At 33.9% G+C, this 144179-nt stretch overlaps 8 protein-coding genes and 4 long non-coding RNA genes across 16 annotated transcripts; 5 read left to right on the plus strand and 7 right to left on the minus strand.

Annotated features, from left to right (window-relative positions):
* Positions 1-11543: 11543 nt before the first annotated feature.
* Positions 11544-12694, minus strand: LOC146918065 (uncharacterized). The gene is made up of 2 exons (XR_015014247.1): positions 12554-12694; positions 11544-11967 (listed from the first exon to the last, which is right to left on the minus strand). It is a non-coding gene; the product is annotated as an uncharacterized LOC146918065 (long non-coding RNA).
* A 3707-nt stretch (positions 12695-16401) lies between these two features.
* LOC146918066 (uncharacterized) lies at positions 16402-17920 on the plus strand. The gene is made up of 3 exons (XM_085719735.1): positions 16402-16548; positions 16653-16731; positions 17360-17920. The coding sequence occupies exons 1-3, from the start codon at positions 16543-16545 to the stop codon at positions 17803-17805; spliced, it is 531 nt and encodes a 176-aa protein (XP_085575861.1). The 5' UTR covers positions 16402-16542; the 3' UTR covers positions 17806-17920.
* A 4994-nt stretch (positions 17921-22914) lies between these two features.
* LOC146918067 (uncharacterized) lies at positions 22915-25429 on the minus strand. Its single transcript, XM_085719734.1, has 3 exons — positions 24758-25429; positions 24543-24621; positions 22915-23543 (listed from the first exon to the last, which is right to left on the minus strand). The coding sequence occupies exons 1-3, from the start codon at positions 24761-24763 to the stop codon at positions 22963-22965; spliced, it is 666 nt and encodes a 221-aa protein (XP_085575860.1). The 5' UTR covers positions 24764-25429; the 3' UTR covers positions 22915-22962.
* Positions 25430-30952: 5523 nt separating this feature from the next.
* On the minus strand, positions 30953-75074 carry LOC146918068 (methyltransferase small domain protein). The gene is made up of 3 exons (XM_085721991.1): positions 74648-75074; positions 73669-73870; positions 30953-31241 (listed from the first exon to the last, which is right to left on the minus strand). Exons 1-3 carry the CDS (start codon positions 74787-74789, stop codon positions 30953-30955), a joined length of 633 nt encoding a protein of 210 aa, XP_085578117.1. The 5' UTR covers positions 74790-75074.
* On the plus strand, positions 31799-36166 carry LOC146918069 (uncharacterized). The gene is made up of 4 exons (XM_085719736.1): positions 31799-32139; positions 32232-32306; positions 34903-35253; positions 35352-36166. The coding sequence occupies exons 3-4, from the start codon at positions 34903-34905 to the stop codon at positions 35892-35894; spliced, it is 894 nt and encodes a 297-aa protein (XP_085575862.1). The 5' UTR covers positions 31799-32139; positions 32232-32306; the 3' UTR covers positions 35895-36166.
* On the plus strand, positions 32970-34630 carry LOC146918070 (uncharacterized). Its single transcript, XM_085719738.1, has 3 exons — positions 32970-33504; positions 33603-33828; positions 33911-34630. Exons 1-3 carry the CDS (start codon positions 32977-32979, stop codon positions 34363-34365), a joined length of 1209 nt encoding a protein of 402 aa, XP_085575864.1. The 5' UTR covers positions 32970-32976; the 3' UTR covers positions 34366-34630.
* On the minus strand, positions 60714-64984 carry LOC146918071 (uncharacterized). The gene is made up of 3 exons (XM_085719737.1): positions 64887-64984; positions 64717-64795; positions 60714-61664 (listed from the first exon to the last, which is right to left on the minus strand). Exons 1-3 carry the CDS (start codon positions 64890-64892, stop codon positions 61027-61029), a joined length of 723 nt encoding a protein of 240 aa, XP_085575863.1. The 5' UTR covers positions 64893-64984; the 3' UTR covers positions 60714-61026.
* A 1473-nt stretch (positions 75075-76547) lies between the features above and the next one.
* On the minus strand, positions 76548-77519 carry LOC146918072 (uncharacterized). The gene is made up of 2 exons (XR_015015970.1): positions 77199-77519; positions 76548-76840 (listed from the first exon to the last, which is right to left on the minus strand). It is a non-coding gene; the product is annotated as an uncharacterized LOC146918072 (long non-coding RNA).
* Positions 77520-85625: 8106 nt separating this feature from the next.
* Positions 85626-88594, minus strand: LOC146918073 (uncharacterized). Of its 2 annotated transcripts, none has more exons than XM_085719740.1 (3): positions 88524-88594; positions 88354-88432; positions 85626-86720 (listed from the first exon to the last, which is right to left on the minus strand). In XM_085719740.1, the coding sequence occupies exons 1-3, from the start codon at positions 88527-88529 to the stop codon at positions 86095-86097; spliced, it is 711 nt and encodes a 236-aa protein (XP_085575866.1). In that variant the 5' UTR covers positions 88530-88594; the 3' UTR covers positions 85626-86094. The 2 variants fall into 2 exon arrangements, with proteins under 2 accessions (XP_085575866.1, XP_085575865.1); XM_085719739.1 differs by having other exon boundaries at positions 85626-86732.
* A 4609-nt stretch (positions 88595-93203) lies between these two features.
* On the plus strand, positions 93204-98252 carry LOC146918074 (calcium-transporting ATPase 5, plasma membrane-type-like). 3 transcript variants are annotated; one of them, XM_085719743.1, is made up of 8 exons: positions 93204-93508; positions 94402-94458; positions 94628-94761; positions 94854-94909; positions 95022-95064; positions 95153-95236; positions 96376-96449; positions 98009-98252. In XM_085719743.1, the coding sequence occupies exons 5-8, from the start codon at positions 95035-95037 to the stop codon at positions 98070-98072; spliced, it is 252 nt and encodes an 83-aa protein (XP_085575869.1). In that variant the 5' UTR covers positions 93204-93508; positions 94402-94458; positions 94628-94761; positions 94854-94909; positions 95022-95034; the 3' UTR covers positions 98073-98252. The 3 variants fall into 3 exon arrangements, with proteins under 3 accessions (XP_085575869.1, XP_085575868.1, XP_085575867.1); XM_085719742.1 differs by having other exon boundaries at positions 94653-94761; positions 94844-94909; XM_085719741.1 differs by having other exon boundaries at positions 94653-94761.
* A 2834-nt stretch (positions 98253-101086) lies between these two features.
* Positions 101087-103800, plus strand: LOC146918075 (uncharacterized). Its single transcript, XR_015015969.1, has 2 exons — positions 101087-101286; positions 102992-103800. It is a non-coding gene; the product is annotated as an uncharacterized LOC146918075 (long non-coding RNA).
* Positions 103801-126845: 23045 nt separating this feature from the next.
* Positions 126846-129590, minus strand: LOC146918076 (uncharacterized). 2 transcript variants are annotated; one of them, XR_015015966.1, is made up of 4 exons: positions 129536-129590; positions 129291-129435; positions 127893-128007; positions 126846-127588 (listed from the first exon to the last, which is right to left on the minus strand). It is a non-coding gene; the product is annotated as an uncharacterized LOC146918076 (long non-coding RNA). The 2 variants fall into 2 exon arrangements; XR_015015967.1 differs by having other exon boundaries at positions 126846-127692.
* Positions 129591-144179: the final 14589 nt, after the last annotated feature.

A 144179-nucleotide genomic window follows, 5' to 3' on the forward strand; every position in this document is an offset into this window, starting at 1 on the left:
CCTCTTCATGCTTCCCATGGAGACGTTCAGTGTTCCTCCTGTGATGACGTTGGCAGAGGGGAACTGTTCCCAGGAGCATGAGTATGGGGTGATTTCCACGTTGTCAAGGAAATCACCGAGATGTTCCACGGACATGGCGATGGTTTTGCCATGCTCAGAACCGTCACCGATGAACTCGATAGTCTTTCTTTCCGCCTCTGGAAACTTTACGAACTGCTTGAGCCGACCTCTCTGGATGAGGAGCTCAATGGCATCCTTCAGATGGATGCAGTCATCGGTGGCGTGACCGTGCCATTTGTGGAATCGACAATATTTTGTTTTGTCGACCCCCTTCCCCTCCTGAGATGGGGCCTTCGGTGGCTTGATGCTAGCTTCAGTCAGATCGGCCACAGCGATCTCGGCGAGGATTTTCTCCCTTGACATGGCCAAAGGAGTGTACTCGGTGAAGTGACCGTTGGGTCTTTTGCTTTCCCGAGCAGTTTTGCCTTCCTTCTTTTTCTCCTGGAAGGGCTTTTTGGAGGATTCAACAGCAGGCTCCTCCTTCCTGGACTTGTTGAGACTGTCCACATACAACTCCTCTTCGTATGTGATGTAGATATTGGCGATCGCTAGGAACTCGTTGAGAGTCCTTGAACGATCCAGACGGACAACTTTCTTTACGTCTGTGCCTTCATGCAGACCTTTGGGAATGAGGTACCGCTTCATCGTTTCGTCGGCACCTCGTACCTGAACAGCTTCTTTGTTGAACCTCTCGATGTAATCTCGGAGGGGTTCGCTTCTTCCTTGGACGATGGCTTCAAGGGATGCCACCGTTTTTGGTTGCGTCCTTGACGCAGTGAAGTGGGTTGTGAACTCGTGACAGAGTTCGCTCCATGAGTCGATGGAGTTTCTCCTTAAGTTCTTAAACCATGTAACAGCTCCTCGCCTCAGGGTAGTGACGAAAAGCTTGCATTTGACGGCGCCTTGCACCGATCGGTAAGTGAGAACTGCCTCGATGTTCTCGATGTGCTCGTCCGGGTCGGTTGTCTCGTCGTATGAGTCCATCTGTGGAGGCTTTTCCAGTCCGCGGGGAATAGGAGCTTCCCGGATACGTCGTGTGAACGGACCGTAAGCGTTACGGTCAGTTCGGGTATCACGAGTGTCCTCGGAACTGGAGGATGACCAAGAGCGCCTGTTACGCCTGGGTTGAGATCTCCCAGGGGGAGTCCGGCGTGGAGGGGATCTCCTAGGTGGAGTTCGCCTTGGAGGAGATCGTCTGGATAGAGACCGTCGGGGTGATCTCCTTCTTGTTGATCTCCTGGTGTAACTTGGAGATCTGATACTCACCGAGTGTCACGGGGATCTGGAGCGTGACCGACGAGGGCTCCCTCCTCTTCTGCTACGTATTGGGGAAGAAGTCCGTTTGGTTCGGACTAGTGGACGCGTTTTCTCCAGATCCATCAGGCGTCGGTTCTGATCCTCGATTAATGACGTATGTCGTTGAACCGTGCGGATCAGGTTACCGATGAGTACACCAGTTGGTGTTGCGTCTTCAGGTGTCTCTGTAGGTCGTAGGGGACCCTGCAGATGTCTTTGCTGGAGAGGAACTATCTGAGCTGGTTCCTCCCTGGGTGTATCCACAGGTGAAGGTGGGGATGTCATACCATCCCGTTGAGGGATGCGTATCTCACTTCGTATCTGGGAATGGGCACTGTTGGCAGCCATGGTAGTTTTTTTTTGGAAAGCTTTGGTTTTTAGGAGTATAAAAACGGGGAGAGCTTATATTTTCCCACAGACGGCGCCACTGATTGTACCTGATCAGAAGGTGACTGCCGGTGCTTTGAATGCGGTGGTTGTGACGGTGGTGGAATGCGCCAGAATGCTTCCTAGAGCGGATGGGGGGTGTGTACCTGCAGGCACTCCGACGCTCAAGTCAGTAGAGATCAGAGAATGAAAGTTTAGAGGGAAGAAAAGATTCTACCTTGGGGACTGCATTAAGTCCCCTATTTATAGAGGTGGAGGGCTGCAGAGCCGTTGTAATGGCACACCTGGTTCTAGCGATTACGAAATCGTGGGAAGTGTAACCGCCATAGAGTTTATTGCAGGAACATGCAGAGAGACGTTGTGGCTCGTTTGAACCGGTCTCGCTCGCTCCGTGCACCCCCCCCTCGCGGAGAGGGGGTTTGTTGCAAGTAACGTGCCAAACGCGAAATTTGGGCTTTAGATTGTATTGGGCCTAAGTAATGGGCCAAAGATCCTTTTGGCTAGTCCAGAACAATATCTATTGTTAGCTTCGTCGCTGCATACATACATATGCACAAATCATCCCTTAAAGAAATGTTCACAAATTATCTGTAGATGTTAAAAGTTGCTAAAATACAAAAGCACTATTTGATAACATTTTATTACTTTATTTATAAAACTTGTACATTTATATAATAAGATAGGAGTCCTTGTGAGCTTAGCTCAGTTGGTTGGACAATGCATAAAAATATGCAAGGTCTGGGGTTCAAACCCCGGCCACTACCAAAAAGCCATACTCGGTGGTGTGTTAAATGGTGGTGGAGGAGGTGGACTTGCCATGTATGTTTCCCAATTTCCTCGTCTTCATATCTACAAACTGAATGTGGAGGAGGTGGACTTGCCATGTTTCCCAATTTCCTCGTCTTCATATCTACAAACTGAATTATATATTATTATCAATAATTCAAAATATATTTAAATATTAATCAATTATTTTGTATAAAAAAGCTTGGTATATCTGGTCTAAAGATGGAGTACTAATCTCGAAGATCAACTTTATTGTCCACTAAGAGATCCAATTGAAGAGCAAAACTCAGGTAGAAGCACTCTTGGGTCCGAAATTTAGACCACTAGGCCAACCCCTGACATTAAGATTAAAGAAATTTTACTATGATTACTTTGTGAAAAGTTTTTTTGTTTCATTTTTTTATAACATGTTCATTTTAACATGGTAATAAAAATATGAGTAGAGACTCTTGTTATACACTCTTGTAATTGAGAGAAGATGAAATCCTCAATAGGGATGATGGATTTTCCAAAATAATGAAAATTAACTTTATTTGACATTTTCATTGTATATTTATGGAAATACACACAAATATTGTTCCCCAAAATTAAATTAAAAAAAATATTTTCACAAAATAAACAGACTTTTAATTACTTTATGATCATTATTTATAAGCAAGCATACTTTTGTACATTTTTAGACTTTGTTAATTTCATTGTGACTAACCTGCACTAACTGGATCAAATTGCATGAACAAAGTAAATGCAATGATTATCAACAAAATGAGAAAACGCAAAGAGATTGAATTTGATATGTTGAAGATATAAGCCATCGCACAATACTGTAAGTGCGTACAAAAAAAAAAATATAGCCCATATAGTTGAGGAGAAAAAAATGATCAAAAGCAATTTCAATTAGTATAATATTTTTTTTCTGAAGGAGTTAGTATAATATTTTATATGTTGACGATATTATCATGCAATGCAAGATGAATGGGGAACACTCATTTTTTCATGAACTCTTTCTTTTATTAGATGAAATTAATGCAGATTCATATTTGAAAACTAGATGTTGATAAACATGACATTCATGAATAAAGTGGTGAAAATGCTCAAAGAATCTTTGTATTGATAATAGTGAACAATCTTACAAATGAGAAAGTTGAAGTAAAAGAGTACATCAAATATTGAAGATAATAATAAAGATGACAATGTAAGTGTGTAAAAAAAAAAAACTAATATAGCTCATATAGCTAAGGAGAAGAAATGATCAAAAGCTATTTCAATTACTATAACATGTTATATCCTGATGATATTACCGTGCAATGCAAATTGACCCAAGACGAATGGGAAACACTCTATTTAAAACTTTTTTTTATTAGGTGAAATTAATGTAGATTCATATTTGAAATTTGAAAACTAGTTGTTGAGAACATGACATCCATGAATAAAGTGGTGAAAAAGCTCAAAAGTCTTCCTAAACAATTTTACAAATGAGAAAGTTAAAAATAGTATATCAAAGTCTATTTGTAGGCATCTACTAACCAGTAACTAATACTTCTAATTAATAACTAACTATATATTCAATATCCTTCCGCAAGTTGGAATGTGTCCACAACACTACCAACTTGGGATGACAAATACAAAAATACATCAAAAAATGATAGAAGATACAACGAGAGAGGAAGAAATCAAAATGCATGACCATTATACAGAAACCACAACACATACTTAGCTGCTTAACATAAGTTATCATCAACAAAGTCATAGGGCTAACGGCTTTACCACCATAGGCAAAGCGCAAGCGCAAAGAGATCGAAGAATGCTTAACCACCATTAGGAAGAAGCATGTAACAATGCTTAACCATCTATGACATAAGCATCATGCTTAACCATCGTAAACAAAAGCTATCAATCAAGACAATAAGGTTAATGATCAATGGAATAAAATCACTAAAACATGAAGTGAAATGTGTCTTCAACCCATTGACACCAAACAACAACAACAAACCACCAAATTAAGTGAAAGAAGTATTAGCGGCATTCCACTTGATTGGGAGCAACCAAAGGTATTAAATCCATTTTGGAGAACACTTCATTCCATATGTAGAAGCGTATCAAGTAATAGGAACTCTTACTATAAGAGATGAGTGAGGTTTAATCTTTACTCTTGGATCAATACGAACGGTTGAGATTAGATAGTCCATAGAAATTCACTTGCTCATTACTCACCCTCTATCCTTCAATTCTGAAGTTTTACATAAATTTATTTTATCTTTCCATACTACTACTTAATGCACAAGCTCGTTTCTAGCATTTTATAGGTCTTAGGCCAAATTTGAGAAAGGGCCCATATGGTACTCCGCCTCTGTTAGTTTGTTATGATAAATTAATAGCATGCTATTATTTTTTATTTTTTATGAGAAAATTTAATACAATTATAAAGAGTACTCAAAATTTATACAAAGAAACAAAATCACACACTTCACAGATGAGAGGGAATTAGTACACCAATCTGAGATAACGAAAATGTTTGTTTCTATCCTCTTTATTAATAAACCAAGACAACCGTTTTTATTTGGAGTGACAATTTGTGTACCTGTGTGGTATGTACATAATGATACATAAATTTAAACAAAAATGTATAATGAAAAGTTGTATATTTGGTTCATACATCAATTTTCTTCAATTCATTCTTACTTATATTTCATTACGAGTGGAGGTAGCCAAGCTTAAGCCAAACATGAAATATTCCAAAGCATTCAAAAGTTTATATCGATGAGCCATACAAATTTCAACAAAGTCGAATTACTTCTCTTTGCGTTCCCACCTTATGCTTGCACAAGTATGAAGCATTCAAGTGCCACCTATAGTACATGATTTTTTATTTTCAATTTCCAACTTTGAATTTCAAAGTAGCTAATTAAGATCATGATGTTCCCACACTACAAGAAAAGTGCCCTGTCCCTACGGCCATTTTTCAGAGCGGACAATTTTTACCAACGGACATATAGAAAACCATCACTAAAACTCTATTTTATTTATTGTAATATTATTAATTAATTATTATTATTATTGTTATATTTCTCACAAACAGATCAGAGTCACACACTCTATTTTCTCTCGATCAAATTCAAACTTCACACATTCATTTCATCGATTTCAAACTTACTCATCACTTTCATCAATCTCAATCTTCATCGACCTCATATCTGACAAACTTCATTGATCTGAAGCTTCAAATCGAACCCTATCAAACTCAACCCTCACGAACTGCATTGATCTTCAAATTTCTCATTGCATTAATCGTTCATCTCTGAATCATCCACGCTCAAAATGGTCCACGCTCAAAATGGTTCACACTCTGAATCGTTCAAGCTCAGAATCGATCGATCATGCTCTAAATTGATCGAACTCGTTCAGAATCGTTCAAACTCGCTCTGAATCGTTTAGAATCATTTCCTACAAATAGAGATTTTTACCTCATTTCTTGATGGTACGAAATAGGGGATCATTAGGAAAATTAAAGAATGGTTAATGTCTTAGGGGAGATAAACTAAAGTATCTCCAAAAGAGGGGACCTTCAAAAAAAAATTAAGGGTCGTGGTCTTAGAGATTTTGGGTGAGAAGTTATGGCTAAGAAACACTTTCTAAACACAATGGTTAAAGATATTTCATTAAAGGAAGAATTCAAGGTTTCCCTCTTATCTTCTTGAGAGATCTTCTCACAGGTTAAGAGAAGAAACTCAAAAGGGTAGAAATTATGGTATATTGCTGAAGTTAATTTCTTGTACCTTCTTTGTATCTCTTGAAAATTCTCATTTATGGTGGGTTGAAGAGCTGCTATATCCCCGAATGCTGGTCAATAGCAAAGAGTCTTAGCGTGTTTGTTCTTTTACTATATTTATCTTTGTTCTTTGCTTTGGTTGTGGATTTTCTATGCACACAAGTTGCTATATATTTTTCTTGGTTGAATATTGCTGCTTGGTTTGTACATTTGTTTGTTGCCATTATTATTTTGTCCACATATTGTATCTTTAGTTTTTCACAAAGGTTCAAATTCACAACAAGAAGTATAAGATTTGGAACCAAGTATCTTCAAGGAATTAGTTGAAATCAAGGAAAATCATGCCTGAAAACTCAAGGAACTACAAATGGTAATTGAATGCAACAAAAGTTAGATTTTGCAACTTTTAAGCCGCCTAAAAATCCTGAGGTAGTTGGATGCAAGATCTTTAAGAGGGCTGAATACATACAAATGGTTGAAGAGGTAAGGGTAAATCTTGTGGAATTACAAAGTGTATTTGGAAACAATGATTAGTAACAAGGTGATTTATGGTTAAATTGATATCGTCCGTGTTTTAAAGTCAAGGTGGAGAATTATGGTGATATATTGACATTAAAAAAAGGGTACCAAAATAGATATTTTAGCTCATTTCTTGATAGTACCAAAAGAGGCAATCCTTAGAAAAAACTTAAAGGCAAAAGATTGGTGTCTCTTGGGAGAGAGACTAGAGTATCACCAAAAGAAGAAAGCAGTAGAAAAATTTAAGGGATAAATGTTGAGAGTTTTTAGGTGAGAAAAAAGGGTTTTGAAACACATTCTAAGTAAGTTGGGTAGAGAGATTTCCCTAGAGGAAAGATTCAAGTTTTCTCTCCTTTGTTTTTGAGAGATCTTCATGTGCGTTGACAAAAAGAACACAAATGAGTAGAAATCAACTCTTATTGTTAAAACAAATTTCTATTTCTTGTAAATATTCATTGATATTGGATTGGATAGTTGCTCTTCAATTATTATTAAAAAGAAAACAAATGAGTAGAAATCGACGCTTATTATTATTATTATTATTATTATTATTATTATTATTATTATTATTATTATTATTATTATTATTACTATTATTATTACTATTATTATTATTATTATTATTATTATTATTATTATTATTATTATTATTATTATTATTATTATTATTATTAAAAGATTATAAGTTTACAACAAATTTAACATAGTTTTATTCATTTTATACACGTGTGGAAGCGTATCAAGTAAGAGGGATTTTTTTTTTGTCAAGTACCCAAGCGGCTAGAGAAATTCACCTTAAAGGTGAATAAGTGGGGTATTCGGGGTTCGAACCCGACCCCTGTATATAATATGCATTATCCCTTACCAAGTGAGCTAAGTTCACGGGGACAGTAAGAGGAATTTCTGCTATGATAGATGAGTGAGGTTTAATCTTAACCCTTGGATCAATTCGAACAGTTGAGATTAGATATTCCATAGAAATTCACATGCTCACTACTCACCCTTTATCCTTCAATTATGAAGTTTTACTTAAATTTATTTTATCTCTTTCCATACTACTATGTAATGCATAATTTCTAAAAAAAATTCAAATCAATTTTATTTATCGTCAATCATTTTTTCCATTCTCTAAAATTGATTTACGAACATTTCAGAAATTCTATTTTGGTCTAGTAACCAACTCCACAATAAGATTTTATATTGGAAAACAATGTTACTTACATCAATCAAATTCCCTCTAAAATAATTTGATTGTATTAATTATTTATATGAATTCAATAAATAAAATACAAACAGAAGAGGAAATAAACTCAAATTTGTCTTTTATTAACCGTGATGGTCTGGGGAACAACATCACATGACGTTAACCATGTCGTTAAACGTGTTTAGAATGTGTTTCACAACCCTGTTTTCTAAGGATGGCCTTGGTGTTGGTTTTGTATAGGAGCAGGAGGTGGACTTCGCCAGTTTCCCAATTTCCTCATCTTCATATCTACAAATTCAATTATACATTATATACATATGTAATCAACAAATCAAAGTATATATTTCTAGGTTAAACAAATTTAATTACTTTCTAAACATTACTATCATGCATGCATGCATGCTTTTGTACGTTTTCAACGAGGACAAAGACCAACCTGCGCTAACAAATGGAGCCAACTGGACAAACAAGGCAAAGGCGATTATCAAAAGAATGAGAAAACGCAAAGAAAATGAGGTTAGGTTGAAGATATAAGCCATCCCAAAAATATTGAAATAATTATGATATGCTAGTAGTCTAGCTAAGACAATTTATAGTCGTGGTGATTAATTAGTGTCCTCCTACGAACTTTCAATGAAACTTCATACAGAAAATGACACCAATTACTAACATTAATTAGAATAATATATCTATCTGTACAATAACATAAAGAGAATTTAAAGTTAACTACCAATAACTATTTGAATTTCGTCCCAAATTATATATCGTTTTATTCGTTTCATACGTATTAAGAAATGTAATTAATTTTGTATGAGAAAGATATATTATGAGTTGTTTTACAAAATTATCCTTAATAAATATGAAATAAATAATTGAAAGAGGAGAGAATAATAAATAGCTAGGGGTATGATAGGAAAAATAACATTCAAGTTTCATTGATATTTTTTTTTTTAGGAATATTGTAAAACGACTTATAATTTGTGAATTTTTTTAAAGGGTATGAATTTTTTATAGGTATTTTTATTTAAGGACGCTTGAAGTGTTTTAGTAGGATCTTTTTTTTTTTTTTTGCCGTTGCTTTTTTAAATTTAATTTCACACCATAATCAATGAGATCTTCAAAACTAACTCCAATTTTACTTCTCATAGAAAAATGAAATAGAGGGTATTTTTTTTTTTAAGGACGCTTGAAGTGTTTTAGTAGGATCTTATTTTTTTTTTTTGCCGTTGCTTTTTTAAATTTAATTTCACACCATAATCAATGAGATCTTCAAAACTAACTCCAATTTTATTTCTCATAGAAAACTCTTTCTTTTTAGTGGTCAGGGTTTGAACCCCGAACCTTACATTTTATTTCTCATAGAAAACTCTTTTTTTTTTGGTGGTCGGGGTTTGAACCTCGAACCTTACATATATTATGCATTGTCCATACCAACTAAGCTATACTCACGACGATAGTCATAGAAAACTCTATCAAAAAGTTGAGAAACTATTGAAAAAAATAATAATTCAACTGCATTCGTCATAAATTATAAGTTAAATTAGTCACATGGGTAACTGAAATACTAGTTATAACTTTACAAAATTATTCTTTATAATGGTACGGGGAAAAATTAAAAAAGAGTTTGATAAAAGAGAATAATAAATGATGTAATAAAAAAAGAAACATTAATGTTTTTTTTTTTGGTAATAAAAACATTAATGTTTTATTTGTATTGTAAAATGATTTATCATTTGTGATATTTTTTCCAAAATAATTTATAAATTGAGACAGAGGTAGTATAACTTAGAATAACATCTTCACATATTCAACCTCATTGTCCACACCATGATTTGAAACCAATTCAACCTCATTGTCAAAACCATGATTTGAAAACAAATTCATGAATCATTCCTCAACGCCGAAAATGATTGACCTTTTTTTAAGAATATTTGTCCCAAAATAGCTGATCTTTTCATTTTTTTAATACAAACGTATATTTTTTTCTTCTTCTTCCAATTGTATACTCTATTTATAGAATTACTTACGTCACTCTCAGCTCAACATCTTTTATTTTACATTTGAGATAATGATAAATAGACCAATATTTGATTATGGTGCTTTAGTAAAAATATTATTCTCTTTCATTTATACTAATACGATGAACTAGATCAATTAATTTGAGATAGAAGGAGTACTATTTAGGAAGCACAGGGAGTTTCTATAATATTACACTTTGAAGAAATATTTAGACAACGGTAGAGCGAAATTAACATATGATATTACACTTTGGATAGAGCGAAACTCTTGGCTTGAAAGTGGTTCCTGGCTAAGTGCACTGGTAGTTCCTGCTCTTTTCATGAGTGGGAGGTGCAGCCCGTCCTTTGCTGGCATCAGTAGGGTTTTGTTGGTGGGTTGCCTCGGTTCCCGGGGGGGTGGGGTGGGGGCTTCTGCCTCCTCCCTTCTGGCCGGTTTCTGGGGTTGCTTTCTTGCTTTTGTGTTCCTGTTCTGCGAGCTGGTTTGTTTGGTGTTTGCCTGTATTTATTTTTGTTTTTGTTTCCAGCGTTGTTGTTGGTGTTGGGGTTGCCCTTAGGAGTTTGTCCCGGGGGCTTGCTCTTTTGGTGGTTTTAGGGGTGTCGTTTCGCGGCCCTTGTGGTGTATTTGTACAGTTATGTTCCTTTTATCTATTTATATATATATTTGCCATTAAAAAAAAAAAGTCTAGCTAAGACAATTTATAGTCGTGGTGATTAATAAATGTTCAAGAATACCCTCCATCTTAAACTAATAAAAACATGCTGACTATATGATGGGAATTCTTCATCTTGGTTGACTAGCATATATTCCCTTTTGTGTTAATTGGAATTTTCATAACACTACGCAAGCACTGAAATCTCCCTCGATCCTAAGTTTCTTGCCCATGTGGTTTACGTTCAAGTTGATGCAAAATTACGCTGCATTGACTTTGATCCAATGCCATTCCATTCAAAGTTACATCAAAAAATCTTGCTAGCATTAAATTTCAGCGTACTCATAATACTAAAATTAATATATGGTTGAGGAGGTGAAATTAAAATATGTGAATCAATAATATATAGATATGATTATGACCTGGTTGATAATATTACAAATTCAATTAAAGATAAATTTGATTCCTTGAAGCATAGTTAAACTCAACATAGTTAGTGCAGGGGTGGCCCTGAGCATGGGCCGAGGGGGCGGCAGCCCAGGACACCATATTTTCATTTGCACCAAAATTTTATTTTTTACCTATTATATATATATATATATATATATATATATATATATATATATATATATATATATATATATATATATATATATACACACACATTTTAGAAGTCGGATTTTTAGCTCTTATATATTATAATACTCAAAAGTCATATTATTTTACCTGAGTTTATGTGTATCCTTTCTTTTCAATTCTTAATCTCTAATCTCTACATCTCAATTTTGTTAACACAAGTCATTGACATTCAACAGCAGCCAAAAACATAAGTGTCGGTGTTGTATAGATAAAATATAATCTTTTAAGAGTGGGTATTAAACGATTCATTTATCTATTTAATAGTCATACATTTTTTTTATTGATATAATAGTAAAAAATCATACGATTTCTTGGAGGAGGAAGACGAGGAGGAGGAAGAAGAAGAAGTCTGTTATAGTGTCCTATTGTGTAAAACACCCTGTCTTTATAAGTTAATAAATTCTCAAGTGTCGTGTGTAGACTTTAGACCATGGATCCTAGTTTAGAGCCACTTGGTTCACATTGCAAATATCCATTTAGTACTAAGGGGGAACTAATATAACAGGAAACAATTTGGGCCACGGTCTCCATAGCCTTAAGGGGGAGGACGACCGCCAGGAGGGTCACGTGTCTTCGGGGGTGGGTTAAATATTGGCGGAGGAGGTGGACTTGCCGTGTTTTCCAATTTCCTCGTCTTCATATCTACAAATTGAATTATACATTAATTATTAATAATTCAAAATATATTTTAATATTCATCAATTTTTTCCATAAAAAAGCTAGGTATATGGACTAATCTCGGAGTCAACCTCATTTTAACTAGACATATTCAATTAAAGAGCAAAACTCTGTAGGTTAGGGCATACTTTTAGGTCCGAAGTCTAGGTCACTAAGCCAACCTCCGAAGTTAAGATTAAAGAAATTGTACGTTGTTTACTCCATGAAAAGTTTTTCTATTTCATTTTTTTTATAACATGTGTTCATTTTAACTTGTTAATAAAAATATGGAATATTTTTTTTTAATAAAAAATATGGGAGACTCTTGAATGCACTCTTGTAATTGAGAGAAGATGAAATCCTCAATAGAGATGATGAATGTTCCAAAATAATGAAAATAATTTTTTTTGACATTTACATTGTATATTTATGGAAATACACACAATTGTTCCCCAAAATAAAAAATATTTTCACAAAATAAACAGACTTTTTTAATTACTTTATGATCATTATTTATAAGCAAGCATAATTTTGTACATTTTTAGACTTTGATAATTTCATCGTGACTAACCTGCACTAACCGGGTCCAACTGCATGAACAAAGTAATGAACAAAGTAAAGGCAGTGATTATCAAGTATCAACAAAATGAGAAAACGCAAAGAGATTGAATTTGATACGTTGAAAATATAAGCCATCGCACAATATTGAAATTAACCTATGATGATAGCTATTAGCCAAGACAATTTATAGTGTCATGGTGCTTATTATTATTTTCCTTCGAACTTTCAATGAACTTTCATACAGAAAAAGACACCAATATATTACAAAGATTAGTTAATATATTAATAACTCGTGACTGAAGATTAACAAGAAAATTTCAATCCAGCAACTAGGGTTTTATTTAAATTTATCCTATCGAAGAATTCTCGTGACTGAAGAAGTAATTTAATGCAAAGAAATATGAAATGAGAAAATGAAACCGCGTAGTACTACGTATCTCAAAAGACTAAAAATTAAAATATTGAAGATAATAAATAAGATGGTACTGTAAGTGTGAAAAAAATCAAAAATATTGCCCATATAATATAGCTATTTCAATTAGTATAATATATGTTATATGCCGAGGATATTACCATGCAATGTAAATTGACGTAAGACGATTGAGAAATAATCGGAGAGACATCCAGTTAAAACTCTATAAATTAATAATGTCAGGACCGGAGAAATTTATTAATTTACCATTAAATTGATTGGGAAATAGATTTTGAATAAAGATGAAGAAGTTTGAGGTTCTCGAGATAAAAATGGTAATTGATTATAATAAAAATGAATTTTTTTTATAAAGATAAATTAATTACTCCTAATTCATCAATGGGTATATAGAAAAAATCGAAATACTCTCTTTTTAAAACTCATTTTTTTATTAGGTGAATTAATGTAGACCCATATTTTGAAAACCAGTAGTTGACAAATTGGACATCCACGGATAAAATAGTGAAAAAGCTTAACGAGTCTTTGTATTTTTTTTTTTTGACAAAAACGAGTCTTTGTATTGATAATAGTAAATAATTTTGCAAATGAGAAAGTCGAAGCAAAATAGTACATAAAAACCTATTTATAGGCATCCATATTAACTAAAACTTTTTTTTTTTAACAAAATTAACTAAAACTTTTAATAACTAACTAACAATATCTTGAAATAGCCCTCGCAAGTTGGAATGTGTTCACAACACTTCCAACTTGGGATAGCCAATACAAAATTACATAAAAAAACAAAAGAAATTTCTTTCATTGCCAACTTCAACTTCTCTTCACCAACTTCTTTCGTTTCTATTCATCTTATCATTAGTTTTATTCTTTTTCTCTTTGCGATCTACGAATTTCATTTCTCTGAGTCTTCACAGTTTAAAATAGTTGTTTGAGATTTTTCATTTTCAACGTACTATCAATACCTTTTTTCCATGTATATAATCAAACATTCATTCAACAATTTATTTGTTATACAATTTCATATTTTATTAAAATTATTTAATTATTTTTCTACGAGACAATAGTACTTAATTTTTATTGATGAAAAAACAAAAGTAATTCACTTACTCAAAACAAACTAAATAAGTTCGTGGGGTACCAACCAACCCCCAATGGTAATTTACCGCTAAATTGATTGGGAAATAGATTTTGAATAAAGATAAAGAAACAATTTTCATTGCCAACTTCAACTTCTCTTCGCCGACTTCTTTCATTTCTACTATGATCTTATCATTAGTTTTATTCTTTTTCTCTTTGCCAGATCTATGAATTTCATTTCTCTTTGAGTCTTCACAGTTTAAAACAGTTGCTTTGAGATTTTTCATTTTCAACGTACTATTATCACTACTAAAAAAGCAGAAATTAGTGAGGAAAATTTAGAGAGGGAAAACGTGAAATCTCTCTCTAATTCCGTCACTAAATTTTGTGACCAAGGAATTTGTGAGAGATTTTATTTTTTCCGTCACTAATTTTCCTCCCAAATTTAGTTTTTTCTAGTAGTATATCAATACCTTTTTTCCATATATATAATCAAACATTCATTTTTTTTTTGAAAGGATCAAACATTCATTTAACAATTTATTTGTTATACAATTTCATATTTTATTAAAATTATTTAATTTAATTATTTTTGTACGAGGCAATAGTACTTAATATTTTTTTTTTGAGGAATAGTACTTAATTTTAGTGATGAAAAAACAAAAGTAATTCATTTACTCAAAACAAACTAAATAAGTTCGTGGGGTACCAACCAGCAACCCCCAATGTTTTACAACTATCCCTGTACGGATGGCTGGAACAACTTGTTTGATATTTAGATTTTAAGATTTAGTATATTATTGAGAATTGAGAAGCTTTTGAATGAAACAAACATGGAGGAATAGGACCCAACTACAAGTAATTATGTAACACAATTAAAATAAATGTTTCTTCAAAAAAAAATTAAAATAAATGTTATTGCAATTTCCTTTAAAAAAAAAACATATGTACTCCACACTTTAGATACTTTATCTCTTTACTAACCGATTCATATTCTTTTAGATGAGTCAAATCTCAAATAATCACCTCCACAAATGTCGGAATTTCTAAAGGGGGCTTCTATATTATGTTGTCTAAAAAAACGCTTTTAAAACTGTCATTTTTAAGAAAAACATAAAAAAAAAAAACTTAAAATATGTTTTTTTTTTAAAACCGTCAATTTTAAATATTTTATAATTTTTAATATTTAAAAAAATTAAAAACTAAGAAAAAAATCTTTGGAAATTGACTTATTTGTTAATGCATAATTTATATTAATAATTAGTAGAGAAAAGACGGGCATGTGAGTGCCCGTCTTTCCGCTTTTTTTATTGCGTTAACGTTTAGTGCCCGTCTTTCCGCTCTTTTTATTGCGTTAACGTTTGAAAATTATTAACAGTGTTTTTTTTGATAAAATTTTGATTTTGATTAAAACTAAAAGGAAAATGCTAGATATCAAGAATGATTTTATCAAGAAAAATTCAAGAATGACATGGCAGAATAATCATCATTAGATTTCAGTCCCACCACCCCATGATTTCCGGTCAAGTTGAGATTTTATTGGCTAACATTAATTTCAGGACAATTTCTTGATAAAATCGAAGGGTGATTATTCTGCCATGTCATTCTTGAATCTTTCTTGATAAAATCTTTCTTGATATATAGCATTGCTCAAACTAAAAATATAAATGTTTGCTGCTTTCAATTTATAACAAACTAAACTAGCCATATATATATGAATTGGTTTTAGTGTTTTTTTAAAGGGAAAAGATATTTATGGCGAAAAATCATCCCGAAAGCACGTGGTATAATGTTTGAAGCCAACTTAGCACCCTACCTTTTCCGCCCATAAACAAATTCAATTGGTTATTGCAATTCTCTTGATTCATTCGGGATGTATTTTTCGCTTGATATAACGGTTCTCTTTTTTAAATACCGATTTTAAAGTCTTTTTTGAGATAGTACGATAGAATTTGGCATTTCCAGACCTTATCACCAATTGAAAGTCTTCTCCAATCTCTTCATGTTACTTTCATAAAAAATAAAAAAAAAAATAAAAAACTAGTCAACAAAATTGGCAACACAAAAGAATTATAAAAATGTTGTACCTTAGTGAATGATTACTACTTGCATTTTGGTACTTCTTGCCTACTCCAAGTGTTTTAATTTATTTGAAGAACAAAACAAAACATTCAAAACTCTAGTAATTAATAACACCTTGATTCGTTATATACACCAACAAAAAGTTAAAATACAAGTCGATTATGGAGAAAGTTGAATCCAACAACCTCAATTATGCAAATATTGTTTGGCATTATTATTAGTTTTATCTTTTTATTTCTATTTACAACTTATTGAACCTTTTACAAAACAGTGACTTAGTAGCTAATGTATGAGTCAAAGTCCACAAATAAAACGTACAAATACTACGTACTTATTCAACCACTTTATTTGTTTCCAATCACAAAAACAAAAAGCAAAAAGTTATTGTTTGTTTCAATTATTAAGCAAGAATGAAGGTATGTTCTGACCACATTATTTTGAGGTTTTCTTTTATTATTATTTTTTTCTTTTTCTTTGTGATCATTTTCTTAACAAGCTATATGTAAAATGATAAATACAGCAAAAAATCGTTATAAAGTTGTCAATGGACAATGAGAAATGCAGAACCAAAGCCCTAAAAGCTGCTGCTGAGGTCAAAGGTATGCAAATCTCTAGATTTGTTTTTGCATTGTATATAGATTCAAGAAGTAGGATGAATAACACAGAATGTGATTTAAGGGGACTTGATTACCATAATTTTTTTTTCTTCTCTCGTGTATGCTATTTTTTCAATGTTTCACCCTTAAATCTCATGTTTTTTGTTTATTAAATGGTAAACTCTCATTGTTGTGCCAAAAAAATTATATTTGTAAACTCTCACTCTTTCTCTCTTGTCACCTCCACACCCTCTAAACAAATAAGCGTGTTTAAGTATATATACTCTGAATCTAGTTCGATTATATATGGGTGCGCACGTGCGGGCACACTCGCATGGTAACTCAAATGAGTTGTCTTAGGCACGACATTAGGTCTCTTGTCAACAAATGTTTACAAGAGTAGGTGTGTTAGTACAAATTCTCGACAAAACAAATTCAAAGGAGATAACCAAATTATCGCTATTATTATTTTTATTTTGTGAAATATTGGAGCTTGAATAATTAAGAAAATGAAGCTGTCTTCAATTTTTGTCTTTAATTCTGAATGATGAAATTAACGAGAGTCGTAGTTTCATTTTTTTTATTTGGTGTGAATCATATGACCGAAATCCAAAACAATGCATATATATAGGTGTGACTTCGGTGTCATTGGAAGGAGATGATAAGGATCGTGTATGTGTGACCGGAGATAATGTGGACATAGTTTGCTTAGCAAACCAGCTGAAGAAGAAGTTCAACAATGTCACCATTCAAACGACGGAGGAGGTGAAAAAGAAAACGGAGGCAGAGAAGAAAAAGGAAGAAGAAAAGAAAAAAGAAGAAGAAAAGAAAAAGATGATAGAGGCATACCATGCTGTTTTACACGGTTCTTGCAAGTGCAACAATTTCAATTGTCATGGTAAGTGTAATTCATCATGCACAAAGTGTGAAAGTTCAAAATGTGATGGCACAAATTGTGTTACTATTTGCAGCTTTAAGTGTGGAAATTCAAAATGTGATGGAAGTAAGTGCAATGGTTGCACATGCTCTAAGTTTTATGCTCCATATCAACCTTATTGTAAACCGTATTGGACCTAATTGTACGGTTGTTTATGATGCAAACCCTAATACTTGCTCCATCATGTATATGATATCCAAGAGTATGGATAAGGACTATATATGTCTAAAATAAAATTTGCAATTATTGTCTCAATGGAGTACTTTTTTACAATAATCTTGCAAGAAAACAAAATTAAATTAGTGACGAAAATTTAGAGAGGAAAAGATGTGAAATGCATCTCTCTATTTTTGTCATTAAATTTAATGTAAAAAGAATTCGTGAAGAATTTAGTTTTTTTTCCCCTTCTATTCCCATTCGTATTCATTTATCATGTAAATATCATTTGTTTTTTTTAAGGAATATACTTTGTTGTTTTCTTCATATTTAAGCGAGAATAAACTGTAGGAGGATATCTTTATCACCTCTCTTATCATTAATGTCATTAAATATGTTGTGAATACGAATAATAAAATCACACCAATAAATTTAGATGTGTGGAGTAAAAGAAGTAGTAATCAATGACCAAGTAGTTTCAAACAGTAACAACAACAAATAGACCTGGAGTTAAGTGTGAAGCAACAACATAAGTATAACCAAAACAACAAAGATAAGAAGAAAAAAAAAACAATACAACAAAGTTTGTTTACCCAACATGGTAAAAAAAATGACTTACTCTGAAGGAGAGAGTAGCTTTCCGATCTACTGTGATAAGAGTGATACAACGAGGTTACAAAAAATTAGCTAACAACTCACAAATAACAAACCCTAATTTCTTCCCATTTTTCAAGTCATTCAAACCCACAATAAATCCCAAGAGAAGACACTAAAAGAATGTTTTTTGATCATTCCTCGAATAAAATATCACCATCCAAGGTATTTACAAATGTTTCTCAACCCAAGAGAACCTCTCGTCTAATACACTCAACCCTAAAGTTACTTGCTTTGATTTACCAAATTTCTCTCTCTTGAAACTCTCTCAAAAAAGTAAATAGTGAAGCTATATGTAAAGTCCACATCATGATAAATCGTTCCATGATTAGCACCCATTATGCCACGATTTACAAATTCATACAATGTACAATACTGGACTTTATCTTTAAATCGTGCCTCATGACATTCTTACGGGCTACAATTTTTCCAGTAGCTCACTCCAAATTTCAATACCAGGATCATACCACGATGCCCCAAGAATGTGCAACGATTAGGCAGATTCTTCATTACTAGTTTCGAGCCAATTTTCAATCATTGTTCCTAAGTTTCATTAAACTTATATCTTTAGTTGCTATCTTATCAATAATGTTATTAGTTATTTTTGGTTAAATTGCACGTTTAGACCCTAACTAATTCATAAACCGACAACTTTGACTTTCAAACTTTCAAAATAGCCCTTTTGCCCCTTTAATTTTATCCCATTTTGCAAAGGTGACACCCCATTGATTTTGACCAGGTCACGTCGATGTTGGGCCAAAATCTCCAATTTATGTAAGGTGAGGGTTAAAATTGTCGATATGTCCCAGTCAATTGAGTTAACATCACGATCAAATGGATAATAAAATTTTAATTTACTTTTATTATATTTCCCTTCTTTAAACATTTTTAATTTTTGCTTTCACTTTCTTTTCCTAAATCGGATCGTCTTCATATTTTTCTCATATCACGATTTTCATTTTTATGGAAACCGGTCATTTTTTATGTATATAATTTATACGGAGGATAATGAAGTTTGAACTAATTAAGACCTCATCCATACTGCCAAAATGGTCACACCGATTAAACTGCAAGTGGCTTCAATGTCTGCTTAATTTCATTAATCAATTTGATTTAGTACCGTCTGCATCATATAAAATGACTAGTCAGTCTTATATATGATATAAAAGAATAATTGGTCTTGTACCCAAAAAAAAAAAAAAGAATAATTGGTCAGCCAGAGAGTACTAAAATACTGAGATTTACTTCTTTATTTTATATTGAAAAATTTAGGTGTTTTTGATCCCAAACACTTGTTAGATAAGACAAAATTTTAATATTTAAAATCGCTATCACATATAGTTAGTTATATATTTTCCACCACTTAAATCATTACATTGGCATTTTCTGATATAGTGTACACGCAGAAATGACGGAATAATTTGTACAAAGTTTGCGTACAAGATGTATGATTTGTAGACAAACCAAGTGGTCCAAAAATTGTGGATAGTCGCCTCCTATCCAAAAAATAGGAGTGAATCTCTTTTGAAGCATGGGAAGCCAACCATAAAAAATAGTAGTAACATTTTTATTGTAGTTACAAACTGATTTAAGACTTTTGGTAACATTTGTAAATTTGTTACATAAAATATGGATTAAGAACCTCAAAACTAAGAAAGCAATGCGTTCTTTTTTGGGAAATAAGTAGAATTTAGAAAGATAGACGTGAAGATGTAATCTTGGATTCTTTAATGTAGAGCTTGTAATTAAGGAGTACTCCAACAATCATTTAGTGATTATTTTGGTTTTTATAAACTCAATGATCGTAATCCATTAGAGAGACTGATTGAATAATAATAATAATAATCAGTTTTGATTGTTTCACATTGAGAATTCAGCTTTGGTTGTGATGTTTGAGCCAAGGAGGTTAAAGAATCCAAAAAAGAGAGTTAGATCGAATTATGCATCAAGAGTTGATGAAATCGGTGTTGTGGTAGCAAGCGGCAAAAGTGATGGTATGGTAAGACGTTCAAGTGGATTACACGATCGGAGATGAAAGTGTTTGTTAAGTCCTATGTGGAAACATTGACCGAGATAATTATCACAAGAAGGTGTTGTCATTTTGCGTGAAATTGATGACATATTCGGGTTATTAAAGTGTGTCCAAATTTCTTGTTTCATTATACAAAAAAAATCATTTTTGGTTAGTAACAACCGGTAAAAATTATTAAGTTTGAAATACAAAATTTTCTTTGTGAGAATCTTAGGTCATGAAAAGGGATTGGACACATGTAGTGAAGCAGTTTATGAATATGTTGAATGCTTTCATATTGTGATATGGGGAACGACCAATTGAGCAAATGGTTAAGGACATACCATATTCTAATCACGGCCTGCTAACATAGTGAAGGAAGTGATGTTAGTCATCTGTATTGTCATGACATGGGAGTTGTTCACGATGTTATCAAGTCTGAGAAGTTGAGGGTTCCAAAATTTGAAGAGGCAGTTCATGGGTTATGTTTTGGCTAGTAACAATATGGAAAAATTACTCTTCTCGCTTATGAAATTGCTCATTCACTACACAACGAAAGTTAACTGTTGCTCGGCATTTTCAACGACGGTTAACTGCCGCTGGGCACTTTTAAGATCGGTCGAACCGACTTAAAAAGTGATTAAACCGATCTTAAAATTCCCCAATGGCAGTTAACTGCCGCTGAAAATGCGGAGCGGTAGTTAAGTTTCACTGGTGTAGTGAATGAGCAATTTCATAAGTGACTAGAGTAATTTTCCAATATGGATGATGTAGTGAATAAAAGGATTAGCATGCCTCGTGATTTCAGTTTTTGTTTCTAATGTTGGAAGGCTATATCAGTACATCTCTTAATGCTGGGTATGGATGTTTGATATTGAGATGTCCTAATTCCACTTGTGTGTTGCTATTGGTCAAGTTTATTTGTTTTGGAGCATGCAAAGTTGAGTTGAGATTCTCCGGGTTAATAGTGTTTTACCCTCTGTAATATAAGTCATTTCCGATTTTACCCCCTGTAATTTTTTTTTTTATTTCGTCCTTGTAATTTGAAGATTTTTGGTTTTAGACCTTCATGAATTTTGACAGTACAAAATCGACGATATGGTAGGGGGTAAACCGAAATTTGCTCAAATTAACAGGGTGGTAAACCGAAATTTTTTCACATTACAAGGGGGGTAAACCTAAATTTGCTCAAATTACAGGGGGTGAAATTTTCTATGAAGGTCCAAAACCAAAAAATCTTCAAATTTCAAGGATGAAATTCAAAAAAACTATTTTACAGGGGGGAACCGAAAATGACCTATATTACAGGGGGTAAAATACTATTAACCCTGTTCAAATTATTCGTTGTTCCAAAAAATAGATGTTTGTGAAAATCTGAAACAAGAAGGTGTGTTAGTGTATAATTCAGATTTAGGTATATTTGTTTGTAACTAATAGACAAAGTTAGCTGCAACTAGTACTTCCTATTCAAGTAATTAACTAATTTGTTAAGTTTGTTTGTAACTATATGTTAGAAGTTTAATATTTTAGTTTGTGAAGTTTTTTAGTTAGAAAAAAAACCGTTATTATAGTAGTTATAAGAGATTACTTGTATATCAATTAACTTGCATAACAGAGTAAAGTAATGTAGGCTACAAATAGTTGAGCTCTCATGTGTATATATATACTTGAGACTTTTGCAAAATACTATACAAGTTCTTTACTCTCTAAAACTATCTCTAATCACTTCTCTCTTCTATTCTTTATTCTCTCTCAAAATCACAAAATCAATCCCTTTGTTCCAACACACTTGAGAATTTCACATGACTTGTCAGAATTTAGAGTGGCATTGAGAGTATAATTCTCTTAAACATTATTATTCAATTGATATAAATCATCGCAAACAACGGGGTTGGATTGCCTCCTAAATACGTTACTTCTAAAATCAAACTTTGTTTCTTTTTCTTAATGAAACATACTTGAAATCTAATTTTATTATGTATATAGATATACAATTTAATCCCGTTCAAATAGAAATCGAACATCAGAACAGCTTCATAAAATTTACATTGAAAATGAATACGAACAAACAAAATTACACCCCGTTCGTAATAGCTGAGACTAATATGCAAATATTAGCAACCAAATTAGAGATCAAAGAAAATGAAATTCATCAACAATTCTCTGATCACTAAATTTAATGACAGAATTAGATAGACGAATTTCACATTTTCTCCTCTCCAAATTTTCATCACTAATTTATTTATTTTCCTTAAAAGATTATTGTATACAAGTATCTTATAATGACACCATGCTTGCAAATTTTATTGAAGGCATTATGGTTATGCTCCATATCAACCTTATTGTAACCCTTATCCACCACCTAATTATGCGGTTTGTTATGACCCAAATCTTGAACCTTGCTCCATCGTTATTGTATACAAGTATCTTATAATGACACCATGCTTGCAAATTTTATTGAAGGCATAGTTCTTACTCACATGATGGAGCAAGGTTCAGGATTTGAGTCATAACAAACCGCATAATTAGGTTGTGGATAAGGGTTACAATAAGGTTGATATGGAGCATAACCATAACACCTAGGGCATGTGCACCATTGAGGACATTGTTGGATTTTTGGTGAAGGAGGCTTCTTAGGAGTGCAACCATCACACTTCTTGTTGTCACAACAACTCTTTTGAATAGGTTTACACTCACAACAACTCTTTGGATTTTCACACTTGAAGCAAATTTTGACACATTGTATGCCATCACATTTTGCACTTCCACATGTGCATTTTTCACACTTACCATTACAATGAGTGTTGCAAGACTTGCAAGAACCAAACAAAACAGTACGACATGCTTCCATCATCTTTTTCACTTCTTCTTCTTTTTTCTTTTCTTCTTCTTTCTTTTTTTCTTCCTCGGTTTTCTTCTTCACCTCTTCCACACTTAGAATGGTGACACAATTGAACTTCTTCTTTAGCATGTTGGCTAAGCAAACTGTGTCTACATTATCACCAGTGACACATATCTTTTCTTTATCATCTCCTTCCAATGATACTGAAGTCACACCTATATATGCATATGTTTTGGTTTTTGATCATATGAGTCACAAGAAATGAAGAAGCACTAGCTAAAACAAGTATATATTTTGATTGAGAAATGATGTTAGGACATCATAAAATTGATGTCAAATATAGCGTGTAAGTGTTTTTGTGCGTAAGTTTAAAATGTTTGTAAAGTGAGAGAAAGATAGAGACAAACACATATGTGTCAGTACTCAGTATATTGATGTTCAAATAACATATCTGATTATGCTTTATTGTAAAGAAAAAAGTTGAATTCTCAATAAAAATTATGCACAAAAATAATGAAAATAATTTTTCACTTAATTCTCAAAGCAAGTATTTCAATTTTTAACTTATATGTACACATTTGTCCACACAAGACTTAAAGTGGTGTCACTATGACAACTCATTTCCATTACACGTGCGAGTGCGCACACAAACACAATCAATCATGCTTGCGTGGGCGCTCACACACACATATAGTTAAAGAAAAACATAATAATATTAATACTAGAAAGAGAACATGTATTTGAGTACACCAATTTTTTACATATATATTCTTATTTAAGACTAAAATAATTGTGAAGTCAACTCATGTGACACAAAAGTTCATATAACCTCTCACCTTTTATCTACAACCAAAAAAAGAGTGTGAGTTTACAATTTAATACATGAAAATCATGAGATTTATTGAGGGTGAAAATTTGTGAACATAACAAACCTGAGAACAAAATAATTAACGAAAACCGGTCCCCTTAAATCAAATTTTTGTTTTATTCATCCGACTTCTAACTACAAAGCAAACTATGTGGTTTTAAATTCCAGTCAACGTTACACTGCAAACTTTTATATTACGGCAAAATGTAGTTAATGTGATCAAAATTGCAATTAGGATATTATTGCGAAGACCTCAAAATTAGCAATATCGTGGTCCCAATTGCGGTTGAAGCTCGTAATTTAAATCCATAATTCAAATAAATATAGGGATTGACATGATCATTACCTTTGACCTCAGCAGCAGTTTTGAGGGCTTTGTTTCTGCATTTCTCACAATCCATTTGCAACTTTATAACTATCTTTTGCTGTATTTGCCATTTAATAAATAGTTTGTTAATGAAATTATTACTAAAGATAAAAAAAAAACTTATAAAAACAAATACTAAATAAAAGGAATTAAATGAAAAGAAAACTCAAAATGATGATTAAGTAATCATATACCTTCATCCTAGCTTAATTGAAACAAACAGAAACTTTTTGCTTCTTTTATTTTTCTGATTGGACACAAACAAAGTTGTTCTTCGTATTTGTCTTCTGCTTTGGAATTGAGCAGGTTGTACATAGGTTATGATATATACATTGGTATTTGTCGATATATTGCTCTTGTTGACTTGACTCATAAATTAGCTACATTGTCATTGTTTTGTGAAAGGTTCAACTAATTGTAGATTCCTTCCAAAAAAAAAAAAAACTAGTTGCAGATAAAATGAAAAAGAATAAAAACAAAGAAAAAAAAGACTAAACAATTTTTGAATAATTGAGGTTGTTGGAGTCAACTCTCTCTATAGCCAGCTACCAACTTGAACTTAGCTTGTTTTTAACTATTTGGTCGTGCATAACGAATCCACTTCTTATTATTTATTGTGTACTTTGATTTGATTCAAATAATTAAACAATTTTATTGTGTATTATAAACTATTAACTACTATACTTTCGTCCCTATAGTCTTAGCTTTGCCAATATTTATCATGTAACGCAACTAATATATGTACTTTCATATTAGTTACTATTTTCTTCCCTATACGTGAGGCAAGTTGAATTGTTTCCCCCCTTTTTAAGACCGTCTTACAATTGTTAACCACATCAATTATTCTTCAAAATTATATCTATATACTTTGGATCATGTTAACTTGTGCCCTAAGGAGTTTAAAATGGAAATTAAAAATAAACTTTATATTAAAAGTATAACTTTTGGAACTTTTAAGACACTAAATGCACAAATTTCAAGAAAAACCTTCTACATTTGTCTTCCTAACTTATGCCCCAAAAGCACAAGTTAACATTTCCCATATACTTTATATCTTGGTAATAAAGAGGTCTAAAACTCCCGAAAAAAAAAAAAGAACAAAAAAGAAAATATAAGAAAATTAACCGAGTAATACAAACTCCCATAGCATCAACAAGAACAACTTGACGAAGAGGAGCTGGACAACTCAAAAAAATATCAAGACTCAACATCATCACACTCCAACTTGACTAATGAGTCAACACAATTGTTCAACATCGTTAAATCCATATTAACATTTCCTTTCTCTTCTGCAATTAGTTGTCACCTCATATTGCTTCTTAGACTTGATAGATGTAGGATTAGTCACCACCGTCTTCAAGTCCACACAAAACTCAAAGGCCATTTCTAATATTTTCTTTTTCATTTGAATTAACTATCACCTCATATTTGCTTCAAGATAAGAATGACCCTAATCACCGTTGAATCCATGTCTAATATTTCTTTTTTTTTTTTTTGAATAAAACTTCACCTCGTATTACTTCCTAACGTAGGATTTGATAAACGACTCACCACCGTCTTCAAGTCCACACAAAACTCAAAAGACCATATCTAACATTTCCTTTTTCTTTTGAATCAACTGTCACCTCATATTGCTTATATAGATAGAAATGACACTACTTAACCGCTGAATTCATATCTAACATTTTCTTTTTCTTTTGAATTAACCATCACCTCATATTCCTTCTAGATAAGAATGACACTACTTAACCATTAAATTCATATCTAACTTTTCCTTTTTTTCTTTTGAATTAACTGTCACCTCATATTGCTTCTAAATGTAAGATTAGATAAACTACTCACCATCTTCTTCAAGACTACACAAAACTCAAAGGCCAATTCCAATTGCCTTAGCAAAGGTGAAAATTCAATTGCCATCACTTTACATATCTTTATGGAGTAACAATAAATAATAATGGGAAAACAAAATAATTCTCACTCATGGTTGGGGTAACATATATAAGGATTGATGAAGTAATCTTGTAAAAGGGAAAAAATTTTAAAAAAAAAATCATGATATTTTATTTGCATGTTGCCAAAGAACACACTGTAAATTGAATTCTTACTTCTTCAAAGGTTACAAGGTAATAGTTTAATAGTATCCTTTTTTTTTTGTGGTCGGGGTTTAAACCCCGGACCTTGCATATATTATGCATTGTCCCTACCAACTAAGTTAAGCTCACGATGACAGTTTTATAGTATATTTTTTTTAAAAAAATATACTATGATATGTATTCCTCTAGTATATACTTTTGTATTTTATTTTCATTGATTGTTAGATGCATGGTTATGATATAACATACAAAAAAAAAAAATTTGATATGGTGGCTTAAATCATATATGTGTTGCAAGCCGACTCATTTTTGTTTACAAATAAACTGGTTAAAATTGACTAATTAGAAATAAAATGGATTTAATATTTATCTAATATTGAAATTAAAGTTTTGTTTTAGTGTCAAGTGAAAATCACATTATAAAAAATATTCTTGTCGGTGAAAAAAATCAACCCTTTAATTTATTTTAATTAAAAAAATCCATAAGTGGCATGGAAGCACATGCTGGAGGCAGATTGGGCATGACTCCGCGCTAGAGCAATTCAACGAATAATCAGTCGTGCTAAGTTTTGCTGTAATTCAGAAAACATAGATCCTTAAGGCACTGCAAATCTTGAGTTAAAAATAAAAAAGGCACCTAAAAATCTAATTATCCTATATACAATTGAGAGGAATTTTTGTATAGAGACACTCATCATCTGAGACTTTGCTTGACACAACCAACAACAACTAAACATTATCCCATTAGCTATGATTGGCTACAAAGGACAGTCAAAGCGTAAGGCGGCTTAAACCCTTGCTTTAGGTCTCCGAAAAGTCATTTTTTTTTTCCTAAAGGTATATAGCCGCCAAATAAAACAATCACTACTAAAAATTGGTGATCGAGCTATGTCAGACCAAGAAATAATCAAAGTTAGACAAGATCTATAATAAAAAATTGGTGATCCAAGAAAGATTTGACGTGTTGAACTTCGACGAGATCATCATCCTTGAGGAAAATATCATCCACGTACATGAACTATAAGAGTTGTTATTTTGGTACCAGAAGTCTTTGTAAATAGAAAGCAGTCGACAAAGGAATGTTGGTAACCAATGGAAACAAGAGCTGCTCAAAGTTTGGCATACCACTATCGGCTTGCTTGTTTAAGGCAAGGTGGGAAATTCATGTATACCTGAAAGAAAATTACACGTGAAACATTAAGGATGCATGTGTGGATGTTTCCGCTAAACAATGCATTTTGTTGAGGGGTTTCAACACAAGATCGATGATGAATAATGCCTTTAGCTTGATAAAGCCTGACATCAAGAATTGAGACCCATTATCACTTCTTAAACACTTGAGTTTAAGGTGGAACTGAGTTTTTAGTGAATGAAATAAAATTAGCATAACATAATTCATCTTATTTATAGTTAAGAGGTCAATTATTTTTTTTCGTAAGCCTCAAAATTGAATGAATAACATAATTTTCTCAATCATTTGGAGCTTGAAAGTTCTACTAGAAAGATTGCGATGCTTGATTAGGTTTACTAGACGAGTCATTATTTCAAATTCTGAAATATACATGAGGCACCTTATGATTTCAACAAGTTGTCAACTATGTGATGCGACAGAAACAACATTATGGCAGAATTATTTGGGATTCTATACAGTTTGCAGCTGACAGCCGAACGACGTTTGTCCAATGTTGTGATCGAAACCGATTGCGTGGAGGTTTTGACTATTATGTAGACATGTTGTGTTCTTAATCATCCTTGGTCGACTTGCAAAGATACAAATACTCTAGTGAAGAAGATTGGTTGTAAGGAGGAAACTTATTCCTCAAGAAACAAATCAAGTCGCAGACACTTTTGCAAAGTAGGGTTTAACCAGCAGATGAAGATGCATATTTTTATTAATGTTCGTACTTTTTGTTATTTAACGTTTGTAGTTGATAAATTGGATACTCTTTTTTTCCAAAGGTTGTTACTTTGATTCATGGGGTTATGCTCCTTTTGTTCAATATTTCAATTTATCTTGCTTATAAAAGAAAACTTTGAAACTATGGTTGATGTTAAATAAGTTTGAAAGACAATTTAGAAAATTGATAAGTTCAACTACTCTTAATTATAAGTGTCAATTTATAGGACCCTTAAAATTTGGTCCCAACTAGGGGTGGGCAAAAAGAACCATGAACCGAACCGAACCGCATGAACCGAACCGAACCAAAAATAACCGAACCATTATAATGGTTCACGAACTGAACCGTTAATTTATTAACAGTTCTTGAACCATAACCGAACCATCTTGAACCGAACCGAACCGTTTGAACCGAACCAAACCACTTGAACTTTTTTTTTTTTAAGGAAACCACTTGAACTCTTTGTTGGATCTTTCCAAAAAAACAACTTATTTAAAAACAGCTTATTTTATGAAAACAACTTATTTTAAAAAAACAGCTTATTCATTCTTAAACTTGCAATTATGAGTCTATCATGAAGGTACACAGTTTTTTTGTAAGCAAAGTAATTCAATTTTGACACCTTAATTAGAAAGCATCCAAGGGTGTTCTCAAGACTTGTTATGCCTTGGTATACTTGTGTTCGGGAATATGATCCCAGCTTCAAGATTTAACTTGGAAGTACCAGCCCATTAACTCTCTTCATATTATTTAAATTGAAAATTTATGAGACCTTAGCTTTCTAAATATGTCAGACCAGTGCCCTTAATTCAGGAAGAGTCCTCAAAAGTTTCTATGAGAAGGCCTGCCATCTAGTGTATAGCAGCTCTTCTTCCTTTTGTTTGTGGATCTTTCTATTTCTCAATTTTTGTTTGTGACAAACAGTACTTAATAGAAATGAATTCTGAACTAAACGGAGAAGTTAACTGTTCAGGCAAGCGAAGCTGTTTGCTTTCTCTAGAAAGACTCTGTATGGGAATGCACGTTGCTTTCACTTGTAAGTTGTAAATATAGTTTGTTTTTTTTGTTACAATGTAAATATAGTTTTATTACTTTATGAAAATCAATGACACAAAGAATAAACATTTTACCTCAAAAAAAAAAATAAAGAATAAACATTAAGTTGAATGTGGAGGCACAGGACAGAAGAATGTTTGAATAAGCTGTTTTTTAAAAATAAGGTGTTTTGCATAAAATAAGCTATTTTAATTAAGCTATTTTTTAAAATAAGTTGTTTTGCATAAAATAAGTTGTTTTGCATAAAATAAGCAGTTTTGATTAAGTTGTTTTTAAAAAAGAGATCGTAACAAGCTATTTTTAATAAAATAAGCTTTTTTGAATAAGCTGTTTTTCATAAAAGAAGCTGTTTAGAATAAGCTGTTTTCAAAAATAAGTTGTTTTTCATAAAATAAGCTGTTTTTTAAAATAAGGTGCGTTGCATAAAATAAGCGTTTTGAATAAGTTGTTTTTAAAATAAGTTGTTTTTCATAAAATAAGCTGTTTATCAAATAAGCTGTTTTGAATAAGCTGTATTTTTTTAAATAAGGTATTTTCATAAAATAAGTTGTTTTTTAAAATAAGGTGTTTTGCATAAAATAAGCGGTTTTGAATAAGTTATTTTTAAAAAGAGATCGTAATAAATTTTTTTTCATAAAATAAGTTTTTTTGAATAAGCTGTTTTTTAAAATAAATTGTTTTGCATAAGATAAGCTGTTTTTGAAGAAATAAACTATTCTAACTTTTAATTTTAATTTTTTATTTTTTATAATAAAAGTGGTTTTATTCATTGGATAAAAAATATTTGTTTTGGTTCGGTTCGGTATGGTTAATAGGTAAGCAAATGGTTAACCAAACCATAACTAATTTGGTTCAGTTCGATAGCTCCAAACCTGAAACGGTTCGGTTCGGTTTTCCCGAACCATTTCAAAATTTCGGTTCGGTTCGGTTCGGTTTCGGTTTTTTGGATTAACCGAACCATGCCCACCCCTAGTCCCAACCTACAAAAATTTCTCAACGTTTTTCTATCGAAGGAGCTTTTTCAATGTTAACAACCTCTAATTTGTCCCACGAGCGTAGCTCAATTTATAGGAACATTATATTTGTATATGATGGTCACGGTTCAAACTCTCAAAACACTAACAACCGAAAACTCTAATGCAAATTAAAAATTGAATAACAACAAAAGCAGTAAAATTCATTTTTTTGCAAATTTCAAACTATTGAAAACGTTACAATCTTTTCAAAATAAAATTTAAAAGTACTAGTTATGTAGGTAAAGTTCGGTTGATAGCACATTGATATGCAAAGGCCAAATTCATGATCACTACTCTTCTGCACTTAAAGTCTGTGAGTCTAACCATTAAGCTATTCTACAAAGAGAAATACGGAATTTAAAAGTACTACACATTCCGACAGGGAAACTTTGGTCACATCCAAATCCCGTACCTCTTTTATTTTCGTAACCTGGATACAAAAATTGATGAAAATCCACTTCTTCAATGAATGATAAACACTCATTTTCTGCAAGATTCTTGATATTCCAGTTACTATAAGGATATGCTGTTTTGTGGGTAATATGAATTTCACCAAGAACACTAAGCATACACGTAGCACTTCCTAGAAACCCACTCACTAATTCCTTGTGTTGCCTGTAAAAGAACAAAAGTTTATTAGGTCCACTGGTGCCAAATATTTTAGAGACATTTTTTTTTATTAAATACAAAAACGTTAACAATATATAAAGAAATTTTTGAAATAAACATTATATAAGGAATTGAATTGCAAGATAACTCATTTTCCTTATTAAAGACCACATACATCATTAATTGAATGTATCTAAAAAGTGGATTTTTGCTTATATTAGTGACCGGAGGGTGTACGGTAGAAGATAAGGAGAAATCTTCTACCAGAGGAAGCGCATGCAAGTGAACTTTACGGTGAATTAACTTTGTAGTGGCAAGAATTATTTTTGTGTTTGAATAAGTGGTGGCAAGGAATTAGGTTAGGCAACAAAGATGTCTTTAGTTTGTACTTCCGCCGTCTCATATTAAATGTCTCATTTGAGTTTTATACAATTATTTATCTAAGATATCATCAATTAATATTAACACTATTGATTTTTTCCTTAAAAAAATCAATAGTGTTAATTAATTGTAAAATATGTATTACTACTTTAGTAAGACCTTTGGGGTGTTTGTTTGGGAGATAAAAAATATATTCCTGGGAATAAGGGAATTAAATACGATATTCCTATGTTTGGTAGAAGGGAACAAAAATAATATACCCAGGAATAAATGATTCCCAGGAATCTTATTAACCCATTGACTCTCTAATTTTATTCCCGGGGGTGAGGGTCTGGAATTTTCTATTCCTGGGAATGAAATCTCCACATTCATGGTGAAAACCCACCCATACCCCTATTTTACCCGCGCTTCTTCCCTCCTAATTTTTCCCACGCATTCTCCAAATTAGTAGAAACCCACATATATATAAACCCCTCTTTGCTCTCTCTTTTCACTCATCTGGATCTAGATCCATCCATAACAGGTTTGTGTTATGTTTTGTTTTTTTTTTTTTGTGTTTTTTTTTAAATTTCTCTATATTTATTCTTCTATCTTTTTTTTTAATTTTTTTTTAAGGTTTTGGTCCTAGAAGGACCATCGTTTCATCTATATCTTCCCAATTTGGCTTTGGAATTTGCTCTACTTTGGAAGGTACCATTTTTCCAGATTTAATGATTTTTTTTTGTTTTTTTTTTTTGTGTTCTTATGTGTTCCATTATCATTTATGAATCAAACACACCGGGCACACTTTACCGGAAATTCGACACCGATAATAATTTTATAAATTGAATGTAGTTGTGTCCAAGTTATTGTGATGGTATATATTGTATTTTTGGTTTAGGATCAGTCCCGACTGCCGCAGCATTTCTGTGATGTATTATGCTACTTGTTGTTGGGTTGTTGTCGATTTTCTGGGTTACTTGCTATTAGGTGTTAGAGGTAAATGCTACTGTGAGTTTTTTCTTTCTGTGATGGAATTTTAATGTCTTTGAGGTAGAAGTAGACACCATATTGTTGCCTCATAGAATTGAAAAGTCGTGTGGCTTGCTGTTTTTGTTTTCTTAGATTGCAATTATATTGTTTCTTGTGTGGGATGCTTATGTACGTAGGCTTAATCTTGTGATATTGTAGAGGGTGTATTAGGTGTTATGTTTACTGTACAGGTTCTAGCAGAGGTTTTGATTTCATCCAAACTTTGGTGTATTATGTTTTACTCATTTAGCTAGAGCGTATTATTGAATTAACTTATAATTGTTTTTAAAAAAAATGTCTGATACAGTGTAAAGATATTTTTAGCAAATACATAATTTAAGTTTTGATCATGGCTCATTTGATGGAAGCATGTGAAAGAAAGAAAAGGATTATAACAATATTGATCATGCATTTGGAGATGTTGAATTTATTTACTTTGATGACAATGATGCTATGCTATTTTGCTCTAAGTAAGCGTTTGAAAAAGCGAAAAAGGACATGGGATTGTTATGAAAGGAGTTTAGTAAGAGAAGTGCATTTTCAAAGAATTATTTACACAAGTGATGTGGCTTGTATTGAGAATACTAGGATGGATAGGCCCGCGTTCCATAAATTGTGCGAAATGTTGAAAGGTATTGGTGGACTAGTTCATACTCAACATATGTGTGTTGAGGAGTTAGTGGCCATGTTTTTACACATATTGGCTCACCACGTTAAGAATAGAATGATTAGAAGACAATTTGTTAGGTCTGGCGAAACGATTAGTAGGCATTTCATGAATGTGTTACTAGCTCTAGTGAAGTGTCACAAGGAGCTGTTAAAACAACCCCAACCAATTCTAGAGAACAATACCGATGAAAGATGGAAATACTTCAAGGTATAAAACGAAAGCCCATTATTTATATTTTTCTAATTAGTATGAGTTTTAATATTTAATTTAAAAGTAGTAACATTCGTAATTATACCATTATATAGAATTTCTTAGGAGCTCTTGATGGCACTTACATCAAGGTCAATGTGCCCGAAGCTGATAAAACTAGATTCAGAACAAGGAAGGGTGAGATAGCTACAAATGTTTTGGGTGTATGCTCACCAGATATGCAATTTATATATGTGTTGCCTGGGTGGGAAGGTTCAGCTGCTGATTCTAGAGTCCTCAGAAATGCTATTTCTCGACCAAATGGGTTAAGGGTTCCTCAAGGTATACGCAACATAAATTCATGTTAATATAGAACATGTCTTACATATTTATAGGAAAATAATTTTAATTTTATTTGTGATAGGGTATTATTATTTATGTGATGCTGGCTATATGAATGGAGAAGGTTTTCTTACTCCTTATAGAGGTCAAAGGTATCACCTTAGTGAGTGGAGGAATGGCTTACAACCGGCTACACCTAAAGAGTTTTTTAATATGAAACATTCATTAGCTAGAAATGTAATAGAAAGATGTTTTGGACTGTTGAAAGGACGTTGGGCTATATTGAGAGAGAAGTCTTTCTATCCTCTGAAAACTCAAATAAGAATAATAACCGCTTGTTGTCTTCTACATAATCATATTCGGAAAGAAATGGCACGAGATCCTTTGGAAAGGGATTTAGGAGATGTTGAGTCCTCTAATGAGTTCATGTCTGGTGACATGATAACGGTGTTGGAGCCAAGTAATGCATGGAGTCAGTGGAGAGATAATTTAGCATTGGAAAACTTTAATAGATGGAGAGGGGGAAACCATAGATAAATTTCATGTTTGTTATTTGTCATTTTTATTTTCGTATGTTGTTTTTCATCTTATTTGTATTGTTGAATATGGACTAAAAGTTAGATCAAATAAATTTACATGTTCATTGTGTCTGAAATTATTTCATTCTTTGCATTTGTAAGCATCGAATAATTTATATTGCTTGCATTCTTCATATATAATGGAAGGTTTGTATGTTGGTTCTGTTGTGACTTAGTTTATATAGAGTGGAAATTTTGGTTTCACACTTATCACTTTGTGTACTAATGTCATGAGTATCGCTAATGGAGAAGGATCTGTTTTGTTGGTTTGGTTGCTAGAATGTTGTCTTATTTCATGTGTTAGACAATTTGGAGAGAGTATTATTTGTTTGTTCTGTGATGGTGCAATTTGCTTGTACTATAGCTACTTTTTTTCCTTCAATTTTGTACATTCATTTATGATATTGTCGATGGCACATGTTGTTAGTTTTACCCCTTTACACATTAAAAGCTACATATTTTAATTTTAACGTGCATAATTATTGAGTTTTGATAGATGAATGAATCATCTGAAAATCAAAATGCAAAAGGCACAAAGCGTCAATGGACTACAGAAGAAGATGCGGTATTAGTCCAAGGTTTATTGCAGTTAGTGGACGACGGGTGGAAGGCTGATGCGGGCACATTTAAACCAGGGTATACTAAAGTACTAAAGAGATATCTCCTCAAAAAAATTCCACATTGCACATTAAAAGCTAATCCTCACATTGAATCAAGAGTGAAACGTCTGAAATCACACTATTCAGCAATCAAAGATATGTTAGGTCCAAGTGCAAGTGGTTTTGGATGGAATGATGCTACGAAGACGATTGTAGTAGAGAAGGAAGTTTACAAACAATGGTGCAAGGTGACATACCATTTTATATTAAAACATTGAATAATATATCTTAATTTATGTTTTTCAACATTTAATTTATACTTCATAAATGTTTTACTTAAATGTAGTCCCATCCTAATGCAACTGGCTTGTATGGAAAACCATTTCCTCACTATGAGAGCTTGCATACTGTATTTGGAAAAGATAAAGCATGTGGTGATACATCTGAAGATCCAGCAGATCATGCTTATAACATAGTGAAAGAATTTTTTCCACCAAGGAATGAATTTGAATTTGATTTGAATCAAGGTGAAGAGAACTTTGAATCACCTGAAACAGCTACCTATAATACTACTCAAGTACCAAGTCAAGTAAATCAATCACAACGTGACGTTACATCAAATAGGAGTGGAAAGCGTGCAGGTAAAAGGGCTAAGTATACTGATGATGTTTCTGATAGTTTATTATCTTCATTGAACAAGTTAGGTGAGTTTTATGCTGGAAGCGTGGAGAATATGAAACAACTCACGTCTTGTTTTATGCACGAGAAGCACACAGCTGAAAGGAGGAATCAAGTTGTCTCTCTTTTAAAAGAAATAGAAGGATTGTCGGTTGTTGATGTGGTAAGGGCTAGTATGGTTATCACTAAAGACAATAACCTTTGTGACTAATTTTTCACTATGGATACTCCTGAACTTAGGAAGGAATTTGTGCACATTGTTTTAAAAAACAATGGTTCTGAGTAGAACTCAGATTGTTCAATGTTTTTTGAATTTAATAAAAAAAACTCATGCAGATATTTTCTTTATTTGCCTTACTATTTAGTTTCAATCGTTATTATGATCTTTATTGATTTTGTAATGATACCTCAATTATACTTTGAATATATTTATTGGAGGATGTTTGAGGAGCTTTAGTGCAACACATATGTTGTTTCTTTGTGCATGAGAGTGGTTTATACATATTTTTATTCTGTATTTTTGATCCTACATTGAATTGTTATCTTCTTGCATTTTTGCAATTGTCCTAATGTGTCATTATTCTCCAACGAGATTTAGATTTTAACCTGATTTTGTTTTTTCATCTCTTACTAGTGCTAGATATATGCAATACTAGTAAAAGTGTGGTGAGTTGTAATGGTTTGATTTGAGGTTTGTTCGTGTTAAGAGTTAATTTGCGGTTTTGAAGAAATTGATACTTTCTGTCAAGTAGTCCCTTGAGAGAAAATAAAGTGCCTTGAGCAGTGAAATAATGAAACAAGGCACTCTTTTATTTTATTTTTTAAGGAGAGTGCTTATAGCATATCATTAGTAAGAAGACTTTCGATACAATCGGATATTTCAAAATAGACATTGGGACTAGCTGCAAAATGCATGTGCTGATGCGGTTCAGAATTTGTAGGCAGAATTATAGCTTGCCGGCCTGCTAAACCAGTGGAACTTGGCCGCACATGTGATGGATTCAATGGCTGAATGTTCCACGCGCGGCTGCCAGTCATTTGCTGCTGCAGAGCTGAACTGTTGGACAGATTCTCAGCCTGCCAGGCTGCTGTACTAGCGGAGCTGGGCCGTGCAAATGCGAGTTTCGGTGACTGATATTCGAGCGCGCATCCACCATTCTGTTGTTGTTGCATGTCAAAGGTGTTGGGAAGCATGGCAGCCTGCCATCCTTCAATTAAATGGCGTGCAACAACTTGAAACGTGGCACTCTTGTTATGTATTAAAAAACAAGTATATACCTTGACAAATACCTTGAATAACTCACGGAATTTACTTCGCTTGATTAAAAAAACATGACAAATATTATTTTTCGTCTCTTGAATGTAAAAGGGTATTTTAATAATTTTGACATTTATTCCTGGGATTATACATTTTAAACCAAACATATTTTTAATATTCCCAGGAATTTAGAAGGAAAGTTCCCATGAATTCAAATTGGTAACCAAACACTTTTTTAAAATATTCCAAGGAATATATTCCTGGGAAAGTTATTCCAGGGAATAATATTTGTATCCGTGAAACAAACGCCCCCCTTGTATTTAGTTAGTAGAATAGTTATAGATGTTTTAAATGCGATAAATAAAGGGTCATATTAACTTGTGCCCTAAGGGCACATATTAAGCAACCTTAAAATAGAAATATTCCATTAATATTTGTGCATTCAACTAATTAAAAGTCAACAAATTAAATGTAATACACGAATTCCAATAAAAAGTTTCTACATTTGACTCATTAATTTGTGCCTTGAGGGCACAAGTTAACATTTCCCATAAATAAAATATGTTAATCGAAAAGAACATTAAATGTTGATAAGATATGTTAATCAAAAACAACATTAAATATTGTATTGGTATTATAAAAAAAAATAAAAATATTTTAAAACAAAGAAAATTAAGAAGGATAATACCTAATTTAAAACAGAGGGATGACTATTTTAAATTATTTCTCAAAATTATTGTGTTTGAATAAGTAGTACTCCCTCCGTTTCTAATTATAAGCAAATTTGAATTTTTAAGTTCATTCAATTAATGATGTATGTGGTTCATAAACCACATACATCATTAATTGAATGAACCTAAAAATTCAAATTTGCTTATAATTAGAAACGGGAGGAGTATTAAGAAAAAATTGCGTTAACATAAGTGAATGTATTTCCATTTTATCCCGAGCGACAATTAATTATATTGTTCCCACGAAAATGCTAATTAATAGATGTTCACTCACCTGCTACAATTAATTGTCGTTAAAGTCTAGTATATGGGTAAATATCCTCTCCATTTTAGGATAGAAGGATAAACTTTCCCTATATACTCCAATAACTTATAAATCATCAAATTTGTTCAAACTCGAGAAATATACTCCAATAACTTATACTCTGTCAAATTTCTTCAAACTTAAGGAAGTAATCAAGTAACTGTTCAAAAATCTCTAAGCATACTACACATTGTTAGATTATATGTTTGAGTTTTTTTAATTGCTCAGATGTTGGAGTTTCAATATGTGAAATTGATGTTTTTTTTGGGGTTGTTTTTTATTAGATACTTGCATGTTTTGACTATGAATGTAGTTTAAACTAAGTTTAAGTGCAATAGGGTAGTTAAAAGATTGAAATAAGACAATAAACAAAGTATGTGATCGTAGCTGATCAGAAGGAGACTGCCGGTGCTTTGAATGCGGTGATTGTGACGGTGGTGGAATACGTCAGAATGCTTCTTGAGCGGATGGGGGTGTGTACCTGCAGGCACTCCGACGCTCAAGTCAGTAGAGATCAGAGAGTGAGGGTTTAGAGGAATAAAAGAATTCTACCTTGGGGACTACAATGAGTCCCCTATTTATAGAGGTGGAGAGCTGCAGAGCCGTTGGAGAGGCACACCTGGCTCCGGCGGTTACGAAATCGTGGGAAGTGTAACAGCCGGAGAGTTTATTGCGGGAAACGTGCAGAACGTGCAAGAGAGAAGTTGGGGTTCGTTTGAACCAGTCACGTTTGCTTCGTGCACCCCCCCTCGCGGAGAGGGGGTAAGTTGTGAGCAATAATGCCAAACGTGGAGTTTGGGCTTTGGAAGGTATTGGGCCTAAGTAAATGGGCCGACAATCCTTTTGGCCGGTCCAGAACAGTAGCCCCCCAAGTCGTTGCTCTTGAGAAAGAGTGATGACTTAAGTGCGGGCGTCCTGCTCGTTTGAAGCCGACCTTGGGTGAAGCTTTATTTTGTATGTACCCCTTGCTCGAGGACGAGATGGATCTCGTTCGCCGGACCCATGTATGCCCTGACTTGGAGAATCGTTTGCGGGGTAGATGAGAGCGTCGGGAGTGTGGGTTGCATAGGCCCGCCTATCCGGAAGTGTTAGCTCTCCCCCTAACGGAGTAAGTTCGCCTGACAGCGTGGAGAAGTCCGAAATGTATACGTCCGGTCTTATGAGATCGGATGAAAAAATTCCCTCGCCAGGAAGTTTGGTCGGATGTCATTCCGTAATTAATGCCAACGTCTCAAGGGAGAGGTTGAGGAGACATGACCTTTGGTTTCTGAGTGACACATGTTAAAGCTACAAGTAGTACTTGAGTGCCTGTAGTTTCCAGCGTTTCTCGGATTGTATTCCCGAGGAGTCATCATCACCGTTGATTGAATCCTGACATTTGGAGAACCGTAGTGAAGGATCAGAACCCTTGGATGAAAAGGTTTGATCGAATCTGGACCGTAGAAGCGGTGCTTTAGAGGAAGAGCCGAGAGTGAAGGGGCGCACTGGATAAACTTCGTGGCTTTTGGGTGGTTTGTGAAACGAGTATAAATAGTTCCACTGTTGTTTTGGAAAGTCACTGTGTTTCAAACTTCTCAAAGACTTGGAGATTTTCCCCAATTTCCAAAAGCAAAGTTTTCCCGAGTTACCGCCTTTCAATCGCAACTTCAGTCTCTTCTTCTTCACAGGTAGAATTCTGTTGACTCGTCTCTTTTACTTCTGCATTTTAGCTTATGTTCTTTTTAGAAATTGTAAGAATGCATGCTTCTAGGGCAGACGTAGGTTTGACTCGGTGGTTTCCGCCGTTGGTTGTGGCTGTTTCCACCGTGCATCAAAAGACTCTGTTGATGTGCTGTCTGTTTTCTGTCTAGTGTTCTAGAAATAGATTGGCGACAGGCTTATGCTTCTTTTGTAAGCTTGGAGTCTGATAGACTTTTAGCAAGTGTACCAAAACGCTATCGAAGTAGTAAAATATCGATCCCACGAGGACTGTGTTAATCTCAATTTAGCAATTAGGTAAAATATTTAGGATGCGTAAAAGTTATTTTTGGTTTGCCACTAGGCAGTAGATTTGATTGCATAAAATTAAATAACATAAAATAAAGATTTGGTTAGAAAATAATAGAGAGATGAGATCAGGTCTTTCGAATCATCTATGTTCCCCTAATTGGTATACTGCACTTATTCTTATGAATGAATTTCTAGTTCTACGATAGTTAACAAAATAGTCCTAATCAATCCCTTGAGTTAGGACCCTCTTCTCAAACTACAGCCCCTAATTCCTTAGGTGATCTAATAATATTTGAAGGTTTAAGCACGTTAACCTAACATCACTAACAAACGATTATCCATTCCTAGACTAACCATGTTTATTAGAACAATTCAATTAAGTCTAAGTCGAAAGCTATGGTCAGTAGTCATTCGTTCTCACTAAATCATGTTTATATTTGATCAGGATATAAAAAGCATTAAGAACAATTGAATTGAATAAAAACTAGATTGTCATTCACAATAAATAGAGTTTCACAGCAACATGGTTCAATTAGGGTTACAAAGAATCATCTCAGACCTAATCTCTAAGAGATTTAGCTACTCATAATTGAGTTTACAAATAGCATAATCAATGAAAGAATTAAAACATACATAAACTGGTAAAGAATGGAGGAAATCGCCCCGTTCTTCAGTCTCCAGGTCTGCAAATCGCACTTTCTCTCTCCAGAATTCGTAACCCTTGTTTTTGGAATAGACTTCAGCATAAATAGGCACAGAAAATCGCCCAAATCGTGTCACGTTTTAAGTGAATCGTGACACGTTTTTACCTTCTAGAGCAAGAAACTGAATTAGGGCTTCACCAAATCGTGTCACGTTTTACCAATCGTGACACGTTTTCATAATGTCGAACCAAACCTTTCTGAAGCTCTTAAATCGTGTCACGTTTCTGATAAATCGTGACACGTTTTCTTTCTTTGTATTTTCTTCAATTTTTTTGCTCTTTTGCTGCATAAGTCTCCTTGTGAACTCCATTTTTGTGCTAAAATACATATAAAATTACGTAATGACAAGATGTCATCACAACCCCAAACTTAAACCATTCCTTGTCCTCAAGGAATTTACTTGCAAAGCTGACAATTGACAGTGAAATAACAATTACCTATTCAAGCAGTAGTACCCAAAAGTTCAACACCTTACTAGCTAATGATGAGCTAGTTTGACTTGTATGCATCCACCAATTCACAACTCCACGCTAATATTTGAAATAGGGTTCTACCAGTCGACATGCAGATCTACATATTACCATACGCTTGAAAAGTTTCTAAACATCAATCAAAGTCAATATCATTACACACTTTTGAGGTCTTTAGGGTTATAACGGGGCTTAGGTGAAAGGTGGGACATATTTGGATAAGTAGGCTACACAAAATTAGAGTTAGGCATTCTTACGGAAGTTAAAGAATAAATTCAATCCTACGATCATTCACCTTGTGGAATAACAATCAATGCAAAGGTACTAGAGAATATTTATAACTTTTAGGGACAATCGAGTTTGAAGTTACTCGCATGTTTCAAAGTTTGGTCCCTTTTTCATCATTCATTTCATCTTTTTTTTTTCATACATCAATTTTTGAATGTATTTTTGCATTTTGCATGACAATTCTTTTTCTTTTTGTTCTCTTATTCTCTAGTACCCCCACCCCAAACTTAATTGGTTGCAAATTCCAATAGCAACCCCAAACTTAATTTTAAGCAACATTCTACAATGCCTAACTCATAAAAACAATAAGGGACAAGTCCTAAAAGTCTCTAAGTTTGTAATGTAGTTTGTCACCGAACAAAAAGTTCTAATCCTACCGGCTCAAAGGGGCTAAGAAAAGGATAAAGTTTAACAATTATAGTCAGGGTAGGCTTCAAAAGGCTCACAGGACCAAGCACTTTTGCCTCAGTGTGTAATTAACAAAGACCAATCAATAATAGAGAAACAATGCAAGTTCTAGAAATGTAGTTGCATGGAAAACTAAGCTAAATATAAGTAAATTGAAAAACAAAATATGGCAATGAACCTTATGGCTGAGATTTCTGGGAGTATGTGACTACCTAGCAACGCCGTACACTTCGCCTTTGAAAACCAAGTCACTCCTCCTTTTGAACTTTTGGAATACCACTTGAACAACTATTTGTTATCAAACTGTAAAAAGTCAACTAAACAAACAAATTCATCAATAATAAACAAGTGCAGGAATAATTACATAAACGGGGGGAATAAAACCGAGTTAAACTTAATTAAAAGCAATTAAAATTGTTCGAACATAAAATTAAAGTTACATAACCAAAGTGCTGAAACAAAAACAGAAAAATAAAAATAGGTGGGCCATCAGTAGCCCACTCAATCCTGCATCTGGTCCTCCGGAATCCAAGTGTTGGGGTCCTCCTCTGCATAGGTATCCTCCCCAAAGTGCTGCCTAGACTGAGCTCCACCAGCAGCAAAGTCAGCTCGGATCTCCTGCTCTCTATCCTGAGCTCGACCTCTGGTGACATCAAAGTAGCGGTCCATAGCCTCCTCGGACCTATCAAAGCGCTCGAAAGACCCAGTCATCTTCCTCCTGTTGAGGCAGACCGCCTCAGTGAACTCCTGACCAAACCTCGGACGGTTACAATACTCCTGATCTGACACCTCATTCATCCAGTTGGCATGGCCGAACATGTAGTCCAGCATCATAGGATGAATAGGTGCATAGGCACCCTGCTGGCTGCTCCCCTCTCCAGCAAAAGTCTGACTCTGAGGTGGTGGCTGTGGCTGTTGCGGTGGTGGCGGCTGTGGCTGTCCTGCTGCTGCTGCCTCGGCACCCATGATAGTCTGCATGCGGTCATGATAATCCTTGACAAAGCCATCCATGTAAGTGTCGGTGATGGGCTTCATCATTGCTGCACTCAAATCATTAGCAAACAAATCGCACTCCTCCTCCTCACAAAGCCAATTGATAAGGCTCAAATGAGGGAGTGCCTTCTTGGTACCTGAAGCTAGGGGTGGAAATAGGCTAGGCCGGGCCGGGCTTTGTAAGGCCCAAGCCTGGCCTACTTCAAAAATTATTGGCCTGAGCCTGGCCTATTACCCGTCATAGGCTCAATTTCGAGGCCTGGCCTGGCCTATTTAAAGGCCTGATGAAGCCCGAAAGCCTATTTAAAAGCCTATTTTACACTAATGTCTAGCAACACATGTAAGCCTACTACTAAATAGGCCAAAATTTACGAAGGCCTAAAGCACATGAATATATGTGCTACTAAATAATGAAATCTTACAAAGGTCTAATCACACCAATATATCTACTACTAAATAACCAATCATATGAAAGCTTGAGTTTATGAGAAAAAAACTTCAACGATATCAATAATGGAAGATATATTATACATAAAAAGCTTAATAGGCCGGCCCGACGGGCTTAATAGGCTTTTTTGTAAGCCTTAGCCTGACCTATTTAATTAAATAGGCTTTATAAAAAGCTTGAGCCTGGCCTTGTTAATAAACGAGCTAGGCCGAGCTAGGCTTTAAATAGGCTAGGCCATAGGCCCCTGTCGGACGGCCTGACCTGTTCCCACCCCTACCTGAAGCAAACATATAGATATTGTCGGCAATTAACTCACCAACATTGATGGGTGCACCATCAAGAATAGCAGACAGCGTCGACAAGCGGGGCAGCGGAATCTCTGAAGTACAAGAGGTGCCCTCAATAGTTTGCACCACAAAAGATGCCCACGCCTTTGCATGGGGCTTGAAGTCAGCCCTCAACAGCATATGTGACCCTCCATGCCACTTAGCACCTTCAACACAAATCTGCATTAGCAACTCCTCCCACCTTTCATCATCCCAATTCTTGAACTCCTCCATCCTCCTCTTCACATCACAAATCTCCGGTGGCACAATCTCCAGCAACTGATTAATCCTTTCCGGGCTATAGTCTATCTCCTTCCCCCTCACATAGGACACATACTTCCTCCCCATATACCTAGCATTCGAATAGAATTCTATCCCAATAGTTTTGTTGGCCTGCTCGAAAATCATACTAACAAGGGACTCCCACCCTCTCTCAGTGATCACTTGATGGAATTCAGGGTTGGAGATGAGTTTGGTGAAATCAAAACCTCTCTCCGGGATCACCCTATAGCCTCGGATGTCCTTGAAACGGTCACGGGCAGCAGTATTATAAAACCGGTGGTTAACAGATGGTGGTGGGGTGGTGTTAGGGCTAGGTTTAATGGTCTGTTTGCGTTTGGGGGCTATCTTGGCCTCTTTGGATGGCTGGGATGTGGCTTGGGACTTGCCTTTGTTGCGAATCTCAACCATGGTTGGGGTTAGGGTTTGAAGAAAAATGAGTGTTTTGGGTTAGGTTAGGGTTTGGAGATGATGGATTTGGGATGTTTGTGGATGATGATGATGATAGATGATGATTGTTTGGTGATTAGAGGATGAAAAGATGAAGTTTTGTGGTAGAAAAGGGTTAGAAAATCGTAGGTTAGGGTTCTGGGAAAATTTTGGCAGAGTTTTGTTACTTTTGGAAGTGGATGGAATGAAAATCGTGTTGGGTTTATTTATAGGCTGGGGAAATCGTGTCACGTTTGGCCAAAAACGTGTCACGATTTGGTTTTGTAACAGTTTAATTTTTGAAACTGCAAAAATCGTGTCACGTTTGGGCGAAACGTGTCACGATTGCTCATTTTTGAAAAATTTCTTGCCCAGAAATCGTGTCACGATTTCCAATTGTCGAAATGCACCACTTTTGAGACTTAGAAAAAATTTTAGGTGCCAGAAATCGTGTCACGATTTCAGTATCGTGACACGTTTTTGAAAATGCCGAATGGACACCCTTTTTAACTTAGAAAAATTTCTTGAAGAGCTTCACAGGGCAGGCAAATCGTGTCACGTTTTGCCCAAAACGTGTCACGATTTGCACAGTACTGGTCATAAATTTTTTTTCTTCCTCTGTCTGTTTCAGCTAAAATCTTTTTGTATTTTTGAATATTTGAAAGCAATAAAATAAAAAAAAAGAAATAAGAAATACTACCTGAAATCTAAATAGTGGGTTGCCTCCCACCAAGCGCTTCTTTTTACGTCATTGAGCTTGACGCTTCAACCACTGTTAGGGTGGCAAATATGTCAGAAAGAACACATCATCCTTCTTCTTCCTCTTGTTTGGTAGGAATTCCATGAATTTGTAACAAAGAAGTAGATGCTCCCATGCACTCACAGTTAAACCTTTGGAATTTAAGCTCTCCCACCTTAGAGAAGGACAAGCAACCATCTGCACACGAGTGATTTCCTTAACCCCTGTTTGTTCAGACTTCGGGAAAATGTCAGCACTCCTCACTTTTGGATTTTCTTCCACCACAACCTTGTGACACTCAATCTCCATCTGAACCAGCTTCCTCTGAGACTCATGTGCTTTCTCAACAAGATCACCACACTGAACATCAAACTTTTCAAATAAAACTTGATTTGACACCAAGAAATCATCTAAAATATTCTGAAGTTGAGTATTGTAATCGATGTTGATCACCTCTTTCTTCCCTTCACCATCACTACCTGGTTGATTCGCCTCATAATGACCACAACTCGAGATTTTGTTGTCCAAAATTTTGATCTTAAAAGATAGCATATATTTTTCATACTGCAACTTAGCAATCTCTTCTGTGTCATAGAGGAGTACCCTGTCTATCATAGCTGCAAAACTTGGATAAACTTTTCAGTAGCACAGTACAATGAGAAGAAAACAAAGAGCATAATATTTTTTTTTATTTTTTTTATTTATAAATATATATACAAAAATATAAATGACAGAAATCCTAAATAAAAACAAAATTGTCAAATTGAAATGACTTAACAGTCCCCGGCAACGGCGCCAAAAACTTGATAGACTTTTAGCAAGTGTACCAAAACGCTATCGAAGTAGTAAAATATCGATCCCACGAGGACTGTGTTAATCTCAATTTAGCAATTAGGTAAAATATTTAGGATGCGTAAAAGTTATTTTTGGTTTGCCACTAGGCAGTAGATTTGATTGCATAAAATTAAATAACATAAAATAAAGATTTGGTTAGAAAATAATAGAGAGATGAGATCAGGTCTTTCGAATCATCTATGTTCCCCTAATTGGTATACTGCACTTATTCTTATGAATGAATTTCTAGTTCCACGATAGTTAACAAAATAGTCCTAATCAATCCCTTGAGTTAGGACCCTCTTCTCAAACTACAGCCCCTAATTCCTTAGGTGGTCTAATAATATTTGAAGGTTTAAGCACGTTAACCTAACATCACTAACAAACGATTATCCATTCCTAGACTAACCATGTTTATTAGAACAATTCAATTAAGTCTAAGTCGAAAGCTATGGTCAGTAGTCATTCGTTCTCACTAAATCATGTTTATATTTGATCAGGATATAAAAAGCATTAAGAACAATTGAATTGAATAAAAACTAGATTGTCATTCACAATAAATAGAGTTTCACAGCAACATGGTTCAATTAGGGTTACAAAGAATCATCTCAGACCTAATCTCTAAGAGATTTAGCTACTCATAATTGAGTTTACAAATAGCATAATCAATGAAAGAATTAAAACATACATAAACTGGTAAAGAATGGAGGAAATCGCCCCGTTCTTCAGTCTCTAGGTCTGCAAATCGCACTTTCTCTCTCTAGAATTCGTAACCCTTGTTTTTGGAATAGACTTCAGCATAAATAGGCACAGAAAATCGCCCAAATCGTGTCACGTTTTAAGTGAATCGTGACACGTTTTTACCTTCTGGAGCAAGAAACTGAATTAGGGCTTCACCAAATCGTGTCACGTTTTACCAATCGTGACACGTTTTCATAATGTCGAACCAAACCTTTCTGAAGCTCTTAAATCGTGTCACGTTTCTGATAAATCGTGACACGTTTTCTTTCTTTGTATTTTCTTCAGTTTTTCTGCTCTTTTGCTGCATAAGTCTCCTTGTGAACTCCATTTTTGTGCTAAAATACATATAAAATTACGTAATGACAAGATGTCATCAGAGTCTGTTCGCCGGGAATTGATTTCCTCGACGGGGAAGTCAAGCTTGTAGATCCCCTTTTCTGACGGTAGCGACTTGATCCCTTCCTTGTCGTGACCGACCTGATGGGTGAAGGAAGGGTGGATCTGGATGTTAGATTCACTTTTTCCCTTGCTTTTTTCAGGTCTATTATCGCGAATGAGGGAGTTGATGCGTCTGTTGTTTCACGGCCTGGAGAGGAGCCTTTAGAAACGGAATCTGTGTTTGCTCCCGATGGTGTGGGTGAAGTCCCCTTCGGTACTGTCGGAGAAGTGAGGGATTGGGAGCTAGTTCTTCCGAGCACATCTAGCAGGGTGTGTTCGGAGTATGATAACCATGTCTTTCCCATGTATGAAGTGGTTTTCAAAGACATGGGTTTCCGGCTCCCCTTCTCTCATTTCTAGAGGGAGGTATTTCACTGGACCAACCTGTCACCCACTCAGATTCATCCAAACTCCTACGCTTTTATGAGGGCCTTTGAGTTGTTATGCGATTACCTTCGCATCCCTGCCTCCAAAAATGTCTTTTTCTCCTTCTTCACCGTGCAGCGGGGCACAGATTGGGTTTCTTTCCACCAAACCCAAAAGATGTTTGAGATTTTTGCCGGAAAGGTCCGGAATTTCAAGGAGCGCTTCTTCCTGGTCCGACCGACAAGCATGGCCGCATTGGATAACCTCTTGGAAGTTGCTAGGGATGGCGAGCAAGAGCGCCGTCCTTTCTTCCACTTATGCTGGTCTCAGGACCATTTTGCATATGAACCGAGGCACTTTGGTCGAACCATTGCCAACTTGACTGACGAAGAGAAAAGTCTCCGTCAACAACTTTGGGCTTACATTGAGTCCCTTCCTCCGAGGGTTAAGACTGACAGACGGGGGAATCCTTTGGTGAGTGCGGACGGGACCCCAGTAACAGAGCCCGACCTCATCAACACTTATAAGTTGTTGACCTCTGATGATTCTGATACCTGCCTTGGTAGTTTATTGTTTTCTTTTTGTTCTTGTCTCCTTTATTGCCCTCTTATTTGCTTCTCCTAACTGACGCAGTTTCCTTTATCTTTGTGTTTGCAGAGAAAATGAAGAAGGACTTGGGAGCCCTTGTGAACGCTGCGAGCAAGAAGATCTCGGCCAAGAAAAAGCGCAAAAATGTCCAGTCCTTGGAGCATCTGATTTCTGGATCTGGTCCTAGCTCAACCCCTGGTCCTGTGGTGGATTTGGACGGGGAGGAGCCATCTGAGGAGCTGGTGCAGGATTCTGCTAAGAGGCAGAGGGTGAGAGTGCCCTCCGAGGACCCAATCACTCCGATCAAGGCCGTTCCTGTCCGTTCCGAGAAGGGAGACTTTCTTCAGCTTCCCAGGGTATGGTCCGAGCCGGAGCTGTGTGGCCCCCAATCAACCCTTTTCTTGGATGATTCAGAGCTAAGGATTATCTAGGATCTGGGTCCGACTGGCTGGAGTAAGGCAATAACTGATGGGGTTATTGCCACCATATAGGCTCTGGAGGTTGCTGCTGCCCTGAACAACGCTTCTCTGGACAGTGAGGTTCGGGTCGATGCTCTGGTGCGGGAGAGGGATTCTTTGACCGCCAAGGTTGCTGCCCTTAAGGAGGATCAAAGGAGCAAGAGGTCAGTTTTGGAGGAGCGTGACCGTTAGCTTGCTTCTTTGAAGGAGCAGTTGTCTGAGGCCCAAACTGCTCTTGAGCAAGCAACCGACTCCTCGCGGAAGCTGGCGGAGGAGAAGGTGTCTTTGGAAGAGGCTCTAAGGAAGGTGGACCTCCCTGGAGAGGATGAGGCGGAAGACCTCGCTGTGCTGCGGCGCGCCGGCCTTGTGGACAGGATTGGTGAACTGGAAGGAAGCTTGGTGGAGGCCCTCTAGCTTGGCTTTGATCGGGCGGTGGCCCAGTTGAAGGTGACGAACCCTGGCATTGAGCTGAATGTCGACGGAATTCATCCTCTTAGCGAGGTGAAAGATGGGGTGATCGTTCCGCCTCATGATCCTGTGGAAGAAGACGGGCATGTTGATGAAGCCCAGGCCTGATGAGGCCTTGTAATTAATCTCTTGTTCAACAACCAACTTGTAATGACATTGTGCGCCCTTAGTGGTTTTATCACCTTTATAATATGATTGCTTCATTCTCAATTATACTTGTTTCTGAAATGTATGATTTACTTTCAAGTATAATGTTTTGAATTTGAATGCTCGTTGCGTGAGGCTTTTTGATACTGTTTGAAGTATTTGTTGAGAGCGAATTATCTATCTTGTGTTTTGAGAGTGCAATAATTCGTATGCTCTTAAACTGCAAACTGTTCAACTTGTGGACTTGTTCGCTGTTGATTTGCGAGATCCTTAAGTCAAAATATGTTTTGCTGTGGTGGGGCAGACTACCCCCCGCAGTCATTAATTCGACGAAGTGACTTAATGACTAGAGAGTTGAGTCTGCCCGCCTAGCTTTTTGCTTCTTTGACTTGATGAAATCAAAGTTTGCCTTTTTCCTTCCTAGGTAGTAAGTTACTTTGTTTGAAAAGTTTTACCTTTGCGTAGTTTCGCAAGGAAGGGCTTGGCAGGGAGTTTCCAACTGTTTTACGCGGAGTATTAGTCAGAAATGTTGCACATCCAAGAGATTGCTTATCTGAATGTGTGTCCAAAGTTATGGACATGTAACAGCGGATAAACGAGAGAATTTTTCTAAGTTCAACTCATTGAGGCGTGAAACACCCATCGCGAGCTGGGGTTCTACTTAACATGTCGAGCTGTGATGTCGCAGCGGTAAGCGTACATACTGAGGAGTAAGAGAATGTGTAAATTCTTCCCATCCTTTTTCTTTTTGGAATCGGAGTGGCGCGATTTTCCTCTTCCGTTTATTTGCTCGACGGGGAGCTATGAGTTTGTTTTGTAGAACTAAGTATGTACATTAGAGTGAGTTGGCGCTGTTTGCCATCTAAGTTGTCATACCCCAATTTTTGACCCAAGACACCACTGACACGTGTCTTTTAACCCCGACTAATCTCAGCCTTTTTCGGCGAAAATTTCGGCAGAGAGGTATTTTAAAATACCTCATATTTGGTTCCGAGTCGGGCCCTCTTTCCTCAATTTTCATTTTTTATTTAATTTTAGTGTCCATCTTTTATTTGAATTTCTTTTAGTTAATTAATTTTCAAATTCAATTTAAATTTCTTTTATTTTTTTATCTCGTTTTTGTTTGTTTTTTTAGTCCATTTATTTTATTTATTTATTAATATTATTATTTTTTTTTTGTCAAAAGAAATCAAGTCCAAAAAATATCCAAGGCAACTCATAATAGGTTGTGATGTCCCCTTTGAACCAAGCCAAAGCAGGTTCTGTTTGATGCTTCAGAGACACAATGTCTCAACCCCTCTCTATAAAAACAGACCTGCAATACACAAGGAAGGGGAGGAAAAAATTCGATCCAAACAATTTTTCACAACACGAGAAAAATTTCCAGCAAACAAAACACACCCAAAAGAGCCGAATCCATTCACAACATAAACCTGCAAAAAATAAAATCACAAAACAGCAATACAATTCCAAGATTCCAGTCACACAATACATTCAAAACCGATTTCAAATCCTCACAAAATCCCAAATGTATAAACTTGCATCGAAATTCACGATCCAACCACAAACCATCATCATCAATCTCAAACATATCACAGAATCTACTCCACTAAACATAACCAAATCAAAACCGTACATATCATCCACAAATCCGAACAACAGCACAACACCATACTCCAAATCGCAACTCACACATAACCATAAACAAAACCCAGCAAAAAACCGTAACAAAAGTCTCTCAAACCAAACACAAACTGAATCAAAAGGTATAGATTTGTAAACTCTTGTAAATCTAGGTTGGTATAAATATTTTTTAGGATTTTTAAAGTCAAAATCGATTAGAGGGAAGTGAGTAGAAGATAATAGACTAAAGCAAAAAACAAAAAAAGGCGGACACTTAAGTCCGACGCGGCGGCGCCGCCGCGCTAGCCGGCGAACCACCGCGCCGGAACCACCCCTTTACCTTCACCGGCGAGGGAAGAAAATAGAGAGAGAAGAGAGCAATTTCGGTGGAGTTGTGAGAGAAGAAAGAGAAAATAATGGGATAGATGAAAGAAAAAGGGTTTCATACCCTTATATACTCCTTCAAACCGGTTCGGTTCTCCTGGACCCGACCCAGGCTTGAACCGAACCGGCCCCCAACCTGTTCCTTCAGCCCAATCTTCCTCTTTTACTTTCCTGCACCCCCTTTACTGCTTGCACACCCCCTGCATTTCATTTTTATCTCTTTCATGCATTTTTTTTATTTCCTTTGCAACTTTATTTTGTTTTGAATCACATTTTATTATTTACCATTATCATATGCATATTTAAATTTTGTCATTAAATGCACACCTCAATCCAGAGTACTCTGGTCCTAATTTAACTGTTAATATTTTATTATCCTCCAGAACAATCTGGTCCTTGTTTAATAAAATTAATCCAGAGTGCTCTGGTCCTAAATCAATTGTTAATATTATATTTCTGCTTATATAGTCGTTCTCCAGAGTATTCTGGTACGTGTTAAAATAACCTCATATTTCAGTTTAACATTATTTTTCTCATTCTGCTTATATAATTTTCATATCATTATTCAAAATAACAAAAACATTCAAATATATCAAAATCACAAAAATATTTTCATAAACAAACCTTGATCTTAAATCAAGTGATCGTTCATTTTATTTTCTTTCTTAATCAAATCATCAATCAATTCTAATTCTATTTTGAGTCATCTTTCATTTAAATTAAAAAAACACTAACAAATTCCAACTTGCCATTTGGCCTTTATTTTAAAACTTTTTTTCAAAAAACTATTAAAAAACACAAAACATATCAAACGTCAATTTTTACCCCGAACTACGAGGTTTTGATCCCTCACGGGTACGTAGGCAAAGGACATGCATCCTTCCAAATCAATAAAAATGTAGATAAATTAGGTCTTTCTTTTCTTTTATCATTGCAAATTCCACTTTTTAAACAAGCAAGTTTATAGCACAAAAGTTAAATATAATCAAGAGGTTCTCATAGAGTACTACGAATATTTAGGGTGCTTAACACCTTCCCTAAATATAACCAACCCCCGAACCCTTAATCCCTAAAAAATGTGGTATTTGAACCTTTTTCCACTTTCTTTTGAAAAGAATTAAATGTTCAGTCGTGAAATCAAAAATGGGTCGAACGCCAATCAAAATGGCCTTTGACCGTCCGAAAAATGACGCGACATAAGTGTAATACTTTTTGAGTTTTTCTGCATTCCAAGTTCTTGGAATTGCGTTTTGATGGAGGTCTTCGAGTCCGTAAGCTCCCGTCCCGGACTTCATCCGGATCCTGAAGGGGCCGTCCCAGTTGGCGGCGAGTTTCCCTTCTTCAGAATCCTTCTGGTTTCGTCGGAGGACGAGTTCGCCCACTTGGAATTCCCTTCTTATGACCTTTTTGCTGTGTCGAGCATCTATTTTTTGCTTTAACGCTACTTCCCGCAAGGTCGCCTCGATCCTGACTTCGTCGACAAATTCGAGCTCTTCACGTAGGTTCTTCGTGTTGGCTGGGAAATCAGTGCTAGCGTCAGTGCGCCATGTGGGCTCAGTTAGCTCAATGGGTAAGACGACTTCTGTCCTATACGTGAGTCGAAAAGGTGACTCGTCAGTTGTGGAATGGGGAGTAGTTCTGTAGGCCCAGAGGACCGCGTGTAATTCTTCCGCCCACTGGGTTTTGGAGTGTTCTAGCCTTCTCCGTATTCCTCGTAGAATGACTCTATTGGCAGCCTCGGCGAGGCCGTTGGCTTGAGGATGTTCGACGGAGGTGAAGCTTTGCTTGATGCCGATATTCCTTAGGTAGTCCTGGAACCTTTGGTCCGTGAACTGTGTACCATTTTCAGATATCACTAATGCTGGTACTCCAAATCTTGCTAAGATGTTTCTTTTGAAGAAACAGAGTACGTTTTTAGCCGTGATCTTGGCTAATGGTTCTGCTTCGATCCATTTGGTTGAGTAGTCGACCGCGACAACCAGAAATTTGAGTTGCCCGGAGGCTTTGGGGAATGGTCCCAAAAGGTCGATGCCCCACCACGCGAAAGGCCAAGGTGAGACCAAGGATGTTAGCTCAGCAGGAGGTGTTATATGCATGTCCCCGTGTCGCTGGCATTTATTGCAGAGGTTCACGTAGTCTTGGGTGTCTTTCAACATGGTAGGCCAGTAGTATCCTGCTAGTAGGACCTTTTTTTGCGAGAGCTTTTGCACCAAGGTGTTATCTGCAGATGCCGTCGTGGATGTCGGCGATGACTTCTTGGGTCTCATTAGGTCCTAGGCACTTGATTAGTGGAATGTTGAAACCTCTTTTGTACAAGGTTCCTTCCACTAAAGTGAATGAGCAGGCCCTTCGTTTCAACCTTGTTCTTTCTTACGGATTGGTAGGGAGATCGCCATTCTCTATGTATCGAGATATGGGTCCTCTCCAGTCTTCCATCCCGATGATCGAGTTGATTTCTTGATGCAGAGTTTCGATGTTCTGGATGCTTGGTTCGCCGAGGACCTCTTGTATTACTGTTTTGTTTCCGTTCACAGTTCGCGTACTTGCGAGTTTTGAAAGAATGTCTGCCCGAGTATTCTGTTCGCGGGGAACATGAGTTACTTCTACGGTGTCGAATTCTTTCATTTTCTCTAGTACTAACTGGACGTACTTTTGGAGGTGGTCTTCTTTTACTTGGAACTCTCCTGTGACTTGGGAAGCCATTAGTTGCGAGTCGGTAAAGATTTTCACCTTTTTGGCCCCCATGTCTTTGGCGGTTTGCAAGCCAGCCAGGAAGGCTTCATACTCTGCAGTGTTATTGGTAATAGGAAAAGATAAAGCGAGGGAAATTTTGACAACGATACCTTTGTTGTCTTCAATGATTATTCCAGCTCCGCTTCCCTTGGAGTTGGACGACCCATCTACGAAGACGGTCCATTCTTTAAGGCTTTCCTCGGCTGGGAGAGTCATCTCGGCGAGAAAGTCGGCGAACACCTGAGCCTTTAGTGCCTTTCTGGATTCGTAATGAATGTCGAACTCGGATAGCTCGAGTGACCACTTCATCATCCGACCGGCTACGTCTGGGCGACCCAGGATCTGCCTGATCGGTTGGTCCGTCCGAACTACCGCTGTGTGTGCTAGGAAGTACTGCCTTAGTCTTCTGGCTGCGGTAAGGAGTGCGAGGGCTACCTTTTCAATCCTCTGGTACCTTGTTTCAGGCCCCAATAATGCTTTGCTGGTGAAATATACCGGTTTCTGCCCCTCCACCGTTTCTCTGATGAGGACGACGTTCATCGTGTCAGAGGAAACAGAAAGGTACATGTATAGTGTTTCACCTTGATCTAGTCGCGATAGCACTGGTGGCGCAGAGAGCGTTTCTTTAAGATGTTTCAAGGCGGTCTCGCACTCGTCCATCCATTCGAACTTCGTTTCTTTCCTCAAGAGCTTGAAGAAAGGAAGCGCGTGTTGAGCGGATTTGGCCACGAACCTAGAGAGCGTTCAGCATTCCATTGAGCGTTTGTATGCACTTCTTGGAGTGGGGCGTTGGTAGCTCAGTAAATGCTCGACATTTATCTGGGTTCGCTTCGATTCCTCTTTCTGTTAGATAGAAATTAAGGAACTTACCCGCTTGGACTCTAAAAGTGCATTTTTCTGGATTGAGTCTCATGTTGTATTTCTAAGTTTGCTCGAACACTCTTTTGAGATGGGCGGCATGATCCACCACTTGTTGGGATTTTACGATTATGTCGTCCATGTAAACCTCTAGAATGTCGCCCAGAAGTGTCTTGTCATAGACTCTATTCATTATACGTTGATAAGTAGCCCCCGCGTTTCGTAGACCGAAGGGCATTACGTTGTAGTAATAGTTTCCTGATTCGGTCATGAAGGTTGTTTTCATTTTATCTTCTTCAGCCATGGGTATCTGATTGTACCCAGAGTAGGCGTCCATGAAAGATAAAAGTTTGTAGCCAGAGGAATTATCAACGAATTTGTCGATGTTAGGAAGAGTATATGCGTCTTTAGGGCAGGCCCTATTAAGATCAGTATAGTCAACATACATACGCCATTTTCCATTAGATTTTTTGACAACTACAACATTGGAGAGCCAGGTAGTGTATTTGGCCTCAGAAATAAATTTTGCCTCTAGGAGGTCTTTTACAGCTTTCTCTGCAACCTCTGACTTTTCAGGAGACTGCTTCCTACGACGCTGGGCTACCGCGCTAACTCCGAGGTCTACTGTCAGCTGGTGACCGGCGACGCTAGGGTCAATTCCGGGCATGTCGGCTGCGCTCCATACGAATAGGTCTGCGTTTTCTCTGAGGCAGGCGATCAGTTGGTTCTTGACAAGTTCAGGGAGATCCTTGCCAATCTTGAAGTTCTTCGAGGGGTTGTTTCCGAAAGGGGTCAGCTCGAATTCACCATCGGGAACAGGTCGAAGAAGTTTCGCGTTGAGCGGATCCTTCTTCTCCCGTTTTTGCTCCTTCGGGTCTTCCTTGGTGAACCTGGGATCAAGTTCGACCAAGTTGGCGTCCAGAGTACTCGCAACAGCTTTCCCTTTGTCCCCAGCAGGTTTGCTGGGTTGGGAATTCGAGTTCTGGGTTTTGTTAGCTTGGAGGAAACATCTTCGTGCAGCTTCGATGTCTCCACTGAGTGAGGCGATGATGCCATCCTTCGCATGGTATTTCAACTTTAGATGAGTGGTTGAACATGCGGCCCCTAGTTGGGCGAGCTCAGTTCTCCCTATAATGCAATTGTAGAGAGACTGGTAGTCGATCACTAGGAATGGGATCTTTATTGTCTTTTTGACCTCTTCTTCGTCGAAGGTGACCAGTAGCTCTACGTACCCCCATGGTTGAGTGGATGAGCCGTTGAAGCCATAAAGTTCATACCCAACGTAGGGAGAAAGGTTTTTCTCTGTCAGTTGGAGAGTTCTAAACAGGCTGGTGTACATGATGTCGCATGAGGCCCCTGTGTCTATCAGGACTCGTCTGACATCTGCGTTGGCCATCGATGCTTGCACGAGCAAAGGGATTGCAGAATTCGAAGCTCCACCATGCAGTTCGAAGTCGTAAAATGCCAAAGGTGGCCTTCCTCCTCGAGTAGAGGGGGCCATGGCATTGACGTCCATGAGCTCCTGAAATTTCCTCTTCATGCTGCCCATGGAAATGCTCAGCGTTCCTCCGGTGATGATGTTGGCGGTAGGGAACTGCTCCCAGGTGCATGAATAGGGGGTGATTTCCACGTTGTCAGGGTAATCACCGAGATGTTCCACGGACATGGCGATGGTTCTTCAGGGTTCAGAACCGTCACTGACGAGATCGACAGCTTTCCTATCTGATTCTGGATTTTTCACGTATTGTTTGAGCCGACCCCTTTGGATGAGGAGTTCGATGGCGTCCTTCAGATGGATGCAGTCGTCGGTGGTGTGTCCGTGGCACTTGTGGAACCGACAATACTTTGTCTTGTCGATCCCTTTCCTCTCCTGAGATGGAGCCTTTGGTGGCTTGATGCCAACTTCTGCTAGATCGGCTATGGCGATCTCGACGAGGATTTTCTCCCTTGACATGGCCAATGGAGTGTACTCGGCGAAGTGGCTGTTGGGCCTCTTGCCTTCACGAGCAGCTTTGCCTTCCTTCTTTAACTCCTGGAAGGGCTTTTTGGAGGATTCAGCAGCAGGCTCCTCCTTCCTGACTTTGTTGAGGCTGTCGGCGTACAAAGCCTCTTCGTAGGCAATGTTGATCTTGGCGATCGCTAGGAACTCGTTGAGAGTCCTTGGGCGATCCAGGAGGACAGCTTTTTCACGTCTGTTTCGTCGCGTAGGCCTTTGGCAATGAGGTACAACTTCATTGTCTCATTTGCGCCCCGGACCTGGACGGCTTCTTTGTTGAACCTCTCGATGTAGTCTCGGAGAGGTTCGCTTCTTCCTTGGACGATGGCTTCGAGGGAAGCCACCATTTTTGGTTGCATCCTTGACGCGGTGAAATGGGTGGTGAACTCGTTGCAGAGGTCACTCCAAGAGTCGATGGAGTTTCTCCTCAAGTTCTTGAACCACATGACGGCTCCTCGCCTCAGAGTAGTGCGAAGAGCTTGCATTTGACGGCGCCTCGCACCGACCGGTAAGTGAGAACTGCTTCGATGTTCTCGATGTGTTCATCCGGATCGGTTGTTCTGTCGTATGAATCTATCTGCGGAGGCTTTTCAAGCCCGCGAGGGATATGAGCTTCCCAGATACGTCACGTGAACAAACCGTAACGTTACGGTCGTAGCGAGCATCCTGAGTGTCCTCAGAATCGGAGGGAGACCAATAGCTTCTGCCTCGCCTAGGGGGGATCTTCTCAGGGGAGACCTCCTCGGGGGAGATAGTCTTGCTGATGATCGTCTGGGAGGAGACCGTCTTGGTGACCTCCTTGTTTATCTCCGATGTAGCTTGGAGATCTGATGCTTACGGAGCGCCTAGTTCCAGTTCTGTCAAATGTCGGTTCTGTGCCTCGATTAACGACGTCTGTCGTTGAACCATGCGGATCAGGTTACCAACAAGGGCGCTGGTAGGTATTGCATCGTCTGGTGTCTCTGTAGGTTGGCTGGGACCCTGCAGAGGCATTTGCTGGAGAGGAACTATCTGAGTCGGTTCCTCCCTGGGTGTATCCACATGTGAAGGTGAGGATGTCATGCCATCCCGTTGAGGGATGCGCACTTCACTTCGTAGCTGGGATTTGGCACCGTTGGCAGCCATTGTAGTTTTTTGTGAAAAGCTTTGGTTTTTAGGGATAAAAACGGGGAAGCTTATAGATTTCCCACAGACGGCGCCACTGATCGTACCTGATCAAAAGGAGACTGTCGGTGCTTTGAATGCGGTGGTTGTGACGGTGGTGGAATACGTCAGAATGCTTCTTGGAGCGGATGGGGGGTGTGTACCTGCAGGCACTCCGACGCTCAAGTCAGTAGAGATCAGAGAATGAAGGTTTAGAGGAAGAAAAGAATTCTACCTTGGGGACTGCAATGAGTCACCTATTTATAGAGGTGGAGAGTTGCAGAGCAGTTGGAGAGGCACACCTGGCTCCGGCGGTTACGAAATCGTGGGAAGTGTAACCGCCGGAGAGTTTATTGCGGGAAACGTGTAGAACGTGCAAGAGAGACGTTGGGGTTCGTTTGAACCAGTCTCGTTTGCTTCGTGCACCCCCCTCGCGGAGAGGGGGTAAGTTGTGAACAATAATGCCAAACGTGGAGTTTGGGCTTTGGAAGGTATTGGGCCTAAGTAAATGGGCCGCCAATCCTTTTGGCCGGTCCAAAACAGTATGTATATTTTGTGCTCCAATTGATTGATGAAATGTCTCAATGAGGTTTTCATGGTTTTTCTTTGTTGTTTGTTGTGTAGAAATGGTTGACAATATAGATAGGCTCATGCTTGGCAGGATGACCCAAAACAGTAGCATGTACAGAGTGAATGTTGCAGCAAACCCTCCTTCTAAAAGGGGTGATGTAGGAACATCGTTGGGGAGGGAAGCTCGCATATAGACAATTCACAAGTGGTTGACCTACGTAATAGGAGTTTGAACCGTCGTATAAGGTTTAGGACGATGACAAGCAGCATCAAGCTCCAACACTACCACTGTAATATCCCAAACAGCTTTAAGTACTGCCAACTGGCCCAATAAACCAACACATGTCATTTTTTCTTGTTTTGTCCTCACTCGCATGCTTTCTAGAAAACTTCCAAAAAGGTTACCCATCCAAAAATTGCTCCATATAAAGAACACTCAACTATGGAGTTCGTATGAAATGGACTACCAAAACGAATAGTCATATTGTTTATATAGGTAGTACAAAACAATTCTTATAAGTATTCCTTCAACCATGCAGTCTCATACTTGCAGGATCTTAGGATCCCTCTCATTCTGAGGTGAATTCAATTCTTCTAGAAGCTATCAGAAGTCGCACATTGCCATACCTTGTGCACTGATACCACACAACGCCCTTATCAGCCTCGAGCGTTACATGTTTACCAACTTCCACTTGGTTCGTCTCTGAACCACATCGTTCTAGGAGAGGACTGCTTTTGCTACCATTTGTAACATCTTAGACGAGTTTAAATACTTTCGATTGATCCCACAAATCAACATGAGCCTTTTCATTGTGTTTTCTCCTTACTCACACGCTTTTTGGAAAACTTCTCAAAATGTCGCACATCCCAAAACTGCTCAAAGTCAAGCAAACTTAACTATGGATTATTATGAAATGGACTACCAAAAATAAAATGCATCTTGTTGATATAAGTAATATTCCCTCCGTTTCAAAATGAGTGTCGCTTTAGCCAAAAAAAATTGTTTCAAAATGAGTGTCGCTTTCAGTTTCCAATGCAATAATAACTTTTTCTTTTCAATTGTACCATCCAATTAATACTCTGCACACTACTTCCAAAGTATTACTTTTAAAACTAACCAATAGTTAATAAGGATAATTTGGTAAAATAACCATTCTCTTTCTCTTAATCATTGCATTTCTTAATATGTGTGTAAACATCTAAAACGACACTCATTTTGAAACGGAGGGAGTACCAAGTAATTCTTATAAGTCTTCCTTCAACCATATTGTCTCATACTTGCACAATCTTAGGATCTCTCTCATTCCGATGTGAATTCTGTTCTTCTAGATGTTGTTAGAAACTGCTCTTTGTCATACATTGTGCACCAACGACCAATCCCCGTCCTCGTTTGTGCACCAACGACCAATCCCTGTCCTCGTCAGTGTCAGGCGTTACAACTACTACAACACACATCACCACACCACCCATACCCACGACCACCTGTGGGTTTTGTCTGTGGCCCTTCTTATATGTCTTTACTGTCGAATTTCTCGCATCACATAGCCTGCTTAATTTGAATGGGAGATGTAAGTATAACTAAAAAACAGATAGATAAACAGACAAGTTAGTGTTCGTCCTTCTTTTGGTAGTTATAATGAGGTTGGCAATCAACTGTGTGCCCTTTGATGCTAGTACTCTGCTCATAAGTCACACAAGATATATAATGTGAACTCAGAAATTTTGTTGGTCATAATTTAGAGCATGTGTTTTTTTTTTTTTTAAACAACAAATGTTAGAAAATTGTTGTTAGAGGTTCTTTTGTTAAGGATTGTAAAAAAAATATTTCATATTCAATAATTTAAATATTTTTTTCTTTAAAAAAGGAAAGTTGTTTTGTTTTCGCTTACCATAATGAAAATAACTGTTTTTAAAAAAATCGGTTACTACTTACTAGAAGTATTTCTAGTTTATTTTTCTTCATATTTCCAATTTTTAAAAATCTATTTCAAATGGATGAAATTTTTTAAAAGTTATTTTCTTACATAAATATTGTAACTAACGAGCTCTAATATGTAATACTAATGATGAAACTTACTTGAATGCAATGATTAAACTTACTTCAAAGCAATTATTTTTTTTATTATATCAACGATATAAGAGAGAAGATGAGAGATATGAAATTCAATCTCGCGTGAACAGGGGGAAAAACAAAGCAAGTTTTGAAGAATTACATTACATGATAATTAATACTAACAAACCAAATAAAACACCCATATTCTTAATTGTTAACTTGGGGCTTAAAATTAAGATCAATTGAATTAGTAACCAAAATAAGTGATAGAAAAAAAATTCATCTCTAATTCATTAGTCATTAAATTTAATGACATAATCACATAGATGTATTTCACATTTTCTCCTATCAAAATTTGTCACTAATTTATTTGTTTTTTCTTGCAAGATTATTGAATACTTAAGGCATAGTCCTTACTCGTGGAAATGGTGTAAGGATCACTTACACCCGCTACATTGTGCAGCGACGGTGCAAATTGTTGGATCTAGAAAGGTAAAATTTATCTTTATAGATCTAGAAGTTACATTATCGATGCACTATATAGCGGGTGCAAGGGTCCTCATCTGTAGGTATGATGTCACATGATGGAGCAAGTCTCGGGGTTTTGTTCATAAACAACCTTAAAATAAGGTGGATAAGCGTTAGAACAAGGTGGATAAGGTCGATATGGAACATAGCATTTAGGGCATGTGCACCATTGAGGACATTGTTGAATGGGTGGTGTAGGAGTCTTCTGAGGAGGTGTAGGAGGCTTCTCAGTAGGTGTAGGAGGCTTATTAGGAGGTGCAGGAAGTGTACAACCATCACACTTCTTGTTGTCGCAATTGCAGCAATTAGCCTTACACTTACCATCACACTTTGAATCTTCACATTTAAAGCAAATTGTGACACAATGTTTACCATCACACTTTAGACTTTCACATTTTGGGCACTTATCACATTTTCCATTACAAGTCAAGTCGTGACACTTGATGCAAGTCCCCTGCAAAACACTACGACATGCTTCTATCATCTTTTTCTTTTCTTCCTCTTTTTTCTTTTCTTCATCCTTTTTCATTTCTGCATCTGATTTCTTTTTCACCTCTTCCACACTAAGTATGGTGACACTATTGAACTTCTTCTTTAGCTGGTTTGCTAAACAAATTGTATCCACATCATCACCGATCACACATATACTATCCTTGTCATTTCCTTCCAATGATACGGAAGTTACACCTATAGAAATGGGTCAATAACTTGGTTAGAAACGTAAATAGTTGCCAAAATAATGGTCTCTAAAGTATAAATATTAAGAATCGGTCCCTAATTTAATTAGCGACAAAATTAGTGATCAAAATAGAGGTCGCCAAAGTAAAGTATAGTTAAAAAAATGTCACTATTTTTGTCGCTGTTTATATAGCCCTAATGAAAAAAAATAATCTTGGGTTCATCCCGGACTGTGTACCATCACAATTAATCATGTACGCATTGCCCACAAGAGATCTACACTTGTGCCACTAAGACAACTGATTTGAGTTACCTACTAATATGCGAGTGCGTAAATAGTGAGAAATACTCTATCTGTTTTAAATTACATGTCCTTATTTACCATTTTTCTTTGTCTTAAAATACTTATCTTTTATAATATAAATACTTATTATTCTTTTCCAATAACATATCATTATTTATTGCATTTCAGACATCTAATTAGTCTCCTAATTACAACTAATAAAGATGTTTTTGGTAAATAAAACATATTTTTCCATTAAAATCAAACTATAAAATAACACATACTCCCCTCTCGTCACTATTATAAGAAACAAAATAACTTTTTAAGTTTATTGAATAACTGACGTATTTGGTTTGATTATAGACCAGATACATCAGCTATTCAATGAATCTAAAAAATATTTTTTACTTATAATTGTGACCGGATAGGGTACTTTAAGACAGAGTGAGTATTAATATATACTCCATTTTCTTAAGTAAATGAAATCTTTGAAATTATAATTTTTGTCTTTAATTTACTATGTTGTTTAAAAATTAATTTTACGGAAAATCTAATTCTTGTCAGGAATTAAAGGAATTGAAAAGATAAAATTTTAAATTTTCAAGATTTTGGATGCACAATTCTCGTATTATTTTTATTTTTGGTTTAGTAACGTGTTTTACAAGGACATAAGTTAGCATTTTACAAGGACATAACTTATTTTCAACTTTTTGCAACCCTCATGTTCACATTATGTTTTTATTCTTTTCATTTTCTCCTTCTATTGTTTTTGATCAATAAAAAGAAAGAAAAAAGAAGTTGTCTCAAATTGTTGTTCAAATATTACTACTCTTGTTAATATACAGTCCAACATGTTGCTGAGAGTTAGACTGAATTATAGAAAGAAGAGAGTATGTAAGACATATATGAACCTCAAATACATGATAAATTAGGCCCTAGCATGCTTATAAAAATTAATTAAAGGAGAAGAACATAAATCTTGCGTGTTAATACCATGTGAACTCCAACGCTGATTTCTACCACTCGGTCATATCAACAAATTTGGATTTTCTACCACGTTATTAGTACATATCGCGTTTTTACATACAATATAGAAATTTACTTTTTTGACATACAAAACTTCATAAAGACACGAGTAAATGACGTTTTTGCCCCCAGCGGTAGTTAACTACCGCTAGATTTATCCGGCGGTAGTTAACTACCGCTGTATATCAACACAACATAAAAAAAAAAAAAAAAAAAAAGCTCCAACGGTAGTTAACTACCATGGAGCATGAAAATTAAAATTAATGCTTCAATTGCAAAAGAATCAACCACCAAGGCCATAAAAGGTGTCCTTAAAGTTAAGGATTCCATAGCCTGATGTATAGATGGTAATGAGTGAGTCAGTGTGAGCTGAAGTTGAATTTCTAAGGGAATCCCTTGTGGTAAGTCTTTGGAGTTTACTGGTGAAATAAAAGTACAGTCGATATTTGATGGAAGAGTTTGAATGATGGTTTTTGAATCAGTTGGGAGAGACTCAAGTGAGGGAATGAAACATGTGACATGAAAGTATGAATGAAGGTGAACAAGTAGCTTTGAGAATTGAAGAATTGGGAATAAGTGGCTATATCCAACACCTGGTACAACTGCAATATGAATTGTTTTCTCCATGGAAATTTGTTGTTGAGTTTACAGCTTATGATCATCATGGTCGGACCTTGGGGAGTGCAAGAAGCGCTACCGCACCGAGCCTCTAAAAACTATGAGCCTCAAAAAAATTATAATACCCACCCCCATTGAAAGAATCACAACAATTATTTCTTTTTCGCATAAACCATTCGTTTTTCCCTTTCCTACGACGTAGGAGTGACATTCCAAACGACACCGTTAGGTAAATTTCACCTCTCTTTCAGTTAATTTTATTTTGTTTTGTTTCGTGTTTAAAAGTTCTTCTGATTCTGATTTTTTAATAAAGCTTAGCTACACAAAAAGAATTGCGTTTCGATTTTACTAGAGCCTATTTTAAAAATAGAACCGAGTCTCCTATTTCATAAGAACGACCCTGATGATCATGTAAAGCTTTTTTGTTTATTGTGACTTCTAAAGTAAAATACTTGAACTTACCTACCTGTACATGTGCAAAAACAATATCATTATGCATATGATATGATTGGGAAGTTTGAAAACGGTGAATAAGGGCCACATATTATGGTAATAATACAAAAATAATTCTAATTGTACACAAGTTCCTATGGTAATAATACAAAAATAATTCTAACTGTACACAAGTTCCTATCTATTCAAAACTATGACCAAGAGCCACACATGTTGCAAAAATAATTTTAATTTTCTTGCTCCATGGTAGTTAACCGTTGGAGTTTTTTTTTTTTTTTTTTTTTATGTTGTGTTGATATACAGCGGTAGTTAACTACAGCTGGATAAATCTAGCGGTAGTTAACTACCGCTGGGGGTAAAAACGTCATTTACTTGTGTCTTTATGAAGTTTTGTATGCCAGAAAAGCAGTTTTCTACAATATATATTATTTTGGGCCTCAAAATTTTGTAGGCTCAACTCTATAGAACTGTTTGCAACCCTAAAAAACAGCTCTGGTTTCACAAATGCATAGTTGCTCTCATGTTTGTTATCTTTTCAAATTGTTGTATTAAGGGTGAAAAATTCTTCTACAAAAAGTGTGAAAATTTGGAAATATAACAAACAAGAGAAGAATGTGCAAACGTTTTTTTATTCATCCTATTTGTAGCAAACAACAAAAAAGGGTTTGGTAGTATTATTACCTTGGACCTCAGCAGCTGTTTTGAGGGCTTTGTTTCTGCATTTATCGCATTCCATTTGCAACTTTATAACCATTTTTTGCTGTATTTGCCATTTCACATATATCTTATTAAGAGAATGATAACAAAGAAAAAGAAAAAGTTAAAAGAATAATTAAGTGATCAAAACACACCTTCATGCTTGCTTAATTTTGAATCAAACAGAAGTGGTTCTATTAAGCTTTGGAACTGAGCATGTAGTGCCTATAGTATTTGTTATGATATATATATATATATATATATATATATATATATATATATATATATAGACACACACACACACACATTGGTGTCGATAATTAGTTGCTTAGTCGCTCAGGGGCGGAGGCAAGAATTTAAAGCTAGGGGGACCGAGTATATGGAACATAATTTGATTAAATAATAATTGTTTAAAAGCAAAAGGTATATAAGAAACCCTAAACTAATATTTTCTTTTTTGATAAATAGACGAATTGACAAAATTATTATAAACTCACGCACGGAAATATAGGAGGGGGTTCGAACCCCGATAATTGCGTCCGATCAAACGATTTTGGAAAATTTTGTCAGTTAAGCTCTAGAACTTATGGGCAATTTATAACTATATTTAGTATGAGAGGAATTAATCTGTAAGTATACTCAACGTACAAGTGTTGACTTAAAATGTGTTTTGGGGAGGACCATATCAATATATTTTACGAAATTTGAGATAATTTAAAATATTATAAAGTATAAGACTATTGATACTAGTTGTCAATTAATCTAGTAACATGATAAAAAAAATACATTTTTTAATAGAAAAAATAGACATATTAATTAGATTAATTGGGGGGGACCATCACCTAATACATACCATACTAAACATTTTAACCTAATTAATTGTAGCATATAAAAAATAATTATTGCAAATGTAGGGGGGACCATGGCCCCTAAAGCCCCCCCCCCCCCCCCCCCCAACTACCTCCGCCACTGTCGCTGTTTTGCAAGGGTTCTATTATAGTCGTAGATAGAAAGAAAAGGATAAAAGAAAATACTAAACAATGAGGTTGTTGGGGTAGACTTGTCTTTAATTCTTTTTTTTGTTAACTTTCGGATTCTTAAAGAAATAAGTCTTAGTAATTTGAGTTCGATCAGAACGTAAATAAAGTGATTGTATATTCATAAATTGAATTTAAATTCTTCTGAACGGTTTATCTTTTGGTGGAACTAACACTTAAGTTTAATTACTTAGTTCTTAACTAGTTGTTCCTGCATGCATACAACCAAATCCACATTTTTTTTCTTCAAGTAGCCTAGTGGCTAGAATTCACCTTATAAGGTAAATAAGTGGGGTGTTCGGGGTTCGAACCCCAGCCCCTACATATATTAATGCATTGTTCTACTAACTGAGCTATGCTCACGGAACCAACGGCTTAATTACACTTTTGGTCCCTTAACTTATTTTTTGGTTTCGTTTTGGTCCCTTAACTATTAAAAGTTTCGTTTTGGTCCCTTAACTTACTTTTTGGTTTCGTTTTGGTCCCTTAACTATTAAAAGTTTCGTTTTGGTCCCTTAACTCTTCCTCCGTCAACCACTTTGGTCCTTTATGTTAGGATGAATGTATGAGAGTTAAGGGACCAAAACGAAACAAAAAAATAAGTTAAGGGACCAAAACGAAACTTTTAATAGTTAAGGGACCAAAAGAAAACCCAAAAATAAGTTAAGGGACAGAAACGAAACTTTTAATAGTTAAGAGACCAACACGAAACCAAAAAATAAATTAAGGGACCAAAAAAGTAGTTAAGCCAGGAATGTAGTGGTGTTGTCCTAGTTTAAATTGTGCTCAAAATGAATATGGTGGGTGTTGATGAGTTTGAAATATGATGATCAAAACACCCATATTCACGTGCCACCTAATAATCTACTATTAATTAAGCAACCACTGCAAAATCAAATACACTTTTCATTCCAAGATAAAAACTCAAAACATCTCGAGACCTCATTAATATAAAACGTTAGAGTATCTTTGCATGAACAACACCCCGCATTGGCGAAGAACAACCAACAATCACCGTAAGGAACAAAAACGGAGGTACTCTAGTGAAGGCGTAGGCCACAACTTACTTGAAAAGGAGAAAAACATAGATGTATCATACAAAGAAATGTTTAATTTAGCGACGATTATTTGTTCATTTTAAGGGGTTTTGAACCTCATCAAATGAAACAGATGAATTTTTGGTAAATGTAGGTACTTTTTGCGAAGGTTACTTTACAGTGTTTTATAACCTCCACTAAATATACGTTATATTACGGGTGTTCAAAACCGAACCAACCCAATAGAAAAATCGCAAACCAAACCAATCCATACCGAAACCACAAAAAACTGCACTTGGTTCGGAAGAATTCGGATGACTTTTGCACTGAATCGCGCGGTTCGGTTCGGTTTGGGTTTGCATCTCAGCAACCGAACCAAACCAAACGGCAAGAATAATGAATATTACTTAAATATGTACTAGCCCAAATACATAGCTCAAGAATAATCTCTTTTGATTCGATTTTTCCATCGTTGCACTATCAGGTTTGATTATAGTTCCTTTCCATCTCTTTCAATTCATTTCCATTGATGAATTTGTTTTCTTTACTTCGTAATAATTTGTTTCATACTTATGTTTCTTCTTAATTTTACCTATTTTGATATATATTTTACCTAATATTTTATCATATAAACATCAAAATAAAATGTCCTATGTTTATTTTGTAACAAGTTTGCAATATTAGAGTTAATGTAATATTTTTTTATCTCGCAATAAACCGCACAAACCGAACCAATCCAAGCCGCATTGGTTTGGTTTGGTTTGGATGACTTTTTAAAAATTAACCGAACCAAACCAAATCGCATGCTTTTTTATCTCGCGGTTTGGATGACTTTTTTGCTCAAAACCGAACCAAACCACACCGGGAACACCCCTACGTTATATAACAAAATTCGAAATGTAAATACTATTAGTAGTAATTAACTAGGTTTTTTTTACCTCAATTACAATAACTATATTATTAAAATTTATGTATTTTTCTTATTTATAACAAAAAGGTTAATTTTAGTTTTCAACTTCGGCAATTCGTTATTCATGTCCGTCAAAAATCAAATTTGAAGAATTTATTTTAGTCAGCCACCCAAAAAGAAATTTTGGCTTGGCCATTGATCAAAAACCATAGAATCACTATGGCACCAACTCAACTGGTTTGAACTAAAAGTTAAAAAGTTAGAGATTCAAGGTTCAAGTTACAACAAAAATTAAAAACTTAACATCACAATTAACATACTAATATTTATCACTAAGATAAAAATTTAACATCACAATTAACATACTACCGGTTGTCACTAAAAAAACTCAACTTCAATTGTCTATTCTTAAAAATTATATCTATATACTTTATATCTTGGTAATAAAGAGGTCTAAAACTCGGGAAGAAGAAAAAGAAATAAAGAAAACTATAAGAAAATTAAGCGAGCACTAGAAACTCCCATATCATCAACAAGAACCAGTTGATGAAGTGGACAACTCTGAACAAAATATCAAGAATCAGCATCATCACACTCCAACTTGGCTATCGAGTCAACACAATTGTTAACCACTGAATTTATATCTAACATTTCCATTTTATTTTGAATTAACCGTCACCTCATATTGTTTCTAGTTGTTGGATAAGATAAACTACTCACCACCGTCTTCAAGTCCACACAAAACTCAAAAGCCATATCTAATATTTCCTTTTTATTTTGAATTAATCGTCACCTCATATTGCTTCTAGATAGGAATGACACTACTTAATCATTGAATCCATATCTAACACATTCTTTTTCTTTTGAATTAACAATCACCTCATATTGCTTCTAGATAAGAATAATGACACTACTTAACCGTTGAATTCATATCGAACATTCCTTTTTCTTTTCAATTATCTGTCACATCATATATAAGGATTGATGTAGTAATTTTGTGAAGGGAAATACAAATTGAATTCTTACTTCCTCATAGTATCTTATACATTGATAGGTATCCTTTAGTATTTTAATTTTTAAAAGATATTGCTTTAGTATATTTATTTTCATTTATTTTTTAGTAGCATGGTTATGATATAACATACAAAAAAACATGATATGGTGGCTCAAATCATATATGTGTTTTTTTTTAAGGATTAAATCATATATATGTTGCAAGCGGACTCATTTTTGTTTACAAATAAACTGGTTTAAATTGATTAATTAAGAATAAAATGGATTTAATATTTATCTAATATTCAAATTATAATTTTGATTCAGTGTCAACTGTCAAGTGAAAATCATATTACAAAAAATATTTGTCGGTCAAAAAATAGAAGTGGCATGGAAGCATATGCAGGGAGGCAAATTGGCCATATGACTCCGCGCAAGAGATTCAACGAATAATAAGTCGTGCTATGTTTTGCTGTAATTCAAAATCATAAAAGATAGATTCTTAAGGCACTACAAATCTTGAGTCAAAAAATAAAAAAGGCACCTTACAAATCTAATTATACAATATACAGTTGAGAGGTATTTTCGTATAGACACTCATCATCCGGAACGTCGCTTGACGCAACCAACAACAACTAAACATTATCTCATTACATGGAATTGGCTACAAAGGCCAGCGTAAAGCGGCTTAAACCCTTGTTTTAGGCCTCCAAAAAGTAAATTTTTTTTCCTTTCTAAAGGTACAATGTTAGGCCTCAAATTTTCATCAAGCTCTTGAAGCTCAGTTGGTTTCAATCGTGGTTTTTTGCTTTTCATGGTTTGAATCTTGGTGTGATATTCATTTTTTAAATTTTTGTTCTTATTCAAAAGTTTTTGTAGAGCATACGGCTCTTTTCTTTTTAATTTGGGCAAAACAATACTTTATTAATTATCATAAAACTAGAAGTCAACATGTATTAAAGAATCAAAAGGCACAAGAGAAGTTTAGAAGACTATGATAGAAGATCATATAATATATCCATTAAGTATTAAACATGTATTAAAACAACAGAAGCACAAGAGAAGGTTAGAAGACTATGGTAGAAGATATGAAGAAAGGTCAATCAACATGTTTGTTCAGAAGAACAGGACACCTCGCAGAAGCTGAAGATTGACCTCATCAGACTCTGTGGAGATCATTAGACTCATAAGACCTCGCCGGACTAAGAAGACTGCATCAGACTTGGAAGACCCCCCAGACTAAGAAGATCTTGAGAAACCCAAACTTCACGTTTTTGTCTTCTTATGACCACTTGTAGAAACGGACAAAGAACTTCAAGGAATACTTCCAGTTTCAGCAAAGGATTTCCAAATGACCATTCAACGAAATTATCCATATCAGGAAAATGAACAAATAGATCCAGTTTCAGCAAAGGATTTTCAAATGACCATTCAACGAAATTATCCATATCAGGCAAAGGCCCAACATCCTTGATTTGAAGTTTCCAACGACTCTTATAATGTGTTGGCACTATTCTCTAACGTCTCTCAAATCTCTGCCTATATAAGGTGATGAAGACCTGAAGAAGATTAACAAGACTCTACTATTTTAGTGTGTCATTACTCTGTCAAATCAAATAGTGCTAAAACACTTAGGAATTTCTTACTAAACTTTGTATCTTAGAAATCCTAAAAGTTTAAAGAGTTTGTTCAACTTTGTCCTGTTTACACCACCAATTATATATTCGGTGTAAGAATAAATTTGTTTAGTTGTAAACAAATAGAAATCTTTTGCTTGTGAAGCTTGAGCATAAGAAGTTTTATTCAGTTGTGATTGAGCATTGAAAGTCTCTTGCGTGCGTGTTTGGGCAATAGAAGTCTCTTGGATTGTCCTTGAGCAAGGAAATTCTCTTGGTAGTGACCTTGAGCATTAGAAGTCTCTTGCAAGTATGCTTGAGGAATTGTAAATTTCTTGGAAGAATCCTTGAACAATTGTAATCAATAGTGATTATAGTGAAATCTCTTGGAAGTACAAAGGGACTGGACTACTCTTGTGAAATCCCTTGGAAGTCTACTCTCTCTCTCTCTCTCTCTCTCTCTCTCTCTCTCTATATATATATATATATATATATATATAATCTTTGTGTTCTGTTATTCCACTGCACTCAGACTCTTTGTCAGAATTTGACCAGTATTAAACACTCAGCAAAAGAAATCAGAAAAAGTCAACACAATTTACCCCCTCTCCTTGTGTTTTTCTCACCTTCACAAATTACGTCATAATATTCTATCATAAGTCATATTTTGATTAAACTTACTAATATCTATATTTTTCTTAATAATTTCTCTTAAAAAATTTACAGGTCATCCTCGTGATAAGCCCACTCTGAATTTCTCTTCAAAAATTTCTCTTAATTTCTCTTAAATAATTTCTTAATAAGCCCACTCTGAATTTTCTCATAGACCACATGACAATGAATCTTGAGTGTTTAGTTCTCTCATGAAAGGTGGGGTTGTGAGCAAGATAAATTGAAGATTTGTTGTCACAATAGCGAAAGGCAAATTATGAAAAAGTAATACACATGTCACGAAACAAGTATTGCAACCACTACAATTCACAAGTGAGGCTATCAAGAGCACAATATTCAGCTCATAATTTGACTTGAGGAAACTGTAGATTGCATCTTGGACTTCCAAGAGATGAGAAAATAGCCAATAAATACGCATTAACCAAAAACAAAGTGACGGAGAGCAAGGTAAGATGCCAAATCCAAGTCAGCAAACCCAAATAGCGTCATAGGAGAATTGGCTGAGAAGAAAAGTCAAATACTTCAAGACATAAGTAGCTTCCTGGAAAATGTTGAACGGAAAACATGTTCACACTTGTTGTTGCTACCGACAATAGCAAACATCAACTTCAAAAGTTTATAAACCATAGCAAATGTCTTGTATCTATTTACTTCCACAAGTTTTTCACAAGAGTAATGATATTTTGACATCCATTTGATGACAACTTTATTGACAACCTTGTTTTTCTCACTTCTTATTGGTCAAAAACAATGGAGAGAGAAAAAGGAAGAGAGAGGATAACAACATCATGTGAGTATGAGAGAGAAAGTTGTCCAAAAGTTGTCAAAAAGTGGTTGTCAAAATATCATTTCTCTTTTCACAAAGGTCTAACTGTGTATATTTGATTTATATTACTAAATATAAAGTGAATATAAAGTGAAATTGTGACATATTAAGCATTACACCAAAATTGGCTTAGGCGTGCCCATTTCACCCCTTTGGTTCAAGTTTGATTCCCTGCAACCTACTTTTGATATTTATACTTTAAAAAAAATTATTAAGAAATATCTATCGCTAGGACATGTAAAGCAACATGAAATACAAACGACATATATCGAATATAATTAATTGTTTGGGTCTAGTATAAGAATTTTTTTTAGGATAACATTATGTTGTGAATATATAGCCCCACTCAACCATATGATGGGTTCGTCTCTGTGCAAAACCAAACACACACTTAAGACTTGTATAGTGTTAAGATAAGATTAATATTAAGATAAGATTAAGATTATGATTTTTTTTTTTTAAGAAGAGGGTTGGGTCCAAGAAAAGAAGAACTCTCGGCTATTAAACCAACATTCTAAGACATATAAACACTGAGCAAGTTTTCCATGGTCACAAGTTTAGACAAACTCACATAAAAGCAAAATATAAAATTAACTTTATTATTAATTTTGAAAAAATTAAAAGAATAAGATGTGAAATCTATAATTTGTGAGTGTGTCTAAAAAATTTGTATTTGGTCTTGTGACCATGCAAGAATATTCATACAAACACTTGAAATATCATAAAAAGAGCTTCTTAAGCTCTCTAAAAAGAGTCTCGATAAGATGTAAATCAAAATTTCTTAAACTACGATGTGGATATGAATTAATTCCTAAAATTAATTTAGTGTAATGTATGTGTATGTTGGAATCACGACTTAACTACATCTAGCCACATACCAAATTTGTCGCAACTTACACAATCAAATGATTAACAAGATCATATGCATGCGGCAGCTACTATTCAATTCAATACAAAAAGCGTTACAATCTCTTCAAAGAACGAAATTATAGTACTCCCTCTGGTCCTTAATATAAGAAGAAAAATCAAAAAACATCAAAACCAATACACTCATTAATTAGTGTAACTTTTTGAATATTTTTACAAATATACCCTCATAAAAAATTGTGTAGCATTAAATACACTCACTAATATTAAAAGGACAAACATTAAATAAGGGGTAGAAAAGTCTTTTAAGCAATAACTACACCTTAAAAGTTGTGATATTTTCTTATAAATAGGACCAACAATTTTTTTGAAAATTTTCTTATATATAGGACCGGAGGGAGTATAAAGAACCAAATTTAAAAGTACCACATTTTCCAATTGGTAAAAATGTTGATAAAAAGTCACCTCTTCAATAAATAGTAATTTCTCATTTTCTGCCAGATTCTTGATATTCCAGTTACTAAAAGGATGCGCTGTTTTGTGAGTAATATGAATTTCACCTCCAACATTAAGCATGTATGTACTTTGCACTACCTAGAAATCCACTCACTAATTTTTTGTGTTCCCTGTATTAAATGAAAGGATAAAATTTAATCAATTAGGATAAGGACCTTTTGATTAAATACAAAAACAACATAAGAAATTGAAAGCTAGAAAATCATTTCGCAAAGTAATTTCTATTTGGGAAGTAATTTCTAGGGTTTCTCTAACATGCGTAAGAGTAACTAAAAATAATAAGTTTTAATTGAAAACAAAAATTATCTATTAAAAATTTATTTTTATTTTTTTTGAAAGAAATCTATTAAAAATTTATATATTTAACATAAAATATACAAGTTCCAATGCAAACTTGCTATGTTAAACTTATTAACATTTGCAAATTTGCACATGATAGAAAAACTCTTTCTATTTAACTTACCCGATCACCCAAGCATTACATTCATTTTGAAAGAAACCAGAATGAGGGAAATTAAAGATTATTCGATCAAAAAAATTGTGGTGTTTGAGTTGATGGTGTTGATTCATGTTGTGAACATCCACTTCATGTATGATGGTGCAGCCAAGACCCTCGAGTTCAATCAAGTTTCTTATTGCACCTCTGTACTTCATGGCTAGCGACCCTTCAACGTTTGAAATAAGAACAAAATAATTTCATCAGTACAATTAATTAGCACAATTGTGCAGGAAATTAAATCCATATTTTTTTAACAAAAATAATACAGCTATTGTAAAAACAAAAACAAGAATAATTATATGCAATGTAATAAGTTTTTTTTTTTTTTTTTGTGTCCGGGGTTCAAATCTCAGACTGCATTATCCCTACTAAGTGAGCTATGCTCACGAGAACGGCTTTTATACACAAATGTTATATAAATCAATTTTAAAAAATAATATGGAGAAAAAGATTACTTCCAATAGGAAAAACTTTCGGACACAAAAAAATAAAGTGCTTTCTTTTTTGGGAGGGTCTAACTACATGTTTCAAGCGCAAATAAATATAGACTAGTAAAATAATTAACTAAACTTCCGTATGAAAATAATTTACATTAGGTACATGTTCTTTAAATTTATGAGCTGAAATAAATTAAAAATTAAGTGATAAAACAGTAGATTCTCACATGCTCCTTTAATTTTTGTTGCAAAATTATGCATATAAGATGTCTATTAGATATTTTTTTTATAAACATGAATGTATCTATCACCTCTAAAAAAAATTAATGTATCTATCACTATTTTATAAACATGAATGTAACTTTCACTTTTTGATATGTTCATTTTTTTATAAAAATGAATATTGTATCTATCACCTCTAAAAAGAAAATGAATGTATCTATCACTTTGACTCACATCATGCTTATAAATAAAAAATACGTCAAATGTTGTTGCATCTATCATACCTCTATCATCTAAAGAGGTAGCAACCATGTTCACAGCTGAGCCAAATGCCTTTGCCAAGCATAGTGCGAAGGAGAAATCACCCTCTCCCACTAGCAAAATATTATGAAAGCTACTATAATGCTTTACAATTTTCTCTTCCATTTTCACAACTCAAGTTGCTTACTAATTGAATGATTTACTACTCCCTCCATTCCTTTTCTTTTGATGTTTTATGTGATTGCACAAATATTAAGGAATCATTAAATTATAGGAATAATTGTATGGTTTATACTAAAATACCCTTACTTACTCCTTGATTTTTTTTTTCTCAAAATTCTAATCTCCTTAATTATTGAAACTCACCACACAAATTGCATTTATTATTTAAACTTCCAATTTTCAAAGTGTGTTTTTCAACAAGGGTAAAATTGGATAAAAAGTACTCCCTCCGGTCCTTAATATAAGAAAATTTTCAAAAAAAGTTTTGGTCCTATTTATAAGCAAATGTCACAACTTTTAAGGATAGTTATTGCTTAAAAGACTTTTTTTACCCCTCATTTAATGTTTGTCTTTTTAATATTAGTTGATGTATTTAATGTTTCACAATATTCTATAAGGGTATATTTGTAAAAATGTTTAAAAAGTTACAACAATTAATGCTGACATTGGTTTTGATGTTTTTTGGTTTTTTTTCTTATATTAAGGACCGGAGGGAGTATTAAAAATTCTAAAACATCAAAAGTTTTGGAATAAAGTTTAAGCTCTAAAACATCAAAAGAAAAGGAATGGAGGGAGTACTAATTAGTGTAGGAAAATGCTAACTTGTGCCCTCAAGGCACAAGTTAAGAAATCAAAGATAGAAATATTTTGTTGGAAATTGTGCATTCAATATTACAAAAAGGAAAATGCTAGATATCAAGAATGATTTTATCAAGAAAGATTCAAGAATGACATGGCAGAATAATCACCTTAGATTTTAGGAAAAAAAATACATAACACCCATCACCTCCATGATTTCCGGCCAGACTGAGATTTTATTGGCTAACATTAATTTCGGAACAATTTCTTGATAAAAATCTAAGGGTGATTATTCTGCCATGTCATTCTTGAATATTTCTTGATAAAATCTTTCTTGATGTATAGCATTGCTCTTATAAAAATTTAAAATCTTTTCTTTTCAAGACATAATTTATGATTGAATTCCATTTTTAGATTCTTAACTTGGCACCAATAAATACATTTTGGTATGGAATTTCCCATAAAATGTTTGGAATCTGAGTTAACAATAATCACCTCTTTTTTTTGTTTAATTTGTGACGTTTTATGCTATTATGCCCAATCATTGAATACTTGTTTGGGAACCGATCGATAAGCTTTCCCTTTAACTTATTTTTACAATTCGTTGAATTCACTACTATCATCTTCTAGGAAATCCCAATTTTAATGGAGTAAAGTTGTTCCCTTTAACTCAGCTATTAAACGAACATTCTGAGACATATAAACACTGAGCAAGTCTTCCATGGTCACAAGTTTAGACAAACTCACATAAAAGCAAAATATAAAATTAACTTTATTATTACTTTTGAAAAAATTAAAAGAATAAGATGTGGAATCTATAATTTGTAAGTGTGTCTAAAAAATTTGTATTTGGTCTTGTGACCCTGCAAGAATATTCATACAAACACAAGAAATATCATAAAAAGAGCTTCTTAAGCTCTCTAAAAAGAGTCTTGATAAGATGTAAATCAAAATTTCTTAAACTACGATGTGGATATGAATTAATTCCTAAAATTAATTTAGTGTTATGTATGTGTATGTTGGAGTACCAAATTTGTCGCAACTTACACAATCAAATGATTAACAAGATCATATGCATGCGGCAGCTACTATTCAATTCAATAGAAAAAGCGTTACAATCTCTTCAAAGAACGAAATTATAGTATAAAGAACCAAATTTAAAAGTACTACATTTTCCAATTGGGAAACTCTTGTCACATTTGAAGCCAGCACCTTTCTTATTTCCGTAACCTGGGTAAAAATGTTGATAAAAAGTCACCTCTTCAGTACATAGTAATTTCTCATTTTCTGCCAGATTCTTGATATTCCAGTTACTAAAAGGATGCGCTGTTTTGTGAGTAACATGAATTTCACCACCAACATTAAGCATGTACTTTGCACTACCTAGAAATCCACTCACTAATTTTTTGTGTTCCCTGTATTAAATGAAAGGATAAAATTTAATCAATTAGGATAAGGACCTTTTGATTAAATACAAAAACAACATAAGAAATTGAAAGCTAGAAAATCATTTCGCAAAGTAATTTCTATTTGGGTTTAAACTAATTTCTAGGGTTTCTCTAACATGCGTAAGAGTAACTAAAAATAACAAGTTTTAATTGAAAACAACAATTATCTATTAAAAATTTATTTTTATTTATTTTTGAAAGAAATCTATTAAAAATTTATATATTTAACATAAAATATACAAGTTCCAATACAAAGTTGCTATGTTAAACTTATTAACATTTGCAAATTTGCACATGATAGAAAAACTCTTTCTATTTAACTTACCCGATCACCCAAGCATCACATTCATTTTGAAAGAAACCAGAATGAGGGAAATTAAAGATTATTCGATCAAAAAAATTGTGGTGTTTGAGTTGATGGTGTTGATTCATGTTGTGAACATCCACTTCATGTATGATGGTGCAGCCAAGACCCTCGAGTTCAATCAAGTTTCTTATTGCACCTCTGTACTTCATGGCTAGCGACCCTTCAACGTTTGAAATAAGAACAAAATAATTTCATCAGTACAATTAATTAGCACAATTGAGCATGAAATTAAATCCATATTTTTTAACAAAAATAATACAGATATTGTAAAAACAAAAACAAGAATAATTATATGCAATGTAATAAGTTTTTTTTTTTTTGTTGTGTCCGGAGTTCAAATCTCAGACTGCATTATCCCTACTAAGTGAGCCATGCTCACGAGAACGGCTTTTAAAAGATATACACAAATGTTATATAAATCAATTTTAAAAAATAATATGGAGAAAAAGATTACTTCCAATAGGAAAAACTTTCGGACACAAAAAAATAAAGTGCTTTTTTTTTGGGAGGGTCTAACTACATGTTTCAAGCGCAAATAAATATAGACTAGTAAAATAATTAACTAAACTTCCGTATGAAAATAATTTACATTAGGTACATGTTCTTTAAATTTATGAGCTGAAATAAATTAAAAATTAAGTGATAAAACAGTAGATTCTCACATGCTCCTTTAATTTTTGTTGCAAAATTATGCATATAAGATGTCTATTAGATATTTTTTTATAAACATGAATGTATCTTTTTTTTTTGACGCAATAAACATGAATGTATCTATCACTTCTAAAAAAAAATTAATGTATCTATCACTATTTTATAAACATGAATGTAACTTTCACTTTTTGATATGTTCATTTTTTTTTATAAAAATGAATATTGTATCTATCACCTCTAAAAAGAAAATGAATGTCTCTATCACTTTGTACTCACATCATGCTTATAAATAAAAAATACGTCAAATGGTGTTGCATCTATCATACCTCTATCATCTAAAGAGGTAGCAACCATGTTCACAGCTGAGCCAAATGCCTTTGCCAAGCATAGTGCGAAGGAGAAATCACCCTCTCCCACTAGCAAAATATTGTGAAAGCTACTATAATGCTTTACAATTTTCTCTTCCATTTTCACAACTCAAGTTGCTTACTAATTGAATGACTTACTACTAATTAGTGTAAGTAAATATAGATACATTTTGGTATGGAATTTCCCATAAAATGTTTGGAATCTGAGTTAACAATAATCACCTCGTTTTTTGTTTAATTTGAGACGTTTTATGCTATTATGCCCAATCATTGAATACTTGTTTGGGAACCGATAAGCTTTCCCTTTAACTTATTTTTACAATTCGTTGAATTCACTACTACTCCCTCCGTCCCATATTACTTGATCTAGTTGACTCTGTCACGTATGTCAATGCACAATTTTAAACTTAAATTTCTTTAATAATTTAGTAGAAAAAATTACGAAAATTTGATATTTTGAAAATATTAATCGAGACGAATCTAACATATTATATGCTATATTTTGTTTTTATATATTAGTAGAAAAATAGAGTCAATGCATGTTACATGAATAGTGCAAATATTCTAAATAGGTCAAGTAATATGGGACGGAGGGAGTATCATCTTCTAGGAAATCCCAATTTTAATGGAGTAGAGTTGTTCAATGCCCAATAACAGGAAGCGCATGCAAATGAACTTAACAAAAATTTACGATGTTAGTAGTGCCAAGAATTGATTTTTTTTTTTTTTTGAATAAGTGGTGCCAACTGCCGAGGAATATCTTAGAAATAGTGGCTCGACCTAATACAAGTCTACAAAATCGATTTGTAAAGTAAGAATTGCATCCACTTATAAGCACATGAGTCATATCTATCCGATGTGAAACTTGGGTTTTTCCCAATACATCCTCTCGCGCCCAGCACTCTTGGGCTTAGTGCATGTATATAGATGGTGTGTGGCCTGACCAATAGGCTCTGATAACATTTTAAAATTTTTGGTTGAGCCTTACACGACCCCACAATACCGGCTTGTGAAGTGAGAATTGCCCCTACTTATAAACATATGTTCAGATCATCGTTTGTCTGATGTGAGACTCTTTAATATGGTAACGCAACAAAGATTATTTTTCTTATTTTCAAATTAGCTTAAAAAAAAATTCTTATCATTTGGGTTTCTCTCCAAAGTTTTTTATTTGTTTCTCGTTCAGATTATATAATCTGAAATGAGGAAAAAGAAATTCTCCTCTCGAGTAGTTGATGATAGATCATCTTACGTTTTTCTTAGCATATTTTTAGTCATTTTAATTTAGTTTTAATAAGGTTTAAAACAACTGTCTATGATTATCGGGATATTTTGTCATGTTTTTATTTCGGGTCATATAATTCTAGTGTTCCTAAAAAATAGCAATTCTAGGGTGTTTAGATGTAATTCAAAAAGAAATCATGCGAATTGGCAAAACAAAGCATCTTGAAGATTTGGAAAGACAATGAATGAAGATTCAAGAGGCATCTAAAGACATTACAAGAGGGAGAAATCACTACAAGAAACATTACATTTTGCCAGGGATTTTGACAAGGGTTTGAAACCCCTGGCAAATTTGCCAGGGAAAATGCCAAGGAGAACTGCTGGGAAAAGACGTGGGACCCTATGAAGAAAACCAGGGCCAAATCCCTCACTTTATGCAGCCTATCCCTGGTTTTTTTTTTGGCGCCACATTGAATTCAAATTGGGAGACAAGAATCTCTGCAAAATGCAGATGATTTGACTAGTGCATGCAATATGCCAGGGAAAATGCGACGGCCTGGCCCTGGGATGGGATGGAATCTCTGCTTTTTGCAGATGAGTTGACCGGTGCTTGCAGAAAACTGAAAAAGCTATGCAAACTGCAAAATGCGAGGGGCACTCCGTCGTATTACCCTTGGCTTTTTTTTTTGCCCTATATAAGCATGCACCGGTGCTCATTTGCAGTTAACACTTAGAAAAAATTTCATCTCATTATCTCATATAAACTACTCTTCTCCAGCAACACTAAACCTCTTAAATTTGGTAAAACTCTTTTAACTTATATTTTCATGTTTCTATATTTTGTTACTACTCCACTAATATTTTTAATTTCATTTGTATCAGTGTCAAAGTTATACCACCTCCTGTGTAGATCCTTGCTATAAGCAGCTTGTTCTCTGGATCTATTATTTGTCAAGTCCCAACAAGTTAGTAGTTTCTTACTTCAAAATAATGTTGTTATACATGCTGGTTGCTGTAGATGATTTTTTTGGATTTGTTATTGTTATTAAATATATGATATTGTTTATTTTTTATGTATATGATGTTATAATTTTTTGCTTGGTAGATCTGTTTTTTTTTCCTGCAAATATATTTTGGATTTTAGGTAATAAATTAGTTTATGTTAGTGAAAAATACTGCAATTAGAGAAAAATATCATATTATTATCTCTGTAATTTTTATTTATGATTTTGAATTTTAAATGCATGTATTGGTATAATATGTATATGTTATTTTTTTAAGGAAATATGTATATGTTATTGTTTTTTGGAAATATATTGTTAGATTAAATTATTTGTAGAAATTATATATGTTTTGATGTTTAATAATAAACTGTAATTTTTTTAAAGAAAAATAGCAACTTTTTCTTAAGAAAAATAGAACCTGTTTATTTTTCTAAGAACATTTCGGTACTGTTAAGACAAAAAATTAATTTCGGTACTGTTTTAAAACCAGTTTATAAATTAAATACTAATCAAAGCCAAGGAAAATAACAATACTTAATTATTAATTAAAAACTAATCATTGTGCGTAAAATTTCATTTTATTTTTTGTGCGTAAAATTTTATTTTATCGTTTTTCATGCCTATTAATTAGACTTAATATTATTAAGTGTGATATTGTTTTATTTATAAGCATTTAATTGTGTTATAAAATTAATTTTAAATTTTGTTTCAAATGTATTTTATAAATTAAAATGATTTTTGAAACATTTAATTGTATTTCAAAAATAAATTTGAAAAAAAATCGATTTTTTAATTAATTTAAATACAATTTATTAATTAAAATTATTTTTATAATATTTAATTAATTGATAAAATATTCGTTTTTATAAATAAAACATTTTTTTTTAAAAAATAATATACACTTTGCCAGGGGTTAAACCCCTCACAAATCCCTGGTTTTTTGCTGATCTGATTTGACCTACCATCAGTCAGTCAGTGCGTCAGTCAATGCGTCAGTTAGTTGCAGAAAAAAGTGAGGGAATTTGCCAGGGGTTATGACAGGGAAAAAGCCAGGCCATATACCAGGGGTTGAGCCCCTCGTTTTTTTCCCAGGGGTGTAACCCCTGGCAAAGGGTTAGCGACGAGCGCTTTTACGAGTGCTTGTGCCCCTGGGAAATTCCCTCACAAACGTCCAGTTTGCCAGGGATTCTGTCCTTTTGCCAGGGATTTTGCCCCTGGCAAAATGTAATGTTTCTTGTAGTGAATTTTGTTCCAAGTCCCAAGATATCTTATATGAAAAAAAACACCTAAAGGACAAAGAACCAAGCGATTACACGTGAGAAAATGCATTGATGTGCCCTCTAGTCATGAGCCATGTGCCTCGGGCGTGGAAATAACATGATGGAGCAAGTATCGGGGTATGGTTCATAAACAACCTTTCAATATGGTGGATAAGGGTTAGAATAAAGTTGACATGGAGCATAACATTTAGGGCATGTGCACCATTGAGGACATTGTTGGATGGGTGGTGAAGGAGTCTTCTCAGGAGGTGTAGGAGGCTTCTTAGGAGGTGTACAACCATTACACTTCTTATTGTCACAATTGGAGCAATTACATTTACACTTGTCATCACACTTTGAATCTTCACATTTAAAGCAAAGAATTTTGCTCTTTACAATCGCTCCCAACTGAAAAGATGAAATACTTCTACGGATGTTAACTTACACTAGAGTAAATTTTAAAAAATTCCAACATGAGTTAACTCACGTTCATAGCAGTCATCAGTTGCCTGCATTTAATGCAATGCAGCCAAGTCATAAATGACCCGTAACCTTGACATACTCATAATTGAACTGAATTACGCTAGTTTAACAACATTATCAGATAATACGACATAGTCGATCCAAATTACACAAATTCTTCGTTAATCACACAGTCACATAATAATGCATAAACGATCCAAATTACACAAATTCGTCGTTAACGACCCGTAATCCCTTAATCACACTTAATGACACGTAAACGATCCAAATTACACCAATTTATTCGTAATCAACATCTTCATCCATGACTTCAAAATCTTGCTTTGACTTTTCGGAGTCGAAGTGTCAGAGGTAATAGAATTGTGCTCATTTCTTGGTTTCTTTGGCGACTTCGGCTCTTTAGACATGAGCTCGTTGAAGGCGGCTTGTCTATCCATAAACTTAAAATGTCATTTCTCCACCTCACCAATCTTGTGATTCATCCACTCCTTACAAAGAGGTGGTAACGGACAATCTTCTTTGAACATAACACGAAGAAAGTGGTCGGGATTTAAGCAAAGACACATTATGATGTGAATTCGGTTCTTCTAGAAGCTGTCACGAGCCACTCATTGTGATGCGTTGTGCACTGGCGACCACTCATCATCCTCGTAAGCCTCATGTGTTACATGTTGACTAGCTTCCACTTGGTTCGTCTCCGAACCACATCGTATTAGGAGAGGCCTGCTCTGCTACCATTTGTGACATCTAAGATGACTTTGAATACTTTTGATTGATCCCACAAACCAACATGAGTCTTTTTATCATGTTTTGTCATTACTCACATGCTTTTCATAAAGCTTCCATGAAGGTCACCTATCCCAAAATTGTTCCAAGTCAAACACGCTTAACTATGGATTATTATGGAATGGGCTACCAAAAAGAATATGTATCTTGTTGACATAGGTAGTACCAAACAATTCTTATAAGTCTTCCTTCCACCATACAGTCTCATACTTGCACGATCTTAGGATCTCTCTCATTTTGATGTGAATTTAGTTCTACTATAAGTTGTCAGGACCCGTATTGTCATGGCTTATGCACCGGCGACCACTCCCACATCCTCGTTAGTCATGGGTGTTACAACCACCACACCACCCATACCCACAACCACATGTGGGTTTTGCCCATGGCCCTTTTGATATATCTATACTACCAAATTTCTCGCATCACGTTGTCGCCTTAATTTGGAAGGGAGATATAAGTATAACAAAAAAAAAGCATAGATAAACATATTAGTGTTTGTCTTTCCTCTAGTAATTTGAGGCCCAAACCATTTTATTGCTCTTTGATAGAAATGATAAAACTTACTCCATTCGGTGACTATTATAAGCAAAAAACTTTTTTTAAGTTCATTGAATGAGTGATGTATGTGGTCATTAATATAGACCATATATATCTGAAATTCTGGGACGTAGGAGTAGGGGTGGAAATAGGCTAGGTCGGGGCAGGCTTTATAAGGCCTGAGCATGTCCTATTATAAAAAGTGTAGGCCCAAGCATGACATTTGGCCTGTAATAGGCCAATTTTTAAGGCTTGGGTTAGGTCTTTTTAAAGGCCTATCAATCCTGAAAGCTTATTTGAAAGCCTACTTTATATTAAAGTCTAAACTAACATGTTTTAAGTAAGTCATTTTTATTAAGTTCTAGAGACGATCTTCGTCAAATAAACGACGAGAATGTTGTAAACATGAAACTTTTACAAAAAAAAAAAAAAATAGGTCAAATGATTATGGTCATAGTTAAAAGAGTTGATATGATAAAAGGAATCAAGAGGATAAAATGGATGGTAGGATTTCTACACAATACAACTATCTTAAAAAATTTACTAATATTATTATTTTTTTGCTAATATAAAATATTTTCTTTAAATATATTAAATATTAATGTATTCCTATAAATTTCATCTTTATTGAATATATATAGGTCAACCTGCTTGGCTTGATAGGCTTATTTATATGCCCAAGCATGACCTATTTAAGTAAATAGGCTTTTTAAAAAGCCTAAGCCTGAATCTTTTACTAAAAAGGCTAGGCCAAGTTGGGCATTAAATAAGCTAGGCAATAGGCCCCTTGGCCTATTCCCACCCCTACGTAGTGGACAAATGTTGTATACGAAGGCATTTTAAAAAGCCTAAGCTTGAATCTTTTACTAAAAAGGCTAGGCCAAGTTGGGCATTAAATAAGCTAGGCAATAGGCCCCTTGGCCTCTTCCCACCCCTACGTAGTGGACAAATGTTGTATACGAAGTCAGGACATCAAAAATGTCAAATGCAATGTCAGGACAACGTAACAACAAATACTTTAACACAATTAACCAATGAACAGTAATAAAGTAAAGGGCAGGGAAGGAAGAACACAAGATATTTGTTAACCTAATTCGGTGCAACGTTACCTACATCTGGGGGCTCCAAGTCAGGAAGGAAATTCACTATAATAGTATTAGTTTGAAGCCTGGATAAACAACCTCCGGTTTACTAGCTCCACGACTAATCACTACCCGTGCAATTTTTATCTAAGGAACTCCTAGATATGAGACTCTTCTCACGTCCCCTCAATCACTCTACCCGTGATAAGGACAATACAATGAAATGGAGACACACTCCGAGAAACAGAATTCACTATAGCTTAAAAGCTAACAAGTGATTCATAACTTACAACTCAACTACAAGTCCAACTCAAGCATCAAGGTGATACGAGATTGGCTCACAAATAACAAGGACTCAAAACCCTAATAAGACTCTTTTGTTAAATGACAGCTTTGATCCAATACAACTCAACTAAAACAAACCATCTTTGTGCTTTGATAATCAGTGGCAGCACCCAGAGAGGTATATAAAATAAAGCATAAGGCTTAACAATAAAACTAAGGTTTGAACCTTCCTTATATAGTCATTCAGCAGCATGGGCTTTTTCTTCACATCTAAACAATCAACAGACGAAATCATATATTCAGTCTTCACAATTTTCTAGAAGCATATGTATTGTTTCCTTAAATGTTACAACATCACACTTAAGAAAAACGGCAAAGTTAAACCGCCTATCATTGCTTCTAGAAAACTCACGCTTCTTGGTCAATACTCCACGTGAATAAAATCTTCAGAGAATCTTCAGTAATCTCACGCTAAAACCAAATCTTCCAAGAAAGCGAAACAATGTACGCTACGATGTCGTACCAACATGTCAAGACATCTTGTCCAACATCTTTCTAAAACAATTGTTTTAACAAAATGCAGCCAATTACAGTCTACAAACCTAACAATATCATTCTTCCAATGAACCTGAAAAATAGTTTTTTCTTATAATAATGACCGAAGAGAGTAATACTTAAAAGAAATTTTTTCTTTGAATCAACGATATGAGAGAGAAGATAAAAGTATTACTATAAAATTTAATTTCGCACAAAAAGGAGGAAAAACAAAGCAACTTTCGAAGAATTAAAATTACATGATGATGATAATGAATACGAACAAACTAAACAAAACCCCATTCTTAATTGTTAACTTGGGGAATTAGTGATAGAAAAAAATTCATCTCTAATTCATTAGTCATTAAATTTAATGACATAATCACATAGATGTATTTCACATTTTCTTCTATCAAAATTTGTCACTAATTTATTTGTTTTTTCTTGTAAGATTATTGAATACTTAAGGCATAGTCCTTACTCATGGAAATGGTGTAAGGATCACTTACACCCACTACATTGTGCAGCGATGGTGCAAATTGTTGGATCTAGAAAGGTAAAATTTATCTTTATAGATCTAGAAGTAACATTATCGATGCACTATATAGAGGGTGCAGGGGTCCTCATCTGTAGGTATGATGTCACATGATGGAGCAAGTCTCGGGGTTTTGTTCATAAACAACCTTACAATAAGGTGGATAAGGGTTAGAACAAGGTGGATAAGGTCGATATGGAGCGTAGCATTTAGGGCATGTGCACCATTGAGGACATTGTTGGATGGGTGGTGAAGGATTCTTCTGAGGAGGTGTAGGAGGCTTCTCAGTAGGTGTAGGAGGCTTCTTAGGAGGTGCAGGAAGTGTACAACCATCACACTTCTTGTTGTCACAATTGCAGCAATTACCCTTACACTTACCATCACACTTTGAATCTTCACATTTAAAGCAAATTGTGACACAATGTTTGCCATCACATTTTAGACTTTCACATTTTGGGCATTTATCACATTTTCCATTACAACTCAAGTCATGACACTTGATGCAAGTACCCTGCAAAACACTACGACATGCTTCTATCATCTTTTTCTTTTCTTCCTCTTTTTTCTTTTCTTCTTCCTTTTTCTTTTCTGCATCTGGTTTCTTTTTCACCTCTTCCACACTAAGTATGGTAACACTATTGAACTTCTTCTTTAGCTGGTTTGCTAAACAAATTGTGTCCACATCATCACCGATCACACATATACTATCCTTGTCATTTCCTTCCAATGATACTGAAGTTACACCTATAAAAATGGGTCAATAAATAGTTGCCGAAATAATGATCTCTAAAGTATAAATATTAAGAATCGGTCACTAATTTAATTAGCGACAGAAATAGTGATCAAAATAGAGGTCGCCAAAGTAAAAAAAAGGTAAAGAATAGTTAAAAAAATGTCACTATTTCGGTCGCTGTTTATATAGCCCTAATGAAAAAAAATCTTGGTTTCATCCCAGACTGTGTACCATCACAATGAATCATGTACACATTGCCCACAAGAGATCTACACTTGTGCCACTAAGACAACTGATTTGAGCTACCTACTAATATACGAGTGCATAAATAGTGAGAAATACTCTATCTATTTTAAATTAGATGTTCTTATTTACCATTTTTCTTTGTCTTAACAGTTATCTTTTTATAATATAAATACTTATTATTCTTTTCCAATATCATATCATTATTTATTGCATTTAAGTCATCTAATTAGTCTCCTAACTACAACTAATAAAGATGTTTTTGGTAAATAAAACATATTTTTCCATTAAAATCAAACTATAAAATAATACATACTCCCCTCTCGTCGCTATTATAAGAAACAAAATAACTTTTTAAGTTTATTGAATAACTGACGTATTTGGTTTGATTATAGACCAGATACATCAGTTATTCAATGAATCTAAAAAATATTTGTTACTTATAATTGTGACCGGATAGGGTACTTTAAGATAGAGTGAGTATTAATATATACTCCATTTTCTTAAGTAAATGAAATATTTCGAAATTATAATTTTTGTCTTTAATTTACTATGTTTTTAAAAAATTAATTTTACGGAAAATCTAATTCTTGTAAGGAATGAAAGGAATTGAAAAGATAAAATTTAAAATTTTCAAGATTTTGGATGCACAATTCTTATATTATTTTGATTGGTTTATTAACTTGTTTTACAAGGATATAAGTTAGCATTTTACAAGGACGTAACTTATTTTCAACTTTTTGCGACCCTCATACTCACATTATGTTTTTTTTTTTTTTGACAAAACACATTATGTTTTTATTCTCTCTTTTCATTTTCTTCTTCTATTGTTTTTGACCAATAAAAAGAAAGAAAAAAGAAGTTGTCTTAAATTGTTGTTCAAATATCACTACTCTTGTTAATATACAGTCCAACATGTTGATGGCAGTTAGACTGAATTAGATAAAGAAGAGAGAGTATGTAAGACATATATGAACCTCATATACATGATATATTAGGCCCTAGCATGCTTTAAAAAAAAAAAAATTAAAGGAGAAGAACATAAATCTCACGTGTTAATACCATGGGAACGCTGATTTCTACCTCTCAGCCATATCAACAAATTTGAATTTTCTACCACGTTATTAGTATATATTGCGTTTTTATATACAATATATATTAGTTTGAGCCTCAAAATTTTGTAGGCCCAACTCTGTAGAACTGTTTGCACCCTTAAAAAACGGCTCTGGTTTCACAAATGCATAGTTGCTCTCATGTTTGTTATCTTTTCAAATTGTTGTATTAAGGGTGAAAAATTCCTCTAAAAAAAGGGTGAACATTTGGAAATATATCAAACAAGAGAAGAATATGCAAACAACAAAAAAAAGGGTTTGGTATGATTATTATTACCTTGGACCTCAGCAGCAGTTTTGAGGGCTTTGTTTCTGCATTTATCGCAGTCCATTTGCATCTTTATAACCATTTTTTGCTGTATTTACCATTTCACATATAGCTTATTAAGAGAATGATAACAAAGAAAAAGAAAAAGTTAAAATAATGATTAAGTGATCAAAACACACCTTCATGCTTGCTTAATTTTGAAACAAAGAGAAGTGGCTCTTCGTATTTGTCCTCTAATTTGGAACTGAGCATGTAGTACATAGTATTTGTTATGATATATATGTACATTGGTGTTGATAATTAGTTGCTTAGTCGCTGTTTTGTAAAGGTTCTATTATAGTCGTAGATAGAAAGAAAAGGATGAAAAAAATACTAAACAATGAGGTTGTTGGGGTAGACTTGTCTTTTAATTTGTTTTTTTTGTTAACTTTTGGATTCTTAAAAGAAACGAGTCTTAGAAATTTGAGTTCGATCAGAACGTAAATAAAGTGATTGCATATCAATAAATTGAATTTAGATTCTTTTGAACGATTTAGTTTTAGGTGGAACTAACACTTAAGTTTAAGAGAAATGATATATGTACAACCACTTTATTACAACTTTTTGACAACTTTCTCCCTCATACTTACATTATATTTTTATTCTCTTTCTTCCTTTTTCTTTCTCTATTGTTTTGGACCAATGAGAAAAGAGAAAATGAAAGTTGTCATCAAAGTTGTCCTAAATGGTTGTACATATATCACTACTTTAAGTTTAATTAGTCCTAAATGGTTGTACATATATCACTACTCTAAGTTTAATTACTTAGTTTTTTTACTAGTTGTTCAAGCACGCATACAACCAATCCACATCTTATTGGTGTTTATTAATCAATATATGCAGTGGTGTTGTCCTAGTTTAAATTGTGCTCAAAATGAATATGGTGGGTCCATAAGTTTGAAATATGGTGATCTAATTATCTATTAATTAAAGTTCGTTTGAATTGACTTATTTGAATTTATCGACGATCGTAAACGCTTGTAAGCCTAATTCTAAGAGCATATCAAAACTATTTATGACATCTCTATCAAACCGAATTTAATGTTGCAATCAAACAAAAAGAAATATCCATAATAGAAGCATGCAGCATCACTATGACATCGATATAATCAAAGCCAACAAACAAGAAACTCTTTTTTAAGGGAACGGCAAACAAAATGCTTCGCAAACTAAATGACAATAAGCAGTTAAATAATTTATTCACATAGCTATTTCACTAGTTATAGTTATCGGTGTATAATAAAGTAGCATGGTTTTTTATATTTTATATTTTGGTGAAAGTTCTTTATTTTATTTCTTAAATGGTTAGGAAATTGGTTTGTTAAAAGGTTGCTGTCATGTCCCCGTGAACATATATATCTCACTTGATAGAGATAATACATTGTAATATATAAGGGTCAAGGTTCAAACTCCAAACACCCACTTATTCACCTAAAAAGGTGAATTTAGTCATTCGACTACTTGGAAGAAAAAAAAGGTCTTGTCATATTTAATACTTCCAAATCAAAGGCAACAATACTAGTTTATTTAATATGGATATAGTATAACAAGGGCTTCCCTCTAGGAGGGTTGACGACGCATAGTGATTTTAGATCCCTTTTGTGGTGTTTTAGATCCTCCTTATTGTTTCCTCCCTTCTTGTACATTGTCTTCTTTTCCTTTAGTTCATCAATGTGTGGCAACAACCTTAATCTTTCCTCCGTCTGATATGGTTTGATTTTACTCCTGTGGAGGTTCACTGCTCAGTTATCACTCACAATATTGGCACAACGCTTCATCTACCGTCCCTTCCCATTCTACAAGTTGGTCGTTGAATCAATGTTTCCTTTCGGCAACGATGGTTTTCACAACCCTCCATACATTTCATTTTGATGCTAACTGACCTTATGAGAAAGCAGCGACAATTTGCCTACACCGGGATGACGAAAGCAAGCCACCAAGCACTTGTTTAGTTTTGAAATTGTCGTTTCCGTATGAAGGGTCACATATTGCTGCCTAGTCGTACCTTCTTGCTGTTTGGAGGACTATTCTCCGTCCTCATTCAGAAAGTTCTCTCATTTTAGTATCATCTTAATTGGTTATGTAGCCACCACCTAAACCTCCCCCACTTGAAATACTCAAGGTTGCGTTGGAAGATGAAAATCACTCATGTATAATGTTTTCTTGTTTACTCGTAACGGTTGTTTTTCAACCATCAAATAGTCTTTCTCCGACCCCCGCGAAAACCACCAGCTTTAGACATAGAATAGATTAAGGGCGCTCTTGAGCTATTCGTGAAAATGTTCATAGCATCAATCCTTTGGAAACCCAGAGTTAGTGTAGAGTTTAGTGATTTTATAGTTTTTTTTTTGCTATGATACTTAAGTTTTATCTATTTCTAGATTGCTTCAAGTATGTATCACAAAGTATTTGTTGAAATATCTAAGGACTTGCTTTAACGAGGTTACAAATCTCCAATATCAAAGTTATGTTGTCCATGTTCTTAGGGATGGTAGTAGGGGTGTGAATAGGCAATAGGAATGCAAGACCTAAGTCTTATCAGATAAGAAAATGACATTAAGGTTTGATATGTTATCTATCATAGACTTGTTTGGAATCTGCTCTTTACCCAAACGGTTCTGCTCATTCCCAAAGTAAAAGTCTAAAATGCCCCTACGCAACTTAACTTGCGCTAGTGTATTTTGTACGCATGTTAAGTCACGCTACGTGACTCAACATGCGTTAGTGTAATATGAACGTGACTTAAGTCACGTACCACTTAGCACTAGCGCAAGTTAACTCACGCTAGTTGGCCGGTGAAGAACAAACGTTTTTTTACCATTGGTCAGCTTTTCAACATTCAATCTACACGTTTTTTTACCACTTTCACACGTTTTTTTTTACCACATTTATGTTAGATACAACCTAGGTTCACATATCTACCTATAAATACCCTCACATACTTCTCATATTCCTCACATTATCTCCTCCCACTCTCTCCCTCTAATTCTCTTCTTTCTTTGTTTTTTTTTTTTCAATATTCTCTTTGGGGTAAAAAGGGATCAAAATTCGTCGGGAAAAATAGTGAGTAGCCGACTTGGGGAAGTGATCGACAGTTGGGATAATTTTAAATCTGCTTTTTTAACCGCAGAAACTTTTTACCGTGGGTAAAAAGAACTTCTTGTGGTAAAAAAAAAACCAGATTTAAATTTAGCCCAAAAGGGTTGATGATGTATTTTCCCCAAGAAGGCTGCTCACTATTTTACCCCACGAAGATTGATTACTTTTTACCCAAAAAGGAGAAAATAAGTAGATTTAGTGAATAAGTTCAACATTATTGTATGACAATTGTTGTAATGTATGAATTATTAATAAAATAAGATATTGTTATATTTACTTTTATTTATATTTAGTCCATTTGCTTTTATTTATATTTAGTCCATTTGCTTTTATTTATATTTGTATTTATTTAAAGAATAATATCGAATCAATAATTTAGAATAATGTTAACAAAATAATTTCGGAATAATGTTAAAGTTAATAAATTAATTTAGATTAATGTGCACAAACTAATTTACAATAATGTTAAGAAAATATTTCAGAATAATGTTAATAAAATAATTTAGTATAAAGTTAAGAAAATAATTTATAATAATGTAAACAAAATATTTAAGAATAAAGTTAATAAATTAATTTAGAATATAGGTCTTAAATGTAACCAAAAAAAAAATGAAGGCCTAATTGAAAATTGTTTATTGCGGTTTTATACGCACTAACTAGCGTGAGTTAACTCAGGCTAGTGTTAACCTGTGCGTGAGTTAACACACGCTAGTGTTACGCTAGTGTAAATCCTGGACTCAAGAACACGTTTTTTTGACTTTGTTCAATGGAATTTAATTGACTTTACACGTTTTTTGTTAAGTTTTTACACGTTTTTTGACCCTATTTATGGTAGATATAACCTATGTTACAATCTCCCCCTATAAATACACTCCTAAACTTCCCCATTTCCTCACACCATCTCTCATTCTCACTCTCTCCCTCTATGAATCTTCTTCCTTTCCTTCTTTTTTTCCTTCTTTATTTTGGTGTAAAAAGATAAAGAATGATAAGTAGTGGGTATGCTGGGGAAAATATAAGTAGTGAGCAGCTTTCTTGGGCAAAAAACCACATTGGGTAAAACTAAATGTGCAGATTTAGTTTTACCCCAGGAAGGTTGGTTTTCTTGTGGTTTATTTTAATTTTACATCAGGAAGATAGTTTTCTGGTGGTTTTTATTTTTTCGCAGTTTTAGTTTTACCCCATTGTAAATGTAATAAGAATTATATTAATAAAATGATATTTTATATTTATTATTTTTGTTTCTTTATTTTTGTTCATTGTTTTATTTTATTTTATTTTTTTATATTTATTTTACGATTGCGTATTGAATTAATAAATTGTATTGAATTAATAAATTCAAATAAAGGAAATTAGAATAAAAATTGCGATAGCGTGAATTCGAATAAATATTGCGTATCGAATAAGTAAATTATAATAAGTACACAACATTAATTCAAATAAAAATGGCGTATTGAATAAATAAATTCGATAAGTACACAACATTAATTCTTAGACAATTTTATTTAGATATAATTTCATTCACTACAAGAAAATCTGCATTTTGTGACACTTCATTTGCGACCCTTACCTTAAAACTGCCTCAAAGTATACATTTGCGACAGTTTCTGCGACCCTTAATCCCAACCGCCGCAGGTTTGTGAAATATTGCGACCCTTACCAAACAGCCGCAGGTAACAAATAAAATTAAAAGAAAAAGAAAAGAAAATTGACACATTTTCATTCCCACACTTTTTTTTGGTGAAAATTTCATTCCCCCACTTTTCACTTGCCGCCTACATCCCAAAAAAACCCAATCAATTCTTTTAATCTTTCATCCCCACAAAAAACCCCATCAGTTTTATCTCTAAAACCTAATCCCCATAGGTCTGTTCCCCTTTGTTGCCAGATTCATAAGAAGCGAAACGCACCGTTTTGGAAAAGGGTTTTTGATTCCGTTCCAATATCATCATCAGACACGGTGATAGATAACAGCAGCAAACACCAGATTTCTCTCGCTCCGCTCTCTCCTTCGATCGGTTAACTCGTATGTCTCATTTTCCTTTCAATCCCTAAAATCGATTTTTTATTTGCTCTTTAATTTCCCCTTTTTTATTACCCAATTTGATTTGTTTTTCGTGTAATTTTTATCGATTTTTATTGTTCTAATTTCTGATTATGTGTTTTCGTCAACCCCATGATTTTTAAGCTTATAAAGTTTATATCTTGATTTGTTTTCGCTAATTAATCAATTGGGTTTTTTTAGGGTTTATAAATTTGTAAAACTAGTTTTTTTTTCTTAATTGTTATTGGGTTGTCGATTAAGAGCATTTTTCTTTCTAAGAATCTCAATGTTTGGCTATAAGGGATTTTTTTTAATTATTTTTTTATTATTTACGGCATTTAGTTGATTTTGATTATTGTTTTAGGCTCTGTTTGGATAAAAAGCTTAATTTGCAGCTTATAGTATAAACTCGTTCAATGATAAGTGCTTATGTTACGTATATGCTATTTCTATGACAAAAGATAAATAAAGTTAAATTATTTTTTCGTGTAAGTTATGTTTTTTCGCATTTCATAAGCTATATTGGAGAGTTTTTGAAAATAAGCTGAAAACAATTTATGAACATGGTCATAAGCGGTATTCATAAGTTCTCATAAACAGTCTGACAAGTGCTTATGCGAATAGAGAAGTTCAAATAAGCCAATCCAAACAGGCCCTTAGTTTATTACTATTTGTGCCAATGTTCTTCATTCTTTCTATGCTTTTGCTTTTGGTTCTCTATTCAGGACTACTGTTTAGTCTTTTGTATCAAGTCACGGCATATTATCAATAATCTTCAAAGTTGTTATTATTTTCCGCTCTCCTTTTATCCAAAATTCCACAGCTTCGCCAAATATTATATCAGTACTCTGATTTTCTAGTTTTGTTTTGCTTAGGTTTCAGTAACCATGGCAGATGAAGCACAGATTGATGTGAAGGAGGAGGTTCCTGATGTAAGTTTACAAAGTTGATAGTAGTTTTATGTGTTCGTTTCCGTGTACATGTTTCATGTGATTGGTTATAAGGCTGTTTAAACAATGTTTGTACATTATATTCTGTGAATTGCCATTTTTGAGTATGGCTTTTTAGTGATTTGTATTCCTCGATGACAACTTTGATCAGCTGTGTAATGATTTTGGAATGTTAGATACTTTTCTGGCCATACAACGGGTTCAGATGGGAAAGTGCAATTTGTTTATAAGGTGACTAAGATCGACAAAGTTGTAGAAGGGTTCATCGCAATTTTTACCATTGTTGTAAGTGTGATTTATAACTAATGTTAAATACATTATTTTTTTCTTCTTTAATTTTTTGTAATAGTTTTTCTCAACTAAATAGAGTCGTGCAGGTAACAATTGTGGTTGTCGCAGTGCCAGAAGGTTTACCTTTAGCAGTTACCTTAACGTGAGTACATGTTGCTAGTTTATTTCGTTAATGCAAGATGTAGCCAAAAACTAACCTGGCTGACGTTTATTCTAATCTCTGTAATTTACAATCTCATCAACTTTAATGACAGCCTGGCATACTCGATGCAGAAGATGATGGCAGACAAAGCTTTGGTAAGTATCTTATTTTCTCCAATACTCTTGTAATTTTTGTAACAATCTGCGATATTTAGCGTTAAAACATTTCCTAACAATGATACAGGTGCGAAGGCTATCAGCTTGCGAAACCATGGGCTCTGATACGACAATTTGCAGTGATAAAACTGGAACTTTGACCTTAAACCAGGTGGGTTCTGTGATTGGAGGATTGGATAGTCCAAGAGGACTCATACCATAATTTAGATTTTTTCTTGTGAACAAATGCTTTGAGTTATTTAATTGATGCAGCTCACATTGGTATTGGATTTTGTTGAAATAGAGTGAAAATGAGACAGACATATGGTTAAACCCTGTGTCTGAACTACACTGCGAAGTCTTTTTTTTTTATAGGCTCAAAGCAAAAATTACAAATATAAATATAGGCGATTCTATCCCTATTCACTTGATATGATATGCCTATACAATAAGTACATATATCAGAATATATTTTCAACAGATTCATTATAGATTGATAAACTCTTCTCTCTAGAATTTTCAGCTTACATGTGGTCCATTTATCTCTTTGTCCTTATGTGATTGAGTTACTCTTATGACAGAATATAAATATGCTTATTATAACTCTGCTTATTGATTGATACACCTACCTACTTTTCAATCTTTACATTAACTTGATGAAAACATGATTTTTATTTCTTGATTTATTTAAATTTTGTTTTCAATCCATGTTTTAGCTTTTCTTATTTCAGTAGCAGCCAATGATATTGTTGTCACCAGTCTTTGATTTCAAATTAATAGGAAAAAACTATAGGAGAAGTTGATCAATGTTGCCAAAGAGCATCAATGAGGGATTTCATGTTGATCAATGCTAAAGAGGATTAAAAATGATTGGCTGTAGAGTAATTACCCGAATCTAAATTGTTTTATGTTACTTGTATCGGTCTAATAATCATCTGTATGTACATGGACAGGCATACACATGTGAGTGTGCAAAGTGTACTCGCCGGATTTCTACATGCTGCCTTTTTTGGGTTTGATTGGTGTCATTTTGGGGTTTTTTACCTGTCAAAGCGGAAGGAGTTTTGGTGCTTTGTGTTGTGATTGACGTAGGCTGATGGGCACATCAAATACTTGAATATGTAGTTATATTATATGCAGTCATTGGCCTTTGTTACCAGCTAAAATCTGAATTTTTTATGCCTAGATTATGTAGTTAGCATGTGTGGCACCTTTGTTTTTAGCTGTTTAGGCACTATGTTAGCTTTTCAACTCGCTTGTTTTGCTTATCTTGTCCATAAAATAACCATTTTTGTTTCTCAAATTTCTTAGGCATACAATGTTCACAAAAGACTTGCTTATGTGATTGATAAATTTGACAAGAAAGCTATAGAGCAATTAATCGGGTAAGAAATCTAGCCGTCTTTTCATTTTCCTCCATGTATTGCCCTCTACCTTTTTTCTTTGAGGTACTTTTCTATATTAGAATTCATTCACTGTCAATGTATTTTAGAATTCATTCACTGTCAATGTATTTTTCACTTTAAAATGTGTAGGATGTTCTGATCTAGTGTCAAGAAGTTGAAGATCACTAGGGTAGACACATTTAGGAGTTAGAAATATATATATATATATATATATATATGAAAAGGGCCACCTCTTCAATGATAACAATTAACTTGTCAAAGAAAGAGCTAAATGCATCTGTCAGAAGGTAAGATTGGCTTAATTAGGCTGTTCATGAATATCTGGAAAAGTCTTGAGCTAAGGAGCACGACCCTGGTCTAGTAATTAAAGGTTTTACATGCTAATTGTTAATGGTACTGAATTGGTTGATTTAGTAGCTGGAAAAGTGAAAGCATATACAAATGCCATTATGTCTCATTCTTTTTCACATTCATATTTTTCCATTATAGTGATTTATACTTGGTTTAAACATATGTTTAGTCATGATAACTGTAGCAATATTTGGTCCTTGACACTAGATCAGAAATTACACATAAAACATATATATGCTTCGATAATGGGTTCACTCAATTTATTATTGATTATATATGTAATTTCACAAGTAGTTATTATATATTCTTGCTTGTAGGAAATAAGAGATGGATGAAAATATAGTACGGGAGATATGTATTCAGTTTCTCATAAAAGCTCCAACAGTCATTTGTCAATGAAACGGCAAAGGAAAAAACTGTAAGTTCCCTTATTTTAGCTTACTCATCCTTTTAATCTCCGAAAGGATATTGTTGTAGGGGAGATTTTTGGGAAGGGGAGTGTTGTTGTGGTGTGTGGCTGTTGGTGGTTTTGTTTTTCGGCCTATAGCTGTTTCAGGTGGGCAGCAGCACCTGCTGCATATATCTGTGGTGTCTGCAGTTTGCTGTCATGTTGTTTAGGGGGCTGGCAACATGGTGTGGATGATGCAGTTCGTTTTCTAGTGCTATGATGTTTGCCTGTTGTTTTTGGGAATGTTTTTGCTTGGGTTGTCCTGTATTGCGTATACACTGGGACATTGTATTGCTTTTTTCGGCTACATTATCCTCTCCTTGAGGGTTTAGGTGCCTTTAATAATATTTGCTGTTTAAAAAAAAAAAATTCTCTGAAATCAAATATCTTGTCATTTAACTGTTAAGCACTAAGCTCCATCGCCTGTTCATTTCATTTCTGCTATAAACTATGTAAATCAAATTTGGTAAAAACTCACAAAATTTGCTATGTTATGTTTGTGTGTCTGCAAAATGCTATGGTATGCCAAGATTATTTGGATTTAAAAGTGTTATGTTTACCCTTCATGGTGTCATCAACTTGTTTGTTTTTTATTGCGTGGGCTTTTCATTTTAAACTTCTTTAGGAATTCTATCGGATACCATATATGCAAGTATTCTATAGGATACCATGTATGCAAGTATTGAAATGTTGAAGGTTTAAGCTATATTTGTTCTTATTTTATGTTTCTGTCTTTCAGGCATGGACATGTGGAGGATACAAACGGAAGGGAAATTTATTGGTCTCCATCTTACTACCTTTAGAATCATTTAGAATTAGAATTATTTTAGTTTGTTCTTTTTTATACATATTATACGATGTTTATAAACATCATTTTAGTTGAAACTGTCAATCATAAAATTTGTATTGATCTGGAAGTCATGTCCTGAGTGTTTGATGCCACCTATAATTTTATATGAATGTAAAATTCAAATTTTAGTTTATGGATTAGTTCATATTTTTTTTTATTAAGAATTCATATTTTATAATTTATTATTATTTTTTTAAAATATATTCCACAAATTGCGACAGTTCAAAAGGGTCGCAATGTGTCTGTTTTTTATATAGTTTTCAACAATTGCGACTGTTATAAACTGTCGCAACACCCCTTTCAAACAAAAAAAAAGTACTTTGCGACTGTTTTGAACTGTCGCAATACCCATTGCGGCTGTTGTAGCGGCTGTTTCCTGAACTGTCGCAAAATGCTGTTGCGACCCCAACATCCCTAACAGTTCAAGAACAGTCGCAGTTGTGGATTTGCGACCCTTAGAACAGTCGCAATCCGTCATTTTAAGGGTCGCAAAATGCATTTTTTCTTGTAGTGATTTACGTTACATTACATTGTGGTATCATTACATTACATTACGTAAAAGACATGTACGTCAACTATCATTACATTACATTCGAAAATGTACCTTCCAACTACAACAATTATCTTACCACTGAATGGGGTCAATTCAAACTAGCTAAAAAGCAGGACTCCGACATTCGTCCAGAAGTGCTTCTGTTCCATTCCAAATGTTAATTTTTTGCTGGTCTTGGTTTTAAATGATAGTATCTAAGTGCCATCGGAATGAGGTCCAGACCTTGACACTTCGATACCATCATTTAAACGAAGCCAACAAGAAATTAACATTTAGAATTGAACAAAAACACTCCCGGGCGAATGCCGATGTCCTGCCATTTAACTAGTTTGAATTACCCCATCCAGTGGAAGACAATTGTTGTAGTTGGAAGGTGCATTCCAACTACAACAAATGTCTTACCTCTGAAATGGGGCAAATTCAAACTTGCCAAACAACAGGACTCAAGCATTTCGCCTCGCGTTCATGCTTTCCTTTGAAAAGAATAAATTTTTGTCAGGCTTGCTTTAGATGATGGTATTCAAGTGCCAACGAAATGAGGTCCATTCCTTGACACCTAATACCATCATCTAAATCAGTCTAACAAGAATTTAATCTTTTCAAAGGAAAAACATGAACGCGGGGCGAAATTCTTGAGTCCTGGCCGTTTGGCAAGTTTGATGATATCTTTAGTTGATCTCAGCAACGTCACCCGCATATCGATCCACTGGAACTTGGTGTGCTCCCAAAAAATACTCGTCACGTTTTCGTCGTTCTTTAACTCCACCCAAGTGAATGATACGTTCCCCTTGTCGAGCTTTAGACGTTTATACAGAATATTTTGCACCCTCCTTGTGTCTGTGGGGTTGACTCATTGGTAGAATTCATTCAGTTGATCCTTGAGACCTCTTAACGTTACATCAAGGCACCGAACCTTCAACCTTTGAGTTTCTCCGCCGTTGAATTTTGCATGAACGTCGATCCACCCGGCCATTGCTTCAAATCTACACAATTACAAATTAAACACAATCAATGAAAAACTCATTCAAACATTTCATCAAACACTTGGAGTGCAAATTATACATAAACCCTAAAAATGATAACTACAACATAAACATGCAAAGATCAAAATAATTAAGCAATATTACTCATTTGCATGTAACATTGTATCATATATTGCAAAAAGCAAAATAACCAAAAATTAAACAAACCCTAAATCTAAAAAAATCTAATCTAAGTGTAAAAAATATAACATAATCATGCAAACATCTAAACATCATAAGAATTAAACACTATAAGTCATTTGCATGTAGCATTCTATAATTTCTTGCAAAAAAATTTAAAATTTTAACAAAACACTAAACCTAAAAAATTCTAGATTAAGTGAAATTTTTTATCATAACAACATAGTTTAAGTGAAAGCTTACTTGTTCTTGTTGTTGTAGTGTTGTTTGATTTGAAGTTGAAGGAATTTTTAAGTTGGGAAATTTGAGAGAAAATTGAGAAATGTGTGTATTGTTTGATGAAAATGAGGCAGAATGAGGTTCTGCCTGGGTTAATAACATCACGTAGCGCAACTTAAGTCACGTAAGATGACTTAAGTTGTGTAAACATTGCAACTAGCGTAAGTTAACTTACGTAACACATGTTAACATGCGTAGGGGTATATTTGTATTTTACTTTGGGAGTGAGTAAAACTGTTTGGGTAAAGAGCAGGATTCGACTTGTTTTTTGACATTAGTATTGCCTTTTTGAAAGTCTTGTATGGGTTGTAAGGCAACTTAAAAGCCTATTCAAAATATTTAGAATAACTAATCTGACACATACTAAAATTGACTAACGAGCTAATATTTTAACGAAATTAAGTTCTATTTTAAAATTTAACATAATACTAGAGAGTATGAATTTATTTGACGACTTATTTCTACTATAATGAAAAAATAATAATGAAAAAATTTCATAAAAACAAAGATGATATTTTTTACACAAAGTACAAAATTATAATATAATAATATGAATAACCATAAAAAAAATATTCGTATTTACTTAAGTAGTTTGACTTAGTAGGCCTAAAAGGTTTTCTTTGAGGCATCAAGACTTCATGACCTTTTTAGCTAATGTGCTTTTGAAATGGCCTTATCTAGGTTTATTTTAAAAACAAAAATATGGCTTTGACTTGAGGTTGAATTAGACTTAACAGTAAGTCCTTATTGGTTTGTCTGATCTATTTTCATTCCTAATAAAAATAGAGTCCAAAACAGTCCCAAGTTTAATGCGAAAAACCTTTAATATCATTAGATGCTTAATTACGCAAGCATCCAATGACATCATCATGATCATAGTTGTCGTCGTCATCACAATCATTTGATTCCTTACTCAGATGCTTAAATAAGCATTTAGTTATTAACCTTCCGCTTTTCTCATTTACACCTCTCTCTGTGTCTCTATCTCTCTAGTTTACACTTCTCATTACAACACTTGAAGTAAATCATCAAACATTAACTATAAATTGACATAGTACTTCTTGGAATCATCAAGAAGTACCCATGCATCAAAATAGTACGATCACCTGGTGACTACCCATGCATCAAGCATCAATCCACAACTATGGACAAGAAGATGTTATGTGAATCTGGTAAGTTTCTGCTTAGCCCCCAAGAAGCTCGATTAGCGAATTACTTACAAAGAGAAACCCAAAATCTCAGGTTAGCTAGATCTCTTAGTGAACATGTAATTTTTTTAACCAAATAGTTTCTATGAACAAGTCCTTTCCATTGATATTTTGATGATAACAAATCTGAAGAAAAAAAAAAAACGTTTGCGATCTGTTTGTTCATGTGTGCAAGTTGAGACAAATAAAGATCTTTTTCCTACATCGTTATCAATATTGGTGTTTTAGATAAGTTTTATTCCCTGATTAATGTTTTTGGTACATATTAATTTTCGGGATGATTTGGCGCATAAGTATGGTTTGTCACTTTGTCTTGTATACTTTTGTTTAAATTTTAATGTTTGTTGAATGAATTACTATGTAGTTGTGGTGGTTTGTAAATATTTTTTACAAACAAGACGAATTTTTGTGAATACAATGTGTAATTGAATTGAATATCTAGTCTTTGATTATTCGCGTCCCTTGAAAACATCTTTGATTAATCCAGGATCACTTTAGCCCTTTTTTATACACCTCTCATGTACATCCTCATGTGTCAGGGGTATTTTAGTAATTTTACATCGCATAATCACCATCTCATCTCTTCTTTCAATGTTTTTGCCACATGTCACAATTGTGTGTGGGTGTCAAAGGGTGTATGCCACCTAAGGTGATCCATGTATAAGAGCTCATTAAGGTCTCAGGTTGATTCCCTCTAGTGTCAATTTCAGTGTGTAAATCCATGGGGGCCTCTGCAAATGGGCGTGAAATTAGTCCCCTCAGAATCATTAGTGAATTCTTAGATCGGTTACCGAGTTTTAAAAAAAATAAAAAATACTCCCTCCGGTCCTTATTATAAGAAACAATTAACTTTTTTGGTTCATTGTGTAAGTGATGTATCTAGTCTATATTTACACTAAGATACATTAATTATTCTATGAACCTAAAAAGTCAACTTTTTCTTATAATAAGGACCGGAGGGAGTAATATATTAAGGAGGAATACAAAATAAAGAGGATACTTCTAGAATCAACACAACCAACCCAAAGCTATAATTCAAGGAGCTGCAATTTTGATTTACGAATAACTAGTTTTAACAAGAGTAGCAATTTTGGTGCAATTTTCATTCTATCAAAATGAAATGATTATATCAAGAAACTAGATACTAATAATATGCTCTTATCACCAATTTTAATAGGCAAGTGTCCGGGCTCGCCGGGCCTTACAACCGCCACCGGCTACAATCAATAACCTCATCCAAAAAATTCTCCTTGGCAAATTTGAAAGTACTACTCTTTCCAATAGGGAAACTATGATAACATTTAGAACCAGATCCTCTCTTGTTATTATAAGCTGGATAAAATGATCCTTGAAACTCCACTTCTTCAATAAACTCCAATCCCTCATCTTTTGCCAGATCCTTGATCTTCCACTCAGTAAATGGATGTGTTGTCTTGTGAGAAATATGAATTTCTCCTCCAAAAGAAAGCATGTTTTTAGCATTCCGTAGAAATCCACTCACTAATCCTCTATGAAGCCTGCAATTTTATTTTTAAAAAATCATTTGTAACACCGTGTCTCAATGTCGGTATCAGATACAGACGCGTGTTTAATCTAAAGTTTCAGTTCTATATAGAGTAAAAGATGAAAATTCATGACTACGTATTTAAATTTTGTGCATAACTTACAGAATCTGGCAATGGTGAAATTCGGTAAAATTGAAACCAGCATGTGGAAAATTAAAGATTATTCGATCAAATTTATTATTCTTGAGATGCTGGTCTTGAGCCATGTTGTGAACATTCACTTCGTGCAAGATGGTACAGCCAAGACCCTCAAGTTCAATCAAGTTGCTAGATCCATACTTCCGCACTAGAAACTCTTCAAAATTTGTAGTATTTTGCAAAATAAATAAACTCAATTAGTTGAATCTATTAGCACAATTACAATCAACATTTAAAAAAAAAACAGCACCATTAATTAGGGAAGATATAACTGATTGTGATTTTCACAAAACCAACTAAAGAATATTTTTTTTATCCAAGTTTATTAAAATATGGAGTAACCATATATTGTGCCAAGTTGAGCATTCAAAATATACCTCTACTATCGAGGGATGGATCCATGTTGAGCTATGTGGGACTATAGCTCCACATGCTTTTCCCTATTTATTTAATATATTTTTTATTGGATAAAACACTTACGGTACACTCACTCACAGCCACGATAATATGTTTCATTTCCATTTTCAATTCCTCTTGATATGTTTCATTTCTTAATTCTTCAAGCTCATGTCTATGTATCCACTTAGTTGAAAAAGAACATGAGCCATGATAATATGACTTATGTGCTACTGTAGTAGATTTCATTCCAAAGCCATTTATTAGTTTTTTTTAGTTATGAAATTTGTGAAGAGTAACCTATGTAACAAAATAGGTGATCAGTGGCTACATCACCATCTTGTAACTTATATAGAAAGAAATGTTCTATTAACAATTAGCAATGATGTCATTTTAGCTCATTTTCAACAAATGGATAAAAAACAATTTTTATTGTAATGTGTTGTATCAAACAATGAGGTAATAATATTTGTCGATTAAAAAAAAGTTTGTATTATTATTTATTTGAAATTTTAGCTCCACATGTACCTAAAGTCTGGATCCGCCCCTGCTACTATCCAAAGAGGTAGCAGTCATGTTCACAGCTGAACCAAATGCCTTTGCCAAGCAAAGTGAGAAGGAGAAATCTCCCTCTCCCACAAGCAAAATTTTGTGAGAGCTACGATAATGCATTATCCTTTTCTCTACCATTTTGGCAATTCAAGTGCTTACAATGCTTAATCGAATGATTAAAAGATCACTATGAGAATGAATATATAGACACATTTTGGTGTTGGAAGGAACGCCCCGCATAAAATGTTTAATTGGAAGCCAATCAATAGTATTCACATTTTTTTAAAATTATAATTATGGCTTTTTATGTGTTTATGTTAGTGACTTTATAAATTTGTTTGGGAACTCAAAAGCTTTTTCTTTAAATTATCCATCCGTTACAAGCAAGGTTCCCTTGTTTTGGGACGGATGGAGTAAATTCTTTTTTTTTTCACCCTATTTTCTTCTCATGCGCCCTACTCAATTTCGGAAATACATTTGTTTGGATTATATAATCTGAACTATTTTTTGGGGATTTTTGGATTATATAATCTAAACACGACCAAAACCCAAAAATCATATTGTAATCGATGCGAAGGTCTCCATTGACTACGATATTATTATGCCCACATAAACTGCACAACAATTTTGAGATAGTATGAATTCTAAACAATGACCATGATATAATAACCTACATCCAAAGAAAATTGTAGAAGGATGCAAGACTATTTGTAGCCATAGAACATTCCTAGACTATAACTACAGTCAAAGTAAATGTATAAAACATTTAAAATTCAGTCAACACACCACAAAACAAGGGAACCTTGCTTGTAACGGCATGGTCGATGGTCTCGGTTTAGATTATATAATATGAACTCATTTCAGACTATTTCGGATTATATGATCTGAATCGGTCCCAGATTGTGCTACAACTTGAGGTTTTGAGGATTATATAATCCAAAACATTCATTAAAATTAACAATTTAAACAACATAATAAATTCAATAACGTAATTCAACAACGTAAAATAATATCATGGATCGACCAAACTTAAATCTTCATCTTCATGCAAGTCCTGATTTCTTCGTAGATCCTAGGTCGAATCAAACTTTATTGAATATCTTGAAATGACTAGACCAAGGAAGCGTCCTACTCGACTGGTCCTTTAGAACTACACTAACCAAATATAGAGAACATGATTCTCACGTCATTGTTATGTTACTTCTTCTAGGTGAACCGAACACTTTCATATGAGTTTACCGACGGACGACGATATTTAACAATGTATATCCCTCTTGTGTCTTTGTGTGGCTGAGACGACTGTTAATTTGGTTCAGCTGGTCTTTCAAGCTTGATAATGTAAACAGATTAAGTTTTTCCCCTTGACTAGTCAACAATGATTTCTCACTTTACAAATTCTCATTCGAACTCACAGTCTCCTTCTCTTTTATACATTTCGTATGTATGGTGTTTATGATGTCAACGTTCCCTCGTTGGTCTTTCATAAAAATATATATTTGTCATCTTTTAGGAATAACATGAATGTTTAGAAGATGAAGGTCTACCTTGCAAATTCGCACAAAAAATTATTGGCGATCTGTCTGGATTTGGGGTTGCTCATCGGAGTCTCCTTCTCCCTTCTAAGGATGTGCGAGAGGAAACAAAGTTTCCCCTTCTTCCCGCTCCATCTTCTTGTACCACATATTTAGTTTTAGGTGTCTAATAATTTGTTGTAATAATCATTATGTTAATGTATTTGTAAACATTAATCAAATAAAAATGTGTTCAATTATTGATAATTTGTATCATGTCTCATAAAATTTATGTATTGTTTTTTTTCATTTCTACTTATGTCATACTAATAATGTATATCACTGCTTTGAAAAATTGATTAAAAATCTGGTTAAACAAGTTTTCGAATTATATAATCCGAAAATCCTCAAAAATGAGTTCAAAATTATATAATTTGAACATGAGTATTTTCATAATATCATCTTGTAACGATTTTTTTGGAGAGCTAGCTCAAAATATTGTTTGGTGGGATTTTGCTCAAATCGACTTAGGCTCTGTTTCAAAATATATATTTTTTGATAGCTTATAAGTTGGCTTTTAACAAATAAATTTATAGTGAATAGTTTATAGAAAACTAAGTTACTTATTGAATTTGTAATTTTTGATAAAATTAGCGATTGAACTAATTTATAAATATGAAATTACATAAAAAAAAATTGTTAAATTATAATTTTTTTTGCAAATAAGATAACAAGGATAAAATTAAGATATAAATTTGTGCCCCTTCAAAAGAAAAACTATATAAGCTCGTGAAAAAAAAAACTTATCAAATGAGTCTTTTTTATCATATATGAATTTAAAGCTATAAGCTCAAATTCTTGTTGATATCGCCAAACAGAGCTTTGTTGCACAAAGCTTATGTTGGAGTGAGTAGTACTTTAGTAGAGAAATCGAACAAAGATCTATAGGCATATGGATGATCAATTTAGGGAATGGATTTCCTCCTGTGGAAATTTCTCCAGTCTTCTGGAGTGACACAATCTGCACCATTAATTGTCTTCTCTCTCTTATTTTCCACATTAATTCCCACATACATTAATTTTTAGTGGACAGGATTTCACTGGACTCTCATGTGACTGGAGAGGATTCAAACCCATCAATTTATATGAAACTAGTGTGTTAACCCGTGCAATGCACGGGTGATAGACTATTTTTTCTCAATCTTAAATTGTTTTATTTTTTTTAATTATCAATGAAAATTATTTATCCCGTGAATTTTTAAATATGCCCCGTATTTTTTTTTAAAAAATAATAGTATTTTTTTGCTGCAATGATGACAAATATGTGTCACATGTTTTTATGTTTATCAGTGGTAAATATATGTCCCGTGTTTTTACGTATAAATGAAAAATATATTTATAGATTTCAGATCGTCGTCGATGAAGCGCCGCAGCGGCTGTCCTTTCAGAGTCTTGGTGTGTGTTGATTCTATTGTGGTCACTGGTTACGTTCAACGCCATCATTGTCTTGTAGAGCTATGGTGTTGACGCGATTATGAGTTAGTCTCGGTCTGATTTTTGCTATTTTTTTTTTCATTTTTGTTTATTTGTGTTTGTTTTCATTTTGTTTCATGGAAATGAAGATGGGTGGTGACTTTGTTTTGGCTCTGCGATTTTGTCTGGAAATCTTGAATCTGATTTTCTGGATTAAAGGTATAGGTTCTTTAGTTCTAGCGTTGTTCTATTGGATTCATATCGACTTTGTTTTGGCTCTGTGATTTTGTCTGAAAATCTTGAATTTGATTTTCTGGATTGAAGGTATAGGTTCTTTAGTTCTAGCATTGTTCTGTTGGATCCATATCTCGATTCAACATGACTGCTTTTATCCTGATGTTGCTTGAAATGGCTTGGTGTGTAGATGCTCCGGGTTGACGGTAGTAGTCGTTCATCATACCTAAAATATTGTATCCGTTGTGGTTGCTTCTTGCATCGTTGGTGGACAATGGTAGATTTATGTCCTTTGTTCATCCCTTGATCTGGACTGCGACTGAAGTTTCAAGACCTCTGCGACTTTGTGGATTCGGTTCGTAATTGATTGTTTTGACTCAAAAGGGTGTTTATGGTCTTTTGATACTTTGAAGATAGTTGCTGGAACTTGGGTCGTTTCTGTTTTGGCAGACAATCATTGGATTGTCGAGCCCCTACGTGGCCTCGCTGGATTGTATGTGATAATGGTTGTTTAGGACTGTTCTCTTTTTTACCATTTTTGTACTGAATTGTTGGGTTGTGCTTTAGTGGTTTACTGGGTCAGGTCTTTGGCCCCCAACCCAAGTCTTGTATTTCCTTCTCTTGATAAAAACTTGTCCCGTATATTTTTCTATTTATCAATGACAAACATATAGTTTTATTGAAAAATAATTGTTTCTTGTTTATTTCAAAGATATTTATTATTAGGGATAGGATCAATTGACACCAAGGTGTCAAATTAATTTTGACACCAAATCTCAATCCTTTATTAATATTTGATCAATGGCTTATAATAATTCATTTAATTGTCTCACGTGACTATAAAAATTTCCACTTTTGTGTCATTGTCAATCTCTAATTGTTCCTAATGACTCATTAAAAAAAAAAGGGATCCTAATAATGAGTAATTAATGACATGAACTTGCAGAGAAAACAAATACATCAAGGGTACAAATTCTCATACAGAAGTATGCACATGAATCATGATATGCTTGGGAAAATTCCATCTCCTATTTATTTTAGAATATATATTTTCGTTAATCTAATAAGGACTTGAAATTGGGGTTGAAGCAAGAAGCACTGGTAGGATCATCAACGATGAAAATACTTCAAGAGGCATTTGTAATTGACTTTATTGTGAAATTGTATTATATATTGTTGTTATATGTAGGAATTTTTTTTTTTTTTTATATTGATCGATAGTCATTCAGGACTTATACTTCTCCTAAAAAAAATGTATTTCTCATTAAATTATGAATCTCTAATTTATATAGAGGCAAAGGTTTGAATTGATGAAGGCAAGTTGAGATGAACCCAGGAGAGCCGAGAAATTAGAGGATAAAATAGGCAAGTTAAGATTTTTTATTCGTAGAAGGCAAGATGAGATTTTTATGTCATGTGAGAATTAAGTGACTAATTATAAACCTTTAGATCAGATAAAATAAAGGGATGAGATTTGGTGTCAAAATTTAATTTGACACCTTGGTGTCATTTGATCCTATCCCTTATTATTATTGAAAAAAGATTTTCCTCGATTTTTTTTATATTTATCAGTGATGATATTTATCTCGTATTTTTTAGTTTTTTATTTCGACAAAAAAGATTCATACGCAAGAAGCAATGTAGTCATTTGAGATTGTAATTTTTCTATCAATGCAAAATATATCTTAAAAATAAAAAAAATTCTATTTTTGCAAATTTAATAAATTATAATTCTAGTTTTTTAATTTTGAAATTATGTCATTTAATTATATAATTATTTATTTAGATTATTTTTCAAAATTTTGTTGTTGAAGATTTTTATTTGATTGTTGGTTATACTTTGTTACTTTACTATGTCATCAATGGTGTCATTAAAAAAAGTTTGTCTTAAAAAAAGTTTGTCTTAAATGGTGTAATTGGACTACATGTAACTTTTCTTTTAAATTTGATTTTGATATGTCATGTGTATTGTTCATTTTAAACATTCTCAAATGTATGTATAGAGGATAACATCTTGGTATAATTACCGTGATTCTGAACAGTAGGTATCCCTGGATTTAATTAAATACATTAGCTATGAGTTTTAACTTTTTTTTAGTGAAATTGTGAAATTTGTTAATCACATTTCCATAACTTGATCTTTTCAAGAAAAACCACCACACATGCATTGTCAGAAGATCCATATAGTATAAAATCGGTCAACTCATCCACAAAATGACCATGAAGAATACACTTGAATCGATAACTAAATATACCAAAAACATTTTAATGTCGCTATTACATGAAACATAGATTTTATAAGTTAAAAATCAGACAAAAGAGTTATTTGTAAAAAAACCCATTATTTTCTAAATCCATAGAAATAATCTTCGTCATCAACAACCTCAACTTTAACCATCATCCCGATTATATCTTCAAATCGATACAAACTTATGTTGTTAAATTTAATTTTTAAAAATATTTTATATCATATTATTTTGTTTTAAAATATTTAAAAAATGTAATCGAAACTCACCAACCATAACTTCAGGTTTGTAACTATTTGAAAGAAAAACTGAAGGATGGGTAAAAAAAATAGGAATAATAAGGCACAATTCCATGATCAACAGGTCTGATTTTAGTCTTATCTGTAAAAAATATGAAATTACATAAAAAAAATTGTTAAATTATAATTTTTTTTGCAAATAAGATAACAAGGATAAAATTAAGATATAAATTTGTGCCCCTTCAAAAGAAAAACTATATAAGCTCGTGAAAAAAAAACTTATCAAATGAGTCTTTTTTATCATATATGAATTTAAAGCTATAAGCTCAAATTCTTGTTGATATCGCCAAACAGAGCTTTGTTGCACAAAGCTTATGTTGGAGTGAGTAGTACTTTAGTAGAGAAATCGAACAAAGAAAGGTCTATAGGCATATGGATGATCAATTTAGGGAATGGATTTCCTTCTGTGGAAATTTCTCCGGTCTTCTGGAGTGACACAATCTGCACCATTAATTGTCTTCTCTATCTTATTTTCCACATTAATTCCCACATACATTAATTTTTGGGTTAATTATGTTTCTAGTCCCTATAAAATAGCGACCTTGTAAGTTTAGTCCCTACTTAATTTTAATAGCATTTTTAGTCCTTAATTTTGTTTTTTCTGCACTGAGTATTAGTCCCTACTCAATTCAAATTTGTTTAATTTATGCTTAAACTCTTAAATTTTTGAACAATTTTTTGCAGACATGTTTAGAACATTACTAAAAGTTCGTCCGCAAAAAATTATTGCAAAATTTGATTTCAACATCCAGATTTTATTACTTTTTATCTTTAACTTTTGTCGTTTTAAAAAATTCATATTTAATTCATTTCATGTCAGAAAATTCTAAATTTTAGTAAACGAACCTTTCATAGTGTTCTAATCTTGTCTCAAAAAAATCGTTCAAAAATTTAAGAGTTTAAGGATAATTAATCAAACTTTGTTTTAGCACGGACTAAAATTATAAGTACATTTTTTTTATAGGGACTAAAAATGCTATTAAAATTAAGTAGGGACTAAACTTACAAGGTCGCTATTTTATAGGGATTAGAAACATAATTAACCCTTAATTTTTAGTGGACAGGTTTCACTGGACTCTCATGTGACTGGAGAGGATTCAAACCCATCAATTTATATGAAATTGTGGAATGAAAAAGACTTGGTGCCTTTATGTTGAAGAGGACGAATACCTTGCTTGCTGCAAAAGAATTTAAGGCCAAGAGAGTGTTTGAGATTGCATAAATCTTTAATTCAAAAAACTCCGTTGAAATTCTCCACATCTTTAATGGCTTGTTTGGAACAAGAGAAGAAGGAGAGAGAGATATGTGCGAGAGAAGTTGCCAAGAAATGCTTTGTTTCTTCAGTCTGGAGCATGAGAGAAATTAAGACGACAGATTAAAATGGACTGGGACCCACACCTTTTTGCATCTCCACAAACTAGCGAAGAAACACGAGAGAGAAGAAAAATATCACTGTTTTTCCATTTTTATCCTTTTCTTTTCAATTATGCAGTGCCTGAACCAATTGCCTAATACGTGAGTGTTTTTCTTTTTTGTTGGTCAAGTGCAAGTGCAGGTTTTGTTTTAATTGTTGATCAAAATTCAAAACGAATCAATGCTTATATAAGCACTAGTTATTATAATTTCAAATCAGTAAAGTTGAATTAAAACAAAAAAACAAACATTTACTTACAGAAAAAAAAAGTCAAATTGAATATGTACGAGAATATGAAATAATAATAACAAAAACTACTATATGAATTATTTTGCACAAAAAAGTAATTTAAATGGTATGTATTAATTATTTACTAAAATAATAATTAAATGAATTATGTAAATTATAACTAAAGTAAAAACTAAGTTATGTTAAATTAAAAAAATCAAGCAATTTTAAATGCAAGGATACTTTTGTCTTTTTAAAATTCAAACACACTTCTTTCTCTTCTATTTCTCTCATCTTTCTCTTATATCAAACAACATATCAAATCTACTCTATTTCTCATCTATTTCTCTCTTTTCACACTCTCTCTTACCTATTTCTCTCTTCTCACTTTCTTCTCACAACCAAACAGATCCAATCCAATATTTCCATGAAATTTATTAAAATAATAAGAAACTAATCTCAAAAACATTTTCTTAAAATACTTATTCTAATGTCCAACTTAGATTATGTGCACATACAATCGAGTATAGTCACATGGTCACCCACATTGATGATGTTAGATTAAGATCGAACGATCCAATATACATTTCACAATTTATATTTTAAATTTTAATAAAATTAAAATCTACATTATCATTTAATTTTGACCCAATGACCAGCAATGATCACTGGATGAATACATACATATAGTACATAATTTAGATTTTCTCATTGCCCCTTTTCATGGTTACTGCTAAGCAAGCAGATAATATTACATAAGCCTAAAAACCATAATAAGAAGGAAAAAAAAAAAGCATAATTAGCCAAATAATTTACATAAGTACTATATATGCCTCTAGCATAAGATTTAATTTCAAAATGTAGCCCAAAATTTCATGAGGCTTTCAAGTAAAGAACCTCAGCATCACCCTCATCAACATCATGATGGATCTTCTTTAAAAAACAAATTTCACCATTGTTCAAGTGAGCAACATGAACAGCCATACATTGCATACCATGTATATAACCATCTCTTAACCTTTTCCATAGATTTGTTGATAACCTTAAGATCTTTGGTTGAACTTTTTCCATCATTTCAAAAAAGTTCAAATTCTTTGAACCTAACATAGCAACATTTTCATTAATACTACAATCACTCACCTCTTTGTTGCTCTTGAGCTTATGATATATTTTTCTCTTTGTGTACCTTATGCTTCCACACATGGGAATGAAATCAACCATCTTCATTTTGTGTGGTGAAGGAGTGAGAGAGAGAGAGAGAGAGAGAGAGAGAGAGAGAAACAACGGAAAATACCAAAACTAAGGTGTTGTTAGCTAATTTATTTATATGATATATGATGTTATATAGACCTCTAAAAACATGATGTTATATAGATGCACCACAAGTAAATGGTTCTAACAACCCCACCCACTTAAATTGATCTAACGTAAAAAAATTACAACTTTGATATACCCTCTGAAAATGTTGGGTACATATAGTCAAATGTACTGAATTAATTAAAAAAAAAATTAGTTTATCAATAAATCTAGTTTGCATATACATCTAATTAAATTATATAAAGGTGTCGCTTTCTTCACTTAATTCTTAAAATATTCAGTTGATGTAATTTGATTATATATATGTATAAAAAAAATCATTATCGATGCATACAAATTAAATTCTAATAAAATTACTTACACATATATCCAACTTTTTTGTTTTGACAATCACATATATATCCAACTTATCATTTCCTTAAGGTTATACTAACGAGTGCCTTAGGATATTTGTTAAGGATAAAAAAATAAAAATAATTGATAAATTTTATGTAGTAAATGTTATTTTTTAAAATTTTAAGATATTAAATACACAATTTTTAAGTTAAAATGTCTTCTTTAGACTTCTTAACCTTTCCAATATGTTAATTTATATTTTCTTAAATCTAAATATAGTGGGTAATCATTTACGTGTGGGTTAAATTATGGGGCGGAGGAAGAGTGTATTTTTGGGAAAAATATTTCAATGCATCATATATTCCATCGAAGCCAAGTTCCATTAATTCACAACTATAATAGAATATCCATAATAATTATTACAACTACCAAGAATAAATACCAACGCTATATATTAACGTGTCAAAAGCTGGCTTAAGCTAGTGTTTTCAGATCCCATATAGACATGGGAAGTATGCTGACAGAACAGTAAAAATAAAACATTTGTCGTGGATGTAGTTTTGTTGATTTGATAGCAAGTTGGTTAATAAGTTTTCTAAATAACGAGCTCTTTCTTAGTTTTAGAGAACCCTAAGATCCAATTTATCTAAACATTGAAACAATAATAATTTAGCCACATTTATCATCATCATTCTTTAATAAACTTAAAGTACTTCCTCCGTCCCAAATTATAAGCAAAAAAACTCATTTTCTTTGTCTCAAATTATAAGCAAAAAAGACCAACTTTTATCATATTTAATTATGTTTTTTCAAAAAAATCATCTTGTCCAAAGAAAAATTAAATGCAAAGTGCATTCAATTTGCTCTCTTTTTCATTTTCTCTATAATCAACTACCAATGAAAATTGTTTTTACATCTTCCTATAAAACTTATTTCAAAAATAACACAAAAAACTATGCTACAAACTATGTTTTAGTTTTCTTAATAAGTGTGATTTTTTTTTTCCTTATAATATGGGACGAAGGGAGTAGATTAAAATAAACAAAAGCTTGAGAGACATAAACCTAGCTTAAAAAATGTGAAAAGTAAAAAATGTACTCCCTCTAGTATCTTTTGTAAGAGAAAAATCATTTTTTAAATCTTAATATATATAAATGTTAAACAGTGCTGATTAACCCTAATCCCGCCACTGTTTAACCTAATCCCGCCTTTTTTGAGGGTTTAAAAAATCTTTATGAAAAAACTCTTTGCTTGGGGGTTTAAAAAATCTTTATGAAAAAACTCTTTGCAAGGATTCGAACCCACAACATTATGGTTCCATGTAAGCACTCCAACCACTAAACCAATAATTGTTTTTGTGATATAATTTTGATTCCACTACCTCATATCCAATACCAAACACCCTCATTAAAAAAAACTAATTAATCCCTTTTTCTTTCTTTACAGAATTGAACATTGAACGGTTCTGAACCGTTATTCCTTTTATCTCAACCCAGAAGGCAACGGTTTCCATCCATTTCTTCCCTTTTTTCCTTCGATTTCTCCTAAAAATTGTGACTGTAATGCAGATTTCGTCCATACTAACTTATTAATGGTATGATCACTAAAATAATTTTGATATAAATCTTATTTTATTCATTTTGATTTTGTGGATTATGATTGTGTCAGTTTTGATGAAAGTTGATGCTTGAAATCCTATTATGATTGTATTGATTATATTGATTGTGATTGTGTCAATTTCCTTGGTTGTCAATGCTTTAAATAATAAGACACTTAAGGCTTTAAGTAATAAAACACTCATGCTTTAAATTGTAATGGTTACTATTGACACTTTCAAATCCAAATCATCCTACTATATGGAGACACTGGAATGGTGTCGTACTAGGACTGCTGCCATGGTTAATGATGAATGTTTCTATGTAGTTTACAAAGAAGTATTTTCGAATGTTTAATAGTTACTTATCTACTCTTTTTAGACTGAATGTAACTTGATTTGTGATATTGAAAATGATTTTAATTGGAATTATTCAATAATATAATTGTAGTATTTATTGAAATCTAATACAAAATACATTTATCTAATTTGATGTTTATATTGTCAAAAAAAATTGAAACAAACAAGAAATACCCGTGCATCGCACGGGTCAGGGTCTAGTTTATTCAACATGTGATATATCTGGTCTATCATATGTTCAAATATATCATTTATTAAATAAACTTTAAAGTAAATGTTTACTTATAACAGAGAGAATGGAGCGAATATATAAGAAAGTACCACAAAAATCAACCCTAAAACCGATACACTAAACATTTATGCGATCAGTTTTTTTATATTTTTTATTGATATTAAGACAACTTCAATGAAACCTTGATTATAAAAAAGATATCAACCTCTTGACCATCACCACTCCAACAAATTTTCATAAAAACTTAGTAATGTCCGGAGTTGTGAAGTGAAGCTAACTAATACAGCAGAATGTTAGTTGGCATTTAAATTTCGATTTAAGTAGAGACCTATGGCGTACGCTGCATGATAGCTAATTAAAGCAAATCATTTATGTTTCCTTTTACATAAGTTTCCAACTTCCTCCTACACATGTACTGCAATACTTTGTACCTTCCTTGCACATTATGGTCCTACTGTTCTACCCAATTTTTACTGTGTCTAAAATAATGGAAGGAGTAGATTGGTAGATATTTGGGTGAGGTGGTAGTTGTGAAATTATGTATATAATGGTTATGATGTAGGAGTTTCCTTAGTATTATATTATTTTAGTTCAATTTTAATAATTTTTTGTTTTTTATTCAGTTTGTTATTTTTGACAGGATTTTGTTATTTTCTTATTTAAGTTTAACAGTTGTAGTTTAATAGATAATTTTTATTCGTTCAATAATATTTTATCGAGTTTTCTCAATTTCTGATGGATTCTGGAACCATGTTTTCACAGATTTATCGCTTGCAAACTTGTTTCTTTTCGATCTAAGTTTAGCCTAAGATCATAATGATTAGAAAGAAGAGTAGAGTATATACTCATTGAGATTCATATTAAATGAATATAGATTGATAAAAAAAAAATGGTACAATAGAGACTTATTTATCGGAGTGAATTTGTCTAACTAACTCATAACTACCAAACCAGGTTGGTAAACATATCAAGTACTTCTAGCTGATTCAAGCCCAGCTGGGTTGGTCCGGTGGTGTTGATTTAAAATCTTGGAGTGTACTACTCTTAAGGTCTCAATTTGATTCTCTTCCGGTGTCAATTTTGTTGGACTGATTTGACTTCTTAAAAAAAAAAAACTTCACGTTGATTCACTATACTTTAATGGTCCCTCTCAAATTCAAAATAAGGAAATTCACCTATTTAGGTTAGGAATACAATGAAAAATACAATATATTCCCTATATTGTAATAACTAAATAAAATTGGGGGAACTAGCGGAAAAAAAAACTAATAGGAAATGACGAGGAAGCCCTTAATGTAGTCAAAAAAACAGATGAAGTCGATGCTCAAATGAAAAATCCATGCTTTTGTTGAGAATTTGAGTTGAACGCATAAGAACACGAAATCAAAAATCCCAGAATAGGTAAGTATTGGATCAAATTGATTAAACAATATTGTGTGTTATTCCTCTTTTCTACTACTCTTTTATCTTGTTGCATCTTCGATTCATTTGTGGTTTTGATTTACTTGTTAGATCTGTTGTTATCACTTGCGATTGTTTTGGTTATTGGTTGCCTATGACTCTTGCTCCACACATCAAAATTTATTGGTGAATTTTGATCCGAATTCATAACAATTGAAGCCCATCATGGGGCAAGGGGAAAAGATTGTCAAGTGAGCACCGTGGAAACCAAAGTTAATGATGACAGGGCATCATATTATATTTCAGGATATGTTTTTAGTTATTTTCTTTGCATTTGAAGGAAAATAAGAGGTCATTTAGAGAATTTGTCAATGGTTTGAGGAATATTTTGCATTGTTATCATTCATGTTGTTGTAATTCACTTTTAACCTAAATGTTATATTGTTTTGTAATGATGTATGTTGTCATGTACAACTAATAAACCTCTCTTGATTAGGATTCCTAGATGAATCTCTTTTTATTTGTTGTATTCAATTAATGAAGTTTTTATTTAGTTTATGATTCAAGTGTATGATTTAATTTGTATGTCCATTTCTAATACTTTTCAAACCAACAGTTGAAACTGATCTCTAAGTGGATTATAGGCTTGACAACCATACTTCTATCCAAACAAGACAATAGTAAATTGCTTATTTCTCAATTAAATTCTTTTAATCAAATTAATTATGAATTTAGGGTTTTGACTCATCTTAAGGGAATGCCGCAATTCTAACCGGTTAAATTGAGGCGATATAAAATCATAACTTTCACCTATGTCATTGAATTTATCCTTTTCCTGGTTAGCTTCTGAAATGATCGTTGTGGAAAAGAAGAAGACAAGACTTGTCATAAAAAAATAAAAAAAAAAAAATAAAAAGACAATGCTATTTATAGCCATAATGGTCACAAATTGTCACTTATTACAAAATTAACCAAACTTAAAAATAAAGACTTAAGAAAATGCAATGACAAAATAAAATAGTTCATATCCCTACCATGCATGCTCTTCAACCACTTGAAGGATTTAGATTCATTTGGAGCATGGTCCTTCATGGTTGGAATTGACCACAATAATCTCTTAGTTTGATGATTCTTTCACTTTCTTCGTCATTGATCTTGTCATTGGACCTTTCACTTTCTTTGTCTTTGATCTTGTCATTGGACCCCCTAGACCATTTAGAGCATCATTGGACCTAAGACTCATTAGATCTCGATCATCTTGAGTACCTTTGTTTTGTTTTTTTATGGGGGTTAGGCAGTTATTCACCTTCCTAATAAAAGAAGGTTGTTCTTCACCTAAATCTTTACTCTTTCTCTTAACACAAACTTTCTTCAAATCATGTGCATCACCTTGGTCTTTTTTGAATTCAGATCCTTTCTTATCCTTATCCTCATCAGTAACTTGTTCAATGATCATTGAATCTAAAACAAATTTATTGGATTCCATCTGAATTTTGATAACTTCTTTGTTGTTTTGATGTTTAATCTCACAAGCTTTATGCATAAAAAACACATGGTAGCCTTCCTCCAACAATTGAGGAACGCTTAAAAGACTTGAAGTAAGTTTGGGAACATACAAAACATTCAAAATTAGTTTCAAACCTGAGTGATGTTTAATTGTAACTGTTCCAATGCCTTCTACCTCAATGGGTGCTCCATTCCCAACTATAAAGTTATAAGAAATAATAGTTTTGTTAAGCTCTTTGAAAAGGCTTCGATCATAAGTCATGTGGTGTGTGGCACCACTGTCAATAAGCCAAAAGTTTGAGGGTGTTTTGGTTGCAAGACCTGACATTGCAAGTAGTTGTTCCTTTTTCTCTTCCTATTAGAGTAGTTTCAATTACATATTATTAATTTGATATGCAACTCAAGAACACTCTCTCCAAGGTGCACCAAAGGTCCACAAATCTCAAAGCCTCCAACAACTTTACACTGTGATCGTTATCTGATTCCAAAATGCAGAAAAAAGGTTACATATATAGAACATGTATCAAGTCTACCAAAAGATAATAGTGCGACATCCAAATAGCAAACAAATATTAGAATAGGGTACACAAAATGTCAACACGCAAAACATAGTCGATTCAATAAATGCGCGCGCACACGCACAAACCGACCCCAATGAACCAATACATCAGGATTTTCTGCCATGTTTAAACACCTTTAAAAATCATTTGCTACCATATCAAATATTCTACACCAAATTTTTTAATTTTACACATTAACTTAATTCTTTTAAAACCAACAAATTGTCCTAAAAATTATTTTTAAAACCAAATCGATACTCCAAAATTGTTTTCAACCAATAGAACACTACAAGTATTATACTACCAACAAAAGTGATTTTCGGCTATATATGTTTAACTATGTAGAATAATACTACAAATTATGGCATGTGATGAGAGTAAAATTTGGAATTTACTATTATAAGGTCAAGATATATGTTCAACAAGAAACTGAGAGCAATTAGGTAAAATTTCTTAGTATTACATATATATTCTCCAAAGCACAATTTGGAATCATAACCACTTCTATTTCCTTTTCTCCTTCTCACACGTTCTTTCTCTATTCATCACCATGGGAGAACCATCTAATCTTCACCTCCCACTAAGAAGGTTGGATGCATGTGTTTTAGATTGTTTGTGCCTCAAATTGTTAATTAAAAACCAGAATTATAAACACTCCTATCCATATTTCTTACCCTCTCACTCGACCTAAATAAGATTTAAATGTTAATGGGTGAGCAAGAAGCAAGGAATTGGTGCAAGGATTGAAGTTAGGGTTTCAAGAATTTAGAGAAGCTATATTATTTATTGATGCTTGTTGGGGTATGTTCTTGTTAGTGATCCTTGTTCTTGGTATACCCCTTTTGCAGTTCTAAAAAGTGTTGTGCAGATCAGTGCATGATTTTTATTAAATTAATGCCTTTGAATTTTGATATGGGAACAATTGTATTGTGTTCTTATGTGAACTGTATATCTCCAATAAAACCTACAAAAGTTTAGGAATAATATAGAGAAGTATGATCTATATATCTTCATAAGTAGATATGAGCAAATTTTCTAGAAACCTTAGGATCATAGTAATGTGTTAGTGAACCCTTAATCATGTAATAAAGATTATGTTGACTCTGTATTTCAGTCATCCAATATCAGAAGTAACATTCAAAAGGATATTTTAGACTATTTATTTAGGGTGTTACAAGCAACGACCATCATAACCATTATTTATGGCTAATATAAATAGTGAATAGAGCGAAACTCTTAAAATCTTGATTTTTAATAGAGATTTGCCTCTATTCATTCAAATAGAGTAAAGTTGTTTTCAACAATATTAACACGTAAGAATTTGTTTTCTAATACCCAATCATCATAAAATTGGCTCTAATGTTTATCTATTTATAGCCCATTAAAAATTAAGGTTTTCAATAGACCAAAATAAAATAAAATTAAGGTATTCAATCAATTCTCTTAGGGTTACAAAATCTTAATCAAAAAAACAATTAGTAGGACTTATCAAGGTTGTCTCTAGTCTCTTACTTCCTCCTCCTATGTTGCTTTTCCTTTTCTCTCTATTTGCTTTTCTTTTTTAATGTAAAATGAAGACATAATTGAGTTGGAGGAAACCGATGCTTACTATAATTGAGTAGGAGTAATGTTGGATATTTTAACAAAGTAAACCGAAATCATATAATTAGTATTGAATATGATGGTAAATTGTGCACCTTGTATAATCGATTGATCTAATGGCCATTAGAGCGATGGTGATGGAAGGCTTGAAGAATTAGGGTTGAAAGCTCTTATTCCTTAGTAATGCTTATGCTTTGGGTGTGACAGTATATTCTATAATCATCAATATATAAGCACACTTTTTAAGAAGGTTAACTATAGGAACCGATCCAACTCATCACGACCCGTTTTTAATTACAACTCATTAATAAATAAATAATTTTAGAGACATTAATATTTTTTTTAAAGAGTTAATAAATATTCTTATTTTTTTTTTGACAAAATAAATATTCTTATTTATAATTCAGATATAGTGCAATATTATAAATTAGGATTTAATGGTTGATATAATAATTATTATTTATTATTTAAATTATTGATTAAAGTTAATCTATAAAATTTAACCAGTAATCCCTCCCTCCACTAACTTACGTCCTAAATAACTGGAATTTGAGATGGTAGAGCTGAGGAGTGCTACTGGTAACCAGGAAAAAGAGGTTACAAAAAGTTTTTAACATTTGCTCTTTAAAAAAAAAACTTCAAATACCAACCATTATTTTTTTCTTTTTGTACAAACGTTGGACTTCAGTTTATTTTTTACTTTAACAACTTTTTAACCCCACAATCCACATAGACAAAAAAAAAAACCTCGCCTAAAAAAAAAAGTCCTCTCACGAACTAACAAAAAAGTGTGTATCAACTATCAACATAAATAAAAACTCATTTGAAAAGATGAGTGGAAAGCCGATACACTACTAAAAAATAAAATTAGGAGTCAATTAAATAATTAGAGGTGAGGAGTCAACCATATAATAAAAAATTATAATATAATACTATGATTTAGGGGTGTTCGCGGTGCAGTTTGGTTTGGTTTTAAGATGAAAAGTCATCTGAACCGCAAGATAAAAAAACATGTGGTTTGGTTTGGTTCGGTTGACTTTTAAATAAAATCCAAAACAAACCAAACCAAACCAATGCGGTTTGGGTTGGATCGGTTGGTGCGGTTTTTTTCGAGACAATACACTTTTTTGTTTCCAACTTCAAAATCGAGTTAAAAAATAACGTAACATATTTTTGACAATATTTTCGACGATGTTTTTTAATTTCATCCAACATTACAATTTTATTTTCACCAAAAAACATATACCAAATTAAAAATGTGGACAAAAAGTTTTATTTTTTTTTGGTGATTGACAAAAAGTATTTCTATTAGGTAAGAAATGTAAAAGACTGAGATTTTATCATTCTCTAAAATTTTAAGTATCACATAAATATATTTTTGAAATAAAAAACAAAGAAGAAACTTAATAAGAGAAAAGTATGTTATTGTATAAAAGTTTCCATTATGTTTCTATGAGTATTGGTTTATGTGACATAGATTTAGTTAATGTTTTTCTTATGTTGCGGTTTGATTCAGTTTGTAAAATAAAAACCACAAACTGAACCAAACCATGCAGTTGAGTAAAAAAGTGATATGAATACATCCAAATCAAATGCAATTTTTTGCGGTTTCGGTTTGAATTAGTTCGATTTGCAGTTTTTATATTGGATTGGTTCGGTTTTGAACACCCATACTATCATTCAATAAATCATAAGAATAAAATATATATTTTTGTAAAAAAAAAAAAAATATTGTCGTGTAGTATTACAATAATATACTATAGTATTAAAATAGGATAAAATATTCAGATCTTACATTAGGTATGTTGTAGGATTAGCTGATACATCTGGATAAGCCATCTATGGCTACTGAATCGTATAGATCATGTTTGGACGTTATGTTCTTGCTACTGGGTTGTAAGTGTATCCTCCAACATGAGACATATTGTTTGCCTACATAGTGTTGCCATAAGAAAAAAATTGCGACATGGCAGTTTGTCCTGCTACCTCAGGCGGCCTTCTTGCCATTACGTGTACAAATTGAACATTATCCCTTGGGTGCCCCCACGGTTATCTGTGACAAAAATACTGGGTTGTGAATAAAAAGTAGAAGGTACATGTTGCATAGGTACCAATTGAACATATTAAGGTCTTATCGATGCAGTGATTACTGGCTTTGATTAACAATGCTTTCCAGATTTTGGATTCCTTGTACTCTTTGTGGGATATTGGCTCATTTGGTGATTAACATGTGGGATATGGTACCACATGCATGTAGAGGTGTCTAGAACATTGCATGCACTCGAAATTGATGAAATGTGTAATATTTGACTATGTGACTTGGTGTATATGTGCATTAGTGAAACTTGGTGAATGTTGTGATTATGTAGAATTGCGTACTTGTATATGATGCTTGATATGCTATGATTGAAGTATGATAATATTCACATGGTGTTAGTATTTTAGGAATATTGAATATGTACATGTGTATCTATTGAAATCCTTTAATGCTTTTACTTGATTATATTTTATGTGGAATATTATCTAACCCCAAGTTGTCGTTTGGTTGACCGCCTGCCTATTTGAATGAATGGGTATGCGGCGTACAGGACTGATTATCTTATTGCTTGTGAGTTGCTTGAGGATTAGTGTGGAGCTACTTCGTTTACCTTTTGCTCGAAGTCAAGTTAGGCTCTGGTTAGGGTGTCGGGCATTTATGTTTATTGTTATTTATCTGTTGTTGGATTTTATTTGTTGAGACTATGGTTATGTATTTGAAACCTGAGATATTGTGTTTATATTTTATTACTCATGTGTTTGAGGATTATTACATGTTGATGAGATATTAAGTATGTTGATTTTCCATTGCAAGTTTTATGAAACTGAATTTATGCATGTTTTTAGAAAACAGAGTTGTAGCATCTTGAGCTCTTTGATTTAATTGAATTAATTGCATGATTTATTGCATTCAGGGTTTAGAGTGTTATACCTTGGGCATGGTTGCGGCCAGAAATTGTTGTTTGCTTGATTTCTAAGCAGGATTGGTGAGAAAAAAAACTTAGTTTTCTTCTTTTAACTCGTAAGTAATGATGCACCATGAATAGAGTCCATTGGGTCAAGCATCAGAGCTTCAAGGCAGAAGATTTCCCTCATCTACTTGTTCTCTCTAGTGTATGTTTTTCTATTGTTTTGTAATGATGTATGTTGTCATGTGGAACTAAACCTTTATTGATTAGGGTTCCAAGATGAACCTATTTTTATTTGTTGTATTCAATTAATAAAGTTTTTTATTCAGTTTATGATTCAAGTGTCTGATTCCGTTTCTAATACTTTTCAAACTAACGGTTGAAACTAATCTCTATGTGAATTATAGAATTGACAACCCTACTTTCGTCGAAACCAGATAGTAGTAATTGTTTATTTTCTCAATTAAATTATTTTAGTTGAATCTAAGTATTTAGGGTTTTGACTCTTCTTAAAGGAACCCTGCAATTATATCTGGTTAAATTACAGTTGTATAAAGTAAAAGGTTAAATATGTTTTTTTTCCCTATAAATATACAAACTTTTAGTTTTAGTCCCTCTAAAATTTTCCTTCAACTTTTAGTCCCTATAAAATTTTCAATCACTACTTTTGGTCCCTATTTTTAAGTTAATTTTTGTATTATTTAATAAAATTATGCATACATGTGTAGAATATTGTAAGAAAAATTTCCAGTAAAAAATAGAATTTTTTAACAAAACATAAATTAAATATGAATTTTTAACCGTAAAAAATGTAAAAATTCATATTAAATTCATGTTATGTTAAAAAATTCTAATTTTGTTTGGAAGAGATCCTTATAATATTATGAATTTTTCTGCAAATTTTTATTCAAAAATATGAATTATACATATGATTTTACTTTAAAAGAGTGACCAAAAGTGAAAACGGAAAATTTTTGAGGGACAAAAAGTTGAAGGAAAATTTTAGAGGGACTAAAACGAAAAGTTGGTATATTTATAGGGACCAAAAACATATTTAACCCTAAAATAAAAACTTCCACTACTATATCACGGGATCATATTCTACCTTTGCAAATATGAAATCTTATATTAAAAACATTTTATCAACACTCTTCATTTACCGAATATCTTTTGTGCATCTTATTTTCTTTTTCCTTTTTGTTGTTGTAATTCTTCTTCTTATTAATATCTTTCTTGGATGAGACCACATCTACATTACACTTAGGTCATTGAATTTATCCTTTTTCTGGTTAGCTTCTGGAATGATGGTTGCAGAAAAGAAGGAGAAGACAAGACTTATCATAAAAAGAAGAGTAAACCCTCGTTTGGGTCCCTGAAAGTGTCCCTCGCTATCACATACACATCCTTGGATCAACATAAATTATTAAAAACTCCTTTAATGTTAGTTCTGTTAGTCAATTTAGTCCGAAACTTTAACTTGGTGTTAAGTCTGATGATCACTACAAGAATTCCCCTAATTACCAAGGAATTCAAAATTGCATTACTGAGGGATTTAGGCCTTCAGTAATTACTGACGGATTAAACCCTCAGTAATGTAGAAAAAGCCCTCAATAACATTACTGATGGAATAATCCCACAATAATTCGGAAAATCACGTTATTGACAGATATAAATTCGTCAATACTGTTAATGACCAATCTACCCTAGATTACTGACGGATTTTTTCCGCCAATAATGAAGATGCATATGACATTGAATTATCGACTGATTTAAATCCGCCAATAATGTTATGGTACCCCTTATTTCCGTCAGTACCCCTTTCTTACAATCTTCTCTCTCTTCCAACCCTTTTTTACGGTTCCTTTCTCTTCCAAGTCACACACCTTACACTCTTCCCCATATCTTAAATCTCTCTATTAACCCCAACAACCTCTTCCTCTTTCCATGCCTTTCTTCCCCACTTTTCTAGCTCTATATCATTCTTCCATCTCATCATTCAATCCTCACCATCAATTCCAAAATCTAAATCTCAATACCATCCTAACTCATTCAGATCTATGCTCACTTTCAATCTAAATATTGCTCATCTTCTCAAAACCATACCCAAACATATAGCTGTAGCTGCTACCGATTCCAAAGGTGGACTACGAAACCCGAAGCTGAACCAAAATCAAACAAATGATTTTTCTTTCTCTTTCTCAAAGCTGCTTTCTAATGGTATATATGAACGAAAATGTCAAAATCAATCTCATGTTGTTGAATCCCATGGTTAGATATGAAAAGTGATGGGATCTTGGAAAAATCTTCAATTTGCAGTTCATTTCTTTAACAATTTCCTCTTTCTCTTCATGCTCTTTAAATAAAATGCAACTGATGTTTCTTATTATTATTTTGCGTGAGAATTTTTTGACCTGCACAATCATAATTTCTTTTTCTTTTTCTGAATATGGATGGAAAGATATATGATGTAGCAGGTTTGAGAGTGGGAGTGTGAGATTGAGTGATTTGAGAGAAAAATCTGGATTCTTTGGTGGTGAATGTTGATGGCAATGATGCTGGGTTTTCCGTTTTGAAGGATGACGCTGGGTTGTGTGATGTTTTAATTGTGTTTTAATACTTCAATATAATAATAAAATTGATAATAAACTAGAACGCAGACCCGTGCGCCGCACGGGTCTTATGAGTTAGAATAATTTGATATATAATAGACCGAGATATAGTGGAATGAAATTTAAATAATTAAACTACATAAATGAAATTTATCGCCAAACAAAAGCTACAATATCGATAAATATTGTATTGCTAACCAAACATGTTACACCAAAGAAATAAACGGTTTTTAATGACAACATAGCATATATTATGGAATATTACACATTTCGAAATACTTTTTCGTACACAACATTAGACGTCACATCAATATCTTCACCATCTTCATTGGTTATCGCCCTCCTCTGGATGTAACTCTCGAGACAACAACATATAATTGTCAATGTGAAAATACTGGCGTTGAGAAATATAATCCAACATGTCACAGTAATTGCCCTTGGCTCTCGTTAATTGTCACGAAAAATGAGACAACTAAAAGAAACTGTCGTCTTTGAAACTTGAAAGATCACGATTGATGCACAGGTCTTTGTGATGCACACATGAAATGTTTGTAAAACATGTGTAAAATGTATAGTTGCTTCTAATTTTTTTTTTGTTACAAAAATAAATAAAAAGAAAAGTGGTGTAATTTTTTGGAAGAAAAGATGGTATAATTATTACTTGACAAAATACACAATTATTTTTAACCCAGTTTTTTCATTTTATGGATCATTGAAGCAATTGTTAGAAAGACGCTTAAAAATAGTAGCAATCACATAAATGATTTGCTATGTCATTTAATCATTCATTCATATTAGCAAAAAATAATAAATAATCATTCATTCAATAGCTTTTTCAAATGGACAATGGTTTCAATATCATATTTTTTTATAGTGATTTCAATATCATTGAATCATGCATTCATACTGTTAACATCAGTGAAAAAATGCTTTACTTTAAGGGAATAAGGATCAACAAAAAAATTACAAAAGATATTACTAAGTATAAAAAAAAACTAAAAAAAATTGAAGCTTCAAATGTGCACTAATATAATCAAACACTAAGTATAGCCAAAAAAATATCAATGTGAAAAGGATCTTAAGTGGCAATAAGTTTTTTTTGAATCAGCAAAATATTATGGATAACCAAAACACTCGCAAGACGCTAAGAGACGGTGGAAAATAAAAACAAAGAGGCCGCATATATGCATAACATCCACCCAAACAACCAAAACTATAATCCCACACAAATTCATAACAGCCCCACTAACGAAACGAAGCGAAATAGCGTAAGATATGACACTGAAATCCAATAATAACCACCGGAATTCAGACCCATAACTATGCCACAACCTGCGGAAATCGCAACACTAAAAACCGGAACCCCCCAAGCACCTGAAGCGGAGAGATCAGTCAAAAAACAGCAGCAGAAACAGGTGCCGAACCAGGAAAAAACAGGTGAAACAGGTGCTGCACTGTCATGACAGCAACAGAGCCACTGCCCACCTACATGCAATAAGTAAGAGCACATCATGATGTTCACCCCTCATTTTTAGTACAATCCACTATCAAAGCAACATAATAGAAAATTTCATTATGTACACTAATTATATGGAAGACTTAAACATTTGCCCACTTTTCCAACCCACTTTGAGAGTCTTGTATACTTATCCTTTATGGGAGCCTAGCTTCAACACAGGTACCAAAAAAACTATCTTCATTTGTGCTTGCACCTTTAATATAATTGATAAAGGTTCATCTTCACAAACCTGCAATGCAATTTCATAAAAATAACAATAATTTCAGATGAAGTCGACCCCTTTGCTTGAACTCAGCCATATCATAGAAGTATTCCCTATTAATTTCTTCATTTCTGCACAAAACTCCATCAACATCACTTGATCAATACTACACTTCATCACATCACAACTACTCAATTTCACTACTAAAAATAGTCACATCTCGAATCGAGTTCATGATACTTCAGAGGTTGAAATCAATATATGATGAATTTTATATAAAAACACTATAGTTGACATAAAAGTTTTAAGACTAAAGATTTAGGAACTTTACCTGAAGTTTTACAAAACAATCACAGGAAGTGATAATCATGATTATCCAAAATGGTAGTGGCTTATGTATGGGGGAATGCAGCCGCCCTTCAAGGGAAATCAAACCATGCCAACACCTTCACATGTATTTAGAGAAATGATGAGTACTTATCTCATTGATAACATAAACCTGTGCAAGAGAAATCGTGATTGCTTAAATAAATAAAAAACTAAGACAACATAGAATAGAGTGCACTAATTACATAATATGTGGTAAAACGTGCAAGCAAGTCCATTGTGTCATTTTAACAAATTGTGCAAATATCCTTCTGATAGCCTATAGCTCACATCCAATTGAAATCATAATGAATGGATTTAATTGACAGGCATCCTTATAAACACACTCAGATTGATAACCTTGCTATATAAGAGCTTGCTTGTAGATGGTAAAACCTTAACCTAATTTCCAAAAAAAATGTGACAAAAAAAAAGGCTCAGGTATATCAGCCATTTTTATGGACATCTGGTTTAACCATGACACTATGGCACCTACAATATACATGATTTGCGCATCCTCATGTATCCATTTCTGCATCATTCACATCAGAACATGAATGACCCTCACTCATCCAATCATTAAATTTAATGATACAACAGATAAGGACTTAATGTGATTGAAGGGTTTCCATGAATTTGTTTTGAAGAGTTTTTGTTCATAACATCTGGTATAAACTAATGAAACTAAACTTTTTTCAATGTCCTTTTCATGTATATTTTTTAAACTCTGATAAACTGCCATTCAGAAAGCGCGTAATCTCTGACCACATTCATTGATACCTATTTTACCACATACTCATTTTACTAACAAACCAAAGTTCAACAACCATAATTTATTCAGCAACTATTACCCTTGCAACTGAGGGTAAAAATGGATAATAGTCTACATACCATATATTCAACAACCATATACATTGACATGATCAAACTTCTAGCTTACCATAATTTTTTTCGATGCACGGCAAGTAAATGTCAACCATGTGTTGATTAAGGATTGTTAACTTAATTGGTTGTCCATCATACAAAAAGATTGAGAATCATGATAGCAATTACTATCATATATAAAATTAAGATGAAATGGATTTTCATTATTTATTTGGGTGAATATCTATCTTTTTTAAACATACAAAATATGAGTTGATATAGAAAACTCAAATTGGATGTCGCTGCTGTTCATCGAAAGATAAAATAGGCATCCACAGATTCACATGGTTTACTCTAGAGCGAATATCAAATCCATGAGATTCAAGCTTAAAAAGAAAACATCCTTCAGTAGTATCCTAAATCATTGATTGTAGAAAAAAAAAGTATAAACTTATCGACAATACACTTTTAAGTTAAAATTAGAGATTATTTAACTTGCCTCAGAATTGCAGACCTTGTCATTTTTCACATAAAATCTTCACAATAATAGTAATAACTCTCGATGCACATTTACTGTATGCCTGATAGACCATCCTATACCAGTCTTAAACTCACAGGTTCTTGCCAACACTGAACTGAAGCATCTATGAAGCAACATTGTTACACACACAAAATAAATTAATTTTGGCATAAAACAGTAGAATGAAGAGTAATCTTGCGAAAATCATGAACAAAATAATTAACCTCAGCTGATTCAACCAAATCTTCGATAGTCGTAGAAAATTATCAGAGAGAGGGACTGTAATCAGACCAGTAAAACAAATTAGAAACTTTAGGAAAATCATTAGTTAATTTTTTAAATGCACACAAAGGATAGAATAATGGTTATTGTAAAAGCTGCACCCTATAATTTTTTCTAAATCACGGTGGCGCACCGTGATTTTGATAAAGTCACCACAGAAACCCAAAATAAGCTTGGATAAAAAATATACACATCTAAGTATAACCTTATGAAATAAGCTCCTTATAGCAGTCAAAGAAAACTACCTTAAAACTCAATTTAAATTACTTGCAACTTGAAATAATATGAAAAAGGAAGACATTACACATGTAGAGCAGACTCTAATAGATAATGTTTCTTCCTCATTTTCCTTTGTCCCTAGAAGCCACAAACCAAGCTTAGTCGCCTTAAGATTCTGATCGTTCTCATACGTCATTCTGCCTTCATAAAATGATACAGATAATGAGCAAACACCTTTATAGAAATGATTCCTCAAAAAAAAAAAAGAAACTATAGAGAAATGAGAAAATACTTGTGCCTTGGTTGAAGTCAATAGAGAAGAACATAGCAAAGTACCTTGATATAAAGTAAGCTACAATGTGATTCCATAAGTATGCCCACTTGCAAAAATATGTAACACACTTCATATGTTCTTGCCAAATGATTAGCAACACAGAATGAAAAATAATAGCAGATTCATATGTTCCTTTCAAAAACCAAAATCATATGTTAAATAATTAAGAGGTAATTACATATTGTCAAGCAAGATACTACAACAAATATCAGCGACACACACAAAGAAGTGGAGAACAACAAAACATATATAGCTTTAAATCAAGGCAAGCCTGATGCAAATACAATGTTTCAAAAAGCAGGACACAAAAAGGAAAGAACTATAAGTGAAAAACCTGAAGGGGAAAGAAGCCTGTAAAAGCATCACCTTCTCATCAAAGCCTCACTCTCCATCATCATCTTCAACATATGAACTCAAACCTAGTCACACTAACTATAAGAGAAGTTACAGCTCCTAAAGAAACAGAAGAAAAAAAATATGCTAGCATAAATTGTGTGAGAAGGAAATAGTAAAATTGAAACCACGTTAAATCTCTTCTATCAAATTGCGAAGTTGGTGAGATGAAATAATATTTATAAAAAGATATTGAAGTGATACCAATGAAACAACCAAAAAATACAATTTTCGTACCTTTTTTGCTTATGATTGTAGCTAGTTCTTTGAACAATGGAATGAAGAGACAACATGAACGACACAACAATTAAATCAAAACAATAGACATACAAATTTGAATGGAAAAAGTGCAACAAAATTTAGGATTTTGTTACCTCCTTTTTGTATTCCAGAACCAACTACATCCTCTTAATATACCATAAACAAATACATGTTGCATCACATCTTCAAAATGACCCGGATCTTAAAATACACATAAATCACAAAAATGATTTAAAATCAAAACACGGATTAAGATTTATATTAACTTTCTTCAGTGGAACAGAGGTGAAATTATCACAACATCCTAACCTAATTCAACCTTTATATCCATTCCATTTCTTTCCATCAGCTTTCCCAACCTAATTCAAATTCACGGTAAAACTATATCGCTTCACAAAACTCACCACAACAACGGATCTGTTGCTTGGATTCTCTATCGTAAACATCTCTCTGAATTCAGACCTAAAAATCACAAAACAAAAATCATCAGAATCAAATCGAACTTCAACAGAACAAATTCATAACGTAAACAATCACCCTTCGGTCGCCGTCTTGGATCCATCAATTTGTGCGTTCAACAAATTGATGCATGCAAGCGAGTAACTCGCTTAAATGATTGAAGCAGAAAGAAAAAGAAATCGAAAAGGCCATGGTCACAACAGCAGTGTCGCAGAGAGAAGGAGAGAGGGAGAGAACTGACCGTGCGGTAATACGTGATTGCATAAGGAATGGGGGGAGAGGGTTGGCGGTGGTGACGATGATAAGAGGAAGAAGAAGAAACGCGTGAGAGAAAGAGAGGAAAAATTGTTAGGTTTAGGTTTAAATTAGGTTTCGTAATTAAGATTTAGGTTAGGGTTAAAACAGGAATTTTAGTCATTAGGGTTTAGGAAAAATTAGGGCTTCAAAATTGGCTTGGGACAACTTTTATATATAGAATAGATAAATAGATCACAACAAAAATGATAATAAAAAAAATAGATCACAAAAAATAAAGTAATAAATAATCATATTTGTGATGAATCTCACATAGATTACTCGCAGATTATTTTGACAGTAATTACTGGCGGATTGTTCCGCGAGTAATTACTGATGGAATAATCCCTTAGTAATGCTATGTCATTACTGCTTTCCATTACTGAGGGAAGATTCCATCAGTAACATTACTGACGCTAGTATTACTGAGGGAATTTTTTCGTCACCAAATCCGCCACTAATATGTGTTACTGAGGGATTTTATGCTTTATTGAGGGTTTAATTCCGTCAGTAATAAGCAAAATTCTTGTAGTGGATGTGTCCATATTTTTTGCCACATTAATGCTTGCTGGAATCTCCACATAGACAGAGGACCAAAATGAACGCTAGAACTCTATCATCTTCTGGAAAAAGATGAACAAAGTTCAATCTTCATCTTCTTCCTGATCCCTCTCTAAAACCTGCATCAAGCATCAATGTAACAGCCCAGGTGGGCCCCTCGCAAGGCACTGCACCCCCCTGCACTGCACTGTTACTCACAAGCTTAATCACTATCCCCCTGATAGTGTTTTTGCCTTCCGTGGGAATCGAACCTAGTACCTGGGGTTAAGTACTACTTCAATGCATTCCCACTACCAATTGAGCTAGTAGCAATCAACATCCCCAACAAAACAATAACAACAAAATTCCAAATTTCTCATCCAAACACTCAAAATCAGTACTTTTATATTTCTTTTCAAAATCATCAACTAATTAATCCAAAACTAAAGTATATAATAATCAAAATTCAAAAGTTCTAAATGAAAAAAACTCTGGAAAATCAAGAAGCTGAGAGAACAACAACAAATTTTTAAATCAATTTTCATCACCTTCGTTTGTTTATTTTTTTGAACCAGCCAAGATTTATTAACAGACAACCATGCCACAAGATGCAACAGGCGCAAGGCAAGGAACAAAAACATCATGAAAAAAAAACTGAAGCCAGGCAGCCACGCCAAGCAACAACACCCAAAAACAAACTCCCATAAAACAATAAGCCAATTGCTCACGCCTTACCTAAAACAAACAGTAACACGTTTTATAAAGAAAACTAGCTACCCCAAAAGTCATACCCATTCGTTTGTCAATCAAGCGAAGATCAACAACAACATAGATTGAAACTTCATCACCATCAACAATCTCATCAACAATTTTTCAATTAAATAACACAAATTTTTTCCTTGGTCTATTAGAAATGGGAATGAATAAATGCTTTTGAATATTTATGTGTGATAAGAATTTTGGGGTGAGAATCTACAACGAATTTGGGATTGATATAAATTATTGGTGGGTAAAGCTTTCTGGGTTTAGATGAACATGGTATGTGTGATGAAGGAAGATGAACGGGGAAGGAGAAAAGGAAGAAAGAATAGATCAAATTATTCCCCAAATCATGTTCCTGATCTTCATCATACTCAAAGATCCAAAAGGTGATTTGTTGTTGTCCATGGTGTTCCTGTGCATCTCCCAACCTCCCACAATATTCAAACTCAATTCAATTTTGGTATTAACTTTGAAAATAAGAGAGGAGAAATTGAGATTGAAAATGGGGTTTTAGGGTTTGGAATTGAGGTTGCAGATTGTTTGTTTGATGAGGAGAGAAGAAGAAAAGTGAGAATAAAGGAGGGACTCAAATGATTGTTGCAATGTTTGCTATCCCATGCAATTACGTCCCTGCCTGCGTGGAAGGCCAACAATGTGGTTGAAGTGGCAAGGGTAACGGACACATCAGCACCGTTAACACCAAGTTAATGTTTTGGATGCATTTGACTAACATAACATATATTGGGGGAGTTTTTGATTCAATTTATTGATCCAAGGACTGGTCTGACAGCGAGGGACACTTTCAAGGACCCAAATGAGGGTTTACTCTAAAGAATAAAAAAGACAAGGCTATTTATAGTCATAATAGTCACAAATTGTCCCTTATTACAAAATTAACCAAACTGAAAATTAAAAATAAAGTCTTAAAAAAAATACAATGCCAAAATAAAATAGTTCATACCCCCACCATGGGCTCTTCAACCACTTGAAGGATTTATATTCATTTGGAGCATGGTCGGTTGGAATTGACCGCAATAATCTCTTTGTTTGATGATTCTTTCACTTTCTTCGTCATTGATCTTGTCATTGGACCTTTCACTTTCTTTGTCTTTGATCTTGTCATTGGACCCCCTAGACCATTTAGAGCGCCATTGGACCTAAGACCCATTAGATCTCCATCACCTTGGTATTTTTTGAATTCAGATCCTTTTTTATCCTTATCCTCCTCAGTAACTTGTTCAATGATCATTGAATCAAAAACAAATTTCCTAGATTCCATCTGAATTTTGATAACTTCTTTGTTATTTTGATGTCTAATGAAACAAGCTTTATGCATAAAAAACACATGGTAGCCTTCCTCCAACAACTGAGGAACACTTAAAACACTTGAAGTAAGTTTGGGAACATAAAAAACATTCAAAATTAGTTTCAAACCTGAGTGATGTTTAATTGTAACTGTTCCAATGCCTTCTACCTCAATGGGTGCTCCATTCGCAACTATAATGTTATAAGCAATAGTAGTTTTGTTGAGCTCTTTGAAAAGGTTTCGATCATAAGTCGTGTGGTGTGTGGCACCACTGTCAATATGCCAAAAGTTTGAGGGTATTTTGGTTGTAAGACCTGACATTGCAAGTAGTTGTTCCTTTTTATCTTCCTATTGAGATCTTCACTTATGGATAATAAATTAGAGTAGTTTCAAAGTAAATTCCTAAGCCAAGATACACTCTAGATAATCATAACTTTGGATGCTTGTGAGAACTCTCTTTCCAAGGTGCACCAAAGGTTCACAAATCTCGGAGTCTCCAACTTTACACTTTGATCATTATCTGATTCCAAAATGTAGAAAAATGTTACATATAAGTATAACATGTATCTAAGTGTACTAAAACATAACAATGTGACATCCAAATAGCCAACAAATATTAAAATGGGGTACACAAAAGGATTTTATACCATATTTAAAATCTTGCTACCATATCAAATATTCTACACCAAATTTCTGAATTTGGCACATTAACTTAATTCTTTTAAAACTAACAAATTGTCCTAAAAAATATTTTTAAAACCAAATCGATACTCCAAAATTGTTTTCAACCAATACACCACTACAAGTATTATACATTTATACTACCAACAAAAGTGATTTTCGGCTATATATGTTTAACTATGTAGAATAATACTACAAATTATGGCATGTGATGAGAGTAAAATTTGGAATTTACTATTATAATTTATAATCAAGGTCAAGATATATGTTCAACAAGAAACTAAGAGCAATTAGGTGAAATTTCTTATTACTACATATATATATATATATTCTCCAAAGCGCACAATTTGGAATCATAACCACTTCTATTTCCTTTTCTCCTTCTCACACGTTCTTTCTCTATTCATCACCATGGGAGAACCATCTAATCTTCACCTCCCACTAAGAATCTTGGATGCATGTGTTTTGGATTGTTTGTGCCTCAAATTGTTAGTTAGAAACCAGAATTATAAACACTCCTATCCATATTTCTTATGCTCTCACTCGACCCATTCTCATCCATATTTCTTACCCTCTCACTCGACCCATTCTCCATCATCACCACAAATCACTTCTTCTCAATTTGGAATCCTAACATGCAGATGAAGAATTGGCATGATTATTCTAATACAAGGTTAAAGAAGCTTTAAATGTTAAGGGCGTTAGTAAGAAGCAAGGAATTGGTGCAAGGATTGAAGTTAGGGTTTCAATAATTTAGAGAAGCTACTATTTATTGATGCTTGTTAGGGTATGTTCTTGTTAGTGATCCTTGTTCTTGGTATACCCCTTTTGCTACTTAAAAAACTGCAGTTCTAAAAAGTGTTGTGCAGATCAGTGCATGATTTTTATTAAATTAATGCCTTTGAATTTTGATATGGGGACAATTGTATTGTGTTCTTATGTGAACTGTATATCTCTAATAAAACCTACAAAAGTTTAGGAATAATATAGAGAAATATGATCTATGTATCTTCATAAGTAGATATGAGCAAGTTTTTTAGATACCTTAGGATCATAGTAATGTGTTAGTGAACCCTTAAACATGTAATAAAGATTATGTTGACCAAAGTTGAATAATTTAAGTATTAAATCAAGTAAACCATTAATATTTATTGGGAAGTTAAGGTTTTGATATGTGTAATTAAGAACTTAGGAATTAGATAAGAAAATGTATAGACACAAGTAGAAAATCTTAAGTATGCTAATGGAAATACTGAGAGTGCCTTAGAATTGATTACTTTGGAATAAGGAAAGTTAGAAAGATCAACATTGCAATGACTTATATTAGCTGCTTTATGTGTGAATATATAGATATATATATTACATATATAATGGGTTGATTATAAATTGTGAGGGTAATACATCGGAAAGGGTTTGATTCCACCCGATGGGAAATACACCGGGAAGAATCTGATTCCACCCGATGGACGGAGACTCCTGATGAGGAGTTACAGGCATCGACCATCACGATTACCATTATTTATCGCTAATATAAATCATGAATAGAATGAGACTCTTAACTTTGTACAAAAAAAAATAAAAAAAATGAGACTCTGAACAACATGATTTTTAATAGAGATTTGCTTCTATTCATCATTCAAATACGATAAAGTTATTTCCAACAATATTAACGCCTAAGAATTTGTTTTCTAATACTCAATCATCATAAAATTGGCTCTAATGCTTATCTATTTATAGCCCATTAAGGTTTTCCTTGACCAAAATAAAATAAAATTAAGGTATTCAATCAATTCTCTTAGGGTTACAAAATCTTAATTAAGAAAAAACAAATAGTAGGACTTATTAAGGTTGTCTCTAATCTCTTTCTTCATGCTTCTATGTTGTTTTTCCTTTTCTCTCTTTATTTGCTTTTCTTTTTTAATGTAAAATGAAGAGATAATTGAGTACGATGAATTCCAATGCTTACTTATAAGGAGCAATGTTGGATATTTTAACAAAGTAGTAAACCGAAATCACACATGCAATTATATGGCATAATTAGTATTGACTATGATGGTGAATTGTGCACCTTGTGTAATCGAATGATCTAATAGCCATTAGAGCGATGGTGCTGGGAAGGCCTGAAGAATTAGGGTTGAAAGCTCTTTTTCCTTGCTTGGGGTGTGACAGTATATTCTAACCTAATGGATAAATAATATATAAGCATGACCGGTTCATTATGAAAAACGACCCATTACGGGCCCATTTTTAACTACAACTCATTAATAAATATTCTTTTTTTTAGAGACATTAATAAATGCTTTTTTTTAAAAAAAATTAATAAATATTCTTTTTTTTAAGGAATTAATAAATATTCTTATAATTCAACTATAGTGCAATATTATAATTAGGATTTAACAGTTGATATAATAATTTATTATTGCTCTCAAAAAAAATATTCTTTTTTAAAATCTACCAAAAAAATATATTCTTTTTTAGAGACATTAATAAATACTTTTTTTTGAAAGAATTAATAAGTTTTTTTTAAAGAAATTAATAAATATTCTTATAATTCAAATATAGTGCAATATTATAATTAGGATTTAAATTACTGATTAAAGTTAATCTGTAAAATTCAACCAATAATCCCTCCATCCACTAACTTACTTCCAAAATAAGTGGAGAATTAATAAATATTCTTTTTTTGAAGGAAATTAATAAATATTCTTATAATTCAACTATAGTGCAATATTATAATTAGGATTTAACAGTTGATATAATAATTTATTATTCCTCTCAAAAAAAAATATTCTTTTTTAGAATCTACCAAAAAAAAAATATTCTTTTTTAGAGACATTAATAAATATTTTTTTTGAAAGAATTAATAAGTTTTTTTTAAAGAAATTAATAAATATTCTTATAATTCAAATATAGTGCAATATTATATTTAGGATTTAAATTACTGATTAAAGTTAATCTATAAAATTCAACCAATAATCCCTCCATCCACTAACTTACTTCCAAAATAAGTGGAATTTGAGCTGGTAGAGCTGAGGAGTGCTACTGGACTACTGGTAACTAGGAAAAAGAGGTTACAAAATGTTTTTAACACTTGCTCTTCAAAAAAAAAAAAAAAACACTTCAAATACCCACCATTATTTTTTTGCTTTTTGTTACAAACGTTGGACTTCAGTTGACTTTTGACTTTAGCAACTGTTTAACCCCACAATGACAAAAGAAAAACCCTCCCCTAAAATAACAAAGAAATAAAGTCCTCTAAAAAAATAACAAAAAATTGTGTTTCCTATCTATCAACATAAATAAACAAAAAAAACTCATTTGAAAAGATGAGTTGAAAGCCTATACATTACATAAAAAACAATTAGGAGTCAATTGAATAATTATTGAATAATTAGAGGTAGGAAGTCAACCAAATAATAGAAAATTATAATATAATACTATCATTCAATAAATAGTAAGGATAAAATGTTTTGATGTCGAATTACGATAATATACTTTAGTATAAAAATAAGATAAAATATTCAGATCTTACATTAAGTATGTTGTAGGATTAGCCGATACATCTGGATAAGCCTTTCATGGTTGTTGAATCGTATAAATCGCAGTTGGACGTTATGTTCTTGCTAATGGGTTGTAGGTGTATCCTCCAACTTTGCGTACGTGGTGTTGCTATAAGGCAAAAATTGTGGCATGTCAATTTGTCCCACTACCTTAAGCGGCCTTCTTGCCATATGTACCTGTACAAATTGAATATTAGCCTTGTTGAAAGCATCATTCGTCATTGGGTGCCCCCTAGGGTTATCTGTAACAAAAATACTAGGTTGTGAATAAAGAGATAGAAGGTACATGTTGTATAGGTACCAACTTAACATGTTAAGGTCTTATCGATGCAGTGATTGACTATTTGACTGACTTTGATTTACAACACTTTCCAGACTCTGGATTCCTTGTACTCTTTGTAGGATATTGGTTCATTTAGCCTGTAACTCCTCGACTTGTTGAACCTCATTGTGAACCATGGGTTCAACAATGTCAGAATGTTATTGAGAGACTTAATATAAGATGTCATGTATCCCTATGTCAATATGTTGTCTAATTGAAGAAGTTGTCATTAATACTGGAGTCTTAGGTCTATCAACTAATTGAGCTTAAAAAATGGTAACAGGATCCACATATGTTGACATTCTCACCGTTTGTGAAGGTCAGTTTGGTCTATGGTGTCCTGGCCTTCTACTTGAGGAGGTGGTTATCGAGTTAGATTCATATCATGGTGGTCCATTAAACGTGTATGTACTCACATACTCCCTGTTCACGTATGTAAACATGAATTACAATAGATGAGATATTCAGTGGAGCTGCCTATGAGGAGATCCAAGAACACTCTAAAATGACTAAGGTGAAAATACAATGTGTAGGCTAGAATGAATGGATCTCTCTTGCTTTCTAGGTGTCATCTTTTATAGGCATCACTTTCTTGACCTAATGGGCCTCTCTATGGATGTCCAGGCCCATTAGCAGAATTGGCTACTCCTTCTCTATGCATCTCATTCGTACACGACACATGGAGCTAGAGCACGTGCAGCTTACGTCACTTGTCCGTGCAGGACGCGTGGCACACCATGAAACATTTCTTATGAGGACCACAACTTTCACTTGACAGTAACGTGAGGAAGAAGTGGAGCTCTAGTTGACTTGAAGAGTAGAGTTGAGCTAGGCATGCTGAAGAGTCGAGCTGAGCTGAGCATGCTGAAGGGACGAGCTGAGCTGGTCATGCTGAAGGGACGAGCTGAGCTGAGCATGCTGAAGGGACAAGCTGAGCTGAGCATGCTTAATGGTATAACTGAGTTGGACATGTTGAAGGGTGGAGCTTTCGTGACCTGAACACTCAAGTTGAGCTGGATATGTTGAATGGTCAATGTATAGTAAAGTTCATGTGGTATGGTCCTCTATACCAGTCCACAGCCCACCAAGCGTCAAGCCTGTTAAGGCGTAGATGTTTGTTCTTCGTAAAATCAACCTGCATCAGTCCACAGTCCACCAAGTGTCAAGCCTATCAAGGCATAGACGTTTGTTCTTCATAAAGTTGACCTGTATCAGTCCACAGTCCACCAAATGTCAAGCCTGTCAAGGAGTAGACGTTTGTTATTCACAAGGTCGACCTATTCCAGTCCATATATTGTAGGGTCTTTAAATAACAATTCTTTCTTCATTGCCAGCTTGGCCTTTACTGTCACCATGGCTAGATCCACCACTCTTTTCTCCTTCTCCATGATAGCATAGCCTAAAAAACCTTGATAAATTTTTAATGGCCAAAACATGAACTTTGCTTATGGCGCCAATGTTCACGTATGTAAACATGAATTACAATAGATGAGATATTCAGTGGAGCTGCCTATGAGGAGCTCCAAGAACACTCTAAAATGACTAAGGTGAAAATACAATGTGTAGGCTAGAATGAATGGATCTCTCTTGCTTTCTAGGTGTCATCTTTTATAGGCATCACTTTCTTGACCTAATGGGCCTTTCTATGGATATCCAGGCCCATTAGCAGAATTGGCTACTCCTTCTCTGTGCATCTCATTCGTACACGACACATGGAGCTAGAGCACGTGCAGCTTACGTCACTTGTCCGTGCAGGACGCGTGGCACACCATGAAACACTTCTTATGAGGACCACAACTTTCACTTGACAGTAACGTGAGGAAGAAGTGGAGCTCTAGTTGACTTGAAGAGTAGAGTTGAGCTAGGCATGCTGAAGGGTTGAGCTGAGCTGAGCATGCTGAAGGGACGAGCTGAGCTGGTCATGCTAAAGGGACGAGCTGAGCTGCTGAAGGGACGAGCTGAGCTGAGCATGCTGAAGGGACAAGCTGAGCTGAGCATGCTTAATGGTATAACTGAGTTGGACATGTTGAAGGGTGGAGCTTTCGTGACCTGAACACTCAAGTTGAGCTGGATATGTTGAAAGGTCAATGTATAGTAAAGTTCATGTGGTATGGTCCTCTATACCAGTCCACAGCCCACCAAGCGTCAAGCCTGTTAAGGCGTAGATGTTTGTTCTTCGTAAAATCAACCTGCATCAGTCCACAGTCCACCAAGTGTCAAGCCTATCAAGGCATAGACGTTTGTTCTTCATAAAGTTGACCTGTATCAGTCCACAGTCCACCAAACGTCAAGTCTGTCAAGGAGTAGACGTTTGTTCTTCACAAGGTCGACCTATTCCAGTCCATATAAAGTAGGGTCTTTAAATAACAATTCTTTCTTCATTGCCAGCTTGGCCTTTACAGTCACCATGGCTAGATCCACCACTCTTTTCTCCTTCTCCATGATAGCATAGCCTAAAAAACCTTGATAAATTTTTAATGGCCAAAACATGAACTTTGCTTATGGCGCCAATGTTCACGTATGTAAACATGAATTACAATAGATGAGATATTCAGTGGAGCTGCCTATGAGGAGCTCCAAGAATACTCTAAAATGACTAAGGTGAAAATACAATGTGTAGGCTAGAATGAATGGATCTCTCTTGCTTTCTAGGTGTCATCTTTTATAGGCATCACTTTATTGACCTAATGGGCCTCTCTATGGATGTCCAGGCCCATTAGCAGAATTGGCTACTCCTTCTCTGTGCATCTCATCCGTACATGACACATGGAGCTAGAGCACGTGCAGCTTACGTCACTTGTCCGTGCAGGACGCGTGGCACACCATGAAACACTTCTTATGAGGACGACAACTTTCACTTGACAGTAACGTGAGGAAGAAGTGGAGCTCTAGTTGACTTGAAGAGTAGAGTTGAGCTAGGCATGCTGAAGGGTCGAGCTGAGCTGAGCATGCTGAAGGGACGAGCTGAGCTGCTGAAGGGACGAGCTGAGATGAGCATGCTGAAGGGACGAGCTGAGCTGAGCATGCTTAATGGTATAGCTGAGTTGGACATGTTGAAGGGTGGAGCTTTCGTGACCTGAACACTCAAGTTGAGCTGGATATGTTAAATGGTCAATGTATAGTAAAGTTCATGTGGTATGGTCCTCTATACCAGTCCACTCCCACTTATAGATTTGTCTACCATGTTTTTTATTTATTCATGTATTTTTTTTTTGCAGCTTCGTAACAAAAATTATGGTTCAAACGGATAATGAAGGGTATGCATAAGGATAATGAAGGGAAGAGGGTTGAGTCATGGTTCAGACGGGCCATTGAAAATTGTGGTCTTTAATGGTTGAAGCATGTCAACTAGGGCATAGTTGACCACAAGTTGTTGTCTACATTTACATAGAGGTGACACAAGGATACTTTGAGCTTCTTTATTCCAAGTGTGGAGATGACTGTGGCACTGGATGATTTGTCATGTCTGTTGTATCTCATAATTGATGGTCTTCTTCTAAACCACAATGATCATGTTTCTAGTCTTGAGCTGGTAGAGCTGATGGTTGAATTATTAGGAGATGAACCAGATGATGTAGGGCTTTAAATGGCAGCCACAAAAGGAGTTCATGCATGTTTTAATTTCTGGTGTGGCAAAACTTTGATCAAATTTCTAGTGCACAAACACTTAATTTTGTTTTTTTTCTTTTTTTTTGAAAAATCTCATTTTATAATTTCTTAAGAGTTAAAAAATACTCTTTATATACAAATCATTTGTATTCTGCTTGAATTAGTTTACAATTGTCTGAGTCTGAAGTGTAAACAACAAACAAACTCTCATAAACTCTTAATCATCTTGGATTATAGGAAGTCTTGAAGGAGAGGCATAAAATCATAGACTTGTATGTCTAAGTAATTTGTAATCAAGGTTGATTATGGTGAAAAAATTTCATAAGTTTAAGAGTACAGGATATAATCCTGGATTATGGAGAGAACCAGGATAAATAATTGTGTTGGTTTCTTCTACTCTGCTTATTTAATTTTTCTTATCCTTTGACTTTTTTTAACTTATAAAAGATTTAAAAAAAAACACAATTCAAACTCTATTTCTTGTGTTTTTCTCACCTTCAGATGATATGCAACCGAAACTTGGTGGTCATCACGCTCTTTACTGACAAGAGAGTCACCTACGTTGATGTGACATATCTAAAGTACCTCAGTGATCTTTAATTGGTCGCCGATTTCACATAGTTTCTTCATGTACGGTTAGTCCATAACTTGGGTCATGTTTCCATGACTGGTATAAAGACGGTGTTTGGATACATGAGATCATTTTTTTAATAATTCATATCTATACAACGTACATAGACTAGAGGAAGAGGATCTGAGGCCACTTGAACAGGAGACCCTTGATTAGATTGTTGTTGAGAAGCTGGGCGACATGCAACAACTAAACATGAACACACGATTAGGATGCATCAAAGACCATGTCGTGGACATAATAGTCGGAGGTCAAGTGGAGTGGGGAAGTCCTACATGACTGAGTTTGGAGCATATTTTGGATGAGGTCCATGAAGGCTTGGTTTATCATTGGAGATGGAGCGGGTGGTAGCGGCGGGTGTGCTACTCAGTAGTGTTTTTTATATGTTGTAACATTTGGAAAAATCATTTTTGGTATTTTTCATGTAACATTTGAATATTGGTGGTACCTTTCAGATTTTATAATCTGAACTAGTATTTGCTTAGTTTGTATAATTTTTCAAACCATGTTGAAACAAGATTGGAATGAATCAGGACAATTTACATTTGTTTTCTAAGATTTTTGGGGATAACTTTTATAAGTTTACTTGAAAGAATAGATCAAAAGTGAAGATGATAACTTTTAGTGTAACTAAAAGTCGAAGAATTTTTTTAGTTAGAATAAAACAAAAAGTTTGTATATTTATAATAACCAAAAACATATTTAACTCTTATATTAATATAAGGAAAATATTAAGGAGTACGTATGAGGCACTCTTTAAAACTTTTATACAATCAATGCATTCAAAATTGATATATGTGATGTAAAACTATTTTGCTCCTCCTTGCACACCTTTCTATTAAGAAACAGAGTTTTCTTATGATAATATATATCATCTTGACTTGTTAAAAAAAAAAATTCTTATTTTATAATTCTTAAAGATTGTCTAAAGTCACTCATTAACAAAATCGAAAATATTTCAACAATCATGGGACAAACGTATAAAACGGGCCTACGCAAAATATTCTTCATAGTTCAAGAAAAACTCTCCTGTTTAAGAACTGGTCAACGCTATAACATGTGCATCGAAGAGAATGCAAAAGCTTTGGCAATGAACTCTCATTTTGATTCGTGACAAAGATAAGCAAAAAAAAAAATTTGAAGGAAAAGATAAGCAAATATGAAAGGCATATACCGGCACTGTCTTTATATATAAACCCTCTTTGTTATTTTCAT

The sequence above is a fragment of the Medicago sativa genome, chromosome 6 (genome assembly GCF_051527215.1).
Source record: "Medicago sativa cultivar Bolivia chromosome 6, Bolivia_mono, whole genome shotgun sequence".
NCBI lineage: Eukaryota > Viridiplantae > Streptophyta > Magnoliopsida > Fabales > Fabaceae > Medicago > Medicago sativa.

What these genes read in the sequence shown, in the direction of transcription:
- LOC146918066 (XM_085719735.1), top strand. An exon ending in AGCTGCTGCTGAGGTCAAAG is followed by an intron (nt 16,732 to 17,359) that starts GTATGCAAATCT and finishes GCATATATATAG; the next exon opens with GTGTGACTTCGGTGTCATTG.
- LOC146918067 (XM_085719734.1), bottom strand. An exon ending in AACTGCTGCTGAGGTCAAAG is followed by an intron (nt 23,544 to 24,542) that starts GTAATGATCATG and finishes ATGCATATATAG; the next exon opens with GTGTGACTTCAGTATCATTG.
- LOC146918070 (XM_085719738.1), top strand. Translation starts at nt 32,977, where the DNA reads ATGGCTCATTTGATGGAAGCATGTGAAAGAAAGAAAAGGATTATAACA. An exon ending in AAAGATGGAAATACTTCAAG is followed by an intron (nt 33,505 to 33,602) that starts GTATAAAACGAA and finishes ACCATTATATAG; the next exon opens with AATTTCTTAGGAGCTCTTGA. An exon ending in TGGGTTAAGGGTTCCTCAAG is followed by an intron (nt 33,829 to 33,910) that starts GTATACGCAACA and finishes TATTTGTGATAG; the next exon opens with GGTATTATTATTTATGTGAT.
- LOC146918069 (XM_085719736.1), top strand. Translation starts at nt 34,903, where the DNA reads ATGAATGAATCATCTGAAAATCAAAATGCAAAAGGCACAAAGCGTCAA. An exon ending in TTTACAAACAATGGTGCAAG is followed by an intron (nt 35,254 to 35,351) that starts GTGACATACCAT and finishes ACTTAAATGTAG; the next exon opens with TCCCATCCTAATGCAACTGG.
- LOC146918071 (XM_085719737.1), bottom strand. An exon ending in AACAGCTGCTGAGGTCCAAG is followed by an intron (nt 61,665 to 64,716) that starts GTAATAATACTA and finishes CCATTTCTATAG; the next exon opens with GTGTAACTTCCGTATCATTG.
- LOC146918068 (XM_085721991.1), bottom strand. Translation starts at nt 74,789, where the DNA reads ATGGAAGAGAAAATTGTAAAGCATTATAGTAGCTTTCATAATATTTTG. An exon ending in TACCTCTTTAGATGATAGAG is followed by an intron (nt 73,871 to 74,647) that starts GTATGATAGATG and finishes CAAACGTTGAAG; the next exon opens with GGTCGCTAGCCATGAAGTAC. An exon ending in TGTAATGCTTGGGTGATCGG is followed by an intron (nt 31,242 to 73,668) that starts GTAAGTTAAATA and finishes GTTCTTTTACAG; the next exon opens with GCAACACAAGGAATTAGTGA.
- LOC146918073 (XM_085719739.1), bottom strand. An exon ending in AACTGCTGCTGAGGTCCAAG is followed by an intron (nt 86,733 to 88,353) that starts GTAATAATAATC and finishes CCATTTTTATAG; the next exon opens with GTGTAACTTCAGTATCATTG.
- LOC146918074 (XM_085719743.1), top strand. Translation starts at nt 95,035, where the DNA reads ATGCAGAAGATGATGGCAGACAAAGCTTTG. An exon ending in TGATGGCAGACAAAGCTTTG is followed by an intron (nt 95,065 to 95,152) that starts GTAAGTATCTTA and finishes ACAATGATACAG; the next exon opens with GTGCGAAGGCTATCAGCTTG. An exon ending in GAACTTTGACCTTAAACCAG is followed by an intron (nt 95,237 to 96,375) that starts GTGGGTTCTGTG and finishes CAAATTTCTTAG; the next exon opens with GCATACAATGTTCACAAAAG.